Here is a 116,592-nt window from a genome sequence, read left to right as displayed (position 1 = left end):
AGTTCGCAGATTAAAAATGCAACTTTTTATCTATAATGTAACATCCGGTCACAAACTAATTGTCTAGTAAAAAATCAATTAGAGAACAATGAATGATATTGGTATAGCAAACATAAAAATACAAATTTATATGAAATAAATGTTAAAATATAACATAATAACTACTTTAAATATTAATACTATTACCTTTCCATATTTTGAAAAAAGCTGTTTTAAATCAGTGGCCTTAGTGATTGATGCCAAGCCACTAACCCAAATATTGCGAACCAAGGATGAATTGTTTTTCTTTGCTAAAATATAATTTTTTAAGTGAGATAAAGGTGATATACATAATTCTATAATTTAAAAGCAGTAATGAATATTGTATTTCAAAAAAATAAAGCAGTACATAACTAGGGCTTGACAAAATTATTTTTCTAAAATTTATTAATTAATTTTGCTCATATTTGTTTTAGATTTCATTAATCAGTCAACACCATTATTAATACTACTAGAAAATTACTAGTCTCTTCAAAATATGTGTTTAATTTAATCTTGTTTAAATGCTTCCATTTTACCAACATACAATACACCACATTTATGTTCAGTAGAATAAATTTTGAATTTAACTTAAATAAATAATATAACGAATAACATATAATTAAATCAAAATTTATGAATATTATTCTAGAATATTTTAAAAGTTGTTGTTGATAATTACATTTTAAGCTGAGTTTTGAGTATTTTAAGGGTATAATATTTTGAATAGTTGTTATTTATAACTTACTTTAAAATTAAAATATCAATAATATTTAATAAGACACCCTAAATATATTTTTACTTTTCAATTTATAATTTTTTATTTACTCTAAATTCTTATAATATAAGTAATTAAATTAATTAGTTTTGCTAGGTGCAAATTAATATGTTTGCACATTTTTAAAATGAACAGACAAGTAATGACAGACAATTTAATATAAAAATAAGTGAGAAAAAAATATGATTGCACACCCACTACAAATCTCAAATTAATAATAAATAATTAACTTACATGTTTCACTTGATATTTGCAGAACCTTTGAATCATTACTGAAAATATTGAAATAACAATTAGTTTAATAAATCTTACATGATACAAAACATTTTTATAATTTTGGATAATAAACAATTAAGTAAATTTTAAAAATATTAACAAAAATGTTAAAATTATACTTATTCCCATGTCACGACATAAATAAAAAAAATGTTATTAAAATATAATGCTATTTAAATTACCATCAACATATTTATCAAATACCTTATATTCATAATATTTTTTATAAAGTCACTTTGGGTTCAAATTTTTTACCATTTTCATAATATACAAATTTATTGATACAATATTTGATTTTATCGAAAAATTAAATCATAAAATTATACTTAGTATTATGAAAAAGTAATCAACATTAAAGTCACTTGAAAAAATATTTTTGGGAGAAATATTATTATATTAACATAATTTATATAAAAGTGTGTCAATAAAATAAAATAACTTTTCTTGATACAATAATTGATACAAACAAATTAATATGTACATAATAGATCACACATAATTATCAGTATTGTAATATCATTCTAGTAAAAGACAAATTTGTAATTTCTTATTTGTCATACAATAGTTTTTACTCAATATTATTTAATTTTTTTTTGTTTTTGAAATTTGTATTTCTTAACAATATATTTTATATGCATTTTTTTTTTTTTTAATAAATATTGTCTTGAAATTGTATAATGACTATTATGCTTTTTTTGATACAAATAATAAGTACTATAAGTACAATATCAGTATTTAATGTCAACAACATTAATTACTTTATGTTTTCATGACATTTTGTAAGATTTTACATTTGATTATGTAATAATTTTCTTCTTATGATTGACTTGAGCAAACTAATTTGTTTGATTATAATTCTCTTTGATTATTATTTTGATATCTTAATTCATATTTGTAATTAATTTGACCTTCAGTTAATGTTCATCCACATTTTTGAAACGTTCATCTTTATTCCATCAACATTGTTTTAACTTCAATAGTTAGACATAGGAATATCAACCTTTTATTTCCATATACTAATGCAATATTGTACTATTGTTTTCAAATAATATACAATTTATATTTATACAATCATTTATGCACAAATTCATTTTTTACCATCCAATTTCCATTATCATTCTTAACTAGAAAATTCAACCAAAAGGTAAATACTTAGTAATTTTCAAGTGACTTTATACCTATTGACTCAGAATCACAATTCTAGTAAATTCTGTTTAATTTTTAATCAATCCATCCTTTAATAAGATTAGCACAAATAATATAATGTATGTATTAGTTATATACATATATATGCATAATTTAAGTATACCATTTGGATGATACATTTATAAATAATAAAAGTTAAAATTTTAATTGATATATAGCTATGCTATAAAAAATTAGTATTTAAGTAATGTATTAAGTAAAGTAGGTAATCAAAATAGCTTTTGTTTAAAATATAACTTAATATTGTATGAATATTATGCATGCTTTTATAATTTTTAAATTAATAGTGGACTAAATAGCTATCTATTTCAATGGTATAAGTATTAGACATAATCATTCTAATACTAAAAATAACTTACACTCAAAAGTTAAATAGCATGTATCTACAATACTATACTATAACAAATTGTATTTGAAAGTTGAAGTTTAAAATACAACTAAAATAGTAATAATACTAATCCTAAATTTTAGATTAACTTTCATAAAATCATATCAAATTTTCTAACACACTAATTATTTGAATCAATATATCTACTAATAAATTATCAGTTTAAAATAGAACTATAAATAGCAAAACTCATAAATATAAGGAAAGCTTATAATATTCTATCTGAAAATTTAATTATATTAAATTTTTGATTTCTGAATAAATGTTTAATAAATTAAGTCACTTTTTATACCTCAATAACAATAAGCATTTTAGTTGAATTTATAAAACTGTACAAATACAATCAGTTAAAGAAGAATTAATATTTCTTAACATTAATTATAAGTGCTTATATGTAATAAGAAATAAAAATTCTAAAACATACTAAAATGATAACACAAACTTAAAAATGTTAAATTGTTAACATTATTAGCAAATCAAATTAAACCATTTAAACTTGTATGATATACCATTTGAAATAATGAAACCAAAAACCAACATAATATCAGTTTTATCTAAATTATATTCATATAATTCCCACACAAAATATATGCAACTGAAATTTAAAAAACCTAACCCACGTCTTTTCTCCATTAACTTTTGCATGTAATTTGGTGTATTCAATTAAGTTTTTCCATATATATATAATATAATCACTGAAACCCTAAATGGGGTACTTTTCCAAGCTTGGTTGTACTAAAAAAGTTTTAATAATAATAGATTTTTATTATTATTCGGTAGTCATATGGATCAGTCCTTGGTGCGATTTTCCGATGAAGGGATTAAGAATCAAGTTGTCGAGACTGTGCTCAAAACAAACCTCTGCTTATTGCCAGTTTCCACTTTATCTTTAACTTGTTTCTCCTCTTCTTTCTTCTCATCTTTGGGCATACTGACACCGATGATGGGTTTTGAATTGCTGATGTCCTTGTCCTCTTTGTGGATACTCCGTGGTTTATCTCCAACAGATGATCGCTTCTCAGTTGCACAGCGGCGACTTTTGACTAATCCAGTTGTTGCTCTACTGCTACTAGCAGAAACTGGATGGCGAGATTCTCGCTGTTTGATCAATGTTTCTTCTTTGGTATGGTTCTCGATCAATTCGTCTATATTGCGTCACACAAATTAAATATACATAAACACAAATTATCTATAAATGTACGCAATATATCTGTGGTATAAACAGGTTAAATATAAACCTAAATGAAAAATAACATGTTTAAAATATGAAATTAAATAATGAAAACAATACAACAATATGAAGGGTTAGTATTTAGTATTATGTAACTAATACACATTAAGCTTTAACAGTAATTATGTAAAAAAAAAATATAGAACTAAATCTCCTACATTTTTTATATAATTTGTTCTACTACCTAATGATTAATTATTTCATTTATAAATATCTTTTAATTAGAAAAAGTTGTATTTATTAATGAAAAGTTAAATATGAACATGGAATACAACATTAATATATAATGAATAATAGAAATAGTATCAAACTTCAAAAATCTTAGGAAATTCCTTTATTTCAATTAATATAAATATTATAATTATTAAATAGAACCTAATAATTAATAAACAAAATATTATTCAAGAACAAATAATAATGAATTAGTCTAATCGACTATTTTCAAATTTAAAGTTATTGAATATTGTTGAGATTAGTCACTTGATCATAAAAGTATAGAAGATATCATTATCATTAGAATAGATAAACAATTTGATTTTTTTATGTGAAGAAGTTTTATGAGAATGTAAATTTGTTTATTAAAACCAATAAAACTCTTTACATTGACTAACTAATTAATAAAGTTTTAAAGAACTTATTGGAACTAACATTTTTTTATTTCCTAATATAATCTTAATATTTTATCAACTAAAAAAGAAAATGAATTAACTGATGTCAATAACTATAATCTATTGGGAAGCTAACAATTTTTTATGTATAGTTAATACAAAACAATGTATTTTCATGAAAGGTTACATACCTTAAAATGCCAAACCTATAATAATTTATATTGTAACCACCCTCATTACATTTCTGGAAATTAAAATTTAACTTCTTTTTATAAGGAATAGGAACTTATGATATACATTTTGAATTGGATTCTTCTCGCAAGATTTTAAGGCTATATGCTCACTTAATTCAAATATAACATACATTAGTATATTTAATTTGAATACCATGTAGCATATAAAAATATTTTTAATCTTTAAAGATATTCAAAATAAATAATTATAATATAAACAATAAAATATTATCTCCATTCTCATTTCTTCAGCTTTAGTAAACTATCTGTATACATTTGGTACAAAAATTATATTTTAAAAGGGTATCAATTTAAGCACCTTTTAAACACAACATATTTAGCTTCAACTATTTCTTTTTGTTGGCCATAATAATATATTTTAACAGGCTACTTAAATTCTTGAATAACCTTACAATCAAGATTCATTATTCATAAGTCAATAATCTCAAATTTTGAGTCTATGTCATGAGATTTTTAGCAAATTTAAATTATTGTAATCTTAGTAGCAATTCAATCATGATAATTTCTTCTTTATTTTATTAATTATTTATTCACAGTTATTTTCAGTAATAAGTTTCATACTTTAAAGGCCAGTCCATATAAAGTAATGTTTATCAACTACCCAATCATAGTTAGATAAAAAAAACCAAGCTTCTTATTTGGTTATATAAATGCTTCTAGACTTTGGAATCAAAGTACTACTCCAGTAATACTTAAACTGGAATGATATATTTAAGTTTCGTATCTTATAATTTCACTTGGCTATTTACTTAATTTTACTTGTGTTTATTTTTTGTCCAATTTCTTGATGCTCATAAATATAGTTATTGAACTATAAATATTTCTTTTTGAACATAGATTGTTATTAAGAACAGCGGAATTCCAAATAAACTTCATTTTACAAACACTTTAATCTAAGTCTGCTAACCATTATATAATATAAGATTTACATTTTGAATGGTTTTTATTGCATTTTCAATTAATGGCTTTTATCTTAAAAAATTAAAGTTTTTCTGTTCTTCAAGTAGTATGTAACATTGCTGTGTCTTTAGTTCAAACGTTTTTAAATTTTGTTTTGTTCAACAAAATATATTATATTAATCTTCTTTCAATTCCAAAGAAGCAATTAATAAAATAACTAAATTTTCCATAAATTTAAAAAGATAATTAATAAATGCATAAAATTATATCAAAACAAAAACACTACCAGCCCTACCAATTATAATAAAAAATGCAATTTTGTAAGGAACCTGTTTTCTAAACATTAATTTTTAAATGAAATTAAAAAAATAGGTACTTATTGGTAACAATTATGAACTTATAATAATTAATAAAAATGGTTTAAAATTTCAAAATCAATAACCAAGCATAGACATTACAACAATAGATTCTATAGTTCTATATGTTATACTTATAGTAATATCTACATTTTAATCTTGAAAATATTCTTTGTATAAATATTAAATACTACAGAAAAATTGTCAGACAGTTGTTGAAAATAGGTGATTGATATTTGAAAATTTAGACACATATTTTCTGTTTGATTTTTAAATTTGAAACTTTATCAAAAATACGATTAATCATTGGTTAAGTATATCCTTTTTTCAATTTTCATTAAGAAAAAATTATACAATAAATGTCATATTTATGAACCATAAACACAAGATAGTTATAAAACCGGTGTAATAATTGTACATATATATTTAAGTATAATGAATAAAATATTGTTTTACTTTATACTCCAAATTATAAGAAAATTAATTAACTCCTACATATTAAATTGTGTTCACTTAGTGTTTAACAAATATAAATTTGTTTTTATTGATAGTTAATTTATATTTACCCTCTTTTTCTATGTTGGTATCTTCCTGAAAAGAAAAAAAAAATATTAATATACAAAAATAATTTAACTGTTATAAATATAAAATATGATTTTAATTTAAGTATGAGTATAAGGTCTTAACTACTACACCTAAAATAGTTATTTATTATATTCTAGTTTTAAAATTAAAAATAATAAAATAATTCACCAACATAAAATTTAAGTACATCAAACAATTGTATTTATTGTGTTAATAGCTACTGCCTGTATAGTAGTAGTTAGCTACTTTTTTCATTTTTAAATGTTCTATGATATTTTTTATAAATTCCTACTTACCTATAACTCATTATGCAATATATAGTAGTAAAAATCATTTATTAAATTCTACTTTTAAATATTTAGTTAATAAGACAATATTTTTCAAATAAATAGATTATGTATTTTTATAAATTACTTCATTTTATAATCAATGAAATTATCATTAAAAGAAAATAGTTTTTAAGACACCTCAATTTTAAAATACTAAATACAATTGTAAAATATTCTGGAACTTAATTAGCTTATATAAGCATTTATATTAATATGTTGTACTTAGTTATTTTAAAAATTAATAATAATAATAACTCAAAAATCACTAAAATAATACAAAATATAAGCAGTGATTTAATGAAATTAAATATTTATTTACCTCATCTGCAAATAATTTAATATCGTCTTCTCCAATTGTCAAGTTAATAGAGTCTTCATTATTGTCATCTTTATTATGTTCCTGAGTAGATTTTTCCTAAATTAAGTAATAACACAAGTTATATGACAATTATTAAACTTAAATATTAACTATAAATATTACTCAAACTTACTGTATTATTAGTTTGATTAAAATCGTTATTACTGTAATTTGTTTCTTCATTAGCTTCATGATCTAATTCCTCGTCGATTTCATGATCTAATTCTTCATCTTGTATATCATCTTCATCTTCATTGCTTTCTGATATAACTTCTTTTACTTTGACATCATTGTTTTTATATTTATTTTCTTCTTCATCGTTATTAATAATAGAAGTTTTTTCCTTAACTTCTGCATCAGTATTTAAATTATTCAAATATTTAGTTTGTTTTACTTCATTACTTTCTTCTTCAAATAAATTTTCTTTTGTATTTTTAGAATTTATTAATGTGATATTTATTTCATCTTCAAGTTCTTTTGTATTTTCACGAGTACTAGTTGAATCAGAATCAATATCAGTTTGCTTTTGAATAAGTGAAATTGCATTTACACCTGTTTCATTTAGTTGTAGTTCATTTGTATCAATTTCCTTAGCTTCTGCTTCATTTGAATCAATTACATCAGAGTTAATTGTATCCAATAAAATTTTTTTTGAATCTTCAGAACTAACAATTGTATTGTTACTATCTACTTGTTCTTGATTTACATCATCATTTTCTTTTTGTAAAACACTTGAAGTGATTTTTTCTTTTGATTGTGTCATACATGTTTCTAAACAAAACAATTTAAATTTTATAAATAATATTAAAATTAGATAGATATTATTTTAATTAAAGTGATTTTAAGAAAAATAAATTGCACATCATGGCTGATAAATTACAAATTCAATTAAAAATTCCTACTTTATTAAGGATAATTGGTATTATTGATCATTAATTAATCTTCATCTTATTAAATATACATAAATTGTGTAAAATAATTTTGAGCATTGACGATTGATGATATATTGTATTGAAAAATTTCTTAGTAATAGATGTAAGTACAGGCAATGTTAAGATTAAGTTGCAAGCTTATAAATTAAAAATGCATTATAAAACTTATTTCATAATTTTTTTTAAGCACATGTTGCACAGAGTTATAAAGATTATGTATTAATGTTATTAGTTATTATGTAGCCTAAAATCCTTTGAGATGGGATTAAATGATGTTTTAGGGAGTGTTTTATAGTAGATCCTGTGGTATTAAGTGACATGAGCTATGTAAAAAAAGTAAATAGTAGTAGCACAACAGTATATATACAGTTTTGAAGCTGAAGATGCCAATTTAAACTATTAAATTTACTTTCTGCAATATAAATTTAATGAAAAGAAATCAAAGCTTAGACGTAATGACCTTGCTTCTGACTTACTTAAAGAAAGATAATGGTAAAGACGTTTATATTATAATTCTCAAAAGGCAAATCTTATAAAAATATATTGAAGTATGGTGATTTCACAACAAAACAATTTGTCTAACCTCTATGTAAAAAATAGCTAAAAAATCCGTCATTTATTAGATCTTTAATCATTACAAAGGTCTGATGATATCATGAATAATAAGTTAATTGAATTAAAGTACACTTGTTTTGTTTCAATAATTTACTTTATATGACACAAAATAAGATTGTAATAATATTTGTACTTTTTTAAAGCACGTAATTATGGATCTTAGTGAAACAGAAAAAAAATTAACATCAAAATATCAATATAAATTCAAAGTTTCATTCAAAATCAAAAAGAAGTATTCAAAATGTGTCAATAATTAGAAAATTGAAAATAAAAAACATTGTTAGTATTTCCTAATAACTAGTTCTAATAAGTTTGTTGGGAGTGTTGGGACAAAGAAAAACATAATCAAGTTATATGATCAGTAAAAATGAAATTGTATAAAATTACCGATTTTAATCATAATTAATGAACCTCTTAAAAGTAAATTTCACAGATTCATTTATTACAAACCTTTTATCCTAAATGCTGGTTAATTATAATTAATTTAACATTATGTTTCAATAAATTAATTTACTTATATAATGTATATATCTACTATTTAATAAAAGTTTAGTAAACAATTATAAATATTTTTTATGACATTTACAATTTTAATATGTTAATATATTTTACACTATTTTCACATTTTATAACACATACTACCTCAAGACTATTTTTTTTCTAAATTGTCTAATATATTCCTTTACGTAATAGCATTATTATATTATGTATTATGTTAAAAAGAATTCAACTAAATTTGTTAATATTAAGTGATAACTATAAACTGAATTACTTAAGTGTATTCTAACTTTGCTATAGATACTATTAGTAAGTATTATTATTTTAAATACTACCAAAATAATTTTTTTTATTTTATTATATATTTACAAAAGATATTTACAATATAATATATTCACAATAGGTTTTTAACATGATAACTGATAAGTAAATAAGTGTAGAAAACTTGAAAAATGTAAAAGATAAAAAGTTCCTGGACAAAGATTGAAATTGTTTTAAATATAATATTAATTATTACTTTTAATATTTCAATGTAAGCTATAATACCTTTAAGTCCAAGATACATTATATGTTGTACTTCAGACTATTTTTTAGTTATTAAAAAACAATAATTTCATAATAAATTTGATTTAGGAGTTGGAAAAACCTAAGCTTTGTTAAACCTATAATATTGTTGATATGCGTCAACATTAAATATTCAAAATTAAAACCATCAGAAAATGATTTGTATAAATGATCAAAAATAGAATGAAAAATTAAAAATTTACTTGACTTTGGTCCAGGTTTTCTGCCAATTACATTTTTCTTTACTGTTTTTGTTGGAGTAATTGGTTTTTTCTTCTCAACACTTGGAGATTTTTTTTCTGGCATTACTGATTTTTCAGTTAAGTTAACATTTTTCAATTCAAATTTATCAAATGTACAATTTTCTGGATTTTCTCCTTCTTCAATAAGCGCCTGAAATAATAAGATGAATTTAATATACATGATAGTATTATATTAATTGTAATAAATGAATTAAATCAAAGACAACTGAGCAGCAAGGTTCTTAGATACTTGTTTAAATTTATATTACAAATGTATTCAAATTAACTGCATATTTAGTTATTTTTTTTTTTATTATTCATAATATTGCTTAACACATTGACTGCTATGTTAAAACAATATGTATTATTAATATGTGAAACATATTTTTCTAAGTTATTCATAATTTGTATTTATTTTGAAAAAATTTACATATATAGGTATATAATATATAAAACATGTTATTACATCAAAAATGTTTTAGATTCCTACTACACAGCTGCATTTATTTTAGTATATTACACCATAGAAAAATTAATGATTTAAAACTGTATTCATTTATGGTCACTAGCTGTCATGTGATGTATAAATAATATGGTGCGACTACCGGCATTGATAAAAATGTATTGTAATGCTGTACAGAGACCGACAGTCGCATAGCAACCAACATATTAATCTTCTTAATTTATATTTTAGAAGTTATTTATAACTAAATAAAAAGAACCCAAAATATACTAACAAAGTTATTATTATTTATAATAAAATTCAAACAATTTAAAATATTTATGTAGATATATTTGTTTTTTTATATTTATTTATTAATTTTATACATTGGTTCTCAAATGATTAACTAAACTAAACTTATAAAAAACATTCATTTATGATACAATAAGTATTTTATTTTTTTACAAATATAAGGAAAAATTTCCAATAATTTTCAAATATCTCTTTCTGAGCCATAGACATTTTTATTTACATTAAAATATTAATAATAAATGACTGCAAGAGTATAAAAATCTAATATTGCATAGTCTCAGTAAAAAGATGTAAAAAATATATAATCTTGATCTTAATTTATTATATTATTTAACAATAGCATTGCTTATCGAGTATTTATTATTTTAAATATCTACTGAAAATTATCCTTAGATGCATTACGAGTGATTCGTTGTGAACTAAAATTGTCATATCAATAGTAGCTGGATTTATAACATCCATAAATAAGAAAAAACCCAACTATAAGATTAAATTTACACCATAATACAATTAATATTTCAGTACATACAAAGATATATACAAATTGATGCAACTTATTATAACTTAGACTGTTTAAACTTTCACCTGAGACAGCAAATTTCAATAGATTGGTAACTAAATAATAACAGAACTTTACGCATGATTGTGTAATTTTAATAAACTCTTCCTGCCATACTTAATTCTAAAAATGCAATTGGAACTACATACATGAAAATCCATTTTTTAATGATATTAAAATGTATTTTAGATCACCATGATACAGAGTGATTCACCAAATATACTCATTCCTTTTTTTAAATTTTTCTATGATATAGTTATTCAAAGTTTTTAATATAATTAAAGACCATAATATTTTCAAATTTATATTTTTTGAACTAGTTAAGTAGGAATGTTAAGTTGGAATAATCTTTTTTTTTCAAACTACAAATTCTTTTTATAAAAGTAAATTCTTTAAAAAATATTTGACGAATCAGTAATTCTAGAATTATTTAATTTTGTATACTAAGGGTAATAAATCTATGATTGTCGGTTCAAGAGATCTAGGATCTATGAAAATTTTAAAATTTTAGTAATTTGTTTTAATCTACCTATCAATATTTATTATTCATAAAAATGATTCAAGTATAACTAATACTAGATTTAATATTACATCTATTCTACTTCTGTAAAACCATTTGTAAAGGACTTTTATTTTTAAGTAAATTTTAATAATTAAAAAACTATTTGTTCCAATTTTGAAAAAAATTATCTACTAAATAATTCACAGTAACATAAATTTGATTTACCATAAACGGCTCTTTAAATAGTATTAAAAATTTTAAAAATTTGCTTATTGTTTGTTTAGAAATCTCATAAACTAGAATTTTAATATATCAGTGACATTTATTCTGGGTATGCAAGTTGTGTTAACGCTCAAACATTAATAAAATATTCATGTATGCTCATTATTAAAATAAAGTTATGTTTTAAGTAATAATATTAACATAAAATAATATTTCATATTTTATAATAAATAGAAATAATAGGTGAAATTTCAAGTTTCTAAAATATTTTCTAATGCTTTGCTGTATAAAATAAACAATATTACAATAAAAAAATAGGCAGCATAATACATAAACATAAGCCATAACACTACAAAGGATTATTAATTTTTAACAACTAACTATTATAGACATTTGATTTTGATAAATCATTTTTCAGACTGCACTCAGCACATTAATATTTTTATTACATGTACTGTAGTATTAATAATGATTTGATATATTTTTAATTTTATAAGTTTAAAAAGCCTAATATAAAAAACTATAAAAAGCCACTGAAATAAATTCTATATTAAATAAGAAAAAGGGGGTTGAGCGTGCTTGGTAAATCACTCAATATATTTGTCCAAATAATTACACAGGTTACAGTTGTTTATAATAAGTATGATACCCATAGTATTAAGTTTAATTAAATAAATTGTCAACTATTCATCATCGAAATTGCAATTAAAAATATGTAGAAATAGATGACTACAGTTTCATAATAATCAAAAATTAAAGCAATTATTATATAAACTATGAACAAATACATAAATGAATAGTTGTTACATATTTACATTTGAGAAGTAATAATACTTATCAAAATATAAACGTCAGATTCTATAGGTAGTAATAAAATGTTTGTATCATAAAAAATAAAATTTCATAGAATATTATAAATATGTTGTGTTGAAAACAAATCCAGTACCTACCAATTGATTTTATATTTTTGCTATACAACCTAAACTTAAATACACTTACCTTTTGCAAACGCTCCAATAGTATCGCTTTTACTCCAGTTTTATCTAAATCACGTCTTTCAAGTTCAGAGCGTAATTCAGTAACCTTTAAATCACAAATTTTCCGTGGTTCTAACTTATCTGACATTTTAATTGAATGTAAATTCAATTCAGTATTTACGTAATAGTGATGACTAGAATATAATTATGGATTACTATTTACTGTTCACTTATTAAAACTTCCACTGTGGCACAAAAAATTAAATCCTTAGAAAAATATGACTATAATAGAGTAGTATCAAATATCATGATTCATGAATATCAAATATGAGGTTAAACGAAGTTATTGAGCGCTTCATACATAGTAAAAACATAAGGACCTATGAGCATTGAGTATTTGTATACAGTACACGACTACACGAGTAGACGAATCAGAGTTCCGGACTTCGAGCATTTGTCAAATGAATCGTAATTCACAAAATTATATATTTTGGTTGGTCTAAAGAATTAATCAGTGTTGCCAGCACTTATAACAAAAATTTCCACTGAATAGATTAAGCTATACTATAATTCTATAACCGTGGTTCGAGGATTCTTATCAGTAAATTAAATTATAACATTTTAATTTTTAATCAATTATTCATATTTCATGATTTCTAATCTTCATGTTCATGATTATTCATTAATTTATCAACATAAATTATAAACAAATAAAAATGCATAATACGTTTCAAAAAATAATAAATATATTATAATAAATTGTGTTTATAATCTAATTGTTATCATTTTGAAATGTTAGACCGAGAGCACTATAAAAAAAAACTGTCTATTTCTTATCCAGACGCCCAACCACAACTCCTTATTTTGTTAAAATAATAATATAGCTATTTACTATTTAGTATTTAGAAATGGTCCGTAATCTATATTATATTCTTGTATGATCTATGGACCTTTGGTTAACTCAATTGATCTAACTAAACTACTTAGCGTAAAATAATTTGGCCCGGACTTCGTTGTATCGTGCCAGTATATAAATCTAGATATGACATAACATTAACATTTAATATTGGATTAACCGATGTCACTAGATAAATTACCTACATAATGTATTTTTAGATATTCCAAAGTACCTAATTTATTTTACTTTAAGTATTAGGTAGATACCATTGATCATACAATAGATCTAGGTATTTAAATAGTCGATAGACTAATACTATAAAGATGATAGAATAGTCTTCCATAATCAATGGTAAGTAATACGGAAGGTTGATTTAATTTTTACCAACAAAACGAATTTCGTTAAAATTATAATTTTAAATGCTTGTATAAAAATATTGCAACTTTGAATTCCCGATATTTTTTAATTGATAAGTAATCAAATTATGAAGAACTTTTCTTCATATGACATTTTCAAGCATTTTTAGTTTTTAACAATCAATAAATTTTGACTAAGATTTATAAAAAAATTCTGTTCCATAAATCATCGTATTTTTTAATTTTTCGTACATCAAATCTATACATGAATATGAAAATAAAATATTAATCACACATTTCTATTATAGATCTATTATTCAAAATCAAAATATTGTTTTACTTCTACGTGCCCAAATTCAAAAATAATAATTAGTGTATAACGTGCTATTTGCAGTTGATCCGAGATTTGATATAAAAATAACTATATAATTTCTTTCCAGACATAATCAGTTTTCACTAAAGCAAATTTTTTTTTTTTTTTGTTAAGTTTCTACTACATAAGTACAAAATAATTACCTACTAATCAATAATAAATTTGTATTTTTAGAATACAATTTTTTCAACAACTAATCTCGTGGAAAATTAAAATGAAACGTCTTCACAAATTCTAATAAATGAACATGCATTGAATAATCGTCCTCAAAGTTCTAAATTTATGAATAAATCAATAATTTAGTATTTTTATTAATATTATAGACAAGCTTATTATTAACAACAAGGCTATGCATTTGTAGCAAAATACATCATTATAATTTTAATGTAAATGTAAAATATAATTCACTTAGCTTTTTCAATACAAGTATTTACCGTGATTTTAATTTAGTACTAGTTAATTCAATTTCCAAATTATTTAATAGCAGGAGTAATTACTTATCAGGGCATTATTTAAACTATTTTTGTTCACTCACATTTTATGTAATATTATTTTTATTTATTTAATATCTATTGTAATGTTATTGTTTTATGAGTTCTATACGGACGTTAATCGTTATACTCACTAAATAAAAAATATATTTAATTTAAAATATTTTACCCTTGATTGATTTTTATACTTCTTAAATTATAATTTTTAATTATAAATACATATAGTCAGGGCCGGCGAGAGGATGGAGCAGGTGGGGACAGAGCCTCGGGGCCCGAGCCTCCAGGGGAGCCCGTTGTCTGAGGCGTATTTAGGCACAGTCACGCAGGCTCTATAGGCCTGGGCAATCAATTTTACTAATTTTTTGAGTAGAAAAATTATTTTTATACAAATTATATGTTATATAATTTAAAATTATAAGTTAAGCCGTAAACATTCGCGTCCAATCGCTCAAAATTAAACAGCTACACGTAGCTACCATATTATATACACATACGCGCATTCAATACGAGTTCGGTCTATGTAATCGTCTAATCGGTAAGACTACTGTATTAAAGTGTTATATATATCGTAGTCAAATATAAAATAACTATAAGTAAAGGGGCTCGGAATTAATCAGCCACGGGGCCCACAAAAGTTCTCACCGACCCTGCATATAGTCTATACTGCGTTTTATACTATATTGTTTGAGGTTTTAAGGATTTTTAATGCAGTAAGTCTAATTAGTAGGTATCTACTAACCAATCGTGTTAATTATTTTCGTATAATGCCTACTTTACGATGAGCGACGTTGATTATTTACAAAAATGTAAATTATATTACTAAGAATTTTAAAATATAAATAATAACAATAAACTATTTTGCTTAACAAAATCGGCAACTAAATGTAATAAAACAATATTAGTGTTGTTTTAATAACAGACTGAAACAAATTTATGTAGATATATTAATCGTTTAATAAATCACATACCTAGTGAAAATATTTTTGGTTTTTTTAAACAATTTAAACAAGGGTAATAATCATAGATCATAGACATATTAACTATAATGTCTATGGTAATAATAGTGGCTTAGTCTCGCATGGACTTGCTTAAAAAAATGTATAACCTCCCAAGTTTAAAACTTAATATGCGTTTATTTATTTATCAAGACACATTGTTAATGAAATTTATTTTTGAAACCAAAACACATTAGAGAAGGTAGAAATTTGTTTCACTAAAATTATATTTCAAATCATAAAGCGTTTAATTTCAGAGGTAACGAAAGTTACCGTTTACCGACTATTTACTGATGTCTGATATGATTTTATAATGTTTGTTCTAGTGATGGGAATATTTGTTCATCGCTAAAATGATCCAAAAACAGATTTATATTAAAAATGTATTATCAGAGATACAAAACACACTAAAATTTTTAAAAAATTGATTACCTAGTGAAAAGAGCAAATATTTTAGTCAGGGGATGACTGGATATCGAGGGATCAGGAGGGTTAATCACTTGGACCTATTATTATCACATTTTAATTAATAAATATTTTTAAATAGTGCTCAATTATTTTTTATTCATTTGAAAATAAATGGTGTTTTAATATTATATTTTGATATTACATTTTATACTTAAATATGTATAATTTTTATTGATTGACACTATCAAGGGCCCGAGAGGTGTTTGTCTCTTTGCCTCCTTAGCCAGTCCACCCCTGATTTTAGTTAAACGTTAAAATAGTTTTGAGTTTTTTTATACAAAAATATCGCTAAAAAGCTTTTAGGAAACAGACTACTTACAATATCGACACGAAAACACGCTTTATGTCAATTTTATTGTATCTAAAACACTATTAAAATCTCATCCTATTTTTCTATTATCATTTTTTATTTTTAATATTTCTTCAGTAACCATTTTTTACCAAAAATTTGCATTAATACTAATATAATATTAATAATATTATTATATGATTTGTTCCAAGATTTTTTAGAACAAAAGATCATTAGGACAAATGTTTAGTGGGACAGAAGATTTTATTCTTTCTTCGATTGATAATATTAGCTGATAATAAAATTAATTTAAATACATTTTAGGTTATGTAACAAATATAATGAATCCACATTTAAAAAAAATAATAAATATTAAATATTTAATACATAAAATATTGGTTTACGTCGTTTACGACGTACAGAGTTAAAGAACTATAAACTTTATTTTGAATTATTACTTTTAATAATGGTTAAAGTAAGCAAGATAATTATAAATTAGTTATTTTATTAGTTTTTTAATAGTTAAATGTCCAATAATCATTACTTTCAACTTTATTTTACTGTTATTCTGTTATAACATTTTTTTGTTACCTTAAATTTAACTATGATAATCTTATTCTTTTTTTATTTATTACTTAATATTTATTTAATTTATGTTTTTTATTCAGAAAAATATGGTTAAAAGTGGGAAAACAAGCAATGTTAAAAGACGTAACCATTTAAGAAATAAAGGACACATAAAAACCAAAAAACATAAGTCTAAAGCATATAACGTGCCTCAACCTCCATTAAAAAGACGAGATGATCCAGCTGAAGAAATTGAGGAAGAAGAAGAAGCAGAAAACAGTGATATTGGAGATGATATGTTAGAAATGGTTGACCAAGAAGATTTGGATTTTCTTAAAAAGAATATTGGAAACCAAAATTATAAGCTGTACAATCGTATCCAAATGAATAATGTAAATTGTAATTAATTTATTAATTTTTATTGTTGTATCTATTAATAATGTGTGATTTTAGGATAATAAAAAAAAAAGAACTCGCGAAAATGATGATGAAGAACTCGAGAATAAATATGAAAGTAGTTCAATGATGATGAAAGCAGATGATGTATCTATTAAGAAACCTTTATTACCAATTAAAACTAAAGATGGAATTTTGAGAAGATATACTTTAGAAAAAGATGAAATAGGTAAGATCTCTAATTGTAAATATTTTTATGTACTTTTTATTTTAGCTATTTAATTTGTAAAAATATGGGAATTGAATATAAAATGTTTACATATTTTATTTAAGTTTTCTTCAAATTATATTTGATAAAAAAATATTTAACTATTTATTACTTATTTATTTTTTTTTTTGTCACATATTTTTTTCTTAGTCATTTTTAGTAGATATATTAATAAATCTAATGAATGTTTTCATGTAATCATGTGTTATAGAATTGGAGAAGTCTCAGCCTAAAAAGACAAAAATTGAGGTCAATAATGAAAATAATGATGATGAATATGTTTGGTTGGATACTAATGAACCTGAAAAAGAAATATCAGTCAATAAAGGTGAACCAATTAGTGTTGCAAAACTTTATGCCAAAAGAGAAAACACAATACAAAGTTATAAACAGCGTATTGGACTATTAGCTAGCACTTTATTAGAGAATCCTGATCTAAAGGTAATTTTACTTTTGTTTACGTGAACCTAATAATGTCTTAAAATTTATTCTAACCATGTTTGGTAGTTTGTTATAAATTATAAGTTAAAAAGTTATCTTAATTTTTATTTCAACTTTGAATTATGTATTTATTAGTGTTAAAATTATTTGGTTTTGAAAATCAAAATACTTGTTACTAATTATTTGTTGTTATTTTATTTTTATTTTTATATATTTCTTCCAAATCTTAGCTGTTTGTTTGAAATTTTATATGACTATCATTCTAAACAGTCCTAAAATATGTTGATAATTTTAAAGTGACTAATATAATTACTTTTAGATAGGAAATATTGCACATCTTTTAGAAATAATGGAAAAACGTGATCCAGAATTACAAATCACAATAAAAAAATTGGCAACTCTCACTTTGTTAGAAGTTTTTAAAGATCTCTTACCAAGTTATCAATTGAAACTGGATAAACATGAAGGAGTAAAATGTAAGTTCTTCATAACAATAAATTTATATTACATTTTGTTTTCTTACAATATTTTAATTGTTATATTTATTTTTTTTTTTAGTAAAATTGGTTACAAAAGAGTTGATTGGTTATGAAGGACAATTACTTAAAGGTTACAAAATTTATTTAACTAATTTAGAGAAAATGGCTAGTGCCCTCCACAAAAAGAAAGGAGATACTCGAGTCATAACAAATGTAAGTATTTTGTTGATTTTATTTCTATAAAATAATGTTAGCTATTAAAACTATTAGAACATATAATTTTAAATTGTTTAATAGTGTTGTGTGAGTGTATATCTTACAAAGAATTTAAGATTATATATTATTATAGTTTCCATTTTAATATTTTATTGACTGAATTGAGATTCTACAAAAATGTTGCATTATTTTCTGTATTTTGGAAAATATCAAATTTATGGTTCAATTATTGATTTAAAACTGTAATACTTATTAATAAATATGGAGTAGTTCTTAACCACAATAAGAATATTGTTTATCTAGTATGTTTAATATATTTCTAGGTTTAAGTAAATGTTTAACTTAAGATTTAATTAGTAAGGTTTGTCAATCAGTATTATTCTGATTATGTTGTGTAACTAATTATAATACTTTAGCTAGTTCTTTTACTTATTACTTTTCTATGATTTTTTTATTTATTATATGTTAAATATTTGACTTAATTGTGAATGCTGTTATTGTTGTTTGTTAGATATAAACTATTTTATACTCTGAAGTTTCTAGCTTTTTGGTTTTACTTTTATCAAAAATTTAAAGAACCGGGATGAATATTGCAATCAATTAATTGATGTAATTACTAATCTTATGTTTGGTTTTCAATTTATTTGCAATGAATTTTTTTACCTACTATCAATAATAAATATTAAATTATTTGTTTATTTTTATTTTAGGTTCATATAAGTTTGGCTGAAATGGCTGTTAATTGTATGTGTGAATTATTAATTTCTCATTCATATTTTAATTATGCAGTTAACATAGGTCATTTGTTAACTCTTTACTTAGATAACAAAAATTCTAATGTTAGAAAAAAAGTTGAAGAAACATTTACTAAAATTTTTAAAGAAGATAAAAAAGGAACTATTTCTTTAGTGGTAAGAACTTTATTTGTTTACATGTATGAGATGAAATGTTTTAATGTAGTTATTGTGAATAAATTAGTATCATATTCATATTTATTATTATTTATAAATAGATTGTGCGACGCATAAATCAACTTGTTAAGACTAGAAGTCATTGTGTACACAGTGAGCTATTATCTGTTTTACTTGCATTGCCTATTAGAAATGTAAATCTTGATAAAGAAAAAGAAGAGATTTTGAAATCAAAAAAATTCATGACCAGAAAACAAAAATTATTAGCTATGTCAAAAAAAGAACGTAAAGTAAGAACTGAATATTATTTATATACTGTACAATATTATCATTTAATAATTATTTTTAATTTCAGCGAAGTAAAATGTTAGATAAATTAGATAAAGAAATGCTTGAGACAAAAGCCGAAGAAAATGTTAAGAGTCACATGAACAATTTAACTGAAATCACTAAACTTGTATTTTTAATATACTTTAGAATACTAAAAACTGCTCCACGTTCTAAGTTACTATCTGTTTGTCTAGAAGGATTAGCAAAGTTGGTATAATAAATGCATTATTAATGGTTTGTGAAATCTAATTGACTGTTTTATATAGATACAGCCATTCAATCAATTTAGAATTTTACCATGATATTCTCACAGTTTTGGATTCAGTTATAAAGAAACATCAACTGAATGTTCATGAACAACTTTGTTGTATTAAAACTATTTTTGTCATACTTTCTGGACAAGGAACTGTAATCAACATTGATCCTGTTCACTTTTATTCTCATTTGTATAGAGTTATTCCTGAATTAGATTGTTGTTAGTATTAAAACCATTTTAATATAATAGAATTAAGGCATACCAATCAATTTGATTACTATCTTATGTTAAATGATAAATTATTTTTAGGTAAATATCACGATAACTTAGAAACTTTTCTTCGCACAATTGAAGCATTATTTTTGGTGGGTCGCAAGAAAGTAACTGCTAACTCTACACTGTCATTTGTGAAGAGAATGTCCATGTTAAGTCTTCAAACACTTCATAATGCAACACTTGGAATTTTAGCTGCTCTTCGGACTATAATACAAGTAACTATATTAACTATTTGTGTATATTTTGAATCTAATATGTGTATAATAATTTTTTTAAGGCATTATTGAACTGTAATTCCCAATAATTTTAATTAATACATTAAATATTTTTATTTTTTTAGACAAATAAGAACACAGAATCATTATTAGATGTTGACCCATCATATGGACAAGGAATTTACAATGCCGAATTACAAGAACCTGAACATTGTAACGCTGGAAGTACATCATTATGGGAACTTCCTGCATTACAGGTTAGTAACTAGTTGTTAGTCTGATTAAATATTATTCATAATATTTGTATTATTATTTTTAGAGGCATTATCACCCTGAAGTATGTAGATTATCAAAAACTGTTGCTACATTGACAGTTTCACAAAATAACCATAACAATCTAAAACCAGAATTAGCCAAAATGTAAGTGTTATGCTTATACAGTAATTCATAATATGTATCTGTTAGGATAATTATTATTAAAAACTAAGCAATAATATTATTTTTATTTTTAAATTTGAAAATTTAGAAATATTACTTATTAAACATATGATCAACATGTGATTTTTAGTGAATGATAAATTATGAATACTTAAATAATATGTTTATTTTAAATCTCATAATGTGTTTTAAAATAAAAATATGAAAAACAACTCTTTTTAATGACAATTTATACTTATTTTATTATTTTTCTTAGTCATAGATTTGATTGTATTACTGAGATAGAATAATAAGGATTTTTTTCAATATTTTATTATATCTAATTTGTGTCATTCATGAATTCATGATTAATATCATAGGAAAATGTACCGAAATTTCTTAGATTGAGATAGATGATCTCTGTTCGTCCAAAATACTTCTTATTCTTTCAATGTTTATAATTTATATTTACTATATGTCTGGTAGCAATGGTACGATTTTTTTCTTGAGGGAGGGTTAAACATATATGATTACAAATTAAAATAAATGCCATTTTTATTTTATTTGAAATTGGTATTAGTTTATTAGTTTAAAAAGTAATAGTATAATCCACTTTCCATTTGTTAAATTTATTAGTATTGTTAGACGTTGTAGACTGTTATCAGTTTATCACTGTTTTTTGTTGATTTTATTATCAATTATCTTAATATATAAGTGTAAGCACTGACAATTATTATAACTATATTATGCATTAATGTATAATAATATTATACATATTGATAATTTACATTTGTATTATTTACCTAATTTCTAAAGCCCTAACCAATATAAAAAAGATTTAGGGGAACCCCCTTCATTTCATCCTTAATTATTTCACTGTATACGTTATTATTTTATAGATCATTTAGTATTGCAGACAGACACTTGATTTATTAGTATTTTAACTACTTATTGAAAATAAACTTGAATTGTTTTAAAAATTAAACTAAAATGTATTATGGTTCACTTAACCTAACCAACCTGTGAATATAAAATTGTTATTATTAAGATAAAATATTCTTAATTAAAAGATTGTTAAATTTATTTTTAGAAATAACACGTTTATTGAATCAAATAATAATTTTAATTAAAAATATTCCTTGTCAAATATACCTACATAAATTATATGTCTTAATTTCAGGACGCCCAGTGAATGGTTTAAAGAGTATGATCCAAGTAATGTGGCATTCAATCCAGCAGTTATGCCTCCAGTGAAAGTACCTCAACGGATACCGGCACATTATCCAACTCTTCCATATTATGATGTTTTGGATAAAAATTACCCTAATATTGATTTCTCAAAAGATTTTTTTTGAGTGTATTTTTTTTTTTTAAATAAAAATTTATTAAAATAGAATTTTATTGTTATGAAATTGTTTATTTTTTCGTAATGTTAATTAAATAACATTTTGGTAACCCCTAGTATTGATTATTCTGCTAGTTGCTGTATGATACTGATAACAAAAAATGAGATTCAAATTCTTCTCTTGTGGCTAATCAGTAATCATTTAAGGTTCAATTACTCTTTTCATCTTTTTTGAGTTACCCAAAATAAGACTAAAAAGTACAAATGTGCCAAACTTAACTTTTTTTATTATTATTAATACTATCTGTGATAAATTACTATAATGCACAAAACAGAAGTTGACATTCCACCTAACGTTCGAAAACGGCTAATTCATCTGTTTGGACTTATTGAAAAGGAATTTGAATCTGTGTGCCAGGAAAATGTTGTTCTTCAGGAAAAAGTGGAGTCACTCACTGAGAAAGTGAATGAAAAGTACTTGACGACTGAACAATTTCAAGTAAATTCTAAACAAAAACCACCAACTGGTCAAAAACTTAAAACCGCAGATAAATTAAAAGCACAAACTAGTAAAATTGTATCTAGCTTTAAAAGTCCTTCAGCAGCTAATTGCCAGTTTGTGAAAGAATATGGTGGACACAGAGATGGCTTGTGGGATTTAGCATTACCTCGTACTGGACAGCCTGTCATTGGAACTTGTTCAGCAGGTATAAACTTTATAATATGTATTCAATATATATTGTCTTAACTCTTAAAGGTTCCTAATTTTTTTTACTTTACTCTTAGATCATACCGCAAGAATATGGTGTATTGAAACTGGTACACCACTTTTACAATATACTGGTCATATGGGATCAATTAATTCTATAAAGTTTCATCCTAATAAAGATTTAGCTCTCACATCGAGCGGTGATCAAACCATTCACATTTGGCAGGCAGCCGTTAATCTAGATAATTTAGTGAGTGTATTCTTATTAATAAAACATTTTTTTCTGTTATATTTTTTCTAAATTTTATATTTTATTTGATCAAGCTATAATATAAAAATGTTTAAATTTTTAGAGAGATCGAGAATCTGATGATACTGAAACTGAAGATGACCGAGTTGTTCCAATATTACGTACGCCTTCATGTACATTTTTGGGACATAATGGGCCAGTTATGGCTAGTGATTGGTTATTAGGTGGTGACCAAATTATTACTGCATCATGGGATAGGACAGCTAATTTGTACGACGTTGAAACTAGTGAACTATTAAACTCATTAACTGGTAAGTTATGTATTGATAACTTAAATGTCTTAAACTATTATAATTGTTATTATTAATTAATATTAACATAAAGATAAATGCTTAAAAATGTTCTAAATAAAAACAAATTGTTCATAAATAATGCTTAATAAATGATTCAGTTTTAATTTATATAATAGTTTATAGATTATAAAGATGATGTTAGTATATTCAATACTAGGTTAATACTTATTCTATTTAAATCTTTTTAATCTTATTATTATTATTTTTTTTTTTTTGTATCTATAATGAAAAATTACTAATTTGTAAACATTTTAAAATAAAATACAGTAATAATAAATTATAATATATAATTACATCAATAAAACCTCCTATTATGAGTTTTTGGTGACCTCTTAAAGCAAGACATGCCAAATAAAGCAGAAACTTAAACTACACTTAAATATAAATTTAAAGGCCTATAATTGATTAGTCAAGTCAACGCTACATGTTTCAGTAAATACTTAATTTAATATTTTATATTAACAGTAGTATATAAAAACTATGCATAAAAACCTTATATGTTTACTTTACTATTAAAAAAAAATTTTAATTTTTAGGATACTTTAACACTAAACTTCTAATACATTAGGAATGATAATTAAAAATATAATCCCAAATAAAATAAAATAAAATTTTAACTACTACAGGACATGATGAAGAATTAACTTATGCTTCATCACACCATTCTCAAAAATTGGTTGTCACTGCATCCAGAGACACTACATTTAGATTATGGGATTTTCGTGAAGCTATAAACTCAGTTTCAGTTTTTCAAGGTCATACAGAGTGAGTATTAACTTTGTTAATATTATTTAGTATATTTTAGTAATAATTAACAAATTACAGTACAGTAACTTGTGCGATTTTCACATCTGCTGGACTCGGAGGGGAAGATAAATTAGTATCTGGGTCAGATGATCGATCGATAAAAGTATGGGAATTAAGAAATATGCGGTCTCCAATTACTACTATCAGAGCTGAATCTGGTGTTAATCGATTTGCTATTGCTTCTAATGGTGTTATTGCTATTCCTCATGACAATCGACAAGTTATGTTATATGACATGACTGGACAACGAGTTAACAGAATACCCAGAACAGCTAGAAATGTAAGAATTGTTTTTATTAATTCACCACCTAATGAAATCAATATCATATTTATAATATTGTTTTTTCATATTTTACTAATCACTTTTTTTTTTTTTTTTTAGAGACATAGACGTATGGTAACAGCTGTTGCATGGAGCGAGGACAATCCATTTGCTAATTTGTTTTCTTGTGGATTTGATCGGTTAGCTCTAGGATGGTCTGTTCAATTATGTAAGGACTAATCCCTTATCATAAACCAAGTTCAAGTATGTTAAGTATTTAAGTATTAGCTTGTCATATTATATAAACAAAATTATTCTTTTTCTGTTTCCTATTTTGTTTGTTTGTATATGTGTGGAAATCCTAATTTCTTTCTATATAAACTCAGAATCTATTAAGTTAAATTTTTAAATGTATATTATATAACCATTGTTACTTTTTTTGCGTCCTTTTATTTATTTTTTGTTAAATGCTTAATAGTATAAATTAATATTTATTACTATATTTATTAAAAAGTCATATTATGTTGTGAATTTAAATTTAAATATTTATTAATTTAAGTCTTATTGTTATATTATTATTGTCATAAAGAGTGTAATTTAATAAATTAAATGTGACTCAGCATCAGTAAAATAAAAATAGTCTGATAGGAGTTACAAATAACAAATAAATATTATTCTTATATTTAATATTTATTCTCAAACACTTAAATAATTTATATTATTTATAAGAAATAACATTGTAATTACAGAAAATTAATTTTTAACTGCAATTTCTGATTTAATTAAGTAATAATATATATATATATTAATTGTGTTATGACAATTTTATAAGTTACCTAATATGTACATAAGAAATTAATTTGTTCCTTTGTTCTAAATTAGTATAATTAATATTTCTCTATACTAATTTTATTATCATTAAAATATGTAACTCTTTTAAAACAGGAATATAACTATTTGAAAGGTCACTGATATGCTAAATTCAGAGATATGGTTTAATTATACAATTTAAAGTGTATTATGTAAAAAAAATTAAAAAATGAATATAACTTTACATACCTATATGTAATTTTATATTACATATTAAAGTAATATTAAAGTTAATAGTTTAATTAAAAAAAAAAATAACAGATAAGGATAACATAATATAACAAATTAATATTATGTAAATGATTTCTAATAGAATTTAATCCATGTTACAGAAAAATTTATTTTTAACCACTAACTTGTAGATGAGTCAAAATTTTCCTTATAATATTATAAACGTTAAGATATTTATTATTATTATTTGTTGTACGATCAAAATTAATTTATTCAACTTTTTCTTTATAAAAAACTATTTTCCAAGAATTAAGTTGATACTTACTTATAACAAAAATTTACTTTAATTTCTTCTAACAAGTGGTTAGGTGAAAATCAAAGAAACAATATGAACCAACATTTAAATAATTAATATTTATTTTTGAAGATATTAGGTAGACAGGTAGTTAACAAAAGCGCTAAACAATTTTGTAACAACAAAATAGACTTCATTGTCGAAAATGACATTTTATTGGGAGTATAAAAAATAATAATAATAATAATTAAAATAAGTAAACAAGTACAATATTTATAAGCTATTCATAGTAGTTTATATGTATATTTTGTATATAAATGAAATTTTAAACCATAAAAATAAAATAAGTTATAACATAGCTTTCGTTAATTTACAAAATAAATGCATATTTATTTGATCAAAATACACAAAAAAAAAAAATGTTTAGAAAATTATTTTTAAATTAAATAAAAAAATAATAATAAATAAAAAATGTATATTATGCTTTAATAAAAGTAAAAAATAAAATAATAAATAACATACCACTAAAAGCAATTATAGCTGTTAAAAAATAATATGATTTTAATATCATCTGCTAATTTCTTTCTTTAAAATATTCATTAGGTAATATCGAGTAAACAAAATCTTGTTATAACTAAATGTTAATGTATCAAAAAAAAAAAAAAAATTAAATAAATAAATAAAAAATAATGATATCAAAATATGTATTGTGCTTGAATCTGCAATTGGTTAAGTTTGTGCTAAATATAAATGTCAAGCTATGACATAATACTATCATAAATATTTTCAAAAACTCAATATATTATATATAGAACAATAATTATATAAAAATAAATATATTGTAAAAACTCAAAATTTGGGAATAAGCTATACAAAATAATTTTATAAATGTCCATCCTATAAATAGGTATAACTAATAAACAAAATTAGTTTTTACCATAATAATTCCAACTGCATATATTATTAAATTTGATCAGACATTTTCTAACTAAATATATTCTACACCTTTACTAAATAGTAAATAGGATAAAAAGTGCGTTTTTTTAAGCAATGTAAATAATTTATATTTAATTTTATATTATGCTACTTTCAGTGCATCATTTAGTTGTTTAAAAATTTATTGAAAATGTAATTTATACAATTCAAGAAAAATGACCTAATTTATTTAATAAATACCGCATTTCAAAAGTAAGATAATATAAAATTATAACTGAAGATTAATTTAATATAACGTTTATTATAAGAGTATATGTTGAAATGTATTAAATAAACTAAAGAAATTCTTAAGAAGCATGGTGATAATAACTACTGAAATACATTTACTTAACCTTTTTTGATATGTATTAATATCATATTTATAAAGAAATATATTTTTTAATTTACATAAAAAGGTAGTAAATGTTTATAAAAAAAATAGTACTGATGAAATACAATAGATAATACTGAAATTTTACTTTTAAGATAACCAATGATTTATTCAGTATTCATATTTTTGTTAATAGTTATGTTATGTCACACTGCCTTATGGTTAAATCCTGACTATAAAAAAGCTCTTTCTTGATGTAAAAATACTAAAAATGTGATTTGAATAAGGAACACCTAAGGTTGGTCAAACATATTACAATTTATTTTGGATCTTATATAAACTAATACTACAAAAATTGAATTTCTATGCAAGATAATATGATTAATGATTATTGATTGTAAGATTAATATTTCATTTTGAGTCATTCAATAATTAATATTTGGTGTTTAATTTTGATAACCATCAAAGGTTAGCACAGTCATGGGGAGTAATTTTTATAATATATTACAGGCCAGAGAAGCTGTAAAAAAAATATATATGTATATATATATATATCTTAACAAAAAGAAAAACAATATTTATAGATCAGAACTGAAATTGACAATTAAGTAACTTTATCATCTTTCTATGAAAAAAAAAAATTATTGTAATATATCATGCTTGGCTATAACACGGAAGACTGAAACGCGAGAATAGAACTTAAATTAAAAATAAAACCATGGCAATTTATGTTATTAATTTTTATATATGATTTCTATTAATTTAAAGTAGACGGCATCGTCCTTTCTTCTTCTTTTTAACCTGTAAAGCTGCTCTAGTTGAAGTTTCAAATACTTCACGGACACCCTCCTTACTTTTAGCTGAACATTCCAAATAAGCAAATGCATTGATCTTTTCGGCCATTGCTCGCCCTTCTTCTGGCCTCACAGGCTCTTGTTTCATTTTGCTCAGCTCACGAATTGTATTGGGATCATTACGCAAGTCTTTTTTGTTACCGACCAGTATAATCGGCACATTTGGACAGAAATGTTTTACCTCTGGTGTCCATTTCTCTGGGATATTCTCTAATGAATCTGGTGAATCTATGGAGAAACACATAAGGATAACATCCGTGTCAGGATACGACAATGGTCTTAGTCTATCATAATCTTCTTGACCCGCTGTATCCCACAGTGCTAGTTCTACTTGTTTGCCATCGACTTCTATATCAGCTACATAGTTCTCAAACACAGTAGGTACATAAACTTCAGGGAATTGATCTTTGGAAAACACAATGAGCAGACAAGTTTTTCCGCAGGCACCGTCGCCGACGATGACAAGTTTCTTACGGATTGCTGCCATTATGTCGGAATGTTATGCTTATCAAAAAAAAAAAAAAAAACTAGGCGTTGGCCCTGTTTCGAATTTTAACTAGAAAATCAATCACAAATACACAGTTATTCACAATAATTAAATAAAAACAATAATTTTAAACGAAGTATAAATTATTACAAGTAAGCAATTAACTGAATAGTAAAACTAATAAAAAAATGTCGAGCGAATTACAGAGAGAAATGTGAATGAGCTCATCGCGATCGCCAATTATTGGATAATTTATCATTACTGATATTCGGGGAATCCATTGCTTAATCTAAACGACATTATGCCTAATTCACGTTGTTTCCACTCAAACGCTAAACGTGGGCAGTCGTCGTATAGTAGCAGTAAACAGTAGGTAGCAGCAGCTGTTAAACAGTAATAAAACAAAAACTCAATGTCATTTATAGGTTTATAGCTACTCATTACGGACCAGAAATAATGTAAAAAAAAAACGCTTAATATTAAAATACAGTAATTGACTTTTTTCAATTCAAGTATTAATTCATAATTTTTATTTTAAAAAATACAATAAGGCTCAGGTACGCTATTTAACTAAACTATTTATCTCGATTTAATTTATAAAAAAAAATCCATAATATATACTATTGTACATAGATTGATTTTCTGACAAGTTAATGTATTTTAATAGCAATATCATCATTTATCAAGTTAGCGAAGAAGGTAATATAAATAAATTATAATAAAACCAAAGAATACAATAATCACTAAATATTAATACCAACCTGTAATAATTATAAATTATAATATTTAATTTTTAATAATAAAACAATAAATGCCATTACCTATAAGTACTACCTATCTAAAACATTAACATTTTTTATAGTTTTATGTAATGTACCTATAATAATATGGAATCACGAAAAAATATTTTAGATGTATCTAGGTACAATTGGATTGAAATTTTGATATTTTATGATATGTGTACATTATCATTATTTTTTATGCATAGTGGTTTCAGTAATAATTAATAATTGAGGTAATTTTAATGAAACATAATAATTTTTTAATATTCATAAATCATATTATGGCTCACAGCGTTATAATGACAGATGAAGTAACTGTGCTCAGCTAATGCTGATATTATATAGGATAATATACAGCTACACTCAGCTACACTTAAAAGACATCAATAACTGACCATCTCTGTTATCTGAGTTCAATAACATTGCTTTCAATATATCAATAGCGTACTTTATATCGAATACATTTTTATTTTAGTACCTAAATAATACATAAAAAGAGATGAGGTAGTGGATACTTACCTAATAGTTAATATGAAAGTATTTTGTATCTTTATGTACAAGTGCACAATATATTATAATTATAGACTAAAGTTTAGATTAGGAGTTAGTTTAATTTATTATCATAAATAGAGTCATTTTACTAAGAGATATAAATAATAATGTCGATATCGATGTCGGGTAAATTGGTCTTATCGAGGCTCACTAGTCACTGTTAGACCAAAGAGGACTAAAATTCTTTACTGTAATAGTTTGTAATTTAGCTTTATGTAAATCATTATAAAATGTAACGTTTGTGAAATTATTTGTCCATATATATTTTATATTACATTAAACTGCATAAATATTTTATTATTATTGTGTGAATAATTAAATTTAAAAAACCGTAATCGGTATGTCTAAGAGCAGAATCAGCAGGAAAATATACTGATTTGATGAATTAAGTTAACAATAAAAATAATATGTTTTTTTTTTACATTTTGAAACGAGGACTGAGGATGGCACAGCAGTGGCGGCTCGTGGTATTCAAAGTGGGTTGTGTGCAATTCTTTCAAAAGTTTATTAGAAAAAAAAATTAAGTCTTTATCTAAAATATTATTATAGTACGATATGTATTGAAATATTTATACAAGGTTTTAAAAAATAATTTATATACCTACGAATATAATACCTAATAATATGCGTAAATTATTATCTAATATAAATTGTATTAATAATAATAAAAAAAAAATTAAACATTTTATGCACGAATTCAAGTTTTTTTCCCTATAAAATAACCGATATGGAACACTGTGGCTATCGTAGACCGCTGTACACCACGGTCCCATTAATTTTCGTCAACCCCCCACTAAATGGTCAAACAAATTTACATAGACAAGCGGTGTTCTGACTGAGTTGCTCACCAAATGATGTGTATTTATTACATAACTTCAATAAATTGTAGGAGTAATATTTTCAGGTATAATATAAGTGAACATATATGTATTTTAAATTAATACATTATGATACAATAAATTATTATAGTTAAACTAAATTGTATAAAAATTGTGTAAGAAATCCATTTTTACTATTTTATCTGTATTAATTTGTGGTGTGCGCACACTTACACATCTAGGCACGAGCTGCTATATTGTGGCACAGACATTAGTCAATTCATCCCCCCCCCACAATCTTAGTTTATTAAATAAACAACTATATATTTAAAATTAATAAGTATATCATTGAATCTGGATCTTTAACTTTCCCCTAGTATTTTGACCTTTGGCTTATAACAAAGTTTCCTTCTTAACTATACTCTATAAGGTCTTCTTCTGGAGGATTTAATGTACGGACTTTACTATGAAGTTGTTGATGATGATCCAAATTTATAAAAAAAAATATTTGTATAAATATATAATTTTAATGCTTTAATAGAAATTGAGACAATTTTTTGTATTTAATATAAAAATAAAACGGGAAAAGAAGCAGGGACACTCTCAGGGAAGCAAATGCATTTTAAAAGGATAAAAAACATTAATCAAATTAATAAGAACTGCAAAACTTTTTAATGTAACAATATTGTAATCAATCTAACAATAATAATTGACAAAAATATAACAGTAATCAATACGTAAAGCGTAAATATATGTAACTATATATTTTTCACTCTATCTAAATAAATTATTATATTAGGTTGGTGGAACAACAAATATTTTATAATTTACGTAGGTAGTTAAAATAAGGACACTATATATTATCATAAAATTATTTTAAGTAACAATATTAATTAAATTATAATATCAATCATTTTTATATGGTATATATACTACTCTCCTATACATAATAGATAATCACTATACAACTATTTTTTAGCATTTAAATAATTAAATTACAATATAAAAGAATACCTACTTTGATAAATAATTAAAATAGTAGATGCGCAAACTTAACTAAAATTTAAATATCTATACATTAATATACCTACATAAAAATATATAATATTTTTTTCAAGTTTAATAAGTAATAACTATCAAAATATCCATTATGTTAATTAATTCAACAAGATTCTAAAATAAGATTTTGTTTTGATGTATTATTTATCCAAATTGTTATGAAAATTAAATTATGTCTAAAAAATGTTAATATAAACCCTTGGTGAAAATTTCAAGTTTTTATGGTTATTTATGTTTTTGAATTATTACAAAATAAATAAATACATTTTGTTGTAATTTAATTTAGTATAAACATTTTTTTATTTTTCCCCAATTATTAAGAACAATACTAGGAGTTTTTTTACTTTTGGTTTCTAAAGTATAAACTAGATTTAATATTCTATTATAGAAACCACTCCCAAAGTCATAAATCGAAGCATTTTTACTGCTTCAGAGGGGATGACAGACCAAAAAAAAACCTTTATTGTAAAATCATTAGGAACATTCATCACTCCACTTAAAATCTAAAATATAACTTTTATGACGGATTGCATAAAAAATTTAACGGTTTACTAAAATTAAATGACTAATTGTGGTTCAACAAATCATATTTAAGTGATTATTATTGATTTATTAAATATTTAATGAATGTTTGTATGGACTCGGCATAATTATCATAGACTCAGAAATTATTATTAATTAATTATGCTAATGTTTCATAAAATTTCTCAATATTTTATTTTTTAGAAAATCTTCTCAAATCTAAATTTGTAATAAAATTTCTATTTTTTCCACAAAATGCCGAGCTTTCTAAATTTATGTAGCTACTAGCTAAGTAAAAATGTCAGATTTGGAGGTAAATTAGTTTTTATTTTCAGGTAAAAAGGTTATTTGTGTAAAAGCTTACATTTTGCTATTTTTTCAAGATACTGAGTATTAGATACTTACATATCTGATGACTATTTGTTAGGGAATTATATCATTATTAATAGAATTGGAGAATTGATATTCCGTGAAACTAGGAAAAATTATTTGGGCTAACTTAGATAATAGCATTTGTTTTAGTTATTATCCAAAGATTGAAACAGTTTTATAACTATTTTAAATAAGTTTAAAATAACTAGGTTTGAATTATGTCGAGCTCGCCTGTCGAGGTTATTTGAGATTGTGTGCTAGTATATCTTTAAAAAAATGTATAATACCTTTTTTAGTTTTTATTTTTTTCATAAAATCTATATAAAATTTGGTATAATAAGCATGAGTAAGTTTAAAGGCCTAGGCTATGTAGTCGTGGATAGAGAAATTGTCCACTGGTAATATTTTGATTTGTAAATATTATAATTGAGGTTAGTAAATGAGTAGGTCACGACAATATTTCCTTTTCAAATTTTTTGGATGGTTTTCTGAGATTGAATTGGAAAGATTTTTTGCTAGAATGTTTGGATGTTCGGGAAGTGAGTTGTGGTAACGTTTGTAAGAATTAGAGGCAGTTTCTAATACTGTTGGTAATTTTAGGTTGGAGTATAGCGTTTGATTCGAAATGTAGAAAGGGGTTTTTATATTAAACGTAGTGTTTTATTTTGGAATATTTTGTTTTTTTTATTGCTTGATAATTTGCTGAGCCCTGGATTTTGACACCGTACGACTAAATTGATATTAGCAAACTTTTTATAAATTTAGTTTGATGTTGATTGAGAGTTTTGATTTTATATTTAGGAGGTAAATGAGGATTCGAAGACGAGAGTTCAGTTTGAGTTTAGTGGTGTGTTTATGGTAGCACCTTGTTAGTTTTTTGTCGAAGTAGACACCGAAATATTTTGTGGTTAGAGTGATAGATATTTGGATATTATTCAAGGTAACTCAAGAACAGATACCTTGTTTTAGTGTAAATATAATGTAGCTGAAATTGGATTAATTAATTTTGACTTTCTAGTTTTTATACTAGATTTCAATTTTGATAAGATGGGATTGAAGCATATTTGATGCAGTGATAGGATTTTCGTGAGTCGAAATGATCGTTTTGTCGTTATTTTGCAATATAGATGTTAATAAAAATAAGTTGGTCCGCAGTAAATATGTTGAAGAGAAGAGAGGCTATAATTCATCTTGAGAAACTCAGACATGTATTTTATAGAGTACAAATAGTGAAGAGCGGTAACGGACAGTGAACTGATGATGGTCAATTAAGTAGGATTTGAGGAGTAAATAAAAGGTAGGAGGTAAAATTTTTTTTATTTTAAAAAGGTGACCATCATCCCATACACGGTCAAAGGTCTATGTGACATCAATAAATTCTGAGGTGCAATGTCGCTTTTTCTTTAATGATATAACTATTATGTCTATTATTCTTTTTATTTGGTAGACTGTAGCGTGACGGTTACGAAAGCTAAACTGTATTTCAGTATAATTTTGGAATTGTTTATGATAGGAGTTATTCTATTAAAGATAAGTTTTTCAAGAACTTTCAAGAAGAATATATAAAACATAAATGATATTTTTAATTCTGATTAAACTACAAAAATAATTTTTTTTTTTTTAAATTTATTTTACTGTTTAAAAAATTCAACATTAATTGTAATGTTAACTTGTATATTATTTCATAAGATAAAAATAAGTATATTAAATTATTTTTCAATTTTTTTTTTGTTTTGTTTTATTTGTAATTAGTAGTATCTACCTAATATTTATATTTTTATTACACATTAAAAAATAAATGTAAGATGCATTATAGAGACTTCATATTTTTATTTTAGTACCTATTATCAAAAAAATAGTAAATACAGATATATAATCAATATTATATTTTAATATAGGATTTTTATTTATTTAAACATTTAATTCTATAATTATTTTTTACGAGACTACATAATTTGCTAAAGTAGAACTAATCGATTATTATATTGTATCATATATATTAGTATATTCTATATGCAGCTATAGCCAATAAGTTATAGCGGTATAAAAAAAAACCTGTACTTAGTCAAAATAAAATAAACAGAATAAATAGATATAATTTGTGTATTTTATTTATTCAATACAAATTAAAAACACATTTATAGGTAATAGTACTTTTTAACTTCTAAAATATAAAATATGTGAGAGGTAAGAAAATATTTAAGTATGAGGAATTATAATTTATTTTATATTTAACATAAAATACATATTATAATATTGTATAAATATAGTTGAAATCATTAGATTAGTAATTCATGTTTTCAATAAGCCTTGGAAAACGAAAGGAGGCAAATTTGTTCTACGATTACATGGTCTTAGTAATAATTCTTCCCCAGTCTTAGTAATTGGCATTTTTCGATGATAGTTGACTAATTCACCTAAAAAAGGTATAATGTTGATGTAATATATAATAAACTAGTGTACTGCAAAAGACTGTATGATTAAGTTGGTACATAAAAATTGTAAATATACGTAAGCTTAATATAATAATTAATAATTCTGATAAAATTGTATATTTTATAGTTATATATTCCAAATTAATCAATTCAGTAATATTTGAATAATTAAATAAAAAGTTATAACCACGAACTAAGATATATATATATAGATCTATAATACATCTTAGTTCGTGGTTTTAACAACTTAAATATGTTAATTATGTGTATTGTTAACATTATTTATAGTCTATAGATGTAAAAATGTATTGTATCATATCGTTAATACATACTTTATTGTTATTATTATTATTTTTTTTAAACCGTTTTTAGAACATAATAAGACAAAAAATGCATAAAAAATTTCATGTAGTATATTTATATACGGAAATAGAGTTTGGTAGATACTTTGAAAAAGTTACCGTTATTTAAATTTTCTCAATAATTTTTCAATTAGCGCTGAAAAATCTATTGACAACCATTAAAAATATTAACCGTGATATTTACTGATCTCTGTTCCAAATTTTTTTTTCAATGTTGATATTGAGTAATGATTAATGACTAATTTAACATTCAATTTTTAATTTAATATTACAATACATATACTATCCTAGGAGTATTTAACATTGAACATAGTAAAAGAAATCCTAGCTATATAATTTAATATTCTTAATAATATTATTAATAATTGTTATAAAATTCTTAAATCAATGTAGAGTATAATAATTTATAGATATATAATTATTTAAAATTTGTTTACTAATTTATTTTATAGAAACACTACTTATTATTAAATTTCAATACAAATTAAAAATAGTTAAGTGCATAATGTATTATTTTGAAAAATCCAAACAGGATGTGTTGGCTACCACTCATCAAATTTGGTAAATCATTATGACGCAGGATATAAAAATAATGATGAAGGTAGGTATTTACTATAAAATATTATAATAAATTTGAATGTAAAAATAAATCGGATAACATTGAATTGAGTCTCGAAAATACTTTTGGGTTATCGGAGATGAGTCCGACCAATATTGTTAGGTTATTCGAGTTGAGTCATTTTAGTTATATAAAAACAATGCGTTTAAATTTTTAGTTATAATAATTTGAAATAACTTACTTAGTGTGTTGTGAGATATTTGATTAGTCCCTAAAAACTGATAATGACCATTAGATGCATCTACCAAATAATGTTTGCAACATTCGTGATCTTTGTATGTGATGGCGTAGCCCCAAATTCGTTCGGATAAACGAACTAAAAAACTACCCATTGGTTCGTTGTTGAGTAAGATCTCTGCTTCTTGTCGTGTTATAAGACCTAATATTTATTAATATAAATTATTTAATTAGAAAAAAGTTACTCATATATATTTACTAGCATAATATATTATATTGCTATTTAAAAATTAGTTAGGCATACCGTGGAACCAAGTGGCTATGGCATTTTTATCTTTTTCAAATCCAGCTCTTCTAGGTATTTCTTTTGCTCTAAACCATTCAACAACAGCTTTTTTACTTGGCGGCTTGGACGAATTAGATACAAACATTACACTAAAAATATTTATTTTCACTTTATATCTATATGCATTACATCATATATTGTTTTTGCTTTGAATATGAAAATACATTCTACATGATACCTACTTAGAAGATTTTTCTGTAGTATTTAGAAGTGATCTTCTATGTTCTTCTCTAGCTTGACGTGCAATTTGTCGAATTTGTAATTCAACTTCTTTAGCTTTTTGCTCTAAAAATATTTAAATTTGAATTATTATGAATATTTTTTAACTAACAACTATAACAAGTAGCAAGTATTTTAAAAAATATTCTACTATTAATTTATAAAATTAGATGTTTTAATATAAATTTACAAAAAAAAATATTTTTATTTTTTTTAATGCAGTTTATATTTATATTAATCGTGTTTTTGAAAAAATTAAACTTATTACATAATATACTATATATATAACCTTATCTTTATTATTGCAAATTTATTGTTCTTTGTTATGACTATAAATATTACCTACATAACATTTAAATTACAAATAAATTATATAGGACTTCTAAACAAATTTTAAATTAAAATTTCAGATTTTGATAGGCATCTATTTATTTTTTATCTTATACAATTTAATGTAACTTTTTTTACCAGAATTTGGTTATTTTTTTAAACTATTTAAGGGGATACATTAGAGAAAATATTAAAACACAATTATAGTTAATATACAAGTATTTAATTTATTTTAAATAATTTTTTTATTTTTAAACTACCTAATTAGACATATTAAACAATCAAGTCTACTAATAATTACGTATTTCGAATTTATCTCCAATAACAGCCAAAGTTAACGATTTAAGTAAATATAATATATAAATTAATATGATATAATATAGTTTTGTGTAATTAATGTTTTAGTTAAACGATGCACTTGGGGATCCAAGTAAATATCAATCTAGTACCTATATGGAAGTTAATAAACATTCTAAAATAATTTAATATTAAATTATATTAACACTAATACAAATTATTATACTAAAAAAGACTAGAGGTATCTAAACTTAACACAGAACGACTTATATTGGAAAATTTTTAAATTTTGTTTAACAATTACTGATTTTTTTTATGTTTTGTTGTTGATTGCTATCTACGAAAACTTTTAGGCTAGCATAACGATAATAATAGACGTTGATCAATGGTAAAACTTAATTCAAATATCGACCAATTGTCTTAATATACAATTTAGGTATAAAGTTACATGGAAAATACTGAATCTTGTACTTATAGTTATACATAAAATATACCTTTTCTGTATATACTTATTTATTTATTTTATAGTAATTTTATATTAAATATTTGTACCTATTATAATAATATTATATGTTATATATATTTCAAAAACTTAAAATGTCGCAGTGTTCCGCCAAAAATACATTCACGACCCACAGTTTGGAAACTTCGTACGTAGACTATAGGTAGTTATATTAGAATTATTTGTCTTTAATTCATTTTCGCGCGCAAATTATATTTTATACATTCATATACTTCTTAGTTGTAACTTATAACTAATAAGTAATAATTAATAATAATTAGTATTATTTAGAAGATAATGTTTTATAATATTGTATAGTTGATACTGAGTATAATAACTTAATTCCAGCAAATTTAATATATCATTTGTTTTTTTTTTTTAATATTATTTATACATGAGTATTTTTATTTTTACATTGTTTAAATTAAACAAATTTCAAGGTTTTTAGCATTTTTTAAATCATTTTTATAATCATATAATATTATGAATACAAATAATGTTTAATAAATATAATATTATTCTGTTACTTTTAAAGCTATTTTATGTATCTAACTTATCACTTCTTCAGTATTCACTACTCAGTATAATCAATACTTATAAGTATTAAAGATTATAGTAACTAGTCATAAGTTAAAAAAACTATAGCATCTTATTTATTTCTATGGTTTATTAGAAAAGTAAAAATAAAATCGATGAGCGTAATATGTGAATGAACAGATAAATATTTTAATTGTATTATAAATTAATATTGTTATTTGTTACGTTTTGCTTAGTGCTTACTCTGTTCTCTCCAAACAATTTCTTGCTTTTTATCTGCTTCTTCGGCCTGTCTTTCTTCTTCTTCTTTTTTATTTTTCATTTTGTTATAGATTTCCGATGTCCGTTCTTCCATTACTCTCTGTTCCCAATTTCTCACACGCTCAGACACCTGTACAACAGTTCAATGAACTTTATGTTCAAGGGCTCATCGAACGATTAGTTCCACTCATAGGTATATACGATATACAATTAGTAATACAAAACATACACAATATGATCAGAAGGTTGCATTATATATCATATATTATGTTATGTCGTATAATGCTAAATATCATTCATATAAAGTCTCGTAGACTTAGGTTATTTTATTATTATGAAATATACTATAAATTAAATACTTTATTGAATGACAGTTCTTTTAAGGCACCACGTATTGGTTGTGTGGTCACACATGGTTTTTTTGCATTTCTAGTGTTCAGATCTTCTACGGAACAGTAAATCTCTTCAGTCGCATGTGAATATTTATTCTCAGGTGGATTAAATTGAGTCTTTGCTTTGCTTTCCAACATTGCCATTAATTCAGATTCTACTTTTAATCTAAGCAATAAAAATATAAAATAAATGTTAGTATAGTTTAATTGATTTTGATATTTGTATTATAGTCTAATTTATTTAAACTAAAAATTGATAATATAAGTCACTATTATTTATAATTATTAATAAATGTTGATATGCCATGTATTATATTATAAACTATAGTAGTTTATAATCATAAAAATATTTATAGTATTTTAAAATGTGTTTAGTTGAATTATTAACTATTTTTTAGATAATGGTCATGAATATCAATATAAAATTGTATTTATTGTTACTTTTATTGAACAATTTATAATTAAATTGATATAGTTTTTTTTTTTTTAGTAATATATTAATATCATCACTTTTACATTATTCAACCCTTCTCTAAAAATATATATGTTATTACCCTGATTCTTTTTATATATTAATGAAAACAAACCGCAATTGTTCAGTCTCGTGTTCTGCTTGTAGTCTTGCAGCTTCTCTAGCCTCTTCTTCGATTATTTGCTCAATAGTCTTATCATCCTTATGCTCACCCATGATCCATGTCCAAGGATCACCATTAGCATCTAACATCCATTGTACTTTTTTATTATCTAAAAAAAATCCAGTTAATTAAAAATCAATTTATTATACATGATTTTTTATCTTAATATCTGTTCATTGAATTTTACTTTTTTGTCGCTTTGGATATGCAGGCTTGATACTTTCGTTATGATCCCAAATACTCCAGCGTCTAACTTGCTCTTCACGCATTCTACAAAACAGAGTTTGTTTTTGCGTTTCGTCTAATTCCGCCAACAGCTCTGGATCAACATACATGTCTTTGAGAATCTGTTGAAGCATGGTGAATCTAAAATTTTAAAATAAGTCATTAAGATGGCCTGTTTAATAGTTTTTTAATATAGTATATTGCTAGTTAAACCATAGATAATTGATTTTAGTTATGTACGTACACGTACATTTAATTAATTTTATTTTTATCACGCACCGTTTGCCAACTTGGAGTGAAAGTAAACCTACTGTATCTATATTTTTATATATTTTTAATTTTAGATTGCCAAATTATAAAACTGTCTTTTTTTTAATATCATTAAATATAGATTAATAACAACTATTTTATATTATATTATTATAATTATTAAAAACCAACTACGTCTTGCCTAAAGTTGTCTTTTATATATTAATTTATTTTATATATAGCCATATAAATCATTATATTATAATAATTATCACATGTTTTACTAATAAAATGCAATTATAAGTAATTTTAAATAGTTTTAACCAATTACCAACTTTGGGTATAAATATAATATAAATTAAGAATTATTATCGATTTAGTGTTATAGCCAGCTGCTGTTTATTTTAATTAAATATGTGTAGGGTTAATGAGTACAAAATTCATTTCTGTTCTGCTCAGCTGAAGATAACGTGTTTAGAAGATAATAATTCTATAATGAAGTTTTAAATCATTTACGCAATTGTATTATTATTTATTGTTACATAGAGAAAGTAACTTGTATCAGTTGTATCTACGAAAATATGTACTTATGTTATATTGCTATGTTTATTTGGTTATTGCTGAATCTTCAAAAATTAAAAAAAATCTAGTTTGTTTCAGTTTATTACCATATATATATATATATATATATAACTAATATTTATTAATACTTTATTAATGCACACAATTAATATGTTGGTACAAAAATTATATTAATACATCAGTAATGTAGAAATTTAAATTTACACAATTTATAATTCGTATCAAAAAACATAACGTTTAGTATTAATATAACCTATAGCACCCCTAAATTAATGTATGTCTTTTGCTATCAACATAATATTATAAATGTATATATGTAATGGAAAATTTCAGCCAGAAATTGTATTCTATATACAGAACCTATTCATCTGGAATATAGAATAGTTTTTTGTATTCAATATACCTATATGGCTATATACTCGGCTATACTTTTACGTATATAGACTTCAGTAGAATTATAATTCAGTAATATTTTTAATATACTTATACTTTTTAAAAATATATACCTAATAATATGATATTAGGTATATTATACTATATTCGGTATATAATATATATATTATGGGTAATATATTTATTATGTGCTATTCAACCAGGGTCACTTCCGCGTCAATATTTTAGTAGGTACTTATATAGAAAGCGTGTCAGGGCTAATAAATAGGAGCTTAAAGGTCCAAAGAAAAATTACACAGTATTTACGTCATTATTCTTTATTGATAGTTTCTATATTTATCCCATTGTTACACTTTAAAACTGAAATAATCAGTTATTTATATTGACGGGTCTATAACGTACTTGATTACACACGAATGCGACGGATACGTCATACGTCTGCTGTCATGTTTCAAATATTATGGGTATCTACCTTTTTTTTTTGTTTTGTTAAGAAAGTGAATATTTGCTGTGTTGTACAATCAATTTAATATATATATATATATATATATATATATATATATCAAATAAATACATATAAAATAAGATACATTGATTGAATGGATAAACTGAAGGGGGTGTTCATTACCATTACTTCAATTTTTTTTTTTGTCTAGGAAGATGGGTTTAAATATTAAGAAAGTATCTTAATCATTTATAGTTGGCTTATTTATTAAATAACCAATCACAGATAATATTATATTTCTTGTGTAGAGCGTATAGTTACCCAATAACGTAAAAAAATATATATATAAACAGGAATATTTTACAAAACCAGTCGTCTTTAGTTGTAACTGTTGTAATTATATAATGAATACCGTAGAGACTTGACATTTTTACCAAATATTTATATTAACATTTTCTACATATGATTTAATTTTCACTGTCGACTTTTTTATGCTATTTATAAACTTTATAAGTTTTTTATCTTTTTTTCGATTTATGTATAAAAAAAAATTTGTTAGTCAAACAGCTAGAAAATTTAATATTTAATTCCTTATAAGCTTTTTGTATAACTATTATAAAATATCGAAAATACATAGTCACAACTATTAAATAAACATTTGAAACTAAAAGTTGACAAAATTAGATATTTAAAAATAAATTAATGATTTTTTTATGAGGTTGTTATTAGAAAATATTAACTGTAGGAACTTGAATCTTATCTTATTCATTACGTTTATTGTTATTTTCTGTACTTACATAATAAAATTTCAAAAATATTTAGAGAAATTTGAACTATGTTTATTACGAATCCGTTTATACTGTTTTACAGTATGTGTTATTTATTTTTAAGTTCATCAGAATTCTATATATAATATGATAGAATTTTTTTTCTTTATTTTTCTTTATGTACAAGTGTTAATCGAAATCTTCAGATTTTTTAAAATTTTTTATGTTCATCAGTACTTTTTAAATAATCACACTCTTCGTTATAAAATATTCAAATCTTCAAATCCTAACTTAAACCAAATTTTTTCTCTTCCTCTCTTTTGTATCAATCAGTGCATCAGTTATATCCTATAATTATTACTCTATCTCTAACAACAATACATCCTAGGTTTTTGATAATAATTAGTTTAACATTTCATGTTACTAATAGAAAAATAAATAAATTATAGTAATAATATAAATTAAAAATTAAAAAACACATCGTCTCAGTTTAGAATCGTTTATCGTATGCAATGATTTATCATTGAATTAAAATTTTATACTTATTTACTCAATCATGGGATACTTACTACTTACACTCAAAATATAAACGATACATAGCCGGACGAATTTCTCGTTTTTTTTTAACTATAAACTTTGATCTTGGTAAATGTATTATGTACAAGAAAATATATAAATTAATAAATAACGCAACTTATTAATTATATTTTAAAGCAATACCAAAAAAAATAATCATTACATAGAACACCTAGTTCTAAGTTTTTACACTCGATTGCGCATTAACATTTTAAATATATTAACACTTATAATAAGATGTGCAGTATAATCAAAATATTGCTATAGGTATATATAGTATGATATTAGATGATAATACTATCTACGTTGTGTTATATTATGACTATTAATGTGGATGAAAGTAACATATATTGTTAAATTTATGATGAGTATGAATCCACGATAATGATTTATTATAAATATATTATATATTTATGGCTATTATACTATAACCTATATTTTATACGTATTATATGTAAATGCACACAAAAGTCAAAACGCATATCTACATAAGTTTTTGTTTCATATGACGTACAATGTTACGTCTGTTATGAATACGTTGTACATTCATTGCGGCTATATGCGTTGCATTTTTTATTATCGAAAAGAAGGAAAAAAATACGAATAACAATAAACATTTACAATATATATATATATTATATAGAAGGATATTATAACTTATAAAATACGTGTAATAAATAAATAATATAATACAATTGTTAATTTTTAGGTGTGATACTGTGATGACTAAATATCAGAATATTATATCAAGTAGTTTATGACGTTAGTCATAAGTAAACAAAATCATTTACATTTTTCTTTCCATTCGTATATTTGAACGACACGTATTGTATATATAAATACTGGAGTGAGAAATGGATAAACCAAAATATAGAGAATGTATTTCATGTATTGTGATATAATCGTACAAACGTCATACGTCGAAACAAATAATATTTGGCTGAATAACAATTACTTGTAACAGCTATAACAAGCAAGCACATGGAATATGAAATAGTAAATATGGAACGAGATTTATAAGTATCTCGCGAAATGCTTACCAGCTATCACTGTTAGCTATGATTATTAAACTGTGTAGGACTTCGAGTTTCTAAAAAGCTGTCGCAGGTGTAATAATGGAAAATAGTACCTACGTTCTTACCGTTGGTTATCGTTTGCGCAATGTCTGTTTACCTACACCAAAATATCATACATCATTTGCGCATCAATATGTCAAACAATAGAATAGTATAAAAATATTGACAAGTAAATAAGTTAAAGGTATATTTTATATGCTAGAAGAAGTTTTAATAAAAAAAAATTGGATAAATTTCATAATTAAATATTCATAATAATTTATGTAATATATATTTATATATCGGGTAGTTCAAATAACGCAAGAAAACTTAAAGCTATTAACACTTTTGAAAGTATTTTTTAATTAATTTTAAATCGTTGAAAACAATATTTTTTCTATGTTTTTATTTTTATCATTTTTAATTTTAAAAAGAAAACATGTATTTATAATTACTTATTCCAAAGTTTCAAAGCAGAATATGTTTTGGAGTCCTTCGATGTATAAAAATTAAATTTCGGATGAGTATAGTAAGAGTTATTAAGTTTTTTAAACTTAGATGTACACCATGGAGTGGTATAGGGATACTTTGCAAATATTGATTAACTACTTTAATTATATAAACTGTAAATAATTAAAATTAATAAATTATACTAATTATCCGAAATTTGATCTTTTCCAACGAAATATTTTGAATAATATTCTGCTTTGGAGTATGAAATTAAAAAAAATGCATGTTATCATTCAAAATGGTTATCAACTTAAAAAACATAATTATTTTCTAAAATAATTATTTAACAACTTAGAATTATGTAAATGAAATATTTTTTAAAAATTTGTTTTTCTGAAATAATGAGTGTTTTACGTTAATTTAATTAACTTGTATTTGTATAAAATTAAAAACAAAATGACTCATTCAAACATATTTTAAATAATACTAATAATAGTCATAATTTTAATACATATACATATTGTGAGATATTTATATTACATTTATTTATTTGATAAAAATATTGATATATGGTTTTTACATGATTTTACTGACTGTGTGATGTTTTTCGGCTATTAATCGTTTATTTTGATATTAATATTTTGTGTTCCGAGGCTTATAATTCATAATGAAAAGTTTCAGTTAGGAATACAAAATGAAATAACTGCATTATAATATTAAATATACAGGTACCGCGGTGGAGTGCGTTTAACATAATAATAGGTAAGGAACCTATATATCTAGTTTTCGAGTGTCACACTACCGGTTGACTAAACGCGTAGGTTTTTCGTTATCCTCATGCCCATCTGAGCTTACATAATATTATGCTTATATACATATCGATGAAATTTACAATTACCTAGCCCCCCAAATCGATCGTGTGGTCGGATGCATTGTTTGGCGTGACAATGGCTGCGACAGCACGTCTTATAATATTATTACAGTGTATCGCCTGTAAACATAGAAAGAGTGAGATAGAAGAAGATATCGTTGTTGTCATTATTGCATTGACACGGTGTCTGTGACAATACAAAACTGATTATTTCCACTGCCGTCGGATAAGTAACGATTTTCCGCACTACGATCGATAATCAGCTCTGCACCTTCTCTTTATCGCATTTATTGTCAAATATTATTAATAATAATAATAATATATTTTAAACGGACTATTCCGTAAAAATAATCAATTCCAATGATTACATCGTGTATTTACTAAGCAGTTATTTATATTTAATGTACATATATATCATAGGTGGAGCCAGGGGATGTGCAGTGTATGGAGTGGCACAAAAAAAAAAGAAAAAGTTTTTTACGTATGACGCTTTTAGATTCTGAGCGGAGCCAATCATTGTGTATAAAAATTATAATACAAGTAACCTGCCAGTTTGTAATTTTTAATACATAGTTACTATACATGCAATGCATAATACACAACAGTATATATAATAATAATATTTTTTAGAGGAGGCTTAATATTCCCTGAAATATTTGCACCTCTTAAGCACGAAAGCTGGTTTCATCTTTAATATAATATATGGGTGTGCATAAATCAATATTCAATATACACATTCGACTTGTTATCGACTATCGAAACATTTGAAACTATAAAATAGTGTGCTGATATTGTTGGACAATGGACATTACACGGAACTGAGGATTTTGAAAAAAATAATTATCGTTGCGGGAGTATTATAATTATTTATAAATTATAATACACGTAAAATATGATTTGCAGTTAACATTAAGCGTGGGATTAAATTATATAAAATGCGAGTATAACGATTCATCTATTCATCTTCATGACTATATACGTTTACAGGTTAAGTATATCTATTGGCAACTATAGTTAATAGTTTAATACATATATAGCTTTAACCTTAAGATTATCATAAAAATGTAAAGTATGAATAGTAAATGAAATAGAAATGGACTTTAATACAATGACCTTGCCATGATGAGAGACTGTTGATGATGAGATGTGGAATGTTGTGGAAATCATCAAACTAATATAATTGACTATTGAGCTTAAAATATATAATAATCATTGATCGCAATTTATATTACATATAAAAGTATATAATTCTATATGGAAATATTGTTATAATATTATCGATGATAATGGTTGCAAGACCATTACCATTATTACGTAAACCACAATAATCATTACAAAAATACTGATATTCGATAAAATGAAATTTCGTGGATTTATATGTTGTGTTATATCACAAAAACTCGAATAAAGTCACATAGACCAATAGATGAAAATATTTTCGATCGATAAAAATAAAGGTAGGTACTAGCATATCAGCATATTGTATAAAAGTAATATTAACATATATAACAACATTGTGTTGGATTTGTAGACTCAGTAAACCACATAGGTCACACCTATAATTCAAACTAGTAATTTTTGTTTACAATATATGAACTTAATCTGAAGTTTGGAATTTTTTTTTTCTAGTTGGTCAATTCATTTGAATAATACGCTTACGCTGTGTAATATAGTAAATAATATACCGATATACTTTGGCATTTATGATCTATAATATATATTACTTTACTGTATTAAGTTGTGGAGCCTAGCAAATAGGACTATGATTATTTTTTAAACAACGATGTTAATAGGAGTAAAATTAATTTTCTTAGATTATACCAATTAGATTCTGAACAGAACAATGGATGTATTGATTTTATTAAAATGTGTTTTTTTTTTTTTTTTGTGTACATGAGTACACGATAAGTCGTCAATAAAATACTTTAAGGATGGTTTTTTAAATGGGATCTAATTTGTACTTTTAAAAGGTCAAAATTACGAATTCCAAGTATTTTTTTTATAATTCGGAGAAAAACTAAGAAATACGGAAATTTTACATAAATCCAATATTATTATTAAAATAATTATATTGTAACCATGGTCATCAAAATTTAGACAGTCTTCATTCAGAATCTTTTTTCATCGTATACCTATAGTACGCCTACAATGGGTTATCATTGAATCAAACAAAATCTACTACATTGATTTACTCAATAAAAAGTTCCATTCCATACCTAATGTACAACAAAGTGGTACCTACCCACTTTCTTAGGTACTATTTTATTTTTTAGGTCCGAAATATTGATAAAAACAATAATTGTAAACTAATTTACTTATACCATATAAGTGACTTGGACGTTTTATGTATTTATCGATGACTTATAAGTTATAATATATTATATATTCATTACTTATTATTGATTAAAATTATACTTTTTATGAACACAATCATTAATATAGAAGTCATTTTAGGTAGGTACTTTAAAACGATTTCTTCTATCAAAACTAGTAATAAAATTAAACTATGTGTGCTTTTTAATTACAAATTACTATACAACCGAATTTTGATAGAAAAATTATTACGAAAATTTTAAGAAATTATAGATTTTTATTAAGTATTTGTCGAAAGCTTACATAGTTTGTTTTTACATAAACATACATAGATGTAACAATTTCCAACGTTTCAATGATTATCGTGCGAAAACGTGTAATTAACTACGGTAGAAATGTATACATATTTTATGAGCCGACAATTTTCAGAATCGTGTAGAATGTAGACAAATAGTGTAAAGGTACATCAAGCGGAATTGAGCGCCGTAATATTCCCACCGTCGCCGACAAGTGACTATGTCAGTGGGTACCTATAGCTAGAATGCAGATAGAGAGAAATGGAAGCGGAAACGTTCGCGGCGTGACGACGATGAGTTTAGGTCATATAATAAGTACCTGTTGGCTGTTACTTAGCTATTACATCTATATTGCACGACCAAAATTCACGTAAAAGAATTAGAGGAGCGAATTTTTCGTAACCGTTAAAAATACCGATACATAAAAGTAAAACTCACGCATATTATACGGAGTATAAGAATATTTTTCTTTTTCGATTTATAATACTACAAAAATTACATAAGTATACATAATAATGATAAATTCTTCTCCTCTCTGAATTGCACGAGTGTATTACATTATAAATTACTTCTTTATGGACAAATGGTTCACTTACGGTCCGTAGCCATTTTCTTCCAAAACTGAAAATATCTTATTCCTTTATGTAGGTACTATCTTTATTTTTCTCAAAAAAAAAAAAAAAAAACAAAACAAAACAAAACAAATCTTGAACATTTTCCTCCATTATAAAAATAAAAAACTGTTACATTCTTATTAATTTAAATATATACCTATCATCATTTTCTGGCTTAGAGTATTATCCAATATAATTAATGTTGTTATGCATAAGTAAACATCAAAATAAATATAAAAATCATTTAAATTTAAATATTTAAAAAACTTATACATGATTTTAGTATTTAGAAGATTATAAGCATGGTTCTAATGAAATATGTGAAGAAAATGGTATTTTATTTTTGAAGTAAATAGTCATGCCTGACTTAAAGCAATCATTATTTTTGATTTTTTATCAAATTGCTCAAATAAAAAGGCCCGATTATAAAAAAAAACTATGTGATTGTAAGCATAGAATCATTTTCGAAAATGTGAATTTTTTTTAATATAAAAAAATATTATAACTCGAGAATAAAAACTCATGAAAAAATATGTTAAGTCGCATTAAAAAATTATAGACAACTATAAAGTCGCTGACTATACATTATAAAATATAAATTGCAATGTCTTTTTTAGTATGCTTGTACTCGTATATTTTGCTCTTACGCGTGCAAATTACAATTACTACGTTTTATAGTATTATTGTACTTTATTATTTCATATTTCGATAACACGCAATAAAGAATTTGTGATAAATTTTATGTAGGTACAGATAAATGATAATACGTCTATATATTACATCCCATACGGCCATACATATTTGTTTTTATAAAAATAACGAACGTCAGAATATAAACCACATTATCTTAATATAACATTGTTATATTCTCTTATATATAAATAAAACTATTAACTAGGTATATTACATAATAAATAATAATATAAAATAAATGAATGATATATTTCTTTTAAATTCTTGTAGATATATTATTAGATATAGTATTTATGGTAACTTGGTATAACTATACAAGGTATATAAACTAATTAAATTTATTTGCGTGATAATAATTGAAGTCTCTTCTATATTTCCGAATGCCTATTCGTGAAATATTATAACATTTATTCCTATTCGGATTTTTGGATTTTTCAAATACGTTTAAGAATTTACAATTTTAATATTTTAAAATACTTAGGCAATAAATTATTTTTTTCCAACGAGAGCCAACTTTTGATTTTAATTGGTTATGAAGATCTTTTTCTTTTTTTTTTTTTTTTGTTGAAAATATTGATGTATTGTTTGGGTCATTGGAATATAAATTTTATTAGTAATATAAGGATAATAATTCTTAAAAACGTATTTATAAAATTAATAAATATAAAATAGATGTAATATTTCTATTTTTTTTAATTTAGTAAGGTACTTAGGTAGTTAGACTATATTATTAAAAATTTTTAATCAATTAATATTAATTGTTAAAATTTTTAAATTTTTAAACTTCCATCTTTTCTAAACCATTCATCATAGATTAATATTATCCTTAGTGCACAAAGGTAAATAACTCAATAACTGTTTGTGCAAATTTCAATTTAAATTAACAACATTATTATCTCATAATATATAACTTAAAATATGACAATTGAATATTATTTTATCCAGTGTTAACATAAAAAAAAAAAAAAAAATTGCTGAGTTGTAAATTAAAAATATTATGTCGATTGACAAAAATGTTGACGCCACATCTATATGACTAAACCGTTGTTTACATTCTTTAAATACGCAAAATAAATTATAAAAAAATTTTAAGTTTAATGCTATTTCATAAATTTATAAAACCTCAGTATATCTGCAGTATCCAATGATAACAATATACCATTACTATGTGGATTTAGAACTGAGAATTAATAGTATATTACGATTTATTATGTCTGTGTAACGACTAAAATAAATTTAATACTAGTTAAATAACTTCATAACAATAATTTTTACGTTAAAAAATATTTTTCATAGTATACAAATATAATCTATATTTTACATAACACAAATAATATGTTTTGTGATTAATACAATAAGATTACTGTAGATACACATTAGATCATAGAATACCGAACTTTAAACTAACCTGCAGGAATCACGAATCAGTATCAGTATACTTTATAATCGTGAACTTATTAACATATTGGAATGCATAACAGTGTTAGTTTAATACTTTGTCAATTTAGAAATTCCGCTGTCTTTATAGTTTTGTTAGGAATCGTAGTCAAATATTATGTTAAGTTTAAAATAATATTTTCCATTTAAATAAAATTATATTATTTGTTATAACTTATAACTTCTATAAAAATTATCCATTATATAGCAGTATGTATAATTGTGTATATATTTATATTTAAGTTTGAAGTGTGTATCCGTGTGCGTGTGTACAAAAGAGAAATCCTTCATTGTGGATAAAAAAAAATATCAATTGGTACATAGAGTGCCATTCAATGCAGCTCATTATTCTGTCCATTGTAACGTTTTCCAACAATGCTTGTAAACTAAACAAATATTGAAAATATCGTTTCTCAATTTTCTTTGGAGTTATTTCCAGAATTTGTTACCATCAGAGTTATTCATCTTAGTAATTCATATAATTCATTTTGTCAGGGTTCGGTAACGACTGTTTGAAAAAAATATAACAATTAACTGAAATATTTTCACTTATAGCTATACTGTAGTAGTGTAATTTAATGATGCGGTTACACATCACATGGAAAACATCCTTGAATTATGTCATCCTTTTGTTCTATATACGAAAATGATACAAATAAAAACCTCGAGATTTTATAACTTAATTGAAAGATCACGGTGTCTAAGTTTCGTTTAATTTACAATATATACTATAAAAATAAAAATATATATACTTGTTTGAATAATGAACTAAATTTGATGAGTAATCAATAATTATAATACAAATAAAACAAGAACTAAGTAGAATTTATAACTTAGTCATAATTATTTACTATGTCTGTTTAACCCCAAATGGAGTTAATTAAAATTTAATAGTGATAATATAAAATATATAGTATCATTAGATATAGTAATTGTAAAATTTTTTATTTTGTTCAATTTGATAATAAAATAAACTATATTTATTAAGAATTATTTGAGTATTAGCTGCATTTAAATTTTTACCAAAAACAATAGCTTATATTATATATTATTCATTCAATTAAAACATGTTTTGAACTGAAAAATGACATTGTTATAGAATGAAATTAAAATACTCTTATATATTTAGTGATAATTGTTTATTTCAAATACCTAAGCTACGTGGGCAATAACCAATAACCGCAGGTCAATTTTAATCACGAAAGGTGATAAAATCACTGTAAAAATAAATTTCGTTAAAAATCACTAAAATCAATAAATTATTATTACAATAATAAATATAAATTATAAGGAATTTATTTTGAATAAAGTATTATAAATATTACATAAGATGTATATTGATTTATTTAAATAAAGCAAATTGCAATTAATTAAAAATTTAAGAATAATAATTTACTTAAAACATAGAATTATGTAAAAGAAGATCCTATAAATAACATAAATGAGAATCTAAATGAGTAAAATGTTTTTAATCTTTAAAAATAAATAAGAAAATGTATTAGATACTTAGAAGTTCTAATATAAATTATAAAAAAATGTAAGTATAAACAACGTTATTCGATTATATTGGATATAAATTATTAGATTTTAATTAAATCATGGAAAATATAAACAACAATGTAAGTTTTTTGATATTTAACACGATAATCTATGATCAAAATGTAAATGCATTTGATTTTTATAAATTTATTAAAATTTTAGTTATTCATAAAAAAATTAATTATGTTTAAATTTGTTAAGAGTTTTTATTATTATTATTAAATTTTAATGTTTTATATAACTTTGAAATATTTATAATTTATATATTACTATAAAACAATTAAGCAATAATACTCTTATATTGTACCTATATACATAATATGGGTATTATTATATGACTCATTTATTGGTGTAAATTGTCACGTATTATACAGTAAACTACGAGTAAAAATTTGTCGTGAATTAAAATGTTTTAACGATGATTTATTCCTACTTTGTGGAATAATAACTGTTTAAGACTACATTTAATTTTAACTTTTAAAATAAGAGTTATATCACATATTATAATAAGTCCTAACTGTTGTATTCACTAACGTACCTACGCATAAAATAAATAACAAAGCATAATTCTTTTTACAGAACATACGGATGGCTGAGAAATAAACTGTTTAAAAAGAAAAAAAAAACAAAAAAATATAATATTTACTGATAAAAAAAAAAAAAAAAAAATTTTTATTCATCATTGTTATAGTTGTTCAGTTGAGCCGTGTAGCAAAGTGTCAACGATTCGGTCAAGGGCAGTATAGTCTGTGATATGTGGTTGCTGACACATGGTGCATAAAAAAATCACTTTATGAAACGGATTCATTTACTGTATAGGCACATAACAAGAGTATAGGAACGTTTTCAGAGTTTAAACATTTTCGAGTAATTTTTTTATACTTTAGTTAATTATTAATTTTCTTTTATACGCCAGTCATTTAATATAGTAGTTTTTAAATGTAAACCGGAAATTTACGATAGGAATGCAATGCACGTATCTTATTTGGTTTATACATATCTATATATGTATTAGTGTAATGAGAAATAATGATCATTTATTATACAGTATTATGGTAGTTATCTGAATTTTAATGATTATGATGTGTTATAACGTACAAATATCTGCATAGCATACTAATAGTATAATATTTCATATACGTTTACGATATTTAAATTTTTTATTTTTTGCAGAACAAATTAAAATAATATAATATTTACTGTATCTGTAATATGCACATTTACATCCTTATTACTGTTAATCCTTCATTATTAGTATGGTCCCATTCTAACTTCTCTCATGATAAAATCATTAGTTTTCATAGTAATTTTATTAGCCAAAAATCATACGTATTATCATAAATATTATGTATGTAAGTATATCCGTTTACGTATTACAACATAATATATAATGTGTATAACTTCATAAGTTTATTATCAAAATTTATAAGTGTGCATCGAGTATTCCATAGTACTGTAGGTACTTACATAATACGAGTATTATGACAGATATGTTATTGATACCTACTAATCAGTTGGTAAATAATTATTGACTTTGAATTAAACTGTCTTCATCGTAATCCATATTCTATTTTTTTTTAATTATATCTTTATAATATCTCACAAATACCATTATATTATGTACCTGTATAGTATACATAATTTTGAGTCAAGTAACATCCGGCATAAACACTCATCAAATAAAATATAAAACATCATTTTTCCGGCCAACTGTATTTTATATTCATGAATCATACGAAATGTGTCATTACATAGTAATGACAGTAGTGTTATTCTTGGACTAATTATACAACATAATGGAGCTGGTCGAATACAATCCCAACAAAATTTAGTATTTACGTAGAAAGCATGTACAAGTAACGGTAAATAGAAACAATTAAACGAATACAACAATAATTCATAACTTATATTTTTTTCAACAAGGTTAGATGACAATTTCATACAGGAATAATTTAATTGGTGTGTTTTTTTAAATTTAAAGTTGTTTTGCATTTCACAATTTTTCTCGCATTTTAAAAACAATTAAAAAGAAGCTGTTCAAATACTAAATAATTTCAATTAATATATTACTAAAAGTAATAAAAATAATATACATTTTATCTTCTTCGTTGACTATATTATTATGTATTATTATTTTTTAGTTGTACTCATAGACTCAGATGGTACAGTATTTATTTTAAATATTTAAAATATGAAGTTTTGACAGTATATATTAATATTTCTAATGTAAAATATCAATGTATACTTTTATAATTATGTAATAACAATCGAGTTTAAATGTTACTTAGTGGTAAAACACAGAAAACTAAAAAATTTTATAAAATACATAAAGTATGATTATTGGGATCCCGTAATTATGGATAAAGTTGAAAATTTAAATTGATGAGCATTAAATTATAATACTAGGTAATAGGTACATATATACGCCTAGTATTTCGCTTAGTCTTATAAGGAAAAAAAATTAAATAAAGAACAACTCTTTTAAGAATACTTGATTATGCAAATAATAGTTCTTAAAAAACATATTTTATAAATATTTTCCGTTTTCAGATTGAATATTTGAATGTATTTATAAAAAAAATACGAATTTGTTTAACTACTCGACTGCTAAAAGGCCAACGTACCATAACGACTTTCATGAGTATTGTCAATCCAATTGATTTAAAAATAATTACAATGAATTCAGGTCGAAATATATTTGAAAACAAAATAAGTGAAACTCGCTTTGAAGTCTTATTTCCTGCAATATTCAAAACGATCGCGACCATATTTGTTTGATCGCTAATTGTATTATTCACGAAATGCGAAATTGATGCCTGAAGTTTTTTGTTCCGATTATGGTGTTACCCTTTATACAAATTTGGATAGCAACGTATATGTCATATTATTATAACACACAAAGACAAAGTAACAAATGGACAATGCATAATAATAAAACAAATTCCTGCAATTAAAAGATCATGTTCAAGGATTTACAACATGGGCGTTAACAAAAATATGATACATCTTAGCAACTGCTTTTATATTGTTTATCGAATGAGATGTATCGGTAATATTGTCTTTAATTACTTACGTCATATACTAACATGTTTTGTGAAGTAGGTGACATTGTTACTTAAGTTTTAATATAAATTTGAGATTTTTTTCCAAAAAAGTTAGTTTTACCATTCATTTCATAATGTATAATATATATATTATAAAATCATTAAAATCAATACAAATAGGCACACAACACAATGATAATAGTTCTAAAAATTTTATAAATAATATATTATAAAAATTTAAGAATTCTAATTTCTAATATCCATTATTGTTTCTCAAATTACAAATATAATAGAAAGCATGACTCTGAAAGTGAAACAATTGAAAACCTTGTTTTATAAGAGTATAAGATATGGATATTTTAGAAATTATATAAATTAGTACATGTTATGTTACTGTTATTTGTTTTAAAAAGTTGATTAATTAATTTATTAATCAGAGGCGTATACGTATTATGTATAACATCCTATACAATGTTAGTAAAATGATTAAAATAGTAAAAATGAAAGAAAATATTACTCTGTTTTAATTTATCGTTATAACTATGACTATCAGCATGCTCATATTCACGGATGGTTGCATATTCCCAACATCCAATTACAGACTACTGTAACTACACTATACATATTTTTTCTCCAGCAAAAGATAAAACGGGATCCTCTAGTGGTCCACCACATTGTTGAACACGTGCAACCCGCTTAGCCTATTTTTAAAATATTTAAATCATGCACGTATGGTGTACTTATTCACTAAAACTCAAAGAAATAGTATGTTTCCTTTAAAAAAAAAAATAAATATTATTAATAGACACATATGCACCACATATCTACGTGTTACAAAAATTGTCCATAAGAGACATTATTTAAATTTTAATTTGTACTTGTATTATGTCTTGGGACGTTTGTTACTTAAAAATAATAATATTACATTTATGGTTTATATAAATATGTGTTTTTTTTACAAAATAACCGTTTAGTTCACATTGCGCAATAATAATGTTATAGATCATCGTCTAATCGATATACAATGCACGTAATTTATGTAAATTTTGTATGTAAACATTAAATAAATATACATTATAAATTACTAATACCAATACAATTCATAAAACCAAACTACATAAATATCTGTTATTTGTAAATAATATTTAACGTCAATTTGGATGTTGTGGACAGGAAGTTTTTTTATGTGTTGTTATCCATAGCTAAAATTATCTATATTGACTTCACGATAAGGCAAACATGATATATTGGTGTTTAATGTTGTTTCAGTAATTTATGTGTTTGTTATTCTGTATAATATTTAATCATCATTGAAAAACTGATTTTATATAAATAGGAATCAAGCATTACATAATAATAATTAACTTGATAAATTTAGTCTTTCAAAAATGAATAAATCTAATACAGTTAACAAAAATCAAATTTAAAAAGTACAAAATAACATAAGCCACAGTAATACTTAGTATACAAATTTATAATTTTACTATTTACTAACAATTAACTGTAAAGAATTTAAGTCAATAATATTTCTGATCATAATTACTAAATATTGATCAATTATTTAGCTTTCCTTTTGTATAATTTTAATTTTTAATTTGTATATTGCATAAAATTTGTTTTTATTTATACTTTTATTTTAATTCTTTAAATAATTATCAATTATTCGCATATAAATTTATGAAGAAACATAATTATAATTTCTTATTATACCTAGCTTAACCATGCACTGTACTTTACAGTATTAACTGAGCAATAGTTTTTATTATGTTCATAAATTTAATCATAACATACCTAAATCGTAACATGTTTACTAGAATGAATGGTCACTGGTTTTTTTTTTTTTTTAATCTACATGTTTTTGAAAATCTACTATAAATTCATTAGTTACGGATTGACAAGTTGATACCTAAATCAGTTTTATTGAAAATCATACCTTAGTAGGTAAAATATCAAAATTATTATTTGAAAATAAGGTGATTTTGAAATCTATACATTTAATGTGAACTTTATTAATAAATAATAATAGATACATTTTTTTTTCGTTTGATACCTATTTAAATTTATACGACAAAATTAAATTAATAGGAAGACACCGAAACGCTGATAATTTTCATCAACAACTAACTTGCACATTATAAATTATTATAAATGATAATGTATATCTTTATGTATTGAAATAGTAATTTAAATTTTACCTCCGTTGTGGCCAAATTCTGAATTGGTATACTTATATACGAATACAGTTTTAAAAACAACACATAGCATTCGAAAAATTAAAAACGATAGCTATGCAGTTTATGTGCTCGGCGGTTATATTCATCTGTACAGCGTCATCGTCGCACTTAAATGGAAACGAAACTCGTTTAAATATTTTAGGTGACTTAACGCGACTTAACTACCACGCGCAGCACACAACGACGTCTACAGGTCAACGTCTAAAGTCTGACTAATCACGACTGCACGAGTTTTAGTTACAACAATGTGCTGTCCACACGAACGAAGCCACCGATTACACCACCACCAATAGGAGTATGCTGGTTGCTGAACACGGCCTGGCCATTTACCATCACTCCGTTTCAACTGTATACATACAGGGTGATTGCTTTAAAGTAAGTAGTTTATTATTTGGAAAACTATTGATATTTTTGGAAATATTTTTTCACACAATTTTAAGTCATTGCAAAATAACATTTTTAGAGAAAAATTCTTATTTTTTTTAATGAAAAAAATACATTTATTAAATTTCATACCCTGAAGTAATTATAACTTATTAAAAAATCGTTTGAAATTCGATCTTTATGTATTAAAATTCAGAAAGCTATCTACTACGGAATATAAAATTAAAAATATGTGTTATCTTTTAAAAATTTAACGATAAGAAATAATAAAAGTAAAAACATTATTTAATTTTTTTTACATTATGCTTTTAAATTACGTAAAACGTAATTATTAAAAAAAATTTGAAGTAATAATTGTTGATTATGGTGTAAGATATTATGGGCTACAACTCACCATTCATAAGAGCCATTTTAAAATTTGTTAATCAAAATACTGAGTATCGTCTATGAAAAACTTAGAAAAAATGTTATGCTTGAAATAGCATTTTCAATTTTTCCAATAATTTTTTTAAAATAGAATTTCTTTAAAAATCAATTTTTTTTAATGTTTTTATTGATACGCTCTTATTGCTTTGAGTAGGTACAGGACGTATACCCACATTTTTTTCAATACTCATTTTGATATGAGACATTTATTATAATAATTTTTATTCAACATATTATATACTTATACATTGTATTACACATTTACACCATACATTATAATACAATTTAAAAAAAAAACAAAACAGAATCTTCAATTAAATTAAAAGCAAACAATATAATAATGTCCAAAATATCCAAAATATTAAATAATTTTAAATAACAATATACTGTTTATCAGTTATTCAATGCTTAAATATTTATAACTATACAAAAGATCCATATTGCTTTAAATACATATGTTATTTTATTTATTTTATAATGACTATATTCAATTTATTGCAATGTTTTTTCTCGAATACTCTTTAGACTTCAATATAGCCATATAGTTATATTATACGGTCTCAACTAGTGCGATAAATTTATTACTCGATGTATCATAATATTATCACTAAAATACAATAATAGTACTACCTATAATATACTCGTATTATATAGTGGCATAATATCACTGAAAAGAAAAAAATTATATGAAAATATGGCCATATTATAAAAATAACCAAAATATTAAAATTCAATTTTTTTTTTTCTTTTTAGGCTTTACAACTTAATTATAAAAATAATATTTCTTTATTTTGAAACCACAATCAAAACAAACAGTTTAAAAACAAATCATTATAATATAATATTCATATTAGAATGATGAACTATTTCTATAATATTAAAGGATTTATTTCCAATAAGTAATATTATATTTATATTATCTCAAATTAATATTATATTTTTATCTTATAATATAACTACAAATATGGTGGTATTTACAACTGTATAATTATTGAACATATACTTAAACTACTAAAGTAAAAGTATTACATGTTTTTTAAAAATTTGATTAAATTCTTGACTTTAAGAGTTTTGCAAATATTATTAATACACATATTATACGATGAAAATAAAAATAAAATATAAATTATTAATTTCTATAATAATAAGTTTTTTTAAGCATTTTGTAGTTATTATAAATATTTGTGTTTTTGATACGAATGGAACTGAAATTCTACATAATATCATACAATATTATTATAGAGACCGAAATTACTTGTGATTTCGTGTTCAATGTTCATATTATTTAACTAATATTTGAGTGTATCAACACTTACGCACATAACGATGAAGGTTTGAAAATAATATGTCGACATTTAAATTATTTCTTATCCAACAGATTTTATAAAAATTTTATTTTCTAAATAAATAAGTATGCGTATTTGGATTTTTTATTGATCATAAGCCCGTAACGGCCGTAACTATAGAGCATTAACTGTGAGATGAAGGTACAACAATATAGGTTTTTTTGAGTTTCTTTTTAGGGTTTGTAGGGTTATAGAACACGTGTTTGGTTAAATATTTTATGCACGCTTAGAAAACATTTTCTATAGGTACTTTACACCCTAGTTAGTAAATGAATTATCTAATTTCTTACATTATAAATATCTATTTATGTAATTTTATTATTTACAGTAAAAATTCAATGGTGATATTTACAAACTTTTAATATTTATTTGGCAAACAAAAATATTAAAAATCTATTTCTTTAAATTATGTAGAAATTTTATACTTATATTATGATACTTTAATATATTTATTATTTAGTACATTTTAAATATAAACACTGAACAATTATTAAAATAAATTAAAAGATAAAAACGAATAATGGTTATTTATTCCGAGCATGACGAGTGAAGTATATATTTATTAACTACATCACGTGTAACTTCAAGTTATCAAAGTATTTAGTTGATAAATTATAATATTTATTTATTATTATTTAATTTGATAATAAAAATTGATAAAATAATACATAACATTAATTATTATTATATTAGCACATATTTTGACAAAATTGATATAAACATCACATTTAATACATTTTTAGTGCATATATTAATTAAACCAATCTTTAATTAATATTGTCTTATATCTAAATCCTATTATTATTTAAAATCAGCGTGATCTTCACTAATTATTGTAAAAGATTTTAATTCAAGCCTAGTCAAATTGGACCTGTATATATAGTCAATATATAGTACGAGAAAGCGTAATGCAGGAAATATTATACGAGCTATTTATATACATATATTTATATATATATATATGTATTATAAGTTTAACAGTCAGAATGAAAAAGATTTCAAGGCTACTATCTGTGGGGGGCCACTATCCCTATATACAATATGCTGTCGTGCATTTTTAATTTTTATTGGCAATAAATTGTAATGACTTTTTATTTTGTCGGGAATTTATTTTTTATGCAGACATGTTTTAGAATTCTTTCTTTTTAACTTTTAAGAACTAACGATTTTTTATGATTGACCCCATACTTATAATACATAAATATATTGTCGATAATATTAAGTTAATTTTACTCGGCGCAATGATATAAAATAATTTTTAATTTGTGATTATTTTTTATTGTACACAGATTCGAACTAGCTATATCTTACGCAGTGTATTCAGACAAGAATTTTTAATTTAAACTCATTATACGAAAATAATTATTGTTTTTTTTTTTTTTTGTTTTATAAACATTTATACAATTAAAATTATTAATTAATATCTTAAATGTATGTTCTGTGCACAAGGCTATTTCTTGAATTATTTTATTACTGAGAGAGGATGGGGTGGGTGATGTCTAAAAAGTGTTATAGTTATAGTCTATAAAATACATATAGATACAGAGTGGTTCATCGAGGCATCAAGCATGCAACCAAGCCCCCACCCCCCTTGAATTTTATCCTTATAAATAATAATTAATTTATTCAAATTTTGATTTTTAGAATTATTAACTTTACTTAAAGATCATTTAATTTTCATATTATAAATCGATGTTTACTTCATATCTATACAAAGTGATCCACCAAGCATACATAGTATTCATCTTCAATTTTTCCTTTAATAATGTAGGACAAAATATATAAAAGTATATTTAATAACTTAACAACTGTTAAAAGTTCAATTTAAATAGAAATATCATAATTTTAAAACAATTATATTTCTTTACTAACTTACCATAAAAAAGAAGGTTTTCATTTAAAAAATAGATATGTGTATAACTACATAAGTCAAGCCACTTATTAAATGATATAAAAATCTAAGCAAGTACCTATATTTTATAAAACTGTAAAATCTAAAAATCAAAACTTGAATAAATGCATTATTAAATAATATAATATAAGTGACCATGCTTAGTAAATCATACTTGGTAAATATGCTAGTTAACGGTTTTATACTCATAAAGTCATAAACCTTAAGTCCTAGGTACTAGAAAATAAAAATAAATATCAGAGAACTTTCTTCTGCTGTAAAATGAGTTTCCAATGTGTCTACCTTAACAGCAAGTATTCAAGTCGATCACTATAATGTGTGTTAAATTTGACTTCAATTTTATGCACGAAAAACTGCTCTGAGCAAAGAAGGTGAGTTGAATCTATTTCTAAGATTAAATACACACATATACGGAGATTAAAGTTGCTTGGGATGGCTAAGCCCCCCCCTCCAAAAAAAAAAAAAATCGAAAACCCCCTAAAGTTATTGAACATTTTTAAAAGTATTAAATAGATATTTTGCAACAATGCAATGAAAGATTTAAGCCCCCCATCCTAAAGTTCAATCAAATATCCGCCTACGAGTACCTACACATTATATTTATTTTACTATATTATATAGTATTTTAACAATTATGTAGGTTAAACAAACTTTTGCTAAAAACCTAGTCTAAGTGTATATTGTATATACATTTTTTTTATCAGCTTTTAATCAAAAGTTATTGTAGCTCAAAAGTTACTTGATAAAATATAAATAATTATATAGATGTTATATAAGTACATAATAGTATTGAAATATAATTTTGTGATATAATAGTAAAATTTGCAATTTTAATAGTTATACATATTTCATCAAAAAATAATTAGAACAATAGAACCGAACTAATAAAGTATACATAAAAATCTAATTTACCAATGGTATGATAATAATTATATTAAAAGACTGAAGTCTTAAATAAAATTATAATATACACTTATGGTATTTATTGTTTAATTGCTTATACAATACAATAGAGAGGACTAGCTAATAAAATTAGTTTAGAAAGACTGAAAGAAGTTTAGATTAAGGTGTATTATTTATAGAACTGTTACCTATTATTATTATTGTCAAGGGATTTTAATAATGTATTGGAGTGGAAACTAGGAAGTATTAAAAGTAACGGAGACATTATGATGGTTTAGACTGAAGAGCTTAAGGGTTGACTGTTAAAAAGGTTAATAAATTAATAAAAATAAATGACTATCAATATATTGCAATTAAAGCGTTGAATCAGTTAGTTTATGAAATAACAAGGTAATTTATAAAATAACTAAAAATTGTATAGAAATTGTAAAGAATAACTAGATATTCTATGAAATAACTAGTTAAAATACAATTGTCATGTATTATTTCATACTTTAACTAACATTCGTAGGTAATTTATGAACTGCCTAGTTATTTCATAAAATAACGGAATTCAACACTTTAGCTTTAACAGATATACGTTTAACCAAAATTTAATTTAGCAAGCGTGCCTCTTACAAAAAAGTTTTAAGTCTTAAGACAATATTTATAGCACACATAAATAAAAAGTTTTTTGAAAATTGGAGTTAGCAAACAACTATTAGTGTATCACAACCAATATTTTCAAAAAATTTACTAGCTCTAAACTACATATAAAAAAAATTTCATGAGTATGCTTGAAGAACTGTAGACTAACATATGGCTGTCAAAAAACAAAGAATAAGTGTTCCCTAACGTATATTACATTATTTAGTAGTAGTTATTATTTAAAATAATTTAGTATTTAATTACAGATAAAACCTTATTTAATCCTAAATCTTGTACAGGGTGAAACAAAATAATTAAAAAGTATGTCTTATTTTATAAATAACTAGGTACATATATACATAGTAACTTACAAAAAAATATAGGTTTAATAGGTATACACAAATGTCAATTCCACACAGAAAAATGCTCAATTTAATTTTTTTCGGAAAAAAAGTATGATTTAATTTGTCGTTATAAAACCTACAGTAATAGAAGGCAAGGTATATCGCTAAATTAATCAGTATTAGAAAGTAAGTTAATAAAGATAACAACATTTTATAAGTAGGGTTGGAATTTTTGTCAATAAATAAAGCTTATAACGAAATGAAATATTTAAAGATGGTTTAAACAAAAGAAGCTACAGTTGTTTTTGATAACTTTGATTCCGCATACATCAATATGGTATAAATAAAAAATTGGTAATAACTGATATAAAAATAAAGTTTAAAAACCATTATTTTCATTAGAAATATTGAACTTTGTGGGACTATGATTAACTGCCATAGGTACTAACCATTACTATTATCTGACAATATCTGCAAAACTTTGAACAACTATTTTACGCATCTTGATACGAGAATCCAATCATCTAGATTCTATAAATTAATAACTAAGATTTTCGAAGAGTTAGGAAAAAGATAGAACTAAAATAAAATTGTAATAAATAATAATTATATGAAGGAATTTCAGCACTAAAAATACGTAATTAGGCAACACAATGAACGTCATTAAAAAAAATATGTTTTATAAAAAGACGGAGTGCTCGATAATAAAATGTCAGTGGAAGAATTTATGAATACTGGTTATTGTAGTTGAAAATGAAATATAAATTATTCAAATTATTTTACATTATTTATAGTTTATATTATTTATAATAAATTATTTTTTAATATTATCGATTTTAAATTATTTTATATTAAATCTTTCATTATTTATATTATTAATAAATAATCAATAATTTTTTTTTACAAAAATGAAATCGAACATTTTTCCATTAAATAATTTTATAATTGAACTCTTTTCTGATTTCCATATAATATGCCATATAAGTATAAATAATACGTTTTGTATCATAGCTGGTACAGTTGGTACACACATGTGGCGTGCAATTTGCCTGGCCATTATATCGCGTGCTCTCGATAGGTATTAAAAAACGCGATCGGATTTACTTGATTTAAAATTAAACTCACAGAAAAAAGTGTAGAATCATAATTTGTTGAAAATCGCATCACCTGTATTTTCGTATTGAATAATTTTAGTATACAAATAATATTTTGAGCTATATATATCATGAAAATTTATACTCGCACATATTATAACCAAGCCGGATGGCACTCCTAAACCTCGGAGGGGTAGTGAATTTTTTTTTTATGATCAATTAGGATACCAAAACCTACTTTTATGCTAAGTTTAAAACTCTCCGATTCATTTAATCATTAACACTTCATTAACTGAACTATCCGACTATAGGTATGTAATAAGGATACCGTTTACCTGAACTATAATGTAGTTTAGCAGCTAGCATTGAGATGTAGAAAAATTACTTTTAAAGGCCTGTAACACGGTTTCAGATAAACCACGATCTAGAATAGTGGTTTTCAACCTTTTTAACAATGTAGCACTACAACATTTTTGCGGCACACCAATTCATATAACACGTGAAGCATATATTTTTATATATAATACACATATATAGGTATACAAAATTAACTCCATTGATAGATTTATCGCGGCACACCAGTGTGCCGCGACACATCAATTGAAAATCACTGATCTAGAAATATATACATCGTGAATTTGTAGAACATTGTTCAATGGATAAATTAAAATTTAGCCTTAAGTCTTATGTCTCTGACCTCTGTAACCAGGTGAGTAGAAAATAAATTTAATAAATTGCTTTAAAAGTTACGACACACGATATCACAGTAATGTACACGGCAACACTGCAATAGTGCATTCACGCTACGAGTTATACAATAGTATAATTTTATTACACTAGTTTTGTACTCTATGGAGTATACGGATAACCACCGATTATATTCCATTGATATTTTGTTGTGTCAAAAAGTGATACACTGATTTACCAAGATGATTTTTAGTCTTAACACAATATAATGAATAAACATAATGCTTCACTGACTACTATAGTCTATAACTGACTATATCGTCTAATTCGTCTATATCAATTACCAGTTATTTACTGTTACTCTTAAATTCATATTTGCCGATCTACAATTGTAATGGAGTTCATTAATTAAATTTTACAATAACATATAAACGGCATAGGAAATTTTGAAAAATAGTAAAAAAAACGATGTCAAAGTAGCAACAATTCATGTACTATAGGACATAAGGCTGAAGTATTCGGTAAGTAAATCATTTTCTGTTATTAATTGACTTTTCATATATACTGAAGTATTATAATCTATTATTATTGAATACTTCAATTATTTTTTATTTTATAATACAAACATTGAATTACCGACAAAAATAGTTTTGTTAAACCAGACTTAAAAGTACTGAATTGAACAAACTCGCCTTTCAAATGTTTTCAAAACAATTTTTAAATTTAAAGAACAATTAAATCAATGTTTGTATCATAAAAACTTAAATAAATTACAAATTGTCATCTACCTACATAATTTGTTTAAGACTTGTCAAGACGTAGTTACGGAGTATAAAATATATACAAATATGAATATTTTTCTTATTGTATGTCGGTCCGAACTAGAAGGTCTGATAAGCAATATTTTACAGTACAATTTTTTTGTAATAAAAAGTAATTATTTGGTCAAAAGATTATCACCAATAAGTTGTATGAATAGATTTTAGAATCTACTCTTCTGTACTATAGATACTGATAGTATGAAATTTGTTACTGTACATCTGTATCTATTAACAAAAAACTTATTAGTAGGCATATCAATTAGAAATGTTAAAAAGTATTAAGTTTAACTAAATCCTTACTAATTCTGTTTTGAAAATCAAAATTTGAATTACATTTGTAGACTTAATACTCAAAATTAGTTAAAGACTATTAGCATATAATATATGTGATTTGTTTAAAAATGTATGTAATATTTTTTTCTATATGTATATAAGTTAAAACTTAATAACATTAATTATATATTTTTTATAATAATAATTTACCCAGTTTATTTTGATCAGCGCTATTATAGTTGGCCGTCTAGATCAGTGATTCTCAACCTTTTTGTTGTAGCGGACCACCTAAATGTATTTTAAATAGGACTACAGACTATTTTGGATTTTGATTCAAAAATTAAAAAGTTATGCTTTAATTTTTAAGTTTTGTCTACAGAATAGTGTATTAAATTTAATAGAAAGTTAAAAGCATATATAAACATAAATAAAATATAACAATACCAGTGCATCAATTACAAAAAAAATAATAAATATACCTGAGAAGTATAATTTTTTCCAATATAACTTAGACCGGTTCCTTTTTTTTTATCGCGAACCAGCAATTGAGAACTGAACAGTTTATACTTATAATAAAAATATAACTTATTAGTAATTTGTATCATTTGAAAAAAAAATCATTCTTATTCATTTTCTCTTACCTTAATTTTTGTGAAAATTCTGCAGCTAGAATAACAATGTAAAAATAGACGAGTATAGTATTATTTTGTTTTAAATTTTAAATGCTGGTTTCAAAACTTAGTAGATAATAATAAATAAATAAATAATTTATTGATAATCGAATAAAGTATAGTATTTTTAAAACTGTAATGTAAACAATTTAAAATAGTTCAAATGATTTTTCAGAACATCAAAAACTTAATTAAAGAATATGTCACATGGTATAATAATTTCTTGTTAAATTTGGTAAACAATACCATTATACTATAACTATGTAGAATTATAAATTGAGTATTACTCTGTACTTATAATTTTACTCATCTATTTCAATTTTTCTTTACTTATTTTTATTTTATCATTCATATTTTATCAATAATAACTTTTTTTTTTATTATTAAAATTTTCATCCTAGTAAAAATATTTCTTGCAAGTAAAACATTGTTTTGTGTTAATTCATTAATTTTAATGTATACTTTTATTATAATTGTATTTTTATAAAAACAGATTATTATTAATTTATTTTTCATAATGAATGTAACATAATATTTTAATTACTATCTTGTATTGTATTATTTTGCAACATATCAATAACCTTTAAATTATAACAATACAAGTTTATGATAAATTAACATATTTAGCAAAGAAGTTTAATTACGAAGTTGGATATATTATGATGAATGATGACTAATATTTGGTTAATAAAATTTTTTATTTTTATAAATGTGTGATGTACTTGTAACAACATTTAATAATAATATATCACTTTATTTTTATTTTAGGAATTTCTTAAACAATAAGATTCTCAAAATTATTACTTTGAAATTGAAAAAAAATGTTGACTATAAATTCTAAGTCTCCAAGTGTTGAAAAAAAATTATCTCCTGTCATTGAAAAAAATGAAATTGATACATTATCTACCTCTGACAAAATAAAAATTACTCCATCAAAAATATTAAAGACAAATGATGATGGCAAAAGATCTGGATCAAAATCAAGTAAGTTGCATTAATTTGTAAAATAAAATACCTAAATTCCGTTATCACCATATCCAGACACCACTACATAGCTTATAAAATTTATTCAATTTTCTGAATTATATTATGATTTATTTTAAACTAATAATATTTATATTTGTTTCACTTTTAATCTTTATATTTTACTTTTCTATTTTAAATTATAATGATATTATATATGGCTATCATTTATTATGTTTAATATTTATGTACTCATTATAATACTATTATAATAATCTATGTTGGTTATACATATGAAATTAAAATTGTTTTTTAGAAACATGTGCACAACAGTTAAAAATTGAAATAGCAACTTCAAATCTATTTAAAAAAAATGAGATAAATCCTGAACAAGCAGATAGTAACAATATTGATTTAACTGATACTACTGAATTAGAATCCAAGAAAATTGATATTGCTACAAAAGAAAATTATGAAGACAAAGTTACTGTTTCTCTGATAAATTCCATACATATTGATAATAATATAGCAAAAATGGAAACTAATAAAATTAAACAAACTAAAAACTTAGATGATTTTGATATTGGTGCAAAATTTAAAATTGTTGAAAAAAGTACTATAATTCGCAACCATTTAGATGAAGAAAAAAATGAGAATATTATAATTGAAACAAAGGAAGTTGCACAAGTATCTAAAGAAGAGTCTAATATACAAGATGAAGAATTGGATCATGAAGTATATGTAGAATTAGACCATGAAGTCGATGAAGAAGAAATAATTCAAAGTAGTGTTGGTATTAATCAAACTTACAGTACAGTAGGTTTAATATATAACTTATCAAAGCTTACGCTAAGAATTTATAAAATTATCAATCATATTTTTATACAAATGTTTTGAAAATATTTGTTGCGACTTAACCACCAATATATCAGATACTTAAGCTTAATAATACTCTATAATATATATATAATGCAATTTATCACAGATTAAAATGCTTTTTTTCTAAAAACTTAACACTAACTTTGCTTTTGATGACTGATGCTTTGAGACTTTTAATTAAATACCACAAAGAACTCATTTATTAAAATAAATGTGTATTTTCAATATTTTCATATTGATAAAACAGTTATTAGCACTAGCTCTAATGAACTTATCCAATTAAAAATGTTATCAACTATTTAATTTTTACTTATTTTAGGTAAAATCAATTCAAGAACATAGTAAAGATGATAACAATGAAGACTCTATTAATTTGACAATCGAAGAAGATGATATTAAATTATTTGCTGATGAGGTAAATTAATGTTTAATTTTATTACTAATTAAGTGTACACATTTATATTATTATAAATATATTTTACCAATAATAATTAAAACAATTTAAAATTTATTTGAAGTTTAATTATTTAAATTCTTATTTAGTTATAAAAAAAAAAAGTAGTATAACCTGAATTCTATTATATAACATAAAAAAATTAATTAATACTTAAAAAATAAAATGTGTGTGATGTGGTCATTATAAGTGATTTTTTCTATAGCTTTATAACATTAATCATATTACATTTTACATAGTTGAAATAAAATAATATTATGTTTTAAATTTAAACAATATATTTTTATGCATCATGTATGAACATAAATTAATTCTACCGATTGTTTTTTTTTTTTTTTTCAGGAAGATACAGACATTGAAAAAGAGGGTAATAATAAAATTATTTAATTATTAAAATAAAATTTATAATTGTACTAATCTGTCGTCAAAAATTAAAAATATGCACACGAGTATGCACAGTATTGTTGTTGACGTTTTTTTTTTTAAAGGAGTATCAAGTAAAATATTGTATTGAATATTGATTTTTTAACTTTGTTTAATGTATATATATATAGGAATGTTAATTTACATTGTAGTTTTTAGATACACTATTTTGGCATTTGTCTATTTTTATAATTTATGAATGTATTGTTATATATCAACGGTGCAAATTTTGTACAATGAAAACTAGAAGATAAATATTAAATCAAGAAATAACTAATTTTATCAAATTTCTGATAAAGTTTTAACTAAAAGAAACCTGAAACCATTGAAGAAATATTCAGAAATCATCAGACATTCTGGACAACTATTTTACAAAATGTTGATACAATATTTAGTATTCAGTAGAAAAAGTTTCTTTCTTTAAATTATAATTTAATATTATTAAGTTATTTATAACTAAAAAATATAATTATTTAATAAAGAAATACTGGCATCTACAAGAAAAAAATCAATAATAGTAGCATTACTTAATTTTTTAAGTTAATTGCTTGATTAAAATTAAATTATATTTAGTACAAATTTACAGAAAATTGGGTTAATCTTTCTTAGCATAATTAATATGAAGTCAATATAATATATAGTTTATTAATTAAATGTTAAATTCATGCCCTAATTGTTCATATTGGTATTATTAAATTTAATATAGGCTCAAATTATGCTTAATGTGTTAATTATTAATACCATGGGTATTTTATGATTATGTATATTTCATTTGTGTGACGCAATATAGACGAAGTCATTGGGAACCAAACCAAAGAAGAAACATCATCGATCAAACATTGCCATCCAGTTACTAGTAGCAGATCGTCAACTGGATTGGACAAAAGCCGTTGCAGTGCAACTGAGAAGCGATTATCTGTTGGGGATAAACTACGCAGTACCCACAAAGAAGACAAGGATATCAGCAATGCAAAACCCATCATCAATGTTAGTGTTCCCAAAGATGAGAAAAATGAAGAGGAGAAACTAGTTAATGATAAACTGGAACTTGGCAATAATCAGAGGTTTGTTTTGAACATGGTCCTGACAACTGATTATTTATCCCTTCATTGGAATGTCGCGCCAAGGATCTGATATATGACTGCCAATTAAAAGTTTTTTTTTTTAAAAAAAAAAAAACAATATTTTCATACTTTTTTAGAACTGCTAAATTTGAACAAATACCCAATTTCAGTTACTGTGTTGGATGAATATATTTTACATACGTAAACAAATTTTTCAGTAAATAATAATTAGCATTTACCAACATGCATGTCTGTACTTTTGAAGATAATAAGTTTTTAATTTATGTGAATTAGAATTTTTAAACTTTGAGTAATAAATCGTGTGAAAATATATATTATATTTGAATTAAAATAGATATATGTGCCAATTTTAAATGGTAAACAATTTTAAAAAGATATAATTTTATATGAGTTGATTCATGAAGTATTGTGAAATCAATTTAGTATATCATAACATAAATTGTTAATAATAAAAGATATATTTTATAGTTAATATAAAAATATTCTTTTTTGAATTAAAGTATTCAAATTTAAATTTATCATGAAATAATTCATAATTTAAAATTTAAATAATAATTGACTTTGATATCTAGATTAAACTTGTATACCATAAATTGTCTTTGTCTTACACGTGCATAACATAAAAAAATCTTTATGTGAGATTTTTACTTCAGCTCATTTATAGTTTTTATTAAAGTATATTTAAATACTTTTGAATTTTTGTAAAGAATATAAGCTATGCTTAAGCTTTTAAGTAGTGTTTTTTTTTAAATATTATTTTACTATAATTTATTATTAGTTGAAATATTTTGATCTCGTATAACTCGTTTTAAAATAAACATATTATCTCACTCAAGCATAGTTGATATTCTCTGCTAAATATTCAGAAATTTGATCTAATATTTACTAATTATTAATTAATAAGGATCCGATACAGGGATTTATTATGTTAACATGTATAATACAAAGACAACACAATTTGTGAATATGTGAGTAAGACTTTCTCTTAAATAAGTGTATAATTCCAAACTAAATTAATGTTATGGGTTAGCTTAAGAAACTATATTGATTTTACAATACTACTATATATAATATATATTAGTTTAAAATCATAGCACTCTTATATTTATGTTCAAAAAAATGAAAAAACAAAATTCTCTGTCTATATTATTCACAAAAGAACCACTTGGATAGAAAATTGGTACATATATAGATTTAAGGATAGAGTGAATTCAAAATACTATATAATTTAAAAACAATTTAGTTTTTAAGAAAAGTTTTAAAAGTTGCTTAAAAATCTGAATTACTGCTTTTTTGTCTAGCATCTTAGTTTAGTCTGTATCAAAATTGCATGATGATATATAATTTATACATTAATGTTTGTATAAATATAATTTGAATTTTAAAATACCTAATGTACAATACAATATTTAAATTAATATTTGCAAATCTTTTGATATATAGTATAAAACTGATGAGTAATGATGATCATTTAAAATATTGATGGATATTTCCTGAAGAGAAAAGTCAATTAATAATACAAATTTACATACTGCAATTACAAGTTTAATAATTGAAAATATTTTTAATATTTCTATGCGGATAATAAGAAAACAGATCAATAAGTATAAGACACGGTATTTGAAATTCATTGCTGAATGAAATATCAGCTTATTAATGAATGTTGTTGATAAAAAATATTGATATTATACTTTTAGGATATGAAATGTAAATCAAAATATGTATTGTTATTATATGAAGTAAAGATGATATTGATTATTGAAACAATTTTGCAATATATTATTGTACTAAAATTGAGATTTACAAGAAAATATTGTCTGATGACAGTTAATAGAAATCAGTCAAAGATGAATTAAAAATTGGTTTTATACTAAGATGATAGTTAAGTCATCAATATCTAAGAACTTTGACACATAGAAGAGATTTTAATTTTGATTATTATATATAATCTATGTATTCTCAAATAAACATAAAAATATACTTCTAAAATTAAACATAATATTTCTTTTCAAGTTATTTGAGTGTTGAATGTATTTCTCATAATCAAGTATGAAATACTGTGAATAATTTTAAAAATATTCATTGTGTATATAATGACGACGATTAGATAATTATTACAATTTTACTTTGACATAGAAAATATATTATGTCTAAGTATGTATATTATAACCAGTAAAATATATTAATTATTCATTTTTGTTTAATTAATAACAGGTAACAAGTAATTATTTGATATGTCTATTTTTTATGTGTGAAAACAATTTATGTTGTAAATAAACATTTGTAAACACATTTTTTTTTTATTTGATTTTTTTCAGTGATAATTCAAAGGCTCATCTAATATCAAATGATACTTCTAAGTTTTTTAAATTTTAGTCATTTTAAAAATTAAATAATATTCTTTTTAGATTTTAAGTCATTAAGCTATTGATTTTGTATTAACATATTATTGTCTTACATATTATTTTACTAACACTTTTTTTTATAAAAACTGTTATAACTCGTGATGCTTTTAGTAAATTTAATATTGAATACAGATTGAAATATAAAGAACTTAAATAGTGTAATCTATTATGTGAATACAACTTCCTACAATCATGGAACCATGTTTCGTGCTTATAATATTCATATAAGTATACTCAGAAATTTTTTCCAAATACAGTCAAATTCTCATTTACAATGATACTCCTAATAATATAATAATTCTTCCTAATGTATTTGGTTGGTTTTCTATTTCATGTGCATTTATTTTGTTCAAACATAACCACAATTAGTTACTAAAATAAATTGGAGATTTAAATATCATTTTGAGTAAAACTAGTCCTTGTATTTGTCCATTAAAATCTCATGATTTATCGTGAATTTTTTCCAAATGAACTATAGCTCTTATTACATTTAAACACTATATATTCTTCGTAATAATCATAATTATGTTATAAACTTCACATAATTTTTTTATAATATATAATATGTATGTCAAGTAAATTAATTTATGGATTTCAAAATACATTTTTTTTATTTATAAATCCGGATAGTTTAAATAAAATAATCTGATTTTCCAAATCCTTTATATATAATAATATTATAAGAAAATTCTTAACTCTGTACAATATATTAATCATTAAACATGTATTTGTGTTAGGCATATTTTAAAAAATTTATCAAGAATATGTAGTATAAAATATTAAATTATTTTGAAATCGATGTTTAAAAACTAGTTCAATTTCTCACAGTTAAACTAAATTAATGTAATTTTTTTAAATTGCACTTAACACATGTGTACGCTCTTAATAAACAATTTATTATAGCTTTATTTAAATTAAAGATACTTAATTGTCCTAAACAATTCCATCGTTATACATCACCATTTATTCACTTTTTAAAATTTGTTTTAGCAAAAAAAAAACAATTCATCTTTGGTTCGCAACATTTGGGTTAGTGGTTTGTCATCAATTACTAAGGCCACTGATTTAAAACAACTTTTTTCAAAATATGGAAAGGTAATTTTACTGATTACTAATATTAAAAATAATTGATCTATGAATTGTTTCACCAAATTTGCTTTAAGTCTTCAAATATAAAAAAATAAATATTAATTTAATTATTATGATTCATTGTTCTCTGATTTATATTTTAATAAAAAATCAGTTTATAACCAGATGTTACGATTACTCATTAGATTCAATTTATCATGAATTATTCTAATTTTATCATATTTAGTGCTTATTTTGTTATTCATTATTTTTTTATAAATACTATTTTAGAGAGTTTGCTTGAATTTTTTTAAAAATCTTATAAAATCCTAATTAATATTTTAATTGATCAAAAAAATTTTAAATTTATTTTTATGATGAACACAAAATGAATATTCTTTCATTAATTTCATATTTTTTCTCAAAACAAACAAATTTGTATTTATTTTATAAAATCTTAAATATAGTATGATCTACATTTATGAACATTTCTTAATCATATACTATAATGAAATGTGTCTATAATGGACACTCACTGTATCATCAAAAGGGTCCTTTATGAATGGGTGTCTGATTTTTTTATAGTCAAATTTATATGTATATAATAAGCTCTAATACTTTACATTTATTGTAAAATGTTTCCAAAATATGGCTTATTAAATATTATTAAGTACAGATTAAATAAATAGTATCAGTTAATGATAAATACATATACTTATAATTTTTTTCTTGATAAAAATTTAAAATAAAATTTGCTTTTTAAATTTAAATTTACTCCATTTAGTTAACTGGGAAGGAATATTACTGCCGGTGTCTGTAATAGCAAGTGTACAATTTAAATATTATAAAATACCTATTTTTTGCTGATATTTTATCATTTTATCTGCTGATAGAGGTGTCTATTATATATATAGGTTTCAATAGTTTAATCACTAATTGACTAAATATTTAATAATAATTTTTTTGTAGGTGGTTGGTGCAAAAGTTGTGACAAATGCCAAAACTCCAGGAGCTCGTTGTTATGGTTTTGTTACATTATCCTCAGCAGAAGATGCTAATCGTAGTATTGAAAATTTACATAAGACTGAACTTCATGGACGTGTTATTAGTGTTGAACGAGTTTGTATTTACAATTTGTTTCCTAGTTAAATAGTTCAGTGTGCAATAATATCATTGATAATATTGAATAGGCTAAACGTGATAATAGTTATCAAGTGACTGCAAACAGTTCTGATTCATCTAAAGTAAATGAAAATTTTAAAAATGATCAAAAAATAAAAAAAAATGAGGAAAAAAAGAATAAACCAGAAGAAAAAAGGGAAAAAAGACCAGAAATTACAATTAATGATGTTAAAAAATCAAACTTGTCAACTAATAAACGATGTTAGTCTTCTAGATTCTTTTAATTTGATAATGTTTTTGTTTCTATTAATTTAAATAATATTTTTATACTTTTATTTAGCATCAAAAGATCGACATCAAGATCCAAAACGCTCTAAAATTATGATTGAAAGTGATGAACAAAGAAAAGACAAAAGCATCAAAAGTAAAAGCAGTGAACGTGATAAAGAAAGACTTAAAGAATTAGAACGAGAGAGAGAACGTTTAGAAAGAGAGAGAAGAAAACAGCAGGAGATACTAAACTTAACAAAAATGAAAGTAAGCTCATTTTTTATTTATAATTATGATAAACAATATTAAACAACACATTAATCTTTCATGATGCGCTTTTTTTTTATTTCATTTTTTGTTATCTAAGAATGAACGTGAAAAACAAAGGCAAAGAGAATATGAGAGAGCAATGAGAGAAGAAGAACGTAGAAGACGCATAGAAAAAGAGCGCCAATTAGAGATTGAAAGAAAACAAAAGGAAGAGGCAATTCGCTTAGAAAAGTTGGTATTTTAAATACTAAAAAAAAAAATTAATATTAGAGATATTATTATTTTTTATTTATTTAATTAGAGAAAGACATAAACTTCGAATTGAACGTGAACGAATTGAAAAAGAAAAATCTGAATTATTGCGTTTAGAACGTGAAAATCAACGTATAGAACGAGAAAGATTACAAAGAGAAAAAGAAGAGTTACGTAGAGCACAAGCAAAACTTGAAGAAACAAAGCGTCAAGCATTACTCAAACGTTCTGCTATTCCTCAATCTTCTCCAATTCCTAGTAAAAGACATTCTTCATCAAATTTGTCTCGATATGAAGAAAGGTACATAGTACATATCTTCTAAATGTATATGTTATTAGTTTATTACATAACTTGATTTTTGATCTACCACTATCATTTATTTTTAATTTGATTTGTCCACAGAAAAGAATCAATTCGTAATTCTCGTATCCAGTCAAATTCAGACTATGTGAACCAAGCACCTCCACCTCCTAATATAACAACATCTAGACATCGTTATGAACAACGTTCATCAGATGCCCGTCGTATGAGGCCATCATCACCACCACCTCCACCACCTGCATCAAGACCCAAAGATTCTACCGTGAATATCAGGTAATATTTGTATACTAGTATGTAGAAAAATATATTTATTTCAAAATTCTTATTTCTATTACTATAGTAAATGATGATTACAGTTTATAAGAATTTTGTAAAATAAAATTCAGCCATTAGACAGCTAGATATTTCAATGATAATTGTCTCAGTTTGTACAGGCAATGATACAGTTTTTAATATAGCCAAAAATTATTCCATTTTACTTATTTATATAATTCAAAGTTCTTGTATATTACTATAAATATATCTAATATTTATAGTATTTTTGAACTTAATATGATAAAATTTAACTATTGGTAGCTAAACAATTATTTTGTAAACAATAACAGCTTTTTTAATTATTTTTTTTATAAATTAAATCAATTATTCAAAAATATTTATTGCTATTTAATGGTAGATATAATACTCAACTAGCAACAGATCAACATTACAAAAATCGTGATGACCGATCAAACCGAAGAAATAATTCCCGTAGAAAAGACTCAAATAATGGAAGTAGTAACAGACATGCGAATACTACATATGATTCAAACAAAAGTTGTAAGTTGTTAAATCAATTAATAATTTATTATTGTTTTTGTAACACTTTTTATTTTAGCCTATGGAATGTCCCGTACCAACGAAAGTAGTACTTGGTCATCACCAGTCCCAGTAAAGAGTACTTATGGTACACTTGGCGCAAGCCCTGGATCTAATAATATGGCGGGAAATATGAGACCAGATCCATGGACACATTCTAATTTTCAGGATATGGATCCAAATATTTGGCAACGTACAACTCAACCACCTCCATCCGACAAGTATATTTTTCAGTCTTTCAATTATTTATTTTAGTAGGTTATTTCAAAAAAAAAAAAAAAAAATGTTGAATTTGATGTTGCGTAGGTGGAACAGTTTACCATCGAGCAATCCTCCATCTGTTCAAATAAGCGGACGTAGTTCTAGTAGTAATACTTTGTATAGTAACAATAATGAAGTTTTACCAAACGTGGGATTAAACATGTCAACAAACTTCACTGATACTAGATTTGACAGTTACAAAATGAGTGGCATGTCACACAAATATTGAACAGTCAAATACCTAGCAGATAATCAGAGCACAAAACATTCCTTTGTTTTTGTGCTAGTCAATTTTTTCTAACAGTGATTAAAGGAATACGTTTCTTAATTTGTTCTATTTTTATTTTTTAATTAAAGGTTATTTAATAATTTCTTTGCACTTTTCATATGTGTTAGTTATTCAATTATAAAAATGATTTGATTTTTAGTTGAATGTAATTTTAAGGATTTTTTTTTTTCGTATTATAGTTATTTACTCTTGTATACAATTTCTCAAATTCTATATTACACAATACATTTAAACATCAATGATTAATCTATTTATTATTTTAATTTTTTTCTTTTATCTAGAAAATGTCAAAATTACAAATGATAATTAATCATTGAAATGTTTAACCCTATGAAATTTTGTTCGCTTTTAATGATAATACTTCAGGATGGTTTTGTATTACTTTAATCAACTGGTCTTCAATAAATACGGCGGGTATTTGTGAACCTTAAAATAATTAAGTGTTATTTGTTTTATACATTACATTACATAAGTTGTAAACCTATACTATAATTACAGTACAAAATGACAAAATGTAAATTTTTAATTATTTAATAAAACTTAAACATTAATCATATAATTATTATTTTATTTTATTTATAACCTTAAGAGTTAAATGTATATTATTATGTATTACATATACCACAGTTAGGTAGTATACTAAATTACAATAATGGCATGGCAAATCCTTAATTGAATTGAAAAATTATTTACATGAATAAATTTAGCAGCGATAATTTATGAAAAATACACTAACCCCGTGCATTAGTTTGAGCCAAATAATAAGTTTCAAAATATAAAGGTGAGAAAATAATAATTGAGTTAAATTTAATTATTTATACAAACATTTTTTTTATTACTTTTTAGTTAGTTGGTTCTGGGTCAAGATAAAACTAATATAGAAAAAATTATATTCTATTATTTAATTTACACTATTTATATACATATGTGTAATTTGTTTCCCTGTCGCTTAAAGTTTAATTTTTTTACTTAGAGAAACTTAACAAAAAATCATGGTTAAAATATGTTGCATGTGTACCACTTAGTTTCACAACTTGTTACTGAATAGTATTATTTGTAATTCACAAAAACAATGAATTTAATATTAAAATATAAATACTACACAATATTTTACAATAAATTAAAAATTTAAAAATTATATAACATGAGTGATTCTAAGTTTTTACTGTAAAATAACATTTAATACTTGCGATTTTATTTATGAAATTAGCCAATATAGATAATATTATACAATGTTGAAAGTGATGTACTATTATTAATTCTATGATAACAAAAAATGAAAAATATAAATGTAAATCATATGCATGAAAGTCTTGATAACTAAACATTTGGTTTATTTAATTTCCATTAGATAATACAAAACTATTTTTAAACGCACAATTGACTAGTAATAAAGTAACGTTTACTAAACTCTTAAGATATATTATCAGTTCTTATAATTTATATATTAAAATTGCAGTTCAACTTCAATTAATATTTTTTTTATAATGGAACATACTGTTGCATGAAAATTTTTGGGAGATCTGGTCCATAATAAAGTTTTGTATTATTTCCTAATGATTCTATGCGTTTAAATTCTAAATATTCTTTAGTTAATAATAACTTATTAGAATCGGCTTGCATTTTAATACGGTAGAATTCAGCATCTGCTGCACTCTTTTCCTTATCCAAATGAATTGTATCTAAATTATATAAATAATTATATTAGAATTTAAGTACATTCAAACAAATAGTTTAAATATTTATACCTTCTATTACAGATATTTGTTTTATAGATTCTTTTTCCATGATTTTCTGTTCAAATTCAATTTTTGATACTTGTGCTTGTTTTTCAGCTTCTATAATAGCACGTTTACGTTCTGTTTCTGCTTCTTTTTCAACGACTTTTTGTCTTTGTTCAGCAATGAGTAGTTTAGTTTTTTCTGCTTCCCTAGAGAAACAATTATACATAACTTAATATAACCAATAGTAATTAAAATGTTTTAAATTGATTTCATTACATGATTTCATAGTTTTTGCGTATGGTCTCAGGTATTTTAGGTTTAGTGACACGTACAGCATGCACTTTCAGTCCAGGGGCCATTTCTGTTAAGTCTTTTTGCAATGCCACTTTAAGATTTTCATCAATTTGATCAAATAGATCTATGTATACCTATAAAAATAAAAAATATATTGTAAACTTAAGAATTATTCTATAGTATTCACATAAATTATATAAATCAACATTTACTTCATGTAAATTATGAACACTACAGAACTGATTAAGTTCATGATGTACTTTATTGAATATTAATGTTTTGTCGTAATCAGCAGTATAGTTCTTAACAATATCAAAAACTAGAACAAATAAAATAATAGTTTTAAATGTTAAAACAGATCAAAAATAAGTTTATATCTGTTTAAAAATTGTTATTTTTAATAAACAATTAAAAATACCTAGTAATTTCAAATTCAATTATTTTAAAACATTATTGTAATACCTATTATTTTTAAATTAGATTAAAGCAGAGCAAAGATGCTATCAATGGTGAATGTATACTAGCATCGTATAGAATCAATAGTGTAATTTTGTAGTTTCCCAACAAAATAGTTTGGTTTTATGATTTTGTAATTTAGGTGAGATTTGATAGTAATATAAAATAATACATGAATCTAATTATAAATTTAATTCAGCATAATATTTAAACCTTTTTCAGCAAATAGATTTATATATATATTAGACATATACAACTGGGTTTAAAACCATACCATATATTAATAAATAAATAGATATACTTTACCACTATCGGCATTTAGAATATTGACCACTTCAATTCGATCAAAATAAATCATTACACCACCACTTGTGCCACAAGGAACATTTTTTACTTCATCTGTTTGAAGTGTAACCTGAAAATACAAAAATAATATAAATATTAAAGTATAATAACATATTCACATTTATATTATCTGAAATATTAGACACAAAATACTTACTTGTACAGACCGAAATGTTGTAAGGAAGGGCATCATGATATGGTAACCAGGATAACTAATTTGGGATAATAATGCTCCACCCTAAATCATAAACACAAAGTACATAAAAATGTCATGAATATATTAACAAAGTAACTAAATCACTAAGATATATTTACCCTATAATAGACAGCCACATGCCCTTCGTCAACTCTATGCAAGCAAAAGTGAGTCAATGTGGCAGTCAGAAGTAACAGCAAAGGTAATGCATAGGATAAGTCTGCCATTTCTGAGATAATTACAATTTCGATATTTTTTAATTTTGTATTAAATGACAGAAAGTTGTGATATAAAAAAAAAATTAAAACTAAAATTATACAGACTCAATGACACCAAACAAAAATCAATTGTATAATAAACTTATAGTTCACACATACACAATAAGAAAGTATTTTAACGGTTTGAGAAAAAAAATTAATTTAATCTACAAAACAAATTAATTATAATAATGAATCAAATACTAATCTATTTGGTACTAAGAAAACATAGAGTAAACATATAATATTATTACACTGCATTAGACATAATTACATTAATATTTAATTCGTTATTGTTACTGTGAATATTAAATTATAATTTACTTTAGTTAAATAACATTATCAAAGAAGACAATATTTAAAAAAATAATTTATCAGATATTAAGATCAAAGTTACATTTTTTGTTTGAGTTATCAAAAAAAAAAATTAATTCCATCCTATATAGACTTAAAACGAACGTTGTGCGCGGTCTATCTATTATAAGTCTATCTTCCATCCACTGAGATAGATAACAATATACCAAAATTACATACTTGGATAATATATTATCTAAGATTACATACAACAATATTCTTATCTATCTCCATAGACTGTGATTCCATCTCGTAAAAATCTCTACTGATAAGTAATAAGAAAACACCGCTTCCTACAGGACCGTAGACAACGAAATTTCACAGGACACAGAAACTCACAATAAATTCTTAAGGCTTCTATCATTAAATATTAAATAGATCTATTCACTATTACATTATGGTATTGTACTATTATGAATCTATTAATAATGGTGTATAGTATATAATCTAGTATTAAATAATTGTTATGTATGTCAGTAACTCCATATTAATTTAAATATCAATGGGTCACTCCAAGATCTTAAAAGGACCACTGACCATTGTTTTTATAATAATACACTGCTGTCTACTAAATAGTAGTTAATAAGTAGGTACCTATCACAAAATATTAAAAAAAGATTTAAACTGTTCTGAGAAGGTATTAATAATTAATTTTACGATTTTAATTATTATATTTTATTATTTTAAGTAATATTAACCTAGGTATTTCATTTCCATCATTTATCTATTCAATCGTACTAGCATAACTTACAGAAATCGAATAAGTCTTTTCATATTATATTATGTAGAATACGTTTATTACGAGCACTTACACTAACTAAAGTAACTAGGTGTAAATAAAATCTATTAATCTTCCGAAATTCAAATTTAAAATAATTGTTAAGATAAAATTATCAAGTATAATTGAGATACCTATTGAGGTTTGAATAATGTATTGTTCACATTTTATGATTAGTCTTTACTCGTAAGACAATTATTATGATTTATGATGTATGAGTGTATGACTAGTAAGCAATATAATGATTATCGGCCCACATCCAAGTAGAATTATGTGAGAACTAAGACTTGAAACTAGTGTTTCTTAATTATTTTATTTAATCAAGTAAAATTGATAGTCGGAAATAGTAATTGAATTTTTGTAGAAGGTTAATTTTTAACTTACAACACATTACAAACACATTTATTAACTGCGGAAATGTTAAATTAAATATTTTTATTCACTCCAATTAATAAATCTAGATCTGAGATTCCAAAAAGATAAACATGTGGGTACCACTTGGCTATACATTAGATGTCATGTGGAAGCGAGGAACTTTTGAACATTATTGTGTAAAAACTAAAATGGATTTTGAAAACCCATTGCATATGATGAAATATGATTCTGAGCTGAGGCTGTCTAAATGTTGGTAACTATGGTTACAAAAACAAATTATTTTAACAATAATACTGGATTTGTGTGAAAATTCCCATTTTACTTTATTTATTGTTTTTTTCTGATAATAAGAAATATACTGAGATTTTTTTAATTTTGACCTCTTCAAAGTACCTATCAAAATAGATCCAATTTGCTGTCTAAAACCACCCTCAAAATAAAAATCGAAACATTTTAACGATAATTTATCGTGTACACATTTACAAAAAAACAACATACATTATTGTAAAAATAATACATTCATTGAACCGCTTAAATTTTAAAAAGATAACAATTATTAGTAGTTAGTACTAAAATTCTATATTACCTATTTTACTATCATAAAGACAGTATTCAAAAGAATTATAAATCATAATAAATAAAAATAGTAATAACTGTATTACAAGTATGTATTACATGTATAAATATTAATATTTATTTATTCATATTAATATATTATGATATTTAAATATCTTTGAGTTCGTTTCTTAAACTTTAAAGTTAAAATAAATACTAAATAGGTTTTATAAAAAAGTTTAGTTTTAAAAAAGGTCATAAAAGAAAAAAATTTCTTTAATCCATGATAACATTTTATTTTTAGGTTATGTAACAAAGTAATAAACCCATTAAAAACAAACACATTTTTAAAACATTTTTTTGTGAAGTATGTGAGTGTAATAACTGTAATATTAATTATTGAATTAGTTTGTTATTAACTTTTCATTATGAGGGAGATCATCGGCGGTTTTTCAGAATCGGGAAGATATTATGCTGAAATCGGTGTTAATGGTAAGGTTAACGTTTGGGATACGAGTGCTGGTGATCTACGGCATACATATTCACCAAGTGGGCATTTAAATTCATCCGTCACCTGTATTACTTGGGTCCAAACAGATAATACTGACTTACTTTGTATTGGTACACAAAAGGGTTTTATAGAGTTTTATAATGTGGCCAGTGGAAGTATTCAGTCAAAAGTCAATATTCAATCAAAAGCTATCAAGAGCATTTATTGTACGGGTAAACATTTGTACATAGGCTCTGATGATGGTTATGTTGTTAAGTTTGATTTAAAGACCAATAAACTAGAAGCAAAAATGAAAGCCGGTAAAATGTGTACAGTAGCTGTATTGCCTGATGGAAAGATATTGTCAGCGTCCAGGGAAATTAAACTATGGAATTTTTCTTCTGGCGAGTTAGTTCATAAGTTTATTGGTCATAAAAATGAAATTCGTTCATTACACATTATAGAAGCTGACAAATGTTATTTATTAAGTTCTGCTAGAGACCGTTTTATTAATATATGGTCTCTTAGTGACCTTAAACGAGATCCATTAGCTTCACTAGTAGCTGAAGATAACATTTCTTCTGTGTATGTACATAATATGCGTAACAACATTACTGTGACTGTAACAACTGAAAGTGGCACATTGCATGTGTTTGAACATGTACTTAATGGTTGTGTAGCACATCCACTTAAACCTCATGGAACCCTTCAAATAGCTGTTGACAATATTAAAGATGAAGAAACTGTTCAAATGCCTATTATATGCAGTAAAATTTATGACTCTGTAGTGTATGTAGCCTATGGAACTAGGCCCTTTTTGGCATTTGAAAATATTAAATTACAAAAATTAAACAAATGTACATTTATTGCGAGACAAGACCCAAGAAAATCTAAATCAGTTGTCGGTAACTACATAATTAATCCAAATATTACAGACTCTAAATGTATTGAACTGAAAAATAATAGATCATCAAATTTACCTCTTGAAACAAGACTTCAAAATATGTCAGAAGAAATTGAAAATACAGTTCAAACCAAAGGTGAAAGTATCGTTCATTTGTTAATTCAAGGTCTTCGTAGTAATGATAAAAATCTTTTAGAGTCTGCTTTATTTGTTAAAGATGAACGCACAATTGACAATACTGTTTCACGTTTACCATTACAATCCATTATCATGCTTGTACGTAAGCTAATACGCCTATCACAAGACAGAACACTGGTAAGTTCTGTAAGTGCTAAATGGTTATCTGCTGTATTACGTATACACTCTTCCCTATTATTAGCTAATCCAGATGTCTTAGAGACATTTTTGCCATTAGAAAATGTATTGAGTACAAGATTAAATAATTTTGAACAACTTGGATTACTAGAGTTTAAACTAAAAGCTCTAGTAGACAGACTAAATTTTGACAAACAAGATAAAGAAAAAGAGCAAGATGCTCTTTTGGTATATAATGATTCTGATGATGAGGACAAAAGAACAACTGATGAAGAAGCTTTATTAACATTTAATGAATCTAACAGTGAAGATCAAAGCACATCAGACGAAGAAGAAGCAATGGATATAGACTTGAATGGTGATGATCATCCTAATATATTAAGGTGAATTATGTTAAATTACCTCCAAATGTTGTTCTATATTGTATATTAATACAATTATTACCCATAAATTGTCATTATTTGTTTATAACAGAAATGTTATAGGAATTTGTTATCAGAAATGTGACTAGAATAAAAATGTATTATTTAATGTATAAACATTTGCATATGTCAAGTTGAATAAACAATTTGTAAAAATATATTTTTAATATTTTATTTTTAAAATAATTTATTTGTAACTATAAGTTCAATATATGTTTATGGTTGATTGTTAAAATTATATTAAGTTTAAAACAAATCAAAAAAGTTGTGACCAGTGATACATACTGTTGTAATATTTATTATTTTAATAACTGAAGTAATTTAAGGTTTAGGTGGTAGTGTTGTTTCTAACACTGTCCTTTTTTAAAATTATTTTGAAGAATTTTGGAACGTTACAGTTTTGACATTACTGGCTGTAAAAGTCTGGTCTTGCCTATAATTATAACTTATAAGTAAACTATCTCATGGTATAATTGGTATTATATAGATCTAGAAAGTGGAGTTTGTGATACAATCAGCCTTTAATACCGTTCACATACAAAAATTCTAGTCTAAAATTCAATGTTAGGTAAATATCCATTTTTTACATCTATTAATCAAAATTTTCCTTGACCTTATTTATGATCCATATCTTCAATGGCCACTCAAATCTTGTAATTCCTGGTTGTTCATTTAATACTAATACCTAGATCTAGAAATGAACTGAATATTTTACTATAGATACTATTGACTCGATAAAGGAGTTGTTTGAGAGGTGCTAAGCAGTAAGCACTCCCAGCTGGCTACATTCAAAGCATTTAAATTAAAAAAATAAATTTCTTTTTACCTTTGAATATTACTATTTTAGTGACTGGACATTTTAATAACCTATTTGATGAATCGGATAAAAAATAAGTCTGAAACTTATATTGGTTAATAATTAAATGATATGGGATCTATAAATCTAATATAATTTATAATAATAAACAACACATTTGTATTTTGCTTAAATACAATATTTTAGTATATTAACTATTTAACTGTACATTCTTTAAACATTTAAAATAAATATAACATTAGTCTGGTAGACCTGACTTTTTTTTTTCAAATTTTTAAATTTTTCCAAAAAGTGTATGATATATATTATAAATTTAAAGTTTTAGATTGTACAAGATGAAAATGTCTTAGTATTCTATTTTATATGTGTAAATATTTTAGTGCCTTAAAACTACCTATAATACTGAAATTTATAAATTATTATTTTAAGTTGTAACATTAACTTAAACTTATAAGAGTTATAAATTCATAAGTACAACCAATTAATTTTCATAACTTTTACCTATATAAATAAGTAAAAATACCTTTGTCTTCAAATCTTTAATTGTCACTACAATATACCTACTTTATTACAATAATTTAATATTAACTTTTTACATATTTTAGAGAAAAAGGAAAATAAGCTAATTTAATCCAAGAATTCACCGAAACTACAAGTTCAAAAAACTCAAAAAATGCATGCACTGATGCATTTAGAGCGGTGGTTTTCAACCTTTTTAACAATGTAGCACACTTCTACAATATTTTTGCGACACACCAATTCATATAATACGTGAAGCATATATTTTTAAATATAATATATATACATATATACAAAATTAACTCCATTAATAGATTTATTGCGGCACATTTCAAAGGCACTCGCGGCACAGGCGTGCCGCGACACATCGGTTGAAAACCACTGACTTAGAGGTATCATTCAACCTACCTCTTTAACAGCCAAGTTTTAGAGTTCTTTGTAGTGTCATAGAAGGATCCAGAATTTTAAACGTTTTCGTTTAGGAAAAACGAAGAAATCTCTAATTCCGTTAATTACACTTAGATAATTTTTAAATGATTGCACAATTTGCACACCACGTGGCTTAGAGCAGTGGTTTTCAATCGGTGTAAGTGTGCCGCGATAAATCTATTGATGGAGTTAATTTTATATATGTATTATATATAAAAATATATGCTTCACGTATTATACGAATTGGTGTGCCGCAAAAATTTTGTAGAAGAAGTGTGCTACATTGTTAAAAAGGTTGAAAACCACTGGCTTAGAGATAACAAGTTTAGTAATATTATCTAGGTACAAAATAATGAACATCGCTGTCCGCTGAAGGATATATTTTTCTTATATAAGAATAGACATGTGACATATGTTCAAACTTCAGTGTTGTACTTTTTAGACAGCCGCGACACTATCGTATCTTTGTTTACTGAGAAATTTAAGCTCTACACAAAGTATAAGTTTTTTTGAATCAAAACATCTAACAGAGATACTTATTCCATGCCCGAAATATTGACTATTTCGTCATTAAGAAACCGTTCTGGTAACCAGTGGCGCACAACACCTATGAAATATATGGTTCTAATAGTTAAATCAATAGCCACTCACCTATCTGTTCATCAATCAAATATCGATAACGTATAATTAACATTTTTAACTCTATTAAAGCCGCTCGCAAATGACTTAGGTATTCAATCACAAAAATACCTTTAAATCTGTCTTTCAAGTGTTTTAATCTAAACACGCATTTTAGTCAATTAAATTCAATAAAATGCATTGATGAACTTAAAAATAATAATCTAATTTTGGGGATGCAATATTTTTTTTAAAAATTGCAAAATAAAAATTATATACAATTTGTTTATAGCTTTAATAACACATCAATATAATATTATTGTACTACATACAAGTTACAAAATAATTTATGGATGAATATTTGATTTTACATGAAATATTTTTTTTAAAACAGTGTTAAATTCAGAAAAATATTTTATGACATTGTTTCATTATTGATATTTATATCAAATTCACTAGATATACGAGCATCAAATCTTCTAAGCGCTTTTGGGATATTGTAGTTCGGATTTAATCTAATTCAAAATATGATAAAATTAATTACAGATCATAGATGACATTAATATATATTTGCTTATATTTTGATTATTCAATATTTTTTAAAATTATTAATTAAATAATTATAATTACATTAAGTATACATTTGACACGAGAATGATGAAGCACGTAATAAATCGTTTAGTTGTATAAAATATTTAATAGATAATAATAGTAATTGTTTTATGTAGGTATAATGCTAAATTCTTAACAGTCTATTGTTGTACACAAATATCACAAATACATTTAGAAAAAACTTAATTTTTTTTTTTTTTTAATACTTTATTGACGATATTTTATTTGAAAAATAAATAACTTACTTATGATTTTCCGTATTCGACTATCGTTTTACAGTATGTCTGGGACTGGGAGATTAAGTGGATTGAAATTTACTAGGAAGCGATAATTCACTATTTGTCTACACATGCGCAACATAAGATTATAGACGTGTTCTATTTCCAACGTGCCGATTGGTAAAATGATGCATTAAGAATTTTGAGAATGGATTTAAATTTGTCGTCAAGTTTACTTGAGATTGACTTTCCTATATTTTTGATCTATATGATCTTATATTATTAAACGAAAAGGTTGCTCGCTTTTTCTCCTCCAAAACGACCTCAAATAGCGTACTGGTCAATCGGAAAAATAATTTTTTTTTTATCAAAGTCGTATCGCCCTTCGCCGACGGCCCGTTATCGTTATCGGTCGTCGTTATTACTCTTATTACCGTTTTTTCCGCTTTTCGCCCATTTTTCCGGCTTTTCAAGACCTTTTTCCGTCGCGTTCTTGATTCTATCGCGTAGAGAGTGTCTTTTTTGTTCCGTCTATGTGCGTTTTTCATGCGGATTTGGTCCTCGACCGTAGACGTAGCGGTAATAGAGGCGGCCCTCTTCCAACGGACATTGGACGTTTTTTTCGGTTTCGCCTTTTTCGCTCCCGCACGTTTTCTAATCAAAAAATAACAATAATTATTATTTTTGAATTTTGATACTACAATAATTTGATTTTTATTTCAATAATAAGAATTTAAAAAAATACCTATTCATTTTTTTTTTTACTTAACCCCCTTCGAAACTAAATCTTGGCTACATCCCTGGTTATGATATATGTATGTGATAAACTTAATATATCATTAAGATATATACAATTAATGTAGATGAATACATCAGAAACAGTCTAAACGACAATAAATATGCGATTTAAGGTTTTATAACACAAGAGTTGTAAAAATTGCACTGGTTAAACGACGCTTAATGCAATATTCGTTGCTACTCTAAAACGATTTAAATGCTCAAGATTCGGCATCGGTTTCCTACTCAAACGGTGGTTGATAGGTGTTAAGATAGGATTTTCAATGTTAGGTAGACACATTCGAATTCCGATTCAGCGTAATTCAGGCGGCGTGTTGAATTACGTTGCCGATGAATTTTTCGCATTTTTTTCATTTAATTCGATCAATGTTAATATTATTGTTAATTAATTGTAATTTTCGTTATCACGGAAAGTGCATATTTCTTTTCGATATCTAACTATTAATAAAATATCGAAAAAATTTTAAATGTACATTTTTTTTTATTTTTAACTCACTATTTTTCACGACTTAGTAACGTTTGACATGTTTTCCATAATACATTTAAAACCTCCCCTTTACGCCCACATTGTCCGCAATCCGAAGCAGTCGGATCGCCTACCTGGGAGGTTTTAATGCGTTTAACTGGATTTTCAATGGTGTTCGCTTGAAAATTAAACACTCGATTCGACTTAAGCTTTTTACGTAGGTACAGAATAGCACGTTAGGAGGTATAACAATCCGCCGTAGGTGGATTGCCTAGCCAAGAATCGATTTTCACTGGGCGATGACTAATAGCTAGAACTAGATTACCATTTAGGAATGTATTTATTTATTTTTTATACACAAAAGTACAAGGCAAGCTACAGTATAAGGTGTATTACACCTGTGAATTTATTGAAATGACCACTAGACGCTCAAATTCGACTTTTATATACACGTTTTAAACGACATCGCCAAAGTATAGAGCTACCAAATCAGAGGCACTAACGTAACAAACGCGTTATCACCGGTTTTGCCTACTAGACTTTTCTAACTGCGGTATTCTAAAGTCCTGTCTCCTATGTTGGGTTTGGGTATTCACTTTTTTAACTACGGTTTTGTTCAAATGTTGTCTCCAACTTAGGAAACCTCCAACCTACAGCGAGTTTTACCGGTTCTAGTAGCTACATAATATCAAAATGGAATTTTATAAATTGTTTACTACTAATTGTTATCAACTTATGAATACTTAATAGGTATAAAATACTATACGAGTATTGTGATATTTATTAAAAATAAAAACATAATGGATGTGGATATGAACAAAAAATTCATCATCGACGTCCTCGATAGATATTATTTCTTATCGGCTATATCTTTGTCCACTTTCACCATGTGATTGAAGAGATCTATAAGCCTTTTCGAATATCCCATCTCGTTGTCATACCAAGCACCGATCGTCACGAATTTGTCGCCGATGACCGACACCTGGTTGAAATCAACTATGGCCGAATACTGATGGCCAACGAGATCGGAGCTGACAAGTTTGGTCGTATCTTCAATGTAGGAATACACGTCATTGTTGCATAATGTCGCAGTTTCCCAGATGGCACATTTAATTTCCTCTAATTTCACGGGATTTTTTATGCTGTTTTCACGAATATTAAAAAAAAAAAAAACACGAATTTGAAATACTTGTTGCAGAAGTTAACCTAAATTCTTAAGAAACAAAATATCTTTTTATTTTCGTATAGTTTATAGTGCACAGACGTGATTACATATAAATACGTAATGAATACTTGACATCTTATTTTTCATTTTTCTATTATATTATATTATTCACATCCCCCTCACACACCAGCTATCGTAGCTCTCGCATTATACGCCACTTAGACTACTTCATAGCAGGGGCGGCTTGTCAGGAGAGACTTTGAGACCACGTCTTCCCTTCATAAAAAAAATAAAACAACTACTTATAAATAATAATTCATTAAAAATAAAAATGTATAGAAATGTTTTTATTTAAATTGAAAATATATTAAATATTTTTATTTTTTTTTTTTGTTTATTTTTATTGAAGGCCACAAAATTTTAAACCTATAAATAGTTATTTCGATAGAAATATTAATTAAAAATATTATTTTAACATCTGCAGGTTGGACGGAGGGGCCAGGGAGAAATGAGAATAAGCCACGTATTATAGACGCTATTGAAATTTGAAACTGGGTTCACGACAAATTTTTACCGTGCCGCCGCGCCGTCGTAATTAATTACATTAATTATTTAATATTTATTAAACGTTTATACTATATGCTATTTATTATTTTTGACATTTTAATGTTTGTAGTTATTTTTAAAATACAAAAATACCAAGTAATAAACTTTTGATTGACCAGTTGTTTTAATACTTTAACGTACGAATAAAAAAATCAATTGAAATTTAATCACCCAACTCCTCTTCATATATTATTATAAATGATCGCAGAATTGAATCACATAGTTAAAAAAAAATTTAAATTGTTATATCATTTAACAGAATTTATGTATCCCTTGAATATTTATTCACAAGCCTTCACAAGCCGCTACTGCTTCGTAGTATACTCATATACGTATATATACGATATCATTAAAGAATATAATACGTTACTTTATGTAAAGTTTCAGTAGCGACACGTCCAGCGTGGGCACTCTTATCGAGTCACCGGTTACTTTTCCTTTTAGTTCCGGAATAACAATTCCCACAGCTTTCGCAGCGCCCGTCGAGCTGTGCACAATGTTTCCAGAGGCCGACCTCTGACACGAAAAATCATAAACATAACGAGTACATCATGATTAGGTCAGGATATTCTGACTTAATTCTAATAAGACCTCCAAAAACAGTACTTATAATTAAATTGTTTTTAATGATATTTTAGTGATATTTTGTCTATTTCGTGTGATAAATATCACCCTTTTGTAGATGAGGTTCATAATATAACACTAACCTATGTGTAATACGTCTATAAAATCATGTCTCATACTTATCTTTACAATTTTCGTCGACACTGTTTATTTTTATAGACTTTATACTTATTTAGCTATTGACTTTAGTTTTTAAATAACTTTATTCAAAACAGAAAATATATTTATTTATTTTTCGTGTACAGACTAGAGTTTTAGAGTTTAGAGTTTTTCTTTTACCAACTTACATATTAATATATTATTATCGTTACATAATCTAAGTACAATCATATGAAAATAACTAGATTATAATAGAATTATTTAATGAAAACGGGAAAAAAATAATAACCATTCAGAGTTCTTCGGGACAAGGGAATATGTTAGTAAAAAAAGGAACGATCTTGTATAATTACACTATAGTGACTAGTCATTAATCACTATAGATTAGTAAGTAGTGGTGCAGTATATGCCTTGTAAACGTGCTGGTGTAATACATTTTGTTTTGTGCATTTTGATGGTGACAACAAGATGGTTTTGAAATAGTTAGCTACGCGAGATAAGCACTTCATGGCATTCGTATTAGAATAAATCAGTAAATCCGATAAAAATAGATAAATATTGTAATTTATCTTATTAGGTATAAAAAATATAGGTCCTTACGTCTTTCGTTTTATCTAGGACGGCCTGACTAGACGTCATGGCATGAACGGTGGTCAACAGACAGTTTTCTACGCCGAACTTTTTGTTTATAATGCTCAATAACGGTGCCGCACAGTTGGTTGTGCACGACGCATTTGACACCACTGTCATACACTTTTTATACTCATTGAAGTTGACACCCTTCACGAACATTGGCGCGTCTTTACTCGGCGCGCTGATAATTACCTTTTTCACTCCTGCGGCCATGTGTTTCTAAAAATATCATTATCGTGTCACTAGATTATTGCAGAACAGAACAAGTCGTATAATATTTAATAGCGTACTATACTATAGCCTATAATAGATACTATATGCAGTATAAGAATAACGGAAATGCCTTTATTATAAAGACAAATTTCACTAAATAATATCATGTCTTATTATAAAACGTTTTTTTATACTGTACAGTGCACATACCTTAGCCGTACTGACTTCAGTGAACCTTCCGGTCGAATCTATCACATAGTCTACTGGTAATTCATTCCACTTGATCTTTTCTGGGTTTTCTTCTCCGTACACTTTTATAATATTGCCTGTAGAGACAGGTGTACACAATAATATCAATAATAGGTAATTATAATATTTGATCGTGTCGACGTCAAATTTTTATTATCTTGGCAATATTAAAATAGTATTATAATAATAGTTATAACCATTAATGTTGAGACTGTTTTCGTGTACGCAGACTTTTCCAGGAAACGTCCCGTGAACCGTATCATATTTGAACGAGTGCGCGATTGCCGCTGCGTCGGCACCTGGCTCGTTTACGGCAACCACCTGAAGGTGAAAAGAATAATATAATTATACAATTAACGATCAACACAAATTATGTTTGTATGATGGTCTTCTATTTGTGGGATCGATATAACTAGACACTATATAATCCATTGGGGCCGGGACTTACGTTTACGTTATTCTGGACGGCCAACCGGAGTACACATTTCCCTATTCGACCGAATCCATTAATCGCGACGGTAGGTAAGTTGCACACTTGTCGTATTTTTTGCATACCCGCCATTCCGGATGGGATCAACCGCAAACCGTTTTTCAACATTATAAATTTAACGACAAGACAAGTATAACAAACTGCATTTATTAATATAAAATTTGTTATGAAAAAAAAGTCAGGTTTGTTATAACGAAATTGTTTGTTGATTTACAAATATCATCGGTAAATTTTAAACTATTTAGTCAAGCCATATAATTTTTTTTCTTTTATTATCTAAATCATATAGCACACCATAGTATAAATTATTATTTTCTCGTGCTCACAACTAATATTCATTTTACATATAATAAATACCTAATAGTGCCTAGTATAAATTTATAAAATAAGAGCATAAATGCATATTTTATAGTACATATTTCTGAGGTTTTTAGTTAGAACATATAAATCCGGGCCTTACAGTTTGTAATGATAGGCTCTAACATAATTGTATATTATATAACTATAAAACTCAAATAAATAAAATAACGGTCAAGTTGTCACAATGTGCCGCAAAGCCTGTGACCCAATTTTGTGTGCCGCCAGAGACAAGGGGTGGTCCAATGAGGGTCTCTGTCGTCTAGGAGAAAGCCTATTTCTTGAGAAAACGCGGAGACCTTTGATGGTGTCGTCTGCGACTCTGGATGGCTTAACCAAGTCGTCTTCTCTCATCAGTGCATGAGCATCAGCCAAGCCATTGAGTGCATGAGTGCCAGCCAAGCTATCGAGTATTCGAGTGCATGAGCACCTACTAAGCTATCAATTGCAGGCGCACCAGACAATCCAGCAAGAGCTCTTCCCAAAACTATCACACGTGGCACACACACAAGATTCTGCGAGCGACAGCTGGACTTCTTTTTTTTATAAATCAAATCAAAGTTGTTTTTTCTTATTTAAATTTAAGTTTTTCTTAAATCGTTTCGTAATTTGTGTCACCTTATATCTCTCTCCGAGGAACTTACAATAAGCATTTACTGTGGCGAATCAAGTAAGGTACATGTCTAAAATATCTATTATTAATACAGGTTCTTTCACTATCTAGTTTACGTAACGGTGTGCTTGATTACATTCTCGAATACAAGACCTCGAGAATCCTCCGAAGAATAGGAGGAAGGCAATAACGCGAGAACAAGTATATTCAATAATTATTAACAGCGGACTTACATCCAAGGTTTGTGTCCCTTATGTTTCTTCGGCCACCTCCTCTTTTTATCTTATTTTTAATTTAATTCTTTTTATTTTATTTTATCATATTTTTCTCGTTATTACAAATTATTAGGTTATATCCAATGTACATTAGTTTAAATGTTACCTAATTGAATAGAATAATTACTTTAAAATAATTCTTACGTGGTTATTATTTTAAATTTTGAAGTAATAATATAAAAAACGACAAAAATGTTAATAATTTTTGATATTTTACATTGAAAACTATGTACCTATTCACAATATAAAAACCGGCCTTTAAGTTAAGGGTGGCGTACTTTGTTGTTAAATTCTGAACTACCAAACTGCCGGGATAATTTGCGACCGGAATATTTAAAAGTGGCGTCACCTTATCTTCTCAACATCGTGCTTCCAATAATTATCAAACAATGATAACAGATAAACGAATTAATGACGTTCTGATCAATGAAACATTTTTCCTGCTATGATCCATTCGTATAATTCTGGCGTGCACTCCACTGTTTTTCTTCCATGGATGACAGCCTTAACATTATTTTAATACCATGACTCTGACAAAAAATGTAAAAACAATTCAAGCATTTCAGGCGATTATATCGATAGTGTGTATGGTGTAACGAACTATGTAGTAGTACCTACTACCTATGTTAAAAACATTTTCATTATCTACGGGCCGTGTCCGTTTGTGGCGGCTCCCGGCTTAGCTGTTTTTCCCTGTGCTAATTTAGTTTTTGATGTTTACTGTTTTGCTGTGCAGTTTTTTTATCTGAGGTGTTGACCGGTGGGGCGTGATTGATATTTGATATATTTTATAGTAGTATGTTTGTAGCACTACTCGTTATTCCGACTTGTTGCATTTATCGTTAAGTGTTATTTTTTAATTGTCAATTGCTTAATTTTAACAGTTTGAAATTGTACCAAGTGAGAAGCGGTTGAGCATTGGGATTCATTTGTACACGAGTTGTACGGAGGACCATTTATATGAAACTGTTAAAATTCGATTGGTCTGATTTATTAATGATTTAATTTTGTATTATGTGATAAAAGAATTATTACCAAAAGAAAAGTATTTCTTGGCGTTTTCAATTTGATGCGAAATCTGCTAGTCAGTCATTGTAAAACATAACGTTGCGTTTGATTGTTTTAAAATGTCAGAAATTGAGATCTCATCCGGACTGGAAGATAGTGAACCAGACGTATGTATAATACCTAGAAATTATAACTTTCTGTAGCATGATATTACAAACATATACAGTACTACTTATATAAAATTAGCGTTTAAAATGATGGATCTAAATTATCTTTAAACTAATTTGTAATTATTTAGGGTTTATATTGTATGTAAAATGTCCTGAATTTTATAATTAGAGATGATTTTACTCCTACTTTCAATACGTCAATTTATCTAAAATAATTCTAATAACAGATTTTAATTTGTCATGTAGTGTACTTGAGATTAACTTTTATTTTAAGTTTATTATTTAGAAATTTAATATAACAAATTTTAAAATTGCCATTTTTTAAATTTATTTTGGTATAACTTATTGAGATAAAAATCAAAAATTAGAAAAAATAGATTTAACATTGGTTGCATAAATAAAATTGTCTGTTGACTTATGATTAAACAACCTTATTATATATGAGCTACAATAGTTTTTTTGTAATATTTTAAGGTATATTTGCCTCATCCATATCAAAGGTTCACTGTTACTTATTGATGGAAACATTTATTACTTAAGCACAAATTTTTATATAAATTACATACAGTAGAGCCTTGATAATCTGAACTAATTGGAACCACACTGAGTTCGAATAAGCAAAAGTTTGGATAATAGAAATTAAAAAAAAAGTCAATTTTTAATAAACTGATTAATTATATATATATTACAAAAATAATATAGATGTCAAGTATACAATATTTATTGATAAGCTAGCCACACGTGAACGTTGTTAAGAATAAACATTATTAAATTATATACTAATAATAAACTGCAACTAAGCGTGTGTGTCGTGATATATTATGCATTGAGTATTATGGTTCGGATAAGAGAATATTTGGATACCTGAGTTGAAACAAAATAATGTTTGGATAACAGAGGTTCAGATAATCGAGGTTCTATTGTAATTTTATTCTATCCAATTTTTTTAATTTTAATTAAAAATAAGTATGCTTTATAACACCTTGAATAAAATAGCACTTTTTTATCTTATATATTTTCACATATTTTTAAATATTTTACTAATATGTACATATTTTGTATTTTTATAATTAGGTAAATTAAAGTTTAAAGAAATATTGACAATAACCATTATTATGTTGGCAATTTTTATTCAGCTATTGCAATTGTTTTTACTAAAGCTACTGATGTCATGAAAAATAACAACTTGAAAAATAATTTTGTATATATTTCCACACATATTTGTTTTTTGGTTAAAGTAATAAAAAAAATAAAAACTTCAAATCTAATAATTATTGAAAGTCTTTCAATAAGGAAAAATAGTACAAACAAATTAAATAAAGTAAAAAAGTGTAGCTTGGCGTGGCTCATTGGCTGCTACCAGTCATGGAATGCGACTGAGAGTAAGTAACGGTCACAGCTACTAGTTCCCGGATGGGTGACTACCCAGGATTATAGTGGTTAAAAACCTTGCCACACATACAAGTGTTTACTATCAACCGTAACAATCATAAAAAAATAACCTACCGTACCAACCTTAACCCTACCACAGTTCATAACCCTTACAACAACTAATGACCCAATTCGCCGAAGCTTAAGTTCAAAAAAAAAAAAGTTAAAAAAATTTGGAGGTAATAATAAAAAATAAGTTATTTGCTAAAAATGTTGGTTTACAAAATATAACAACTATTAATAATATTCTTTTGAATAAAAGTTAAAACACACCAATGGATACTAAATTAATACCATCTGATATATTAAGCATGAAATATACCCCATTGTCAGTGGACATTGAATGCTCTTTTAATAGCTACAAATCAATTTTGAGACTTGTCCGCTGTACATTTAAATTTGTAAATTTCCAAATGTATGTTGTATCCAATTGTTTCTAAAAAGATACAACAATGATGAATTTAATTAATAAAATTTAAAAAAAATAATGTTATAAACTTATAAACTAAATTTTTTTGTTAAATATTTCATGTTTTTTAATAGTAAAAATAAGAAAATAAATATTAACATATTTTGATTTTTTTATTTCTTAAAAATTAGTGCCCTACTTATTATTATGATAAAAATATTGTTTACCCAGCACACTTAATAATATTCACTAGATAGTAGATATCAGGAAGGGTGCTTCATGGGATTTGTAAATAGCTGGAGTATGCCAAATCCATATCTTTTGTTTTAGTTTTATAAATTTGCAACACAGCATGTATACATACCTAATTGAAAAACAATTTTATGTTGTTAACTTTAATATTAGAGTGAATTGAGCTATTATTAAATTTAAAGGTAAAAATATTATCTTGGCTATCTTTACATAAACATTTATTAATATTTAAATCTTAAATCAAGTTATAAGTATTTTAAAATTACTATTATTTCACAGTTATAACTTTAATTAGCTGTAAAAGCCCGTAAGGTGTTCAAAATATTATGCTTACCAGTTTCTTGTAAGTTTAATATTAGGTTATTCATTCTAATATATATGCAGACAACAATTTATTCTGCTAAATAAAATGCCTGTAGTACATTTTTAAGTTGAGACAACATACATGAGTTTGGCATTCTCTTGTTATATTTATTATTTTTAGTTTTATAAAATATATATATATATATATATATCAAGTTTACAAATACATAAAATTTTTTTTTTAACATAAGATTTTGTCTTTTTTTCAGATATTTTATAATATGGATGTGTTTCAACAGGTGAGTATTTTGATTTAACTAATAATTATAATACAAGCAACATTATCTTCAATTGTGCTTATTAATTATGAATTAATGAATTATAAACTTATATTTAATTGAAACATATTTTTATTTAAATATTATTATATTAATAGTTATTGGAGCATTACATACAAAAACATAATTATCTTTAATCTTTATTTCATTTTTACTAATACTAACAATATTTACATAATTATACACTAAATTCAAATAAGCTAGTATTATGTTTCTTGTTTGAATTTAGTATAAGATATAAAAAGTGAATGTATTTATTTATGCATGTATTGATTATGGTATTTAAAAAAAATACATCATTTAAAATCATAATTAAACATTACATTTTTTTTCTCAATATTTTTATAGATGATAAATTTATGCCGAAACAATAAACAGTTTCCTCAGAAGTATGTTGAAGATATGAATAAAATGTATAACAAGTGCAGTAATAAGCAAAAAAATTCAAAACATTTATGCAGTTTGGTACTTAAAGGATTAGAATTAATTTCTCCAAAGAATAAAAATTCTTTTCAGTATGCTGCCGATGTATATAATGCATTATTGCAACTTTCCAAAAAAGACTCAAATAGTTTACAGGTATAGTATTTATTATTACATTAATAATATGTTTTATTACCTAATTAGAAATATATAATATAAATGAATAGTGGTAAATACTTTCTTTATTAGTTATAAATTATAATATATCTAGTAGCAAATCCATTCTCATAATTCAATCAATAATTAGTTAATCTATATGTACAATTCTGTCAAATACCTAGATCTCATTGACAAAAAATTAACCTGTGAAAACTGCACGAAAAAAAAAAAGAAGAATGTCGCTTAATTTCAAACTACATATATTAAGACCACTACAATCTAAAATATCCTTAACCAACAAATCATAAATATACAAACAAATACTATGTCTATGATGACATGTAGCATCTAACTCTAGCGAGTTTCTAAAAATTCAAATTTAAACAAATTTCAAGGATTTCAATCAATAACTCTTCATGTCCTTTCAAATGCCTCCTGGTATAACAGTAATCGTACTCTATACCAGTGTTTCTCAACCAGGGGATCGCTAACTTATGATTTAAAATTCAAATCAATACAACAATTTAAAAGTTCAAATAACAAAATAAAATAATGAAAAAATAAAATCAATAAATATAAAACATTGCGGTATTGTGTACAGTACTATTAATGTAATTGATAATAATTTATGCGAATATATAAAAAAATATATTTAGAGAGTAAATTATGTAGGTAAATTGAAATTCAAAAGGGGGGTCGCCACAGTGAAAAGGTTGAGAAATGCTGCTCTATACCATGACCTCAACTTACCATAAATGTCTTCATTTGATTCTTATCACTATAACAAATTTCACAAAAATTCCTTCATCACATCAATCCTCTCATATCTTAACTATCCTTCCACTCATTACCTGACAACTCGCCTCAACATCTCAAATGTAAATGGCCACTTGATCTATTAAACCATAGGTTCTTAACTGGGGGTCTGTATATGGTTACTTGTGGGTCCACGAAGTGGTTGTGAATTTTTTTTCTATACTATTTCTAAGATAATAATAATGTCTTGCCCGCATTTATTTATTTATATATATTTGTTTTTGGTAAGGGGATCTGTGATTATATTTTACTTTAAAGTAGTCTATGGACTAGAAAAAGTTAAGGATCTAGGTATTAAACAATATCTTATAATTAGGGCCTGGATTTTTATGTAAATGCATATTCTTCTATATTTGACTTTTAGAAATTCTGATTAAATATCTTAACGTTTGGTAATACATAGATATTGTTTTTTTTTGCATATTTCTGGATAATTACATAAAATGTACATATTTTATAAATATTGAATAAAATATTTTAAACTGTATTCAAAGTTTGATGTATATATATGTAAATGCCAATATTTGTGACAAATATAATTCAACCAAATAAAATAAAATATTTTACTATAGGAAATTCCAGCGACAGACGTATAAACTTCAAATAACTATAGGAGCGTTACCTTATAGATATAGATAAATATATAATAAATATAATCTAATTTTTGGGATATAATATTATATTAAGCATTTTTATATTAATTATTGACTGTTATTCGTCGGTGTAATGTCCACAGTTTTCTTTTTTGAATTTAAAAATTTAAAAAAGTGCTAGGGGCAAACAAAGTACATTATTACATAACTATATATCCAGGTATCTCTAGAACAGATGGAGGTGTATTATTTTACAGTTTTTGAAGTACAAAGCTATGCTACATAATGATTGTAGAAGTTTTCAATTTAACAATTTAAAAGCACATTTTTTACATCATGTTGGTACTCATTCAATTTCTCACACCAGTTGGCTTTTTGATAATTTTATATACAATTTATTTTGTTAAATATATTTTAAGTATTTAAGATGTATGATTGCCAAAAACATAATTTTTTTGTTTACATTTTAGACTGAAAATTGTGTTGCTAGTACTTCAAATGGTAATGCAAGTATGACTTCAGAATTAGAAAATAATATAAGTAATAATGAAATTAGTGAAAGCCATAAAATATTTAAAGAAGTAAGACAATTATTTTATTATTAATTTAAAGAAATGATTTTTTATATAAATACATGCTTATTATGTATTTTTTTATATATATTTATAATCAATTATTTATAAATTACTGTTAATATATATGTTATATATTACCATTAAGGTATACAATAATACATTATAATGCATAATAGTAAATACTGGTTATAAACATTATTATCTTATTCTTCTTATGCAATTTATTTCAAAATAATATTATTATTTGTTTAGAATTTAGAAATTAAAATATTGCAAGATCTCATGTATAAAATTCAAATTACTTTGGCCTATCCTCTATAATCTATAACTCGAGTCAATCACCTATTTGGTATCTTTGGTGCCATAATACTCTTTGGATACAGTTTCAGTGTTACTGTTAACAATATATATCATGCTTTTTATTAGAATAATAGTTTAAAGTACTATTTAATTTTCTAATATTATTAAAAATGTATATTTTGTATGTTTCAGTTAATTGAAAAATGTTATCAAAACAAACATTTTTCAAATTTAAATGTTGAAAAAATCGATAAATTGTATAACTCTTTGCCATCTGAATTTCTTAATTCTAACTATTTTATTAAGTTATTAAGAGAAGCAAATAAAATAATCTGGCCCGATAGTGGTATAACTTTATTTATACACTTGGAACATATATATGATCAATTACAGCAATTTAAAGCTTCAATGCAGGTAATATTTATTAATTAACATTTAAAAATGTTTAAATGAACATTATTATTTAATATCATAATAATGGTGTTGTTAGATTTATAGATTATTTAAACTTAAATATGATTTTATTTTATTTTAATCCTTTGAACTATCCTATAAATCATCTTAATGTCATTCACCTTTCCATTTGGCATAATATTTTTTGTTAATTTCTCATTGACATAATGTATTTTTGAGCACTATTATTTTTTTTATTTTTTTTATTATTTTAAAGTTGTAATTTTTATTGTTTCTGAAGTTGTACTATAAAAGCTGATTATAAGAGAGAAAATATTTGATTTTCATGAATAAAAATAATAATATTCATGTGTGAGCCTTCTTATAGTAAGTGATTCTATAGGTTGAAAAACAAAGCTATAAACTTTCCCTGAGTTCCAAAAAATCAAAATATAATTTTTATCAAAAATGATTCTATAGTTTTTAATAAGTCTATATAGGACAAAGAAATAAATATTCATTTTTGCATAATGTATATAGATTAGCTTAATTTAATGTTTAAATAATTTTGTAGGTTCAAGATACCAAAACATCTAGAAACAATAAAGAAATTGATGGAAAGAAATTAAAACAGTTAAAAAAACTAAAAACTGCGTTAAAGGTAATAATTTTATTGTAAATTAATTTAACTCCATTATTATTAGATTTTAAATCAATGGTTATTTTAGATTCTGAGAAGAGATGAATGTATTTATTTTACAATGATTTGATTTTTTAAAAAAATTTTCTCTATTGATGAGTGCATGATAAGTTGTTGATAAAATGTTTTAATTTTCAAATGTGAGGGTGCTTTTGGATTGTAAATTGTATCTTGTTTCTGCTTCAGACATCAAAATTTAAAATTTGCAACATAAAATTGAATGTATCTGATTCTATGTCAACAAATTTATTACTGAATCTGCAATGTGCACGACTAAAATAAAAAATATGCAAAAGTCATAAACATCCTAACCTAGTTATCATCAATGCCTTCTTTTATTAGGAATTGTCATCAATGACTAGTTATTGACTAGGCATTGTCAATATTGACTAAATGTCATTTTTTCCGGTAATATATATATTATGGAGTATACTTGTGATATTAAGTCTGATTGAATATTTTTGCTCAGAATTGTTTTTCTGATACAAATAATGTATCATTAAATTCAAATTTATCATATTCATAATAATGACCACTTGAAATCATATGTAATACATATTATGTATATGCCAAGCAATACCCACTTGCTTACTTTTTTGTTTTTAGATTGTCCGAAAAAAAATAAAAATTCTTGATGAACAAGAAATGGATATAAATAATGAAGATGAATTTAATGCTGATTCCGCATATATATTAAAAGACAAGTAAGTTTTTTGATTTTGTAAATACTTTTTGAAAGACATAAAATTAGGTAAATTAATTTAAGTTATTACTCCTTACTGGAGCTGCTGTACGAGCAACTCTTGTAGTAACACACTTTTACAAATAATCTCTAAACTATACAAAGTTCACTCCTGACTCAAATTATTGGCTTTCTTCCATAACCAAAATGTCCTGACATCCTTAACATTTTCATTTCCAATGCACCCTTTATTATGATCATTTTTCTGTTCTCTTCATTTTAAACTTCTCACTGCCAATTCAAACACTTAACCCTTTACTAACAAACAATAATAAGTTCCTATCCTTTTCAAAACCACCATAGTTGATCAATCCACTTCTCCCTATACCTTTGTTCCAGAATACGCCAACCAGAAAGAAATTTATGAAAATTCAGTCACTGTATTTAATCAACTAGAATCTCACCTTTCTTTTTTTGAAAATTGGTGTTAAAACTAAGAAGTTAAAATAAACAAATTTAAATTCCGCCACATCATTTTTTACCCTTAAACACTAAATTTATCTACAAATTATATTTAATCATAATTCCAACTTCATCTAATACAAAATACCTCAGAATACACTTAGATAAAAATCTAAACTGGGCCCACTATACTTATAATACCAAACATAAGCTTATATTTCATCTTGGTTCCCTTAAAATTTCTAATGTAAAATTAAAACTTATTCTCCACACTAAACTAATCTTATAAAAAACTCTTTAAACCTATTTGGATGTTTGGTATCCAAAAATGAAATTGTGCAAAAAAATCAAATTTAAATAAAATACAAATAACCTAAAATATAATATTTTGTTTAATAACAAGAAAAACATACTATGTTTCCAATCAAACTTTACATTCAGACTTAAAAATGTAAACAGTACTAAAGACCGCCATAAAATCCTATTCTCGTTATCACAACTCTCTCTTTGACTATCTTTGACAATCTTACCAAACCAGTGCCCTGCAACCCATTCAAAAGATTGCTAAGAAAGTGATGTCACATGCTATTTTTCTAATTTAACCTTAAACCTAGACTAGAAGTATCATTATTGGGCGACTTCTCCACCATATCATCAGGCAGCAATCTTCTTGTAATGTAATCATTTAAGCTTATACTAAATATTTGTAGATTGTTTAGTCTAAATAAAGTAACAATTATTTCTATTTATTGAATAAGCAAGTTTTTCCTAGGTTAATCAAATGCAGTGACGGATTCAAGGGTTTTCCTGGCCTCTCTTTGACAGTTTTATAATATATTTGTAGTTGTAATAATATGAGTTAATGACAATTATTATAAAACGTATAAAAACATTTTTAAGGAGTTTTATGAGGAAAAATCGTTTAAATAGATTGACATTGTTTAATATTTACAAAGAAATTAATGTAATGCCAGAAAATGTTTTAAATCTTTTTTCCTAACAACAACCTAGGCATTTACAGTTTTCAGTTTTCAGTTTTCAGTTTTTTTTAGTTTAAAAAAAATAAAAATCCTAGGTCTACCACTGATTAAAACCTAACCTTTATACATTAAAAAAATATATAAATAGTAATTAAAAATATAATTATTTATTTTATGATAAATTTAAAAAGTAAAATACACCAAATTCAAAATGTTTTAGTTATTTTTCAATGAATTACTAAAATATTATTTATTGGTATTGTTTCAACTGCAATTACTCAAATTTAGAATTTCTATTTTAATAACTTAACTCATATAGTGTAGGTTTGACTTTTCCAAGGTTGGCCAAGCTAGAAAAAGCACCACTTGCTGTTTTTTTATCTGTATTTTTATTTTATTTATTTTAATTATAGATATGAAAAAAGGATTGTTGAAATTTATAAACGAATGTGCAAACTAAGTGATGAACCAAACTTTTTAGAAGAACCTATATTGCGTTTTAGAGCAACAAATAACAAATTGATTAATAAAACCATTGAAAAATATTATAATCTTAATAAAACATTTCCTGATTATTATGAAGTATATACATTATTAAAATGCTTACGAGACAAAAAAAAATTAGATTGGACTGAAACTGAATTAAAAAATATTTGTAAGTGAAATCATGATAAAATACTCAAGAATCTTTTAAAATGTTGTGTGTTTATTTCAGCACATGACGCATTTCTTAAGCTTGGAAAACAATTAAAGCTTCAAAGACTGAATGAATATTTTGGTCGTTTGGCAAGTGTAAATGTAGATAAAGATCCAGCAGAAGAAGATGAAGACCTTAGAAAAAAACTTGATGAAAGTAACAAAAAGTTACATGCAGATTTGAACATGGTAAAGTTGTTTAGTCTAAGAGTAGTATCATTGATTATATAATTTATAATATTTATAATATTTATATTTAATTATTTATTATTATTATTATTATTATTTATTTATATTTAATTTATTTATTTATATTTTTATTCTATAATCAATGGTAGTATAAAAAAAGTTCTTGGTAATTGAATAATGGAATATTACAATTTAAGTTTAATAATGATATTTTAATGGATATTGAATGTTAGATTTACCTATTCAGGGTGATTCTTTGATAATTCACAGTTAAGCAGTGTAGTACCCAGCCAAAATTTTATTTTTTTATTTTAATGTTTCCTCTTCACCAGTCAGGTGATTGATAATATTTTATGATGAAGGCAGATTATTAATAATATAATGAGTAGGGCTAGGATTTATTTGCAATAAAAAATTGTAAAATATGCAATTAATATTATAAATGCCAAAAAATATGAAATATACATTAAAGAAAAAAAAAAAATCATACATTTTAAAATAATTAAATATATTTTTAATTATTTACGCTGTTCAAATGTATTACACTAAAAATTACATGGTATTTTAAATTTTCAAAACTGAACGAGCTTCTGTTAAATCTTAAAATGTTCTTATATTCATATAGGTATTTTAAACAGTGCGTCAACACATACTGTTACATGATAAAAATGTCTAGTAACAAAATGTACCATAAAATATTCATTTTTACGTTTTTATAGTCGGAACTTACAATGATATTAATTTTATTCAAAATATGCAATAATATGTATTTTGTCCGAAATATGCTAACAAATGCAAAATAAAAACATCACTATTTATCTCTTAATGAGGTGATTTGTGGACATTACTGACAAAATCAATAATTAGAAGTTGCCTAAAAAACATGTTGTTACATATATCCTATTCTAGCCCTAATAATGAGTATGAGGGTTATTGATCTGGGTATAGTGTACTGGAATGCTGTGAAAGTAGGTGTTTGTTGTTGACTGCTGATCGTTGTGGAGTCTTTTTTCCTATTGTTATTTGATTATTATATAACATGGTACGTGCAGGAAAACCCACAAGTCAGCAGTCAGCCCCACTCTATCATTCCTCATACTCATCATATTTACTGTGTCTTATCTACAGAGCAATGTACAATGTTGAAAGATCGCAATTTTTACAGTTTATTGAAGTTTTCTAAAAGATATTTTGCTATGATATAAGACAGAGGTCAGCAAACTTTCTAGTGTCAAGACCCAAAATATAATAAAAACATTTTGACGGGCCATGCACTTTATTTTATTTACATATTTTTACAGTTTAAATTTTAAACCAAGTTTAATTTAATTTATTTAAGTTTCATCACTGTTTGGTGCTTATATTAATTTAATGTGGTATGTATTAACAAAGTTAGGTTATCATCTAACATAATGTGATATTTCATATGTTTATACCAATTGTAAATTATAATCGTGGGCCTTATAAAATCACTACTCAGGCCACAGGTTGCCAACCACCGACATAAAAGATTAAAAATGTATATTGCAATTAAAAAAGTAAAAATAAAATGACAAAAATAATAAACATATTTTTAGAGAAAATTATTTGAACAACCTATAATGATATAATAAAAATAAAATTAAAAAGTATAAATTTTTTGAGATGATGAATTTTTTATAATAAAAAAATTGTCCTGTATATTCACTAAATTTTATTGAAAGAAATTATATTTTAAGGAACCATGAACTGTCTAAAATGTATCTCGCAGTTATGATTGAGTTATTCAATTAAAAAATCACCAAATGGCTCATTTTAGTGATAAAAATTCCGATTATATGTCAAAAATATTTTCTTTCAATGAGCATCAATATTTTATTTTTTATTCTTCAATTTAATTATTTTAATTGATCAACATTTATGTTCATACGTAATGTTTGAAATTATGCATTTAACCAACTGACTGTGGTTTATTATATGTGTGTCTTAATTATATATTTTTATTTTATAGTTGACAAAAAAGTTTGAAAATAAACAAGATTATGCAGAAGAAACAGAAGGGTCTAATCTTAATGATACAGAGTGTGAAAACAGTTCAGAAAATGAATATACTGATAATAATAGAAAATTATATAAAGAGCCGAAACCAATATCAGTTAGACGGAAAAGAAGGGTATCATTATCATCATCATCAGAATCAGAAAATTTTAAACGACCAATAAAGAGTCAGAAAACTCTTTACATGGAGTCGTTTGATTTAATGCCAAGTGGTGTTAATTCAGAAACAATACAAGAAGAGGCAAATGATAAAATTAATGTTATTAAAAAAAAAGTTCCTGATAAAATTACAGTTAAAGATATTGATGATATAATAAATAAAAAAAATAGTATTGGTATAGTAAAAGATGCTGACAAACTACCAAAAAAAGTTTCTAAAAACGTTTTGAGAAAAGTAGTTAAGGCTGATGAAACATTAGAAAGTAATAATTTAGTCACAGATATTGATACTGATGCAGACGGAATTCTTGTGATTGATGAAGAAGTTAGAGTTGAGAATAATACTAAAGGAAAAGTTATCGAAGAACCATTGGAAAATAATATTAAAGAAATCGAGAGTGAATTAAATGCTATGCATCATAGTAGTACATCTATTGATAATGAAGATCAACATCAAGCTGAAAGATTTGAGCCTGAAGTTATAATAGAAGAAATAAATGAAGATAAAGATTCATCAAAAGATGTAATCGAGATTAATGAACTCGATGATTCAGATGTAGAAATAACTTCTTGTGAAACACCCATAGTTCCTGTTCATAATAAGAAATCTCTAGATTCTATTATAAAATCGTGTAAGTTAAATTATACAATATTAATGTAAGAGAATGTCTACATAACATGTTTTACATAATTGTAAGATAAAGGTTACAAACACGCATAATATAATGTGGCATCCTCTTAAGTTTTTTTTCTTTGAGTATATTTTTATAATTTGTTTTCAGTGAATTTTGATAAGAAGTACAAATGGAATAATGAATCAAAGAATATTAATCTTCCACCATCTAGAGTAAGTTCAATTTTTTTTTTAATAAAAAGAAAAATTATTCATACTTGCATATTAATTATTACAATATTATTTTTTTAAATTTCAAATAATTTAAACAAGAATTTAGTCAATTGTTGGGTTATGAACAACACACGGCCTTTTAAACCAAATAGCACAAATAGCGTGTCCAATATCAGGCAGCATAATAGGCAGTAAGATAATTTTATTTTATTGGTTTAGTACTTTATTCATTTTTGTAAATAAATACAATTTTAGTGTAAAATGAAAATTATAAATCATCATGAATAAGTTTTTTAACTAATGTTTATTTGATAAGTAGACCAATGGCTTGTCAAAGAATGCAGTCAACTTCTTTTCAAAAGAGTGTACAAACTGCAAGACAGTTCACTCAACGTATTTCAAATTCAGTTCAACAACAAAGAAATTTCATGAATAATCAATCAGTACTACGAGAAGTAATTGTTATTTTATATATACAACATACTTTATTTTTTAGTTTATTTTAACTCATTTTATAATATTTATTACTTATAGTACTGGTTGTTTATAGTGAACATTTATAAAAATTTAAAATAAAGTACATTCTAAAACTTTGCTCCTTTATTTTAAAAAATTCCTCTTTTGAGAAAATTAACCAATTTATTACTGTTTTATCCATATGCTCATAGATCATCTTTATATATATAATTTTTTTTTTTATCTACTCTATTATTTCTATTTTTAATATCTACTATAGAAACTAATCATTTGAAATTGTAATTTCATTATTATGTCAATTTATTAGGTATGTTTCTTTATAATGAAAATACTTTAAATGCAAACATCTATTAATATGTATCCTATATATTTAACTTCAAAAAATTACATATTATTTTTTATTAATAAGCATTAGATCAAAACATAAATTAATATAAATGAATAATCAAATTAAAAAAGAAAAAAATCATTATCCTTAGCCTATCATTAGCCTATAATATTTTCTAACATGATAACAATTTCATGTACTTATCGCTATTGTTAAGAACACTAGGACAGTGCATCAGAAAAAAGTACATCTGGTCATCATAAATCTACTATTCACAACATATCAGTTAGCATGATTTCAATTAATGATGTGCCAATATGATTTTTTCTGATATCCAATAAACCAATATAAAACTGAAAATCAATGTCCAAAAATTGTTAGCCCTATAATTGGTTAAAAATTCGTTATCCAATATTGAACAATATTCATTATTATTAAACATTTATTTTTCAAGAAATATGTTGGCTTATGAAATGATCAATATTGATTACTTATTAGAGATAAATATCAAATGCATAATGTTTTAGATTTAATTAAAATATGATGGTATATGCAGTTAGAAACATTTTTTTCATACTCCAAAGATACTTTTTAATTTTAATAAAATAATAATTATTGATATCTTTTAAATGTAAGTATATATTTTATTGTATTTTATTTATGTTATAGCAAGTAACAACCATGACTACAACAACTACAGTTCGACAAATTGTTCAGAAAAATCAAGTCCATCTTCCCGGTAATTCTATAACTAATAATGGTAACAAACCTGAACTTATAGAACTGGATTAGTATTTAATGATATAAATACAGTAATTACATTATATTATAATATTTTTATTTTCATTGTTAGATCTGGAAAATATTATTGTACTATCAGATTTTTCTGAAAATTTGTCTAAATTAAACATTATATTTTGAATTGTAATAATATAAATTATTGAATTAAACTAAGAGGTTTATTATTTTAGTCTATTCAATATCAGTAATTTTTTTGTGATTGTAAGTTTTTTAAACTAAGATCTATATTAAAGAACTATTTTAATCATATATTTTTTTCTTCTATTTGAATAATAATGATAAAAACTATTTGATATTGTGTATAACAGTATGTATATTTGTAAATATATTGTTGAAAAATACATGTTTTAAAGAACAAGAAAGTTACTTTGAATTTTAAATTTTTTTAGTGTCTAGTGAGTAAAAATGTTGTCTTATTCCATTCGGCTTATCTAAATTTGAAATATTTAAAACTAATTAAGTTCCTGTTAGAAATTTAATTTTATACATCAAAACTTTGATTCTTTATGAAGTTAAAAATGTATGTTGTAGTATCAAAATAATTAACAAATATGTATTATAAGTTATAACCATTGTTGTTTAATACCGATGTCTATTTAATAACACTATAATAATTTAGAATCAAATAAAATTGTTTTCTAAAGTATTGATTTTTAAAATATCACTCATTAATCCTGAATTTTGAATTATGGCCTTACAAGAAATAGGTTGAATCAACAAAAATTCAGTCATTTGAAACAAGTCATTTTTTTTAATTATTTTAATATAAAATATTCCTAGCCTATGGCTATCTATATCTATGGGTAATACAAAATACAATATTATAAGTTTGTGACTAATGACTATTTTAACAATATGATCATAAATATAAATGTACTATTATGCATGTGATTTATTTAAATATTTAAAAGATTATAGAACAAACAATAAAAATAAAACACGAAAAATGATTAACGATTTATGAATAGAATTTAACTAATGAAAAGATCGTGGAGCGACTGTGTTTTAAACGTTGTCGGAATGACAGATGAACATGAAGGTTGTAATGTAGGCGAGCCTGTTGATTTGAGTATTGAATAAATTATGAACATTTTTTTGAAAGGGAGCGTATGTAGTCTTCAATTTTATTGATTCGGAGGTCTTTATGTACATTTTAATTGCGTATGAACTACGGATTATATCTTGTAATAGTTCTTAAAAATTTATTTTGAAATATTAGAATTTTTCAACCAAAAATTTTCCTCAGATTGCACATGCGTAAATATTAATGGAAGTAGTAGCAGCTTGTGTATTGAGATTGAATATTTTTATGAATGAATCATTTTTTGTTTATTATTTGAAATAACATCAATCGCAGCAATTAAAAGTAGGTAATAAGTTTTTAGAGATACCATTTTATAATGTGTGATTTATTTGTAATATATGTTTATTAAAATATATGAAAATTGGAAAATAAGTAGGTATTTAGTATTTTAGTAAGTAAAAAATTACTGACACATATTACCTATATTTTATAAATAATAAAATAGCAATGTTGTACTCATTTCTGCACTCAATCGTGTCATATTTTGATATTTCTTGGATCCAATTGTTTGATTTCACTATGCTTATGCAGGTCATGAAAAAAATAAACTGTGCTCAATCAAGTTGTGGCCATTTAAAAAATATATTACTCCTAATAATTACAAGAAATAATTTTATTATTGACAAGATCATAAATAATGTAAGCAATTAAGGGATTAATGTGACAATACTTAATTAATTGAATTATCAAATACAACCGAGTTATTAAATGTTTGGTTATGTAAATAATAATTTTGGACTTTCTTAATTTTTTATTTATTGTGGATCGGTAGGGAATAAGGATTTAATCATATTTCTGCGTTTACCGATCCATATTCCCAAATTGGACGTAGGTACACGCAAGAGCACAGAGTACAGAAAAAAACTTTCCAACACGAGAGGGTCATTGAATTCTTTGGAATTTTCTGTGAGTACATATTATAAATTCTAGCATTCGCATTGTTCTGTGTTACAACTTAGGTACAAGTTAAATAGAGACACCTGTGCCTGGAGAAGCACAGATAGTTTGAAAAAGAGTCTAGGTCGTTAACATTTTAATCTATTTTCAGAGTTCTTTGATTTATCATGTAATTAAATTTAATGGGCTGTCTGCCACGAGAAAACGTAATTCAAAGACACTTATCAATATTTCGTATTTCGTGAAAGATAATTTGCCACACACCGACCGTTAAGATTAAAGCTAAAGCCAGCTGTAGATTTAAAGAGTCATTATAATCCCGGCGTACAATTATTTTAAATTGTCAGAAAATAAAAAATACCGACACTGGACAATGGCTAAAAACAAATTTCACGTATAAAATATAATTGAAAAATAAACAGTGAGGGTGGGTTGCATAAAAGCGATTTACAGCCTACCTACGTTTAATGGATTAAGTTGGAACGACCGATAATATTAGTGTGTTGTATTACCGACTTTGTAAATTAGGATAACGTAACTGCAGCCACGAAGTGATTGATCCGAATTAACTGTCTACTATTATTCCGAATATTTGTACCGACTTTCGAATGTATGATAGTGGAATAATACTGAAAGATCGTTACATTTATTCTAAAAACGATAAAAGCTCGATTTTAGACTAGTATTTAGCCGTTTAGGGTAAGTATTACAGAACTCTACGTCTCTAGTCTCTACTACACTTATAAGCCTTCGAGATTTACTAAAGGGCAACTGGGCAACAGTTTTAAAATGCTCATAACTCGCTCTGTAATTAAAACATCAATAAAATCCTCCGCGACACTCTAGATAATAACGTTACTTTTAAATTTTATAAAAGGCTTATTCGCTCTAATTTTAAAAACAACATAGTAAAATGAATTATTCTAAACGTGAAATTTGCCATATTATTTACATTGTACGTTGGCAAGACGGAGACAACACATCACGAGGGTTTATTTCTGATATATCTGAATATTAAACATGTATCAATGTTCGGAGTTGGCGATCTATAAAAAAATGTCAAGCCTGCAGGTAAAACAGTAATCGGTTGTTTTAGTCCTAAACGTCCTACACACGTGTAATCTGGTCGGTTGACAGGATAATTTGGTCAGATCGTATTTCAGGTAAGATTACGTGTAGACGTGTCATCTGCAGATTAAAGTCTTGTCGGGTGACCGCGCTATCTGACCGACCGACCAACTGATTAAATCGGATTGTGTGTAGCGTTTCCGGGCGGATTTTGCTCACCCGTCTCGGGCCTTTCGACATTGATGCGACAGGCAACGCGTTTATAATGTAGTTTGCAATGGCTGTACGTCAGCTTTATGACTGTAATGCAAAGTGCGAAATCGTCGTGCGGAATTTATAGAGTTGTCCGAAGACTTCACTCGTGTATGGGATATTTCCTGTAAAAATTAAAATAACCGGTATGCCAGAAATCGAGAAATCGAAGTCTTGAAAGAAAAATTAAAAATAATTGACATCATATGGCTAAATTTTACCGGAGTTATCGGAGTTTTCCAAGTTTGTCCCGAAATTATCCTTGTTAGTTGTCACGAATGCGTCCGGGATAAGGTTGTATTACTCGAGTGCGCACACAAGAAATGGTCATATTTTTAACGTAGTCCGAGCGTGCAGTCTCAGATTATTTAGAGTTACCTAGGGCCTAGGGCGCACCGCGAAAAATGAATTGGCTACACCACAAAAATATTTCGATATTATTATTTAATTAATTGTCTTTGTTTAGATACATTCTTTTTTAAACTTTGGGTAAGTGTATTAATTGTTATAAGTTTTCTGTTAAATACGATTGTTTTTTATATTATTGTATCTTGTTTAACTCTAACGATTGAATATAATTTGTTGATGAGACTAGAGAAGCCCTTGGTCTATGACGACAGCCACGGTCCCTTCAACAACACCGGACGATTGAACCGTGGTTGATTTCGTGGTCGCGTTCGGGTTTGCCACAAACCAGCTGTCGTGCTCGCGGTGGCCTTAATAATTTGTGGTGACTTATCGCTTTTTGCATGAACCGTTCCTTATGTTTCGTATTCAGTTTCGTTTTTTGGTAGCGAGGTAAAGGAGAGGAGCAAAGTCGGAGCCATTTGTAATGACAGAAAACTAACATTCGGTCAGCCATACGGAGATGTTTTGGGTCTCTACTGTTTCCAGACAGCCAACGGGAGCGAACGACTGCGGACCGTCCAAACGTTTGAGTAACATCAAATAAAATTTATATTGAGAGGTATAAGTACCTATACAGATTATTTATTTAATTACTTCACACCTAGCAGTTAACTTTTATTAGATTTTAAGCACTAGTGTCGTGAGCGATCTACTTTGGTGTACTTTTGATCTACTAACTCTTTTTTGGCGATCTATACCGCCAATCTAACTACGATAATAACACGTTTAACATATATATATATATATATATTATCATCCATGAATAATTATGAGAAATGCAGAAATATAGGGACCATCCTGCTGTCGCAGTTGTAAATGAAAAGCACACGTAACTTTGATTTAGCCATAAAACTGTCAAAGCCAGATTAAAATTTGTAAATGTTCACAAACTAAGACTCACGATAGTGGTGTAACGTACTCTCTTCACCGACTTCTGGTGGTCTTGCGTTCGCCATACCGATAGAGTTATGTTTTTATTAACGAGGTCTCGAGAACTCGACCTCGGTGTGTAATATTAATGTTACGGTCAAAAGCCGAAATCGGGCAAACCTCAGAAATGCCCGGGCAAAACGCGAATTGCCCACAATCCTTGGGCAAAATGTCATACGACTGTAGCGTTTTAAATAACCACTAATATTAAATACAAAAAAATAATAATCATAAAATATTGTACAGATAT

The 116,592-nt window shown here is 24.8% G+C and overlaps 10 protein-coding genes across 12 annotated transcripts in view; 5 read left to right on the top strand and 5 right to left on the bottom strand.

The window, feature by feature from the left end:
- LOC112591114 (scaffold attachment factor B1-like) overlaps positions 1–13,613 on the bottom strand; it is a 16,758-nt gene extending 3,145 nt beyond the window's left edge. The window contains exons 1-8 of one of the 2 annotated variants that reach the window (XM_025334786.1): positions 13,175–13,613; positions 10,100–10,289; positions 7,421–8,058; positions 7,249–7,344; positions 6,582–6,606; positions 3,526–3,811; positions 1,031–1,068; positions 187–290 (exon numbers count right to left, since the gene is read on the bottom strand). In XM_025334786.1, the coding sequence (XP_025190571.1) occupies positions 187–290; positions 1,031–1,068; positions 3,526–3,811; positions 6,582–6,606; positions 7,249–7,344; positions 7,421–8,058; positions 10,100–10,289; positions 13,175–13,300 (1,503 nt within the window). In that variant the 5' untranslated portion in view covers positions 13,301–13,613. The remainder of the gene's footprint in view (positions 1–186; positions 291–1,030; positions 1,069–3,525; positions 3,812–6,581; positions 6,607–7,248; positions 7,345–7,420; positions 8,059–10,099; positions 10,290–13,174) is intronic. The other variant, XM_025334787.1, reaches the window with a different exon arrangement.
- Positions 13,614–17,380: 3,767 nt separating this feature from the next.
- On the top strand, positions 17,381–23,190 carry LOC112591159 (nucleolar complex protein 3 homolog). The gene is made up of 14 exons (XM_025334873.1): positions 17,381–17,497; positions 17,691–17,981; positions 18,043–18,214; positions 18,465–18,694; positions 19,014–19,170; positions 19,253–19,386; positions 20,100–20,300; positions 20,402–20,590; positions 20,656–20,837; positions 20,897–21,105; positions 21,196–21,377; positions 21,503–21,634; positions 21,697–21,797; positions 22,975–23,190. Exons 1-14 carry the CDS (start codon positions 17,489–17,491, stop codon positions 23,147–23,149), a joined length of 2,364 nt encoding a protein of 787 aa, XP_025190658.1. The 5' UTR covers positions 17,381–17,488; the 3' UTR covers positions 23,150–23,190.
- A 271-nt stretch (positions 23,191–23,461) lies between these two features.
- On the top strand, positions 23,462–25,983 carry LOC112591160 (WD repeat-containing protein 37). The gene is made up of 6 exons (XM_025334874.1): positions 23,462–23,846; positions 23,926–24,098; positions 24,202–24,409; positions 25,078–25,216; positions 25,277–25,538; positions 25,641–25,983. Exons 1-6 carry the CDS (start codon positions 23,462–23,464, stop codon positions 25,758–25,760), a joined length of 1,287 nt encoding a protein of 428 aa, XP_025190659.1. The 3' UTR covers positions 25,761–25,983.
- Positions 25,984–28,545: 2,562 nt separating this feature from the next.
- LOC112591139 (ras-like GTP-binding protein Rho1) lies at positions 28,546–29,754 on the bottom strand. Its single transcript, XM_025334843.1, has one exon. The coding sequence runs from the start codon at positions 29,501–29,503 to the stop codon at positions 28,925–28,927; it is 579 nt and encodes a 192-aa protein (XP_025190628.1). The 5' UTR covers positions 29,504–29,754; the 3' UTR covers positions 28,546–28,924.
- Positions 29,755–35,805: 6,051 nt separating this feature from the next.
- LOC112591138 (SH2 domain-containing protein 4B-like) lies at positions 35,806–58,739 on the bottom strand. Its single transcript, XM_025334842.1, has 9 exons — positions 58,465–58,739; positions 40,908–41,086; positions 40,673–40,829; positions 40,053–40,251; positions 39,676–39,823; positions 37,730–37,832; positions 37,506–37,636; positions 37,206–37,403; positions 35,806–36,025 (listed from the first exon to the last, which is right to left on the bottom strand). Exons 2-9 carry the CDS (start codon positions 41,077–41,079, stop codon positions 35,901–35,903), a joined length of 1,233 nt encoding a protein of 410 aa, XP_025190627.1. The 5' UTR covers positions 41,080–41,086; positions 58,465–58,739; the 3' UTR covers positions 35,806–35,900.
- Positions 58,740–66,418: 7,679 nt separating this feature from the next.
- LOC112591164 (SAFB-like transcription modulator) lies at positions 66,419–79,013 on the top strand. Of its 2 annotated transcripts, none has more exons than XM_025334878.1 (17): positions 66,419–66,747; positions 68,760–68,975; positions 69,271–69,743; positions 70,153–70,248; positions 70,630–70,654; positions 71,501–71,774; positions 74,114–74,152; positions 75,193–75,295; positions 76,238–76,387; positions 76,459–76,651; positions 76,731–76,927; positions 77,028–77,161; positions 77,232–77,483; positions 77,586–77,777; positions 78,178–78,320; positions 78,379–78,580; positions 78,666–79,013. In XM_025334878.1, exons 2-17 carry the CDS (start codon positions 68,813–68,815, stop codon positions 78,847–78,849), a joined length of 2,820 nt encoding a protein of 939 aa, XP_025190663.1. In that variant the 5' UTR covers positions 66,419–66,747; positions 68,760–68,812; the 3' UTR covers positions 78,850–79,013. The 2 variants fall into 2 exon arrangements, with proteins under 2 accessions (XP_025190663.1, XP_025190662.1); XM_025334877.1 differs by having other exon boundaries at positions 69,271–69,770.
- Positions 79,014–80,227: 1,214 nt separating this feature from the next.
- LOC112591156 (erlin-1-like) lies at positions 80,228–82,151 on the bottom strand. Its single transcript, XM_025334870.1, has 7 exons — positions 82,044–82,151; positions 81,886–81,966; positions 81,690–81,798; positions 81,140–81,246; positions 80,910–81,061; positions 80,658–80,839; positions 80,228–80,591 (listed from the first exon to the last, which is right to left on the bottom strand). Exons 1-7 carry the CDS (start codon positions 82,149–82,151, stop codon positions 80,392–80,394), a joined length of 939 nt encoding a protein of 312 aa, XP_025190655.1. The 3' UTR covers positions 80,228–80,391.
- A 2,440-nt stretch (positions 82,152–84,591) lies between these two features.
- LOC112591113 (WD repeat-containing protein 43) lies at positions 84,592–86,510 on the top strand. The gene has a single exon (XM_025334785.1). It carries the CDS (start codon positions 84,672–84,674, stop codon positions 86,337–86,339), a length of 1,668 nt encoding a protein of 555 aa, XP_025190570.1. The 5' UTR covers positions 84,592–84,671; the 3' UTR covers positions 86,340–86,510.
- A 5,191-nt stretch (positions 86,511–91,701) lies between these two features.
- LOC112591240 (glyceraldehyde-3-phosphate dehydrogenase-like) lies at positions 91,702–95,002 on the bottom strand. Its single transcript, XM_025334997.1, has 6 exons — positions 94,889–95,002; positions 94,638–94,761; positions 94,402–94,517; positions 93,946–94,197; positions 92,993–93,138; positions 91,702–91,993 (listed from the first exon to the last, which is right to left on the bottom strand). The coding sequence occupies exons 1-6, from the start codon at positions 95,000–95,002 to the stop codon at positions 91,702–91,704; spliced, it is 1,044 nt and encodes a 347-aa protein (XP_025190782.1).
- Positions 95,003–96,774: 1,772 nt separating this feature from the next.
- On the top strand, positions 96,775–111,904 carry LOC112591187 (the record flags this gene model as incomplete). The annotated part of the gene is given in 13 exon segments (XM_025334911.1): positions 96,775–97,350; positions 100,018–100,047; positions 100,435–100,665; positions 102,548–102,658; positions 103,145–103,366; positions 103,920–104,006; positions 104,652–104,749; positions 106,583–106,824; positions 106,885–107,054; positions 109,045–109,882; positions 110,033–110,288; positions 110,414–110,552; positions 111,572–111,904. Coding segments are annotated over 13 exon segments (2,595 nt in total). The 5' UTR covers positions 96,775–97,302.
- Positions 111,905–116,592: the final 4,688 nt, after the last annotated feature.

This window comes from Melanaphis sacchari, unplaced genomic scaffold (genome assembly GCF_002803265.2).
Source record: "Melanaphis sacchari strain LSU unplaced genomic scaffold, SCAv2.0 Contig12_pilon_pilon, whole genome shotgun sequence".
Classification (NCBI taxonomy): domain Eukaryota; kingdom Metazoa; phylum Arthropoda; class Insecta; order Hemiptera; family Aphididae; genus Melanaphis; species Melanaphis sacchari.
The sequence above is the reverse complement of the archived record's forward strand: the minus strand, read 5'-3'. Positions and strand labels throughout refer to the sequence as shown.

What these genes read in the sequence shown, in the direction of transcription:
- LOC112591159 (XM_025334873.1), top strand. An exon ending in TGTCAAAAAAAGAACGTAAA is followed by an intron (nt 20,591 to 20,655) that starts GTAAGAACTGAA and finishes TTTTAATTTCAG; the next exon opens with CGAAGTAAAATGTTAGATAA. An exon ending in CTCTTCGGACTATAATACAA is followed by an intron (nt 21,378 to 21,502) that starts GTAACTATATTA and finishes TTATTTTTTTAG; the next exon opens with ACAAATAAGAACACAGAATC.
- LOC112591160 (XM_025334874.1), top strand. Translation starts at nt 23,462, where the DNA reads ATGCACAAAACAGAAGTTGACATTCCACCTAACGTTCGAAAACGGCTA. An exon ending in CATTGGAACTTGTTCAGCAG is followed by an intron (nt 23,847 to 23,925) that starts GTATAAACTTTA and finishes CTTTACTCTTAG; the next exon opens with ATCATACCGCAAGAATATGG. An exon ending in GTTTTTCAAGGTCATACAGA is followed by an intron (nt 25,217 to 25,276) that starts GTGAGTATTAAC and finishes AACAAATTACAG; the next exon opens with TACAGTAACTTGTGCGATTT.
- LOC112591139 (XM_025334843.1), bottom strand. Translation starts at nt 29,503, where the DNA reads ATGGCAGCAATCCGTAAGAAACTTGTCATCGTCGGCGACGGTGCCTGC.
- LOC112591138 (XM_025334842.1), bottom strand. Translation starts at nt 41,079, where the DNA reads ATGCTTCAACAGATTCTCAAAGACATGTATGTTGATCCAGAGCTGTTG. An exon ending in ATATCCAAAGCGACAAAAAA is followed by an intron (nt 40,830 to 40,907) that starts GTAAAATTCAAT and finishes GATTTTTTTTAG; the next exon opens with ATAATAAAAAAGTACAATGG. An exon ending in CATAGCCACTTGGTTCCACG is followed by an intron (nt 37,404 to 37,505) that starts GTATGCCTAACT and finishes AATAAATATTAG; the next exon opens with GTCTTATAACACGACAAGAA.
- LOC112591164 (XM_025334877.1), top strand. Translation starts at nt 68,813, where the DNA reads ATGTTGACTATAAATTCTAAGTCTCCAAGTGTTGAAAAAAAATTATCT. An exon ending in TAAACTTAACAAAAATGAAA is followed by an intron (nt 76,928 to 77,027) that starts GTAAGCTCATTT and finishes TTGTTATCTAAG; the next exon opens with AATGAACGTGAAAAACAAAG. An exon ending in TTGTCTCGATATGAAGAAAG is followed by an intron (nt 77,484 to 77,585) that starts GTACATAGTACA and finishes ATTTGTCCACAG; the next exon opens with AAAAGAATCAATTCGTAATT.
- LOC112591156 (XM_025334870.1), bottom strand. Translation starts at nt 82,151, where the DNA reads ATGGCAGACTTATCCTATGCATTACCTTTGCTGTTACTTCTGACTGCC. An exon ending in GTGTTCATAATTTACATGAA is followed by an intron (nt 81,062 to 81,139) that starts GTAAATGTTGAT and finishes TTATTTTTATAG; the next exon opens with GTATACATAGATCTATTTGA. An exon ending in ACAAATATCTGTAATAGAAG is followed by an intron (nt 80,592 to 80,657) that starts GTATAAATATTT and finishes TATATAATTTAG; the next exon opens with ATACAATTCATTTGGATAAG.
- LOC112591113 (XM_025334785.1), top strand. Translation starts at nt 84,672, where the DNA reads ATGAGGGAGATCATCGGCGGTTTTTCAGAATCGGGAAGATATTATGCT.
- LOC112591240 (XM_025334997.1), bottom strand. Translation starts at nt 95,002, where the DNA reads ATGGCGGGTATGCAAAAAATACGACAAGTGTGCAACTTACCTACCGTC. An exon ending in AAACAGTCTCAACATTAATG is followed by an intron (nt 94,518 to 94,637) that starts GTTATAACTATT and finishes CTGTCTCTACAG; the next exon opens with GCAATATTATAAAAGTGTAC. An exon ending in TCCTAGATAAAACGAAAGAC is followed by an intron (nt 93,139 to 93,945) that starts GTAAGGACCTAT and finishes TTTTCGTGTCAG; the next exon opens with AGGTCGGCCTCTGGAAACAT.